Source organism: Dipteris shenzhenensis, chromosome 30, assembly GCF_047967505.1.
Source record: "Dipteris shenzhenensis isolate YYH24624 ecotype China chromosome 30, Dip_SZ_1.0, whole genome shotgun sequence".
Classification (NCBI taxonomy): Eukaryota; Viridiplantae; Streptophyta; class Polypodiopsida; order Gleicheniales; family Dipteridaceae; genus Dipteris; species Dipteris shenzhenensis.
Window position 1 is genome coordinate 33,862,307 of NC_141625.1, and position 144,179 is coordinate 34,006,485.

The 144,179-nt window shown below is 42.7% G+C and overlaps 3 protein-coding genes and 1 pseudogene across 3 annotated transcripts; 1 reads left to right on the forward strand and 3 right to left on the reverse strand.

Annotated features, from left to right (window-relative positions):
- Positions 1-17,711: 17,711 nt before the first annotated feature.
- On the reverse strand, positions 17,712-89,103 carry LOC147882013 (pentatricopeptide (PPR) repeat-containing protein). The gene is made up of 10 exons (XM_087401930.1): positions 87,852-89,103; positions 86,980-87,107; positions 79,330-79,470; positions 77,381-77,467; positions 72,713-72,866; positions 72,342-72,401; positions 71,312-71,740; positions 53,020-53,315; positions 26,980-27,109; positions 17,712-18,808 (listed from the first exon to the last, which is right to left on the reverse strand). Exons 1-10 carry the CDS (start codon positions 88,809-88,811, stop codon positions 18,374-18,376), a joined length of 2,820 nt encoding a protein of 939 aa, XP_087258056.1. The 5' UTR covers positions 88,812-89,103; the 3' UTR covers positions 17,712-18,373.
- Positions 89,104-103,345: 14,242 nt separating this feature from the next.
- On the reverse strand, positions 103,346-104,581 carry LOC147882014 (25S ribosomal RNA; annotated as a pseudogene).
- Positions 104,582-109,029: 4,448 nt separating this feature from the next.
- Positions 109,030-111,108, reverse strand: LOC147882015 (large ribosomal subunit protein P2B-like). Its single transcript, XM_087401396.1, has 3 exons — positions 110,934-111,108; positions 110,605-110,843; positions 109,030-109,433 (listed from the first exon to the last, which is right to left on the reverse strand). Exons 1-3 carry the CDS (start codon positions 111,019-111,021, stop codon positions 109,407-109,409), a joined length of 354 nt encoding a protein of 117 aa, XP_087257522.1. The 5' UTR covers positions 111,022-111,108; the 3' UTR covers positions 109,030-109,406.
- Positions 111,109-141,671: 30,563 nt separating this feature from the next.
- Positions 141,672-142,643, forward strand: LOC147882016 (uncharacterized). Its single transcript, XM_087401501.1, has one exon. The coding sequence runs from the start codon at positions 141,672-141,674 to the stop codon at positions 142,641-142,643; it is 972 nt and encodes a 323-aa protein (XP_087257627.1).
- Positions 142,644-144,179: the final 1,536 nt, after the last annotated feature.

A 144,179-nucleotide genomic window follows, 5' to 3' on the forward strand; every position in this document is an offset into this window, starting at 1 on the left:
ATAATGAGATGTTGTGGAAAAGGGATTTACCCCTAAGACCTATAAAAGATCAAAACAAAACTCCATGGGAAATTCCATGAGAAATTATGAGGTAAATTAGAACTCTAGTGTGGTACATGTTTACTAATTGACCATAGTGTGAGGCAAATATGTAATATAGGTAAAATGGAAAGAGAGGATGAGGTTTAGAAGAAAGAGGATACCGACAATAGAAGCAATAGGTTGACAAATATATCAAGTAAATATGATTTAAGCACCAAGATAGGAAAAAGGTTTGATGCATGGCTGAAGTTGAAAAAGAAGAGAACAAAAGTAAGAAAGAGAGCACGCACCAACTTTGAGTAAAGGCCCATACTTCATGGAAAAGAGAATTCCCCCATGAGGTCGATGAAAGGAGGTGTAAGCATTTATACTGCCTTATGGAGTTGCCTCTTCATCATGCATACATTTTGTGTATATCATATTGTGCTTCATCTTGCATATGTATGTACTATTGAGTCTCCATCTTTCTTTTTAAAATAAATAATACAATGAGAGAGTAACAATTTGTCTTAGCTATTGCCTCTTCACACTAGTTATATACCACACATCTATCTTTTAGAAACTTTAAAAGCATTTTTAACTCAAAACAATAAACCTCTCAAAGATAGCTTACACGAATTTCAGCCACAAAGAAATTGATCTCTTGAAGACATTTGGCATAAAATGTCGTATTTTAAAATTAGCACTTTTACATAGTTCAATAGGCCAACTTACCACGAACAGGTTTCTACTTCCCACCCATTAGAATGGATCTTCTATGTCAAGACCCTTAAGATGCCAAAGGACACACATGCACATACTTGTAAAAAAGGGAGCACGTATCAACTTTGAGTAAAGGCCCATGCTTTATGGAAAAGGGAATCACCCTTAAGTACTATAAGAGATCAAAGTCCATGAGATATTCTGAGGTAGGTTAAAACTATAGTTGTACTAGTACGTAAAATACTAAGTGATCACGGAGTGAGGCAAATATGTAATTAAGGTAAAATGGAAAGTGAGTAAGAGGTTATAGAAGGAAAAGGAGGTCTACAAAAGAAGCAATAGCTTGGAGAACACAACAAGTAAATATGATTTGCACACCAAGCTAGGAAAAAGTTTTGATGCATCGTTAAAGTTGAAAAAGAAGAGAACAAAACTAAGAAGAAGAAGAAGAAGAAGAAGAATGTATTCTCGTCTGCGAGGGGCCATATATGACCTAGGAGCCACAGAGTGTGGAGTATAGAGTCTCCCCCTCCTTTTTTAAGAGGGGAGATGTGGATCACCGATGTAGACTAATGTGCAGCACCCTTAAGGGTCAATCTACGCTAAAAAGTCTAGTGATGAAACCCCCTAGGTGAGACAAGGTGGCATATGATAGAACATCTATAAGTTTATCGTGGCCATTTAAAAGCTCCACAAAGTGGACGCATATATTAGCATAGCATGGAAACACCATGACAAAGTGTTCCTCTTTCTCAGCAACCCCCATGTCACTGAAACGGCACCACCTCTCCTCACGAGGGATATGTAGCCTTGTATCTCTCTCAACAGCCAATGAGTGTGATCTCATCTGCAGCCAAGTGATGCATCACCTCGTATGCATGGATATCGGTTAGTGTATGTATGCCTAAGCGCTCTCCTCTTTCTATGTATAAGAATCCCAATAGTGTGGGTTGATGAAGTCACACCAAATTTGAGTTAAGGAGCATGCTTTGTGAAAAGAGAATCACCCATGAGTTCTATAAAAGAAGATGTAGTATTTATACAGTGACATGAAGTTGGGGGTAATAAACTTCATGCACCTCTTCACTTCCTGCAGCATTCGAACTGACTGCCAAAGATACTTATCATTGAGAATGAGACATTAGAAAGAAGCTTTTATGCCAAGATACCACACCATACTTTCCTCCCTTAGATGAGAATGAAGATGGTAACATCCCAAGTGATGTTGTAGTCAAGCATAGGGAGAAGGAAAGGATCAGCAGAGGCCATAATCTCAGCGAGCCGATCTGAAATGACCTTCATTACAAATAGAGTGAGAATCCACCTCAACACTACAAAAACCAGGGAGAAGAAGAGGTTTCATACATACAAGAGGGAGCGGAAGCTCCAAGACTACTCATAGAGAGAGAATACACTAGAGAGAGAAGGACTCAAGAGTCTACATAAGAGAATATCTACAAGAGGAAGAGAAGGGTCATGGAAGAGGCTTGGGGAGACTAGAACTACAGCAACATAAGGCCCAAGGGTGGAAGAGATTGATGAACAAGGGAGAGCAGGGCTCCCTTTATAGAGATTTTGTTACCCTCCTTCACCCATTTACAACTGCTGCCTGTAGATTCCTTTCCCCAGTAATCACATAAGCACGTATGTCACCATCCATGTCCTTTTTGGCTACTCTTGCCATGTGTCCCATCAAAAGATGCTCAAGACTCTTAAAATATTGAGAAAGTCAAGAGTCTTCTCACATGGATCCCATAGGGACCCTCTCTTTTCCACATAGGAGTTCTAGAAGGACTCCTCTTGACTTCACACTCCTCCACATGCCTTCCACATGCTTGGCATGTGGCCTCTCTTATATTATTGGAACACATGGACATGAGCCCACCTCTTTATATGACTCACTCTTCCTATTTTCTAAAAAACTCCATAATATCCCATACACCAATAACTCTCACCCCATACCAAGGTATTTATAATTCATACCTATGGTATTTACAATGAGCCATTCCACTCATCATCTCCATCCCATACAATATCATAGAAAATAGAAATAAGTAAAAGCTGCTAGGCTATCACTTGATACTCAAGCTATTATCAAACATAGAGAAAAACAATACCAATGCCAAATTAAAAATATCAATTTTTGGCGTCACATCTTTCCCCCCCCAGCAGATCCTCTCTAGTACAGAGAGGGTCTGTTGGCCCTCAAGGTGGTCGAGTATAGAAGAATTTAAGGCGATACTCATTGGTGTGTTCGGGTATCACCATGCCATCAACATCCTCAAGCTGATAGGTTCCATTCGTGACATTCATATACATCCTTATGGAGGTGTGGCCAGAAGTAACCAATCTCTGCTTCTGTTGTGGAGTTAACCCTCGAGGAAACATGCCTTCTTCCACATATTGCTGAATATCTTGTAGTTTTGGCCATCCAGTGTCTACCCAAGAAACCACCCCCGGTCTCACACTACAATGGCTTGAGTAGCTAACTCATCTACCCTTTGATTTTATTTTCTGTTTATATGAACAAACTTGCAAAAATCAAACCGACTACATTGTGCCATAGCCTTTTGATTAAGCTCCTTCAAATGAGTACTTCTTGTCTGGTAATGCCCTTGCATTTGCTTTATAATAAGCTAAGAATCTCCTCTTACTTCCAATTCTTTAACTTGACTTTGAAGACAACCCTCCAAACCAAGAATCAAAGCATTATACTCAGCTGCATTGTTAGTTGTGATACCTGGAAGCTCTTGTCCTCTTGCCCATACCTCTTGACCTTCAGGATTCATCAAGACTATCCCCCCGGCTCCTTGTTGGCATGAAGGACTAAAAGCCCCATCAAAATACAAAACAAAAGCTGTTGGTGGTGTATCCCTTTCATCTTTAATGTTCTCCTTACATTTCTTTTCTTCTCCTAGATCCTCCCGTCCTGAGAGCAAATCTGCCATAGTGGACCTAGTGGTATTTTCAGTGACAAAAGAGAAAGAGAACTCTTGAAGCTCTGACAACCATTTTGCAAATCTCCCCCCAGGATTAGGCTTGCGAACTAGATATGCTAATACAGACTGAGAGGTAAGGAAGAAAAATAGTTGAGGTAATAAATAGGAGCGAAACTTTCTGATGGAAAACACCAAAGAGAGAGCTTGCTGCTCCATTTCGTCATACCTTGTTTCCACATCTGTAAGCTGTCGGCTGGCATAATAGATGGGTTGCATTCTACCTGCCTCTCCTTTTTGTAGCAATACAGCACCAACTGAATGCAAAGATACACTTGGATTTACATAAAAGTCTTGAGACCAATCAAGGGGCTTCAATATTGGGCCCTTACTCATGGCCTCCTTAAGTTGCTGGAAAGACTCTTGTTGCTCCATACCCCATTGGAAAGAAACTCCTTTTCTTGTCAACAAGTTCATGGGATGCACTATCTCTGTGAAATCATCACAAAAGCGTTGATAATACTTGCTCTTTCCTAGAATTCTGTGAACACCAGTGACATTCTCAGGACTTGGCAATGCCATGATTGCTTGAACCTTGTCAGGATCCATTTGCAGGCCTTCTTGAGACACAATATGCTCCAACAAGCCTACTTTTGTTTGAGCCAAATGACACTTGCTAGGATTTAGACACCCTTTTGCTTCATCAATCCTAGCTAAGGCCATCTTTAACTTCTCCATGTGATCTATGCGCCGAGAATAAATGCAAAAATCATCCCAAAACACCCGTATGAACTTTCCCAAGTAAGGCTCCAGGACTTGACTCATGAACCTTTGAAATGTAGCTGGTGCATTGGTCAACCCAAAAGGCATCACTCTGTAAGCAAAAACTCCCCAAGGTGTGACAAATGATGTTTTCTTTTGATCTTCCTCCTGAATACAAATTTGAAAGTACCCAGAATACCCATCACATACAGAATACATCTCATGCCCTGCTACTTGGTCTAGTATTTCATCTTGGAATGGCAAAGGAAAATGATCCCTCTTAGTGCATGCATTCAAAGGACGAAAGTCCACACAAACTTTTATATGACTCACTCTTCCTATTTTCTAAAAAACTCCATAATATCCCATACACCAATAACTCTCACCCCATACCAAGGTATTTATAATTCATACCTATGATATTTACAATGAGCCATTCCACTCATCCTCTCCATCCCATACAATATCATAGAAAATAGAAATAAGTGAAAGCTGCTAGGCTATCACTTGATACTCAAACTCTTATCAAACATAGAGAAAAACAATACCAATGCCAAATTAAAAATATCAATTTTTGGCGTCACAATACTCTCGTATGGAGTTGCCTCTTCATCATGCATACATTTTTTGCACATCATATTACGACTTCAACATTGATATCAACGTACTATTGATTTTAACAAACAATACAATCAGAGAATAATAATTGGTCTCTTCACACTAGTTACATACCACATCTGTCTTTAAGAATCTTAAACAACATTTTTACCTCAAAACAATAAACCTCCTCAACGATAGCTTACACACATTTCTACCACAATCATTGATCTCTTGAACACATTAATCTCATGTCTTTGTCATATTTAAAATTAGCACATTTGCATAGTTGAATAAGGTCAACTTCACCACTATTATGTTTCTAATTCTCACCCATTAAAATATCTTCTATGTCGAGACCGTCAAGATGCCACATGCAAATGTCCCACCCCCCCAAGCGCGTGCACACACACACACACACACACACAAAAGAAAGAAAGAGATCATGCATCAACTTTGAGTAAAGGCCCATAGTCTATGGAAAAGGGAAGTACCCTAAAGGCCTATAAAAGATCAAAATAGAACTTCATGAGAACTAAGGTAAAGTAAAACTGTAGCGAGGTGCAAGTACATAAACCTGTACTAAGGTGCTTGACCATGTGGTGAGGCAAATATGTAATAGTGGTAAAATGGATAACAAAGAGAGCATGCAAAAAGGAAATCACACTTGAGGTCTATATATGAAGATGTAAGCATTTATACCATTTTATGGAGTTGTCCCTTCATCATGCATACATTTTGTAAAAATCGTATCGTGGCTTCATCCTTCATATGTATGTCCTATTGAGTCTCCATCTTTATTTTTTAACAAACAATACAATGAGATAATGACAATGTTTTACCTACTACCTCTTCATAGTATTTACATACTACATCTATCTTCAGAAAATTGAAAAGCATTTTGACCTTCAAAAAAATAAACCTCTTCAAAGATATCTTACACAAGTTTTTTCCACAAAGTCATTGATCTCTTGAAGACATTTGACAACAAATCTCATCTTTTGTCATATTTTAAAATTAGCACATTTGCATAGTTCACTATGGTCAAGTTCATCTCACTAACATTTTTCTACTTCTCACCCATTAAAATGGACCCTCTATGTCGAGACCATCAAATGTCACATGTAAATGCCCCCCCCCCCCCAACAACACACACACACACACACGTAAGAAAGAGTGCACACATCCACCAAATGGAATTGCCCTTAAGGCCTATAAAAGTTCAAAACAAAACTCCATGAGAACTTCTAAGGTAAGTAAATTGTAGTGAGGTGTAAGTACATAAGACTGTAGTGAGGTGCAAGTACGTAAAATAGTAAGTGACCATGTAGTGAGGCAAATATGTAATAGTAGTAAAACGAATAATAAGGAGAGCATGCATAAACTTTGAGTAAATGCCCATACTTTGTGAAAAAGGGAATCACGCTTGAGCTCTTTAAAAGGAGATGTAAGCATATATCCTCTTATGGAGTTGTGCCTTCATCATGCATATCATGGCTTTGTCCTTCATATGTATGTCCTATTCTACAATGTCTTAGCTATAGAGTCTCCATCTTTAATTTTTAACAAATAATACAACGATGTCTTAGCAAATGCCTCCACACTATTTACATACCACATCTATATATAGAAACTTGAAAAGCACTTTGACAAAACAATAACCCTCTTTAAAGATATCTTACACAAATTTATGCCTCCAAGTCATTGATCTCTCGACGATGTTTGAAAACAAATCTAATCTCTGTCATCTCTTAAAATTAGCACATTTGCATAGTCACTAAGGTTAGGTTCACCACTAACATGTTTCTACTATACCCATTAAGATGGATCTTCCATGTCAAGATTTCAAGATGCCACATGTAAAAAGTCCCCCTCCCCTTTAAAAGCAATTTAAAAACAAACAAGGATACTCACTTTATACAATTAACTTTTGTTTCAAACATTGCATTTTGTAAAATATTAAAGAGCATTGAATACTACCTAGAGAAAAAAGATGTTCCACTTCGTGAAAGGACCCTCACATTGAGGTGAAATGATTAGCTTTTCATACATGTTGATAAATTAAGCAACATCAATTCATTGCATCAATTGTATATATAATTAAAAATAAAATGACATTTGATCTCCCTATGGAGATTGTAATAGATTACTTGAAGTCCCTCATGTAATGGAGCACCATGATTAAGCCTTCAATCCAAATACATACTCCATATGCATATAGCAACCACACACATGCACTCATGCATGTGTGTATATATGCATGCTTGTATATATATGTATACACACACAGACACACACATTTTTTTTTTTGTGACATCCATTTGTCATTAGATTACAAAGAACATTCCCAAAGAAAGGGACAACCAACTACAAACATCACATGTCATCATATGACAAGAAGACAAGATAACCTAGATCCCACGTATGTAAACAATCATAAGATGGATGTCGTAGAGATGCTCGAAAGCACTGATATTTCACCAGAGAGGGATCACCAAAGATTCAATGATTGTAATGCCCAATAAAAAATTAGATCATAGCCTTGCCTCACAAGATGAAGACCAAGCCACCAGAAATTCTTATCGAAGGAAGCACTGGGGAAACGAGCCTAAAGACGTTGCTGAGACTCTTGGCAATACCAAAATAGACGAGGCATAGACTCTCGTATAAACAAACATCATCAACAAGTGATGAGCAATATGACGATGAGTTAAGATATGTCCAAAGGGAAGAACCCCAAGCAAAACATGCCATAAAATGAACTTTGTCGAAGAGTGAATTTGGAAGCCCAAATGTGCTGCAATCTTTTCCACCACCACCAAGAGGTGTGTATCATAGACCAAATGTGATTGGCATAAAGTGGAACCCAAGGGGGATGCATCAAAATCTTATATAAAGATGCAACCATGAACGGTAGTGCACAGCAAACATGATCAAGAAACCAGTCTTTGAGGTGGTCAAGTGAAACCGGCCTTCGATAAATAAAAGGGCAGTTATCTTCTTCTACTCAGTCATAAACTTCATAAATGGCCACAATGCAAGCTTCAGTCACTTCAATCACTTAGCACAATTTAGAAACAAGCTTCAACAACAACAAAGGTGAGGCTAGAATGCCCCTGCTCAATGAAAATAGTACATAGTGCACCCATTGGCCCCAAATGCCTTGGCACCCCTTATGCTATTTATTTAATGCTTTTGAATGGAAATGCTTTACAACAAGGGTTCAACCCCGCACTATTCCTCTCTTGCAAATCCTCTACTTGTCTTCAAGGCATCCAATCCAAGTGCACCACTAGAATTCCCACTGGCAAGGCATACTCAGGCATTCACTTCTGATATGACACAACTTAGAGGCATTCAAGCATCCAAACCATTGGAAAACTGAGCTCAAGGTAGTGTCAAGGCTACCACATGCATCCATGTTGTCCTTAGGCCTTTCACAAGGTCACCCTTGCCTCTGGGTGCTTGCTAGAACTTGTAGGAGTCCTGAAAGGACAGCAAACAACATGCATGCACTGCAAAAAGCTGCAAAGCAAGAAAGAACAAGGAAAAACAGAACCTAGAACCAGCTCCCGCTGTCTATGGCAGAGGGGCGAGCTCCTTCCTCGCACCTATCCTCTATCCAGGCTCCCTGCAAGGTACAAGTGTCTTCTAGCAATCAGGAGAAGAGAGAAATGAAGGTAGAGAGCGGAGGGTAAACAAGAAAGAGCTGTAAAGGAAAGATGGTTCACAGATCTATCCCAAAATGTTGCCTCGAGATCTGTGCTTGAGTCCTCCTAAGAGAGGGTGCCAAAAGTAGCAGAGAGAAAGTTCCTCCTACAACCTGCACTGGTCCAAAACAGCTCCAAAACAATTCTAGAAACCACCACGCAACTAGAAACATGTGCACAAAGGTCCAACATAGCAAAAGACGACCCCGGGCACTTGCTAGAGGTAGCTGAACACGTCTGTACCGATTCCGTATGAACGTCGATACAGTCCATACGAAAATTTTCAAAAAGTTCAAAAATGACTTTTGGCACTTCCTAGAAGTGCATACTAGCCTTGGAACAGTCAAAACAAACTTAAAACGGCTTAAAACGGCTTAAAACAGGCTTGAAATAGCTCAAACAGCTCAAAAACTGCACAACAACAATTGAAAACGTCCAACACCTCTGGGAGAGTGAGGGGAGAGAGATGGAACGTGGGGGAAGGGCATGCATACACATGCATGACAAATGGCACCTCCTCCTTACCATTTGCCCCTTCATTAAAGTCCTAACCCCCATACCAAGGACAACATTGGTTGTCCTTGGGCCCAACTTTTAGACCCCTCTTTTAAAGCCTTGCCTTGCCCCTAGGACCTAGTGGTGCACCTAGACTTTGCCCTTAGGAACTTCTAGGAAGTGTGCACTTCCTCTAGCCAGTCCCTCACGGCCAAACCATTACAACACTTAACCATGGTTAGCCTCAAGTTAAGTGTAGGTTGAGTTATGATGATACTTTACATCACATTTCACGTCCTCATGACATATCCTCCTTTTAAAATAGCAAACTACCTAGGTTGCTGCTGAAAAAGTACAAATAGGCAGAAATAGCCCATACCAGAATATACATCATCTGTAAGATACAACCTACAATGATAATATGGGCTAGCAGAGCTGGAGAGTCCATCCACACATCAACGCATCCTCTATGTCGAGTGTCATGAACACCCATCATGGAGACCTCACAGCAGAAATACTATCAGCAAGTAGCATCTCGGGTGAGACAATCGGTGCCACCAAGCGATCTCCAGATATATGAGCAGTCTGAATCAAGGAAGGGGAGGTGTTGCCCTCCTCTTGAACACCAGGCAATGCTCCAGATCTCTGCTCTGCTGAACCTGTGGGAGCCTATACCAGAGTTGGCGCAAGCTGAAACACGTCAAGATAGAGCTGCAAAATCTGAGGTGAGTCTACCAGGTCACCCTCCTCCATCCACCTCGCATCCAGTGCAGGATAATTCCTGAGCTTCACCAGGTAGTGATGGGAAACTCTACCTTTCACTTTTCTTTCCATATGTGCCAAAATCTATTCTAGAACCAAGATTTCATCCAACTCTTCCACCTCAAGCTAATCCTCATGCAGCAGATCAGCAGGCACATCACCCTAGAAAGGCTTCAATAAACTCACATGAAAGGCATTGTGTATGGTCCAAGTGGAAGGTAGCTTCAGCCAGTAAGCTACATCATTAATGCGTTCAAAAACCTGAAAAGGACCATAATACCGCATCTTCACTTTGTGTACACTTTCGTCTTGCCTTTCATCTGCCTAAATCATGCTTTTTGTAAATGCAGTAACACCCACTCGCCCTCTTTCAAGAGTAACTCACGGTGATGCTTATCGGCTGCCCGTTTGTGCTTCTCTTGGCTTTTCTGGAGGGTTGTTTTGACCTTCTGGTAAGCAACATCCAAACTTTCCACAAATCTTTCTACTTCAAAAATCTTATCTTTCATATGCAGAATGGGAGGTACCTTCCATTCTCCTGCCACAATTTCAACGGGGACTTTCCCTGTGGATGAATGTACAGTGTTGTTGTATGCGAACTCAACAAGTGGCAAAATTGCTCCCATTTCGATTGTTGATCCAAAACATAGCATTTGAGAAGATCAAGGGCAGTGGAATTGGCTTCTTCGGACTGCCCATCAGATTCAGGATGGAAAGAGGATGAGAAATTCAACGTGGTACCCATATTCTCAAAGATACCTCTCCAGAAAAAACTTGTCATCTGCGGCTCTCTATCACTGACAATTGATTGAGGCATCTCGTGATGTTTAAACACATGAGACATAAAGAATCTCACCATCTAGTCTATTGTCATTTTCTTTCTGACGGGGATGAAGTAGGCCTGCTTGCTAAATCTACAAATAATGGTCCATATCCCATCATTTCCAGATGGTGTACAAGGAAGATCAAAGATAAAATCCATGGCAATGCTCTGCCAAGGTCGATCAGGAATAGGTAGAGACTGCAGAAGTCCAGCCGGCTTCAGCCTGTCATATTTCACCTTTTGGCAGGTGATACATGTCCTGACATATGCCTCGATATCTTTCCTCAATGATGACCAAAAGAAATAGTGCTCCACAGCTTTGATGGTGGCATCAATGCCTCTGTGTCCTCCATAGGGTGGAGCATGACTCTCTATCAACACTTTGGGCCTCAACTGTTTCATGACACACAATCTGCCATGCATCATCAGAAATCCGTCTTTGAGAGTATAGTGCTCATGCCTCTATCCATCAACCAATTGGTCATAAATCTGTGAAAAATCAGCATCATTGGCATATTGATCCTTCATGGCATCAAGCTCATCATGATATGCAATGATCATTGCTGAAACTTGTGGCTTAACAGACACTGCATCTGGAGTGGGCTTGCGTGAGAGTGCATCTGCAACAACATTCTTCTTCCCAGGCACATGCACAATCTGAAAATGAAACATAGAAAGAAAATTTTCCCACCTCATATGCTTCTCAGACAACTTTCTTTGAGTGAGAAAGTACTGCAGTGATTGATGATCGGTCTGAACATGAAAATCAGCACCCAAAAGATAATGCTTCTAGGTCAAAAGAGTATGGATGACAGCCAACATCTCTTTCTCATAGATGCCAAAATTCATTTCAAGATGCTAGAGCACTCTACTCTCGTATGCCACGACTCTTCCATCCTGCATAAGTACCCCTCCTACGATGTTCCCACATGCATCTGCTTGGACAATGAAGGGTTCGCGAAGATCTGGCAAAATAATCACAAGATCTGAGCTAAGTCGCTCCTTTAGCAGGTCAAAAGCTGCAATTTCTTTGGGACCCCATCTGAAAGTGACCCCTTTCTTCTGTAAGGCATGTAAAGGAGATGCAATCTCTACAAAATACCGAATGAACCTCCTGTAGTACGAGCACAAGCCCAGAAAGCTACGTACTTCATGGATGTTCTTCAGGTGTGGCCAATTCCTGATGGCCTCTACCTTGGCAGGGTCCATCCTAACTCCATCCTTGGAAACAATGTGCCCAAGAAAATGGATCCCATGCATGAAGAATTCACTTTTCTTGGCATTGACAAGCAACTTATGCATCCGTAGCTCCTCGAGAACAATTGCCAAGTGCTTCCTATGTTTAGCCTCATCCTAAGAGAACACGATGATGTCATCAAAGAAAGTGCCAACAAAGGCTCGGTGCTCTCTAAAAATCATGTCCATCATTTTGTTGAAGGTGGCAGGTGCATTGGTTAACCTAAATGGCATGACAAGAAACTCGTACAGACCAAATGTGGTACGAAATGCTGTTTTGTGAACATCCTCTGGCTGAATATTCTGATCTGGTGATAACCACTCTTCAGGTCAATGCGGCTGAACATTCTAGACCCCTGTAACCTATCCAAAATATCATCTATCCAAGGTATAGGGAATCTGTTCTTAATGGTAATCTTATTGAGGGCTCTATAGTCAATGCACATCCGCTAGGATCCATCGTTCTTCTGGACCAAGAGCATGGGTGAGTAGTAAGGTGAAGAGCTGGACTGAATCAGCCCCTTCTCCAACAGGTCCTTGACCTGGCTCATAATTTCCTCTTGCAGGGCTGCACTGATCCTGTAAGGAGGTCGGTTAGGAGGACTACTACCAGGGATTATATCTATCATGTGGTCTTCTGGCCTTTCAGGGGGCAACTCCTGTGGAAGTGAGTTAAAAAAACAGTCCCTCAACTGAAAAAGAAAATTTGTCCGCTGTTTTTCCAGCTTAGAATAATGAGACTCTTCTTCTACTAACTTCTTTTCAGATGCAAACACTAAGTACGCTAGAAGATGCTTTTTCATTACGTTGCCAATGGCAGAAGCAGATACAACAAGGATGGATTCTCCCTTCAATTTAACATCCAAAACGTGGGCCTTGCCACGGTGAGTGATTGTGATTATTTTATTCTTTGTATCCAAAACAGCCCCAACACGAAAGTGCCAAGGTATCCCGAGTAACCACATCAACGGCATAATATAGAACTCTTATGTGTCCACGTAGCTCTGAATATGCATCTGCAGCTTGCCTATCACCAGAGTAACTGACTAGCTGAGTCAAGCCATATCTGCATCACACAAAGGACCCATCTCTTCTACCCTTATTCCTAACTTTCCAGCCAGCTCTGGAGAGATGAAATTGGCCTTGGCTCCCAGATCGAAAAACATCAGAGCTGTCTGGTCTCTTATCTTGCCGCATGCCCACCATAACTCTGTAGCATCTGTATTCTGAACAGCCCCAATCGAGTCTGGCAAAAGACCAGCAATGGGCTTGGGCTTTTTATTCTTTTGATCAATCCTCTTTTCCTCCTTGTGCTCACCCTACTCAGAAGGAGGGAACTTCCGCTTCTTATGTGGGCATTCAAAAGCCCTGTGGCCTTCCTCCTTGCAAATATAACACTTGTTGGCATCATAGAGAATTTGCTCTTCCTCATCAGACATGCAAGTCGGTACTCGCGTCTGTCCTCTAACAAACTTTGCCTTCATGGGCTGCGAAAACTTTCTGAACTTATTAGGGGATTCCGTCTTGCTGCCCTTTGACCTTGATGTCTCTTGTGAGCTTCCTTTGAACCCAGAAACTTTCCCTTGCATGAGTGCATAAGCTGTAGTGGCATTCTCAACCAACTGAGACATATTGGAAACCCTTGTCTTTGTGCAATAGTCCCGAATCTCCTTTGGCAACCCGCAGCAAATTTTTTCAATTTGCTCGAACAACGGTACATGTCTGTTCACTGGCAGTAGGACTTCCCAAAACTTCTTATTATAGTCGTCCAAATTTTTGCAATTTGCAGCATCCAACTTGTACCAGGAGGTCATGATATCCACCTCAAAAGTGGTAGTGAGCCATGCTGCTGAGAAGACCTGCTTGAATTTGACCCAAGTGGTAGGTGCTCTGCCTTGCAAGAGGAGATTGGTCCACCATTGGAGCGCATTGCCCTTCAAAAAGGTGGCTGCCTTTCGGACTTTGGAGGATTCTGTAAAGTGTCCACCTGAGTAGGCAGCATCAAATTGTTGCACGAATGTCAAAGCCTTCAATCTATCTTGCATCCCATTGAAAGTCTCAAACTTGACAGTTGCCCCTCTCTCCTTGTAATCTTTCAATTTGCCTTTAGGGGTGAGATTGTCATAAACGGGGAGCTATAAAAACGGTGGGGGCATCACTGCTCCCGCATTCTAAGCCATTCCAACCATACCCATGGTGGGGTTTGGCATTCCAAGTCCCACTCCCTACATCTGTTGCGTATTCCAAGTATTGCCCATTGTCCCAGGCATTCCTTTCTGCATTCCAAGCTGCATCCCAATGTTTGAGTACATCATATTGGCATTTGCAGGGGGCATTCCACCCATCATAGGTTGCTGGAAATTCAGCATTCCCAACTGCGTGCTATCCATAAAGCTACCTGGCATTCCGGATGCCTCTGCAGACGGTGCCACCATTGCATGAAAAACAGATCCCCCTCCGAAATATCCTAGATGCATCATGGACTGAGGAAGGGCTTGCTGTCCCTGATTGACTAAATGAAAGTTATTGGCATTACCCGCTACAAGGGTGATCGAGGGCATCTCTGACAACTGTCCACCAAAAAAAACATGCTAAGAGTCTTCTTATGCTTCTTATGTTTCTTCTGAGATGACTTTTTGCTTCCAAGGGAAGCAACCATAGGGGGAGGAGCTTGCATAAGCTCCGTGACAGCATGTTGCAACTGCGACAAGGCTTCTGCTACACTTTGCATTCATAGCTGAAAAAGTGCATTGGGATCAAGCTCCTCTACCTCATCTACCTCATCCTGTGAGTCCTCCGTGGTATGCTCAGGAGAGACTAGATGTGCCCCACTGTCCTGCTGGTCATCACCCCTGCTGGTATTATGCTCCTCTTTAAAGCTCTATGATGCTCTGTCTTCGTCCTGCCCCTCTTGCTCTGAAATGGCCAATGATCTCTCACGGTGTGACATGCTTGCTAAGATTAATGGCTATAGCAACAATTGCACTGAAGGTGTCCCCAACACTACCAGGGCTCTGTAGGAAGATGGTGACAATCTCAACAATGGAACCACTGAAACCGGCCTTCGATAAACAAAAGGATAGTGATCTTCATAAACTTCATAAATGGCCATAATGCAAGCTTCAGGCACTTCAATCACTTAGCACAACTTAGAAACAAGCTTTAACAACAAAGGTGAGGCTAGAATGCCCCTGCTCAATGAAAATAGTACACAGTGCACCCACTGGCCCCAAATGCCTTGGCGCCTCTTACGCTATATATTCAATGCTTCTGAATGGAAATGCTTTACAACAAGGGTTCAACCCTGCACTGTTCCTCTCTTGCAAATCCTCTACTTGTCTTCAAGGCATCTAATCTAAGTGCACCACTAGAATTCCCACTGGCAAGACATACTCAAGTATTCACTTCTGATTTGACACAACTTAAAGGCATTCAGGCATCCAAACCACTAGCAAACTAAGCTCAAGGCAGCCTCAAGGCTACCACATGCATCCACACTATCCTTAGGCCTTTCACAAGATCACCCTTGCCTCTAAGTACTTGCTAGAACTTGTAAGAGTCCTGAAGGACTGTAAACAATACGCATGCACTGCCAAAAGCTGCAAAGCAAGAAAGAACAAGGAAAAACAAAACCTGGAACCAACTCTCACTGTTTGTGATGAAGGAACGAGCTCCTTCCTCGCACATATCCTCTATCCAGGCTCCCCGCAAGGTACAGGTGTCTTCCAACAATCAAGAGAAGAGAGAAATAAAGGTAGAGAGCGGAGGGTGAACAAGAAAGAGCTGTAGAGGAAAGATGGTTCACAGCCTTGAAATGATTACCTCAAGATCTGTGCCTGAGTCCTCCTAAGAGAGGGTACCAAAAGCAACAGGGAAAGTTTCTCTTGTAGCCTGCACTGGTCCAAAACAACTCCAGAAGCCACCACGCAACCAGAAACATGTGCACAAAGGTCCAACACAGCAAAAGACAACCCCAAACACCTGCTGGAGGCAACTAAACACGTCTATACAGATTCCGTATGGACGTCTGGACAATCCATACGAAAATTTTCAAAAAGTTCAAAAATGACTTCTGGCACGTCTTAGAAGTGCGTACTAGCCTTGGAACAGTCAAAACAAACCTAAAACGACTTAAAGCGACTGAAAACAGACTTGAAACAGCTCAAATAGCTCAAAAACTACAAAAGAATAACTGAAAACGTCCAACACCTCTGGGAGAGTGAGGGGGAGAGATGGAACGTAGGGGAAGGACATGCATACACATGCATGACAAATGGCACCTCCTCCTTGCCATTTGCCCCTTCATTAAAGTCCTAACCCCCATACCAAGGACAACGTTGATTGTCCTTGGGCCCAACTTTTAGACCCCTCTTTTAAAGCCTTTGCCTTGCCCCTAGGACCTAGTGGTGCACCTAGACTTTGCCCTTAGGAACTTCTAGGAAGTGTGCACTTTCTTTAGCCAGTCCCTCACGGCCAAACGATTACAACACTTAACCATGGTTAACCCCAAGTTAAGTGTAGGTTGAGTTATGAAGATACTTTACATCACTTTTCACGTTCTCATGACATCAAGGATCTCAAGACGAGGTACTGGCTGAAAATCGTGGAGCACGTGTGACAATTAAGACTACATAGGCCTATAATGTTGTCCCAAAGCATACTATTTGACAACTGCAGGAAAGAGATGACCACGCCAATTGCATCAAGCACATCATCCACATGGCCGATACCTTTGGCCGAAAGAAATAAGAGCGACGAGGTTCCTGTTAAACCAAGGAGGTGCGAATGCCTTTGACTAGTGAAGACTCTCAACTGACCAAAGAAAAAGTCCCATTAAGTGGGTTGTCATTCACACACTTTTTTTGGGGGGGGTAAAAGAAACTTTGTATTAAGAAAGCACTTATATTCATAGCTGTCCCAGAGTGGGACAGCTACTACTCATAACTAAAAACAGCAATAAAAGACTTCCAACTGGGCCTGAGGAAGATCTCTGGAGGAATGAGCATCCTATTGAGATCAAAGCAGAAAAGCTCAAAAATACACACATTTGTATGCCTACGTATATAATATATACAAACACATGCATGTTTAACCTGTAAAATTAGCATATCAATCATGAGAATTGCCCCTCCCATTTTGGATGCCTGTGGTAAACACAACATTATCTTCATCAATTGCTGGAATTGACACGTGTTCCATCTCTTCACACAAGCATTCATCTCATTTACATCTATATCACATTTCCAATACCATTCTTATCGTATTCATTAGTAGTCTATATGTCCCACAAAACTAAACCTGCCCCATTCATAGAATTTTTTGATCACCATCTCAGCTGGTGAAGAACCTCTCAAAACTTAACATGCTGGAGTGCCCACAGCATGCCTCAATCTTAGCACTGTGGAGTGCAAGGCTCGAGAACTTCCCTGGCCAGTTGTATTGGAAACTCCTTGTGACTCGGGACTTACACCCACAATAGCCAATGACAAAGCTGGAGATAGCTATCACCTTGAAACCAACCTCTTTAGACAATGAAGATTGATGTTAGCTACAAAACATTATCTGTAACTTTTATTCCATGTTTACACTCTTATAAAATGAAATGTATTTCAGAAGATAAATAGATGAAGGAAATCCCCTGGGCCAACCAGTATTTCAATCTTCTCTGATTATGGGTTAGATGTGCGAAGGACTCAAAGGCAGGGGAAAACCTGCTAAATTTTGCACTGGCTTCAAGAAATATAATGGACAATGCTACAAATCATTCATATAAACCTCATCTCAGCCCTCACAGATGCTTAAAAGATTTCACAGAATAGACTGGAGATTGTACTCTCATTTAAGCCTACAAGCACAATGCAGGAACGGGGTTCCAGAGTCAACCAATCTGGCACATATGAGAACCAATGAACACAATTGAGAAAGTATCGAGCTTCAAGTTTTGAAGAGCACAACACAATGACCATCATAATTTCAACTCACATGGGCATTTTTGAACCACAGTAGATGTGGCAACTCGTCATGTGATATGAGTAATGAGCTGGTACCACTAAATTATTCACCTCCCTTCAGGTACAATTTCAAACGACTTCTCATGCAGCAAAGTTGTGCAGTGTTTTGTCGTTAGAAGTAGCTGTATGCAAATGTTGATGTTTCAGTTGCTGTCCAATGCATGTTGACTCCCAATTTGCCCTACTTCTCTGCCCGTCAGCTTGTGATTGTGCTGCTACCATCCCTTGCAATGTCTGGAGAAATCTTACAATCCAATTGAGGGAAATTGAATGCTCTCACCATTTCCGTACACACCTTTAACACTGATGGGCAAGGTCAAAGGAAACATCATTTTGTTCCTTCAAACGGTCATTCCAGTTTGGAGGGAACAACTTTTCCACTGCCCTAGTAAGTTCACTTGGATAACGCTCTGCTCTGCTTAGAAACTTCTCCCACTTTACAGCAGTGTCAAGATTGACACATATGCCTTGTGCACCCATTTCTTCACATACGCTGAGAATGTATGAACAAACAGTATCACGAGCATGCACAGCTCTTGAAAGTAAGGAGGTCATCAAGCAGTGATAGACAGCAAAGTCTGGCTTTAGTCCTGCTGCTTTCATTTCTTCAAAACAAGCAAATGCCTTTTCCGGATATGATGCTGAGGCCCAGCCATCTACTAGAGTAGTGTAAGTCCATATGTTCGGTTTCACTCCTGCCCTTATCATCTCTCGCATAGTATCCATAGCTTTCTGCACAATCTCAAAAAGTCAACAATACATCATATTCGCAAAAAAATACTACTGAATAATATTAACATTTACCAAAATAGATGCCTGTATGAGATTGCTAGAAAAATGTGCATGGAGCATGTAGGTGGAATCTTACAACTAGGGGTATGGGTCTGCATGTGAGAAAAATTACACAAGCCCTGATAAATTTCCCAAGACGAGACATTTAAAAAAAGCAACAATTTTCAAGCTTGCCTGAGAATAGAGAGGAAAAACAATCATGTTCAAACATCACGTCATCTTTATATACATCTCCCTAATCACTATACCTACACTACCACAGCATATATCACAAGTAGTATTTTAAAACTGCCCATCTGTACTCTCTTTCAAACAGCAGACAATAAAGCTTCACCTAAGGAACAATATGATTATGTGAATAAATAAAGGAAGATAAAGTTATCCTACATCCAGCACCACCAAGGCAATTAGTAGGAGAATTGAATCAGAGAATTGATTTTCTTCGAATGACATCCAAGATGCACACAACTAAGAGCATCATAACATGCAGCTGAAGTTAACCCATGCTAGGGGGAAAAAACCAAGCTTTAGATTGGCAACTTCAAGGGGGTGATGGAAAATAGAGTGAGCTTTCTTCATACTTCATTCACACACTGTCCCTTGCTACACTTTATGGCTTTTTAAATCTCCTACATATTAGATTAAATATATGGCCTCAAAGAAAGAAAATTCCAGCTCTTCATGATTCAGTACATATGTTATTGGGCAACCCTGGTCGCACCACACTGATAAATATCTTCTTTTAAATGGAAGACGTAGGAATGCAAGCTGACAACAGACAAAAATTTACTCCATAATTTTCTATACGGTGATAGGCAAAAAATTGTAGAAGACTTTTGTGCACTGCATGTATATAGGGGGTAGACACTTAGATGCACATAGCTCGTGTAGCTGGGGGCTTTTGGATGTAGGGGTTGCTCTTTTGCAAGAAATTATGGACTGATCTAAATATTCCAAATTATGAAAATATGTTTTGCAGGGACTTCTATGGGAGATGATGAGTCGCAGTGTGGGTGCACCAGGTCTCCAGAGCGTCATGGTATCCAATGTGACGTGGTGTTATTTTTGGAGGACATGTGTCTATCATTGTCTTCCATTGTCATGTGATTGTGTAGTCATATGTGGGCATTCATGTATTAATTGCCCTACATAAAGTTTGTGAGTGGGGGTGGTGCCTAAGGTATAAAGTGAGGTTTAATTGTCTTGGCTTTTGAGAAGGGAATGGAAAGACTGCATGGCTCGAAATCTGGAAATGAAGTATAACATGCCTGTTGCATGCATGGTGGCTATGTGACTCTGAATCTCCATGGCGAGTTGGCGATGGCACGTGGGATTGCATTTGTTGGAGAATTCTAGAAAATAGATCGATCGTGCGCTAGAGAAAATGGGCTGGAAATTGGTATCTTTGAGTAGTCGCATGAGCATCGACGGCGGATGAAGGCAACCATTTCCGTATGGTTTTTTGGCTGAGCGCTGAAGGTCACGATTTGGCTTGTACGCTGCTTCCCAGGCTCACGGAGAGTTGGTGTGGGTTGATGGATTTACATGAAGCATGAATGGACATCGACACAAAAGTACCAGCAGCCACATGACGTCACCTTGCGCTGAGCATCAATACCTTCTAGCTTCTTGTGTGTGGCATTGCTTCTACTAGCCACAAGTGACCCACCTCCATCTGATGTGTGTAGGGAATCCTATCGAGTGCCTAGAGAAATATATTCATCAAGTATATCATGAGCATGTGTAAGGACACGAACTCTAGGCACTCCCATCTCCCTCTAGAATGGCTGCAGCACCTAAAGAGGAAGGGGACGTCGAAAGCTGAGTGATATCAAGGACCTGTCCAAAGGTTCTCTAGTAGTATTAGGAGCTTGATATAGACTTTGGGATATCAAGGACCAGTCCAAAGTTCTCTAGTAGTATCAGGAGCCTGATATAGACTTTGGGAAGCCTTGGAAACCGGAGGGTGGGAATGATTGCTTCCTCGAGAACTAGATCATAGTGGAGGAAAAAAGGATATAGATGCATTCTTGCCTCCATAAATCGGAAAAGGGCCAACAGCGAGGATGAGTGTAGCAAACGTTAAGGGCATCAAAGTCCAACTCGAAGAAACCCCTAAAAGAGTATGTATCTAAGGTCAAGCACTTGATTGAAGGAAGCAATGAGAGGTACCAATCTCTGACCTCGCTCCTCAAAGAATGAGAGCCAAATATTATGTCAATCAATGTGTGCCCATGCTTTGAAGCAAACTCATTCTAGAGAATTCTGAGCTCAAGAATTCTGAGCTCATCTTCCAATCTTTCCGGTAGTAGCAAAGGAAGGAAATCACCCAATGCCATTATGCTGATCAAAGGTGGAAAAGCCAATCAAATCTGAGCTGAAACAATCCAACTCCTGTTTTGGTGAGTAGTAAGCAAGGTGAAAGAGAGGGACAGAAAGAGGGTGGGCTGAGGGTTTTTGTGTTTTGTGTGTGTGTGTGTGTGTGTGTGTCCATGCGCGCGCACAAAAAAAGTGTGTCTGAGCGGAGAGAGCGTGTGTGTGTGTGTGGTAACGACGTGAGAGAGCTGAGAGGAGCGTCTCGTCCTGATCCCCCTATGGCCTTTTTGTCCGTACGTTTCGTACGTTCCGTACGTCTGTACGTCCGTACGGTCACCATCCCTGCGCAGATCTGCGTGCAGGCCCGTACTGTCTCCCTGCTCTCTGTCTTTTTTCGTACAACGCAGAAACAGCCTAGCCTTTCCGTACAGATTTCGTCAGCCTCTCCGTACAGCCTAGTCTCCTTGTCAGCTTCCGTACAGCCCAGCCCTTCGTCAGCTTCCGTACGCCCAGCCTCTACCGTACCAATTTCGTTCAGTTTCTCCTCGTCTTCGTCAGTTTCTCTATACAGCCCAGCCTACGTACAAATTTCCTTTGGTATTTCTGTGCAATCCATCATCGTCCGTACAGACTTCTCCGTACAACCCCGTTGGTGGTCCGTACAGCATAAACTGCTCAATCCCTTTCGTACTTCATCCTCGAGCTCCTTTTCCTACCAAGTCATGGCAGAGTATTCATATGAAAAAACATTTCAAAAGGAGCGTTCGGCTCCCTGCAAGAAACAAAAGCAGGTTGAGGGTCAACATGACCCGATGCATGACACGATTGAGGCTCAACTAGTATATGATGTAATGCATGAAGGATTTGCAGATACGAGAAAAGAGTGGAAAGACTCGGTTCCTTCAGTTGGCCTCATGGTTGAGGTCGATGAAATTGTGGATCCAGTCAGAGAGTATGCCAAGAATGCAGTCATATTATTCTTTCCAGGCCGGATGCCACCTGCTGCAGAAATAGGCAATTGGCTGACACACACATTGGCTGGCTCTTTTGTTCGTAAAGTACATTATGCAGCCAGGGGCTTTTTTGAGGTTATCATGGTGGATGAAATCCACAGACAAATGCTTTTGGAACATTCACCTCTCTTTTTTGGGCAGCAAATGGTGCATGTCTTGCCATGGTCTCCCACAAGGGACTTTCAGGCTTTAATCCGACACAGATGCCCAGTCTGGGTTGAAGTTGTTGATTTTTACCAATGCATGGCCTCACTTTTGCCTAAAATTGCAGCCTCTTTAGGTAAAGTGATCTGCCCACCACGGCCAAATGGTAATTCAAACAGATTTTGCATTCTCTGGGATACTGATAATCCCACACCGGACTCTTACTCAGTCACAGTGAATAATGTGAACATGGGGAGTGCATATTATAAACTCAAATGGGGTTTATAATGCATCATGTCACCTTGCCAGTCCACATGCCCACTAAAGATGCTCCTACTCAAGTTGCCAACAAAAATAAAAGCAGTAGACAGCATTCTGGGAGTCAGGATAAAGGCAAAGATTCAGTAGCTACCAATGCGAATCTTACTTTACATTCACCTCCTGCTACTCAATCCTTGTCCAAAGGAAAGCAACCTTCAACTGATGGCTGGCAGAGCCCAAGAAAGGTTATTTATGCTCGAAGAATTCCACCCCCCCACACTTGGAATGGTGCCTCTTCTAGCGGAAACACCCCAGAGAGATCAATACAGGAATTGGAATTACATGGGCTGCAGTAACAGCCAGCAGAACACTCTTCCCTGAAGAAGAGGTTGCTGCTTTGCTGTCCACTTCTCAGGTGACTACTTCTTCTTAGGGGCGAGGCCTCGACCCTGAGATAGAAATGCAAGGCTGACCTCATACATTTTGCTGCTGTACATAGTTGTTACATTACTATAAATATCTGTATATATGACTGCTCACATCACCTCTTTTACACTCAATGTCCAGGGCATGTGTGACAGTAGGAAATGGAAATCTGTGTGGCTGTACATCAACAAATTTCAGCCTGACATAGTAGCATTACAAGAGCACAACCAACATATTTATGCAGGCAAGACAGGACACTACTATGGGTATGACATTTTCTATGCTGGGGAGCACTCTTTCTCAGGGGTTGTCCTTCTGATCAAACATGAGCTTCAACCAGTCATTTGCATTAAATAACAACAAACGCAGATGGCTTGTTCTCCAATGCATTATAAGAGGAGAGGTGTTTGAATTTGCTTCAGTTTATGCACCTCAGTCATACAGAGATAGAACTGTAATTTGGGATGCTATGCAACAATACCCGTGGAGATCTCATGCCTACATATGTGGGGATTTCAATAATGCTCCACAACAAGGAGACAACACTTCTAGCCACGATCATATGTTATCTCCTAAAAGGCATGCCTGGTCTCAACTACTTTTGCATTTGGATCTAGTTGACCTCTGGAAGGAATTGCAGCCTCTGTCACCGGGCTACACTTTTCAACATAATGCTCTTTCCGCTTATAAGGCACGACTGGATCGTTGGTATAGTGTTGCTCCACAACAAAATGGGGATTTCGCATTCTTTACTCCAAAAAATACTCGGGCTGATCTGTCCGTGATCATGCATGCTCTTTCTACATATGGATTGGCTGCTGGCCTTCGAGTAAATTTTCAAAAATCAAAATTATTGCCTTTACATGCACAGGACTGGCACAACCTTTTGTGGCCTGGGGAAATTGTCCCTGCTTCTCAATTCATTCGACATCTTGGTTATCCTTTAGGCTGAGGACTCACCCGTTCACAACAAACTGATTGGGTGCTAGTAAAGTTGAGGGCAAAACTTGAATATTGGAAGCTTGCAACTTGGCCATTACATGTTCGTCTGCGAATTACACAATCCATTTTGATAGCATACATACAATTTTATCTGCCTCTTACTATGTTCACTAAGGCAGATTTGGTTTCGTTTATGTCAGCTATCATGGAAATTTTCTGGCGTTCAAAACATGGCAAGAAAAGTCTCAGATTACTCTCCATGCATCGTCTCTGTTCTCCACAGATGCACGGGGGTCTGAACATTCTCAATATTCAAATGCATTTACTTGCTCACAGGGGAAAAATGATGATGCAGTTTCTACAAGGAGATCAGCCTTGGGCTTTTATGATTCGCTCTCTCTTATTACATCTTCATACATCTGCTTTTGGGAATTGGCAGCCTACTCAATGGGAATTTTTATTTGGTTCTATCCAAGGCAAGATCAGAGGATGCCCTTTTGTCTCTTCTCTGCTTCTTGATTGGAAACACATTCTTTCCCACTTGGAATGGAAAGGCAGGGACTCTCTCTCGGGCAACTCTTTGAGGGAAGAGAATCTCTTTTGGTCTAAGGTATTCCACCCACCTTTGGCCATACAAGAACCCCGAAGTTCATATTTTCTCTCCTTCAAAGGCATTTCATCTGTGGCGGATGTACTTCAAGATGATGGCATAATTCTATCTTTTTCGTTGGCTGCTCGCAAATATGGCTTGGGAGCTCATTATCGTCCTTTATGGCATAAAATTTCAGCAATGCTCCAACCGTACTTGCCGGTACCTCATTTAGAAATTCAGCATCGGCTTGAGGATTGGATTTTATGCTCTCCTTCCTCATATGTCCGTCCTTTGAAGCTTTCACATATCACAGTGTCATCATTGTATAGAGTGTTATTACCTCCACCTTGGATTTCCAACAGAGCAAATATTGTTTGGCATATGGATCGTCCAATGAAGTGGTGGAGAAAAAGGCTGCGTCTCCTTTGGCATTACAAAGTCCCTCTTCGACAACAGCTTTTCCTATGGCGAGTTCTCCTTGGCATTTTTCCATCTGGATAGTTACTCGCACACAGACATATTGCTTCAGCTGTTTGTCACAGATGCTCGCACTCTACTGAATCAGTGCTCCACATCTTTTGGTCCTATCCAAATACTTCTGATCTCATTGCTCTCATCAGACAGAGGCTTCGACAGCGATTTCCTACTGTTACTTTTGGCAGATTTTTCTGGTTGTTTGGATTTCATCCCCAGAGACAGGGTTTTGATTTATTTTTTGTATGGGTGCGATATTGGACCCTATGGACTTTATGGATGGATAGAAATCATAGCGTCTTTGGTAATCCACTATTTTCATCCTTCCTTTTTTTCAAACGATCTCTGCAACAATCATTCTACGATTGTTTTCAGACTCGTTTGATTGATCAGGATGTGTATACAGCCTACACTGAGATCTTTTCTTGAGTAGTAGCTACTTCGCTTTTTGAAGCAGCTATGAATGTAATTATTCTATAGAAATAAAGATTTCTTCTCACAAAAAAAAAAAGTGTATCCATGCACGCGCACCCCCACCAGAGAGAGAGAAAGAAAGAAAGAAAGTTTATTAAAGTCTTCGGGAGACCGTGAAGGTCTATGAGACTAAAGATAACTGATACAATGAGCATAACGCTGGCAGTCTCAAAACCGGCCAGCCAACCGTTTCTACAAGAAAGAGGTTATGAAGGACGGTGTGTCTAGTCCTGATACAAAAAATATGTGTCTACCTCCAAATGATACAAAAAAGAAAGGAGGGGGCACCAAAAATGGGGCAGAGGGAGGAGATACAATATATATGTGCAGGTGGTGATCGTCAGAGACCAATCATAGAGGGGCCGTCAAATGGGAGGCCAGAAAAAACCCTGCGATAAATGATTGACCTCTGACGTCACGCGGCCTAGTCGAGCTCGGTTGTCGGGAGCGGCGGGTGGCCCTGTGGATGAGGGCAACGGTAACCCGGTGGGGCGGGCAGAGAGCAGAGACAAGATGTCATGGACCCGGATGTGTGAGTCTGTCTGCTGGCGCAGCTGTCGTGGCTCTGGCTCTCGCTCACGTCCGCGTCGTCGGCTAGACTGAGGAGAGGTATCCTGTGACTGAAAGAAATCAATGATGGGCCACTGGGTGTCCTCACGCTGTGTGTGCTGCGCGTGTCGCCGTGCTCAGAGAGAGGTATCTCGGTGGCGAGTCATCTCATGTAAGAAAGCGGCTAGGCATCGCTGATCCGAGAACTGCAGCATGTGTGGGAAGGGGCCGAATCCGTCGCGGAAGAGGCAGTGGTACCGACCTCGAATGGCATAATAGATAGGACATCTGAAAGCAAAGTGCCCCTCTGACTCAATCTCCTGCAAATCGCAAAGTGGGCAAAGGCGACCCTCTCGTGGGATACCCTCTGCGCGTCCGCTCTCGATCCGTAATCGGTGTGACGAAACCCTAAACTGACAGAGGGAGATCCGGAGCGCATGTGGTAGGTAGATGAAGCTGTGTGTAACCCGGAGGTGTGATGAAGCCCTCCTGTGAGATCTGGAGGCAGTGTCAGCGGTAGAAGTCGAGCTTCACAGGAAGCTCGGAGTGAAGAAACCATGTCCGCCAGGTGTGGAGCTGGAGCAAATCCGCTCGAATGAACCGGTTGACCTCCTGGTCGATGGGGGATAGGGGAGATGGTGGAGCGTCGAGGCTGTATTGAAAAGGAGGCAACCGGTCTAAGTCGAGGCCCAGTCGGGTGAACCAACTGGAGAGAGAGAAGAAGGGGGGGAGGGGGGGCAACATGGGGAGGGAAGGCAAGGAGGACCCAAGGATTCTTATCTTTATTTCTATTCCATGTAGTTTCAAGCTAGTTATTTTTCAACCGGACTTGCATCTGATTTACTTCTTCCTAGCTAATTGATTAACTTCATATTGCTGCAGAAAACAAGGGAGGAAAGCAAGCATTGAAGCCGAAGTACCTCCATATTCCCAGCTTTGCAGCATGCATTGATAAATGAAGTATACGTCCGAACATCTGGTGAGATGCCTTCTTTTTGCATCTGCTTTATCACATCACCGGCTTCCCACATGTCACCTCTTTGAGCCCACCTGAGTTCCACAGCCAGTAGAAGCAGATAAATAATCAATCAATGTTAAGCCCTTAGCACAGACTAACTGAGCTCATCCAATCTACGGGTTGAGTTTATGCTCATGAAATGGACCATTTCAAATGACTAATATTTGAGAGAAAAGGCTGCATCATTCTGCATGTATATATAAGCTGTAGTTTTAGAAAGGAAGACCATGCCACGTAGGACTTCCATATACAAATACAATTACTCTGCACATGCATGTAGTATGTTTACTCAATCTGAATGAAAAATGCTTGAAATTGCATGCAGTATGGTAACCAAGCAGCTGATTATTTTGCTTCATTAATTGTTCAACAGTTTAAAGCAGGGAAACTGCAGGAGATGTTCTGCCATGGTTGATAGTGTACATGCGTTGCATTGAAATCTGTCACTCCGTTTGCATAACTATGCATGGTGTGCACCGCATCCACGTATATTTAAGATCAGAATGAGCCATGCCAACGTTTGGATGGTCTTTATTGTTCAAGCGCCACTAGGGCATACACACATACATATATACATGCAACACTTGATGATTTTTTGCTATAGCAAGACTGGAGCGTGCGCGCACGCACACACACATGCTAATTCTGATTTTCAGCCATCTTCGATTTACGCACAAGTAACTGCCCTCAAAAATTCAAGTGAATTCTGACTGTACTCGCAAACAACCAGATAGTCCCAAAAGAGTGGATAGCGATTCGGAGGAGAAATGCACTCAGTCAATCACCGAAGAAGGGACCAGTCTGAACTGAGCAGCAAACATATAAAAAAGGCATATCAGAAGAAGCCTCTTCAAAATAGCTACAAAACAGGTGGAAATAGACCACCACAGAGGCCACCTGGTGCAGCGTGTTCAGAAACAGGTGCAGCTGCTCCAAAGCATCTTTAAAAAGTGATAACCAGTTCAAAACAGCTGGCGGCTAGGATGAAGCCCTAAAAACAGCTGTGAACACCCTATCATAACTCGTGGCTGCTTCAAAACACCTGCGCGCGAGTGTGTGTGTGTGTACATACATGCATACATATTTTTATGTGTGTGTGTGTGTGTGTGTGACACAGAGAGAGAAACTCGAAATGGATCCAAAGCATAAAAGGTTCTTGGTGGTCCCTTTAAAATTCTGAAAGCTTCAGGTGTCTCAAACCTCAGATCTTATCAATCATTCCTGATTCAGTTGTCCAGCATTTTGCAAACACTTTACAAAAATGTTTCTAAACCCTATATATCACGTGCATTCAAGGCCTATTGTAGACCCCCTTATCTATCAATTCATCATGAATAAAACACACCCTTTCTCTTTTCAATCTGTGAATACTCTTTTGTATGTGAAAAACTTGTAAAAAGAAGGGGACTTTATGTGAAAACTTATAAAAAGGGGATTTAAAAACTCCTTTTGTTGAACCCAGGTCCTATGTTTACATAAGTATGAGTGCCCCGCCCCCTCCCCCCCTTTTCCTCCCGGAGCCTTTGGTCATCTTCATCTTTTATAGACCTCACTGTAGAGCTTCTTTCCCTCTAAAATGTGCTTAGAAAGCTTCTGGTTCCATCATTCAAAGCTCTAGTTATCCTCTTTTAAGTGATTATGTCTTTATGAGGTTCCTCCTTTGTATTTAGAGATTTTGTAAGGTTTTGAAAGAAGACTGTCTTTGTTTTTTTTTATAGAGAGAAGAGATTTAAGTGTGCATGGACAAACAATCCGCTACCATCTTTCACAATCAAAATACTTGGCGAAGCTTTGATTGCTCCTTTTCTAGATTGGCCCCAAAAGCAAATGACTTGTTCATCCGGGTCGTCTGCTAGCTACATCTGATCATGGTTTGTGGCTCAAAGCTATGCTATAGGGCAATTATGTGTATGGATGCTACATAGTTGACTGTGGCTTCTATGAGGTTATATGTAGTGAACCACAATACAAGCACATGCTACTTGAAAAATCTCACATCTTCTTTGGTGGTCGATTTTGTTGCATGGAAATCGGGAGAGAGCAAAGAAAGAGCACGTAGCGGGAGTCCATACAACAACAAATGGAAGGTGCAAGGACAACGTACCGAAGCTGTACAAGCAGTACGGCTGTGTCTGTATGAACAATATGACGTGTTGTACAACAATCGTACTTACAAAAGGGAAGGCCAAATGGCCATATGGGACACTGAGGTAGGGCCGAAATCAATCTCCTGACAAGGAGGGTTGCAACAAGAGGGGTCTGAACATTGTTTGGAGGTACCACAAGAGCTAGTGGAAGACTTCACTAACCTGCTATCTCCTCACACCACCACACGTGCACGTGCACGCACGCACACATATATGTATGTGTATGTATATGTGTATGTATGTATGTATGTATGTGTCTGTGTGCGTATACGTATACACACGCACTCTCTCTTTTTTAGTAAAAGAAACTTTTCATTAAGACGAATGCACATTCATAGCTATGCGACAGCTACTACTCAAGGCTAAAACCACTGATAGAAAACTTCCAACTGAGCCAAAGGAATCTTACCAAGAAAATGTGCATCTTGGAGAGATCGAAGCAAGGATGAACGAAAGAAGCGAGAAGACATCTACATAACAATATGCATACACTCGAATGTTACGAGCATTATAGATAGACTACAAAGCCCAAAAATGACACCAGGAAAAGAAGTGAGTAAAGTTTGGTCTAGAGGCGTATCGACCAAACAACCACAACTGTCTGCCAAAAGTAATTCCAGGAAAAAGAGCATAAAGATCTGCCCTCAACCTGGGGAAAAAAAAAACTCGAGCAGTAGGACAGGTCCAAAAGAGATGTAGCACAATCTCCAACAGATGTGAACAAGTAGGGAAGACTGAGGAAGCAATATGCCGAGCAGCCAATAATGAACCAAACCAATAAGGCCCCTACCAAACAGCGCCATAAAAAGACCTGTTGTTTGAGAGGAAGCTTGCTATTCCAAATGCAACGAAGACATGTCTTCAACAAGCAAGAGGCTTGTGAAGATGCCAAAAGAAATTCCCATGTTGTTAAAGCCACGGCTATGGAAGCAAGAGTTGATAAGCTTTCTCAGCAGAGAGGTCAGCAAATGAAAAGGAAGAATAGCCCACAGAATCCTGATAAGAGTTCCAATCTAACAACAGAAGTGTACGGGGGGGAACAAGCTGAAACGGTTGTAGCACATTGTGACCAAAAAATGTGTTTCGGGTGTTTGAAACGCGTAGAAATGTTTCTTCTAGAAACATTTGCCAAAACGTGTTTGCATTGGGCGAAACGCCCTGGTACAGAATCCGTGCAACGCAAAATTTGAGGTTCTCCTTTTTCTTCATTTGTGCCACCAAATCACTGCTCCAACTCCATTCTTGCCGGCACATCACTTTCTACACTCTCTATTCTAGCCTCCCTTGCTAAACCCACTATTTTTCCTTGCTATACCCTCTAGCCTAGCTAGTATGACCTTATTATAGTCTCTCAAACCTCTCCATTTCTCTAGCCTCTCCATTTCTCTTCTTGCCTGCTCTATCCTCTCTAACCCTTGCTCCTTCATCCAATACCGTGCGGGATGTATAGCAGGATACCATTTTTAAAAAGAGAGATGGCACATATGGCACAAGGAGGTTAGTATGCAAGTTTTGTGGTGAGACATTGAGGAGATTTGCTGCCCCTCGAGCTCGAGCGCATTTTTTATGGGAGGGAGACCAAAAGGAGACCAAGGTAAAAATCCTTGCCATGCCATTCGAGAGGGGTGTTTTCTCGCCACATGGAGATACCTCTAGCAAAGTTGTTGAGATTCGACACTTCCTCCATTCAAGCTAATGTGTTGATTGAGCAACAGAAATTGGGCATAAAGGAAACCATCACTATCACATAATCTCAATCACCAGATACCCGGGATGTGGAGGGTTCAGGTATGCCACACTCACAGTAGGAGGGGGACAGACATGCTCTTTCTGCATCTACATCACAGATGCATGGGGGTGTCTCTAATGAGCCTCTACATGGCACCACTCCATCGACATCCATGTCAACTGGGCTGTCCGCTTTGCCATTAGCTGCTCCATGGCCTCCTGCCAATAGGACACGTGGTCCAACAACTGTCACTCTAAGAGTTACTCCTATACGGGCTGCTTGGGCACCTCGCCCGAAGCAAGAGGTTGAAATTTCAGAGGAGCAATTTTTCTGTGCTTGCAAATTTCCCTTTAATGTTGCAAGGACTCATACCTACAAAAAGTTTTACCATGTACTTGTAGCTGGTGATAGAGCTGGAGCATCATCCCTTACACCTACTAGTTCTGAGACTCTCCACACTACACGTTTAAAGAAGCAGGTGGGATTAATTCAAAAAGACATGGAGGGACTCAAGGAAGCCTAGAGTCGGTATGGATGTACCATAGTCTCCGTTGATGGAGTGACACAAAGAGGAGACATGATTAATATCTTGGTCTCTTGTTGTGTGGGAAGCATCTTCCTGAGGGTGGTTGATGCTTCACATGCCAGCCTTCACATCACCAAAGTGTGGATATGGGATCATATTGAGGCTACTATCGAGGAAGTTGGTAAAGACAATGTGGTGAAAGTCATCAACAACAATGGCTCCAACTACAAGAGAATGGAGAGTCTCCTTGAGGAGAAGTATCTCGAGATAGTGTGGACTCCTTGCACTTCACACTCTCTTGACTTGATGATGGAGGATATTGGAAAGCTGCCTTCGGTGTCTGTTGTGGTAAAAAAAGCAATGTAATTATTGATTTATATCACTCGTAAGTCACATGCACTCGTGCTATTTAGAAGGGAGTACAAGTGGAAGCTTGTGAAACACTCGAAGACACGTTTTGGCTACATCTTATTGGTTCTTAGCAGGTATGTATCATGAATCATCATTCAATTCATCAAATTATTGATTGTTTAAATTTATTTATCATTCTCTCTTGGAATTTTTTTCTTGACCAAGGACTCACGAAGGGTTTAATTTTCTTAGGCTGGTTAAGACCAAAGAGAGTCTTCGTCGAACGATGAGAGTTCAGATTGACTGGACTGGAATGACTCGAGATTGCCTTCTGGGCAGAATGTAGAGGGATTGTCTTCGACAATCAGTTTTGGTAGGAAGCCCTTTGTATTCATATGTCTATAGTGCCCTTATACTTCGTGCTTCGACTCTTCAACCACGAGGGTTGTACTATGGGCTTGCTATATGAGTTCATACTGAAGCGTCAAAAAGCCACAGAGGATTGCCCTATTCTCAAACAAAAGAAGCACAAATAAGTTCTGAGTTTCAACTTGCAAGTTGTAATACTAAGTCTTGACTCCTCTTAGCTCTAACTTGATTTCTTTTGGTAAATTTTCAGAAAAGATGACATATTAGGGATTTTGGAGGAAGAGAAGGCATTGGTTTCATAGGCCAATCCACATTGTGGCACATATGCTCCATCCCTTGTGAAAGGAGCCTGCTAAATGAAATGATCACGTGCTTGTGAGCTGATGGACCCAGTACTTGGAGAAAGCATGCGACCTATTGGTCTAGAATCGGTGAGGTGATTTAAGAATCAAGATTAGATTGCTTGCAAGTTAGTAAGTTATTGCAGCTTACTCAATGCTAAATCTAATTGCTTTAGATTGTCTAATTATTTATTGTCTTTTTTCTATTGCAAATTGCAATAGAACAAAAGAGGATATAGTGGATTTCCGCAATGATATGAATCATTTCTCTCGTGCACTAGCCAAGGAAAGAGACAGCAGGTTATTAGCTCTTACTTGGTGGGAGAAATTTGGGAATTTGAATCCCTCATTGCAGACCCTAGCTCTTTGCATCCTCTTGGGAATTTGAATCCCACATCAGATCCAACTGAGAGAATATGGAGTATATGTGCAGACATACACACCAAGAAGAGAAACAAGTTCTTATATATACCTAGATGAATCCAAGAACATTCCCAAACTCATCCTCTAATAACACAACATAGTGCAGTTTCAATCTCACGATAGTCACTCATAAGATTGAGAACCATAAACTCCATCACGCATAGTAGGGACTAGCTACTATGACATCCCCACTGACGTCATCAGCGCCCAACAGTGGGTGTAGACCATAGTATAAAAATATGCTCACACATACAAGTTCTTAACTGCTTAGCCACTAAATATAGCTTACAAGTTATATTTTGGAAAATGTATATATCCCTTCACTCTCTATCTCGTATTCCCTGGCTATATATCCCTTCACTTTCTGTCACATATGCTGTCCTATCCCTCTTCCTTCAGCTCAGCTTAGCCTCCATGGAATGAGTTCAATTGACCTCGAGCGTCGGCATATCTTGGTTGCAGATAATACTGAATTGTGTACAAATCCCGAGCTGCAGCCATTTGCTGACGCTTTGCAGGAAGTTTTTCAGAGATAAATCATGATTGGGGTGATGATCCATCCTTGAGTTTCGAGTTTCTGTTCCTGTGCAGGTTTTGTATGCACCGGTTATGAGCTTGGCTCAAAGAGCAGTGCTTTGTTCTTTCTTGGCTGTATGTGCAACACAGCACATGCGGCACAATGGTTGAAATCCTTGCTTAAAGGATGTTTTGTGGAGGGCTGCTATAAGGCAGATAGAGGTTTCTACGAGGTTATTTGCACGGATGCCCAATACAAGCAACAGCTGTTGCAAAAATCTCCTCTCTGTTTTGGTAATCAACTGGTTCATGTCTATCCGTGGATACATACAAAGGACTACCAAAGTCTTATCCAACATAGATGTCTATCAACTTTTTTGGTAATCAACTGTTCATGTCCATCCGTAGGACTACCAAAGTCGTATCCGACATAGATGTCCTATTTGGGTTGAGGTGGTTGACCTCCCTTTATACTGTAGGCCTGCATTGTCCTACTTGGCTGAAGCATTGCAGGGGGTTTGTCCTCCTCGTTCTCTTGGATCTGCCAATGGTTCCTCCTCCTACTCTGCCTCATCTCTTTCTGATGCCTTGGGATGACGATGCAGGAACAGATACATGTGATTCCCCTTGTGACGCTCGTGCTCGACACTGATAACCACGAATATAAGGAGGAGTGTGTGATGATCAGAAGGCCGTGGCAGGTGTCTTCGTATCCTTTGTAGTAGCAGCAGTAAGTACTGGTGTTGTACAAGCTCAAGCCATCGAATGTGTGTGATGTCGGAATCAGAGTGTATCTTGTCACAGAAAGTCGTAGGCATCATCGTTCTCTCAACTTCACTGGATGATAGACATATAGACAGGTTTTAGCTTTATCTTCTAAGGATTAACTTGCTTCGGCTTCCACTCAATTCTACTAGTACCATCTACAGACTAGTACGTCTCAAGTAGATGTAGGTTGGCATTTGCATATACCAATCTGTTGAGCTAGTCCACGCTCAACTTGACATAATTTATAAAGTACAAAGAAGTCAGTTCTCATGACTTACGAGTAACAGGGAATAAAGAGATAAGCAAGGCTGACAAAAAAGCCAATAGAAAGGCTTATAAACAGCACCTAGATTAGAGCAAAATTGTACAGACAGAAGGAGAGATCAAAAGAAAGGTAAGAGGATGACTATGAACAGAACAAAATAGAGAAAGAAAAGGTGCAAAAAGGCAATTCAAAAAGCAAGGAAGCCAGCAGCAAGCAGGGAAAAGAGTCCACACACAATACACCCAAACTCAACACACATCCGTGGTTAAAGAAACTGAAAAAGAGCACGAAAAGGGGACGGGGAAATGGCTGTAGAGAAGGCGCAGAGCAGAAAATTGAGGCAAGGGTTCCTGCGAGGAAGGATGGGTGGCTCCAAAGGGCTACACGCAGTCCCAAACAGCAGCAAGAAGGGCCGTAGAGCAGTTCGGGTCACCAAACAAGGCTCAACCATGAGGTGGGTCTGCAGAACAGGCTGGCGGGAGGATCCCAGAGGGCTCAGAGCATCCCAAGGAGGGAGCACGGGCAAGGGAAATCACCCTGAACGGGCTGGCTGCAGGAATTTGCCATAACTACCTCTCTCTCTCTCTCTACACATAGCGCACCCACAAAAACATAAACACACACACTTTTTTGTAAAAGAAAGTTTCATTAAGAAGAAAGCTGTCCCACAGTGGAACAGCTACTGCTCAAGACTAGAAACAGTAATAAAAGATATCCGACTAGGCCTGAGGAAGGTCTCCAAGGGAATGAGCATCCTGGAGAGACCAAAGCAAAGAAGATCAAAAATAGGGAAAGACATCCATTGAAGAGTGCTCATACAGTTGAGCTCGATTCCCCTCGATTTCGTTTGGCAAGCAGTTTTGGTTGTTTGGAACACATGCTGCTATGCCGGACTATGATCACTTCTTCTCTTGGTGTCGCTATTGGACTCTCTGGTCATAAACACACACGGGTGCGTGCACACACACACACACACACGAAGAAACTATCAAACTCACCAACAAGTAACTGAACAAGGATTGGTTATTATGGATTGACCTCATCAGCACCCAACAATGGGTGCGCAGTATTGTATCACAATCTTCTCTCCCAGTGACACATACTCACACACATGCACGCTTTGAATACAACTGTTTCTCTGTGAGTTTTGTCCAAGCTCTGGATATGATGGAATTACCCAATCATGATTAAGACCAGCGCTTAGGAAAATATATACCTAGATGAATCCAGGAACATTCCTAAAGTCATCCTCTAAAAACACAACATAGTGCACTTTCAATCTCATGATAGTCAATCATAAGGTTGAAAACCATAAACTCCATCACGCTAATAGGACAAAACCTCTATCAAGTTTTTGAGCACTATATATAGTTGTGTGTAGGCACATAGTTGTACACCTCTAGGGTAGGTGTGGGCTTTTGGCATTTGTGTATTTTTCTTTCACAAGCATGATGGACTGATGTATATTGCAAGGACTTCAAGGGAAATGATGAAATGCAATGTGGTTGTACCCTAACCTACATAGCAAGGGTATCCAGTATGTGGTCAAGTGAAATGTTTTTTGGGTTCAAGTCAAGTCAAGTCATGAAGGGGTTTTTTTAATTTTCCTAAATCAATGCGGTCTTGCATGTTACGGGAATTTGATATGTTCTAGTGCCCATGTCAAGGGGCTTTTCATGTGTGTTTACGAAGTGCATGCAAGCCTTAATGTGCATGCTAATGTGTGTCGGAATTGTGTGACTAAAAGGTCTAAAATGTGCATTTAATGTGCCTTGGGGGTATTTGCATATTTTTATGGGAGAGTAGTAAATTCCACGTGATGATGTGGAATGGAAATTCTGGAAGGGAACATGTGCATGCAAGGTGGCTACATGATCTAGAAGAGGCTGACGGGTGGAGTGGATTCGGGGGGATGCTTGTTGGAAGGATCTACGCTGCACTGGGAGGGCTCCTAGAGGAGAAGGCTAGACGACCGTGATGATGAGAGAGGAAGGGAGGTTGTGACGCGTTCTCGAAAGGGGAGCTTCTCCGACTATAGGATTCCATGAGTCCCATGGCTTGTGTGTTGACGGGAGGTCTGCTCTGTTGGCTATCTTCACATAAAGGTGGAACAATGAAGTACGTAAGCTCTACTGAAAGTGTCGACGATGGCTGCTCTTGAGAGGCTAGAATACATTGTCTGTGGAGATCGTGTGAACCAGGTCCAGGGGAGAAGCTACGACGATGGAATCCTTGATACAAGATAGTTGATCGTTAGTTGCACGTGAACTAGAAGCTTGTTCGGAGAGTGCAGGCTTGTAAGTGACGAACGAGGCACCGACTGTTGCTTTGGTTGGAATTCTTGATACGGGCCAGGATCATCATGCTAAGGAGGGCATGTGCTTAGAGGTTAGGCTGCCGTTTTTGAAGAGAGCTATGGATGCTGAGGTTTGATGATAGAGAAGGCGATACTGTGGCATCGTCTCTATGCAGGTGTGAAGGAGAAGAGAGACGCAGATGCTCTGTGAGCAAGTACAAGAGCTTTGAGGCAGTTACCTTTGGTGGAGGACCTTGGGCGACAGGGAAGGTGATGCTGTGGCGCTATTTTGATCATATGCCAAGCTACAAACTGCTTACTCTTGTTGGGAGCCTAAGAGACTTGGCTTGTACGATGAGTACGGGCTGTTTGCTTTTGCTGGAGTCTTGGGGTGCTGGGCTGTAAATCGCGACTGCAAATTTGGAGTGGACAGATTCTGAATTCTCCATGATGATAAGAGAGGCCGTGTTGCTGGTTTTCTCCACATGAAGGAGATGCTGTGGTGCAGTTATGACTATGTGAAGAGTTACATCCTGTTGTCCTTAATGGAAGCTTAGGAGTTTTGGTTGTGGGTTCATAGAATTCTGAGCCTGGCTGTTTTCTGAGTTTTGGGGAAAAGTTCAGATGTAAGTTTATATGTATTGGGTTGTGTAGTCTTTTGGTTCTCTTTGAGTCTGTGTGGTTCATGTTCAGTCAGTTTTTTTGTGGGGGTTAATCTCAGTGCCTGTGTCAAGGATCCCTACTCTAGATACTGGTGCACGTGCTCTTGAACTCGAGCCCACATTGTTGCTAATCCCTCGAGTTCCTTCTGCAGTTTGCTTTCTCTTATACAAAACTGAAAGTATATGATGATTTTATCTCTAGAGCTTGGCCCAGAAGTACTCGGTGTGTACTTTGAGGATTTTCAGATTGAAGTGTTGTTCAATGAGGTTCTTGGGTACCAGTGGTCTTTGCTTTTGCAAGTGAAAGAAGAGGAATAGGCAAGGGTAACTCTAGTTGATGAGGAGGACCTTCCTAAGTATGTATATCACATGGAATTTTGTGAAGAAGAAGAAACTATCTGAGTGATTGTTGTGTTTACTGGAATCAAAGGTTGGTGTGTGTGTGTTATCTTAGCTTCTTTTATCCATACTGTTTTCCGTGTATCATCTTTTTGGCGTTCCTACTGGGGACCTGGAGTTTTGAACTGAGATTGGGTACTCAAGACAAAACATCCCAGAAGATTGACTGGGGAATGTTGCTTAAAACTACGTGTGGTTAGGATTGAAACTATGAAGACAAATCCTCGCATGAGAGTGACTCGTGAGTTATGTGGGAAGTGTGGACACAAGAGAGAGAGATGCCTTGATGTTGAACTTCGGGTGATACGTCTTCGTGCTAAGGTTCTGAAGGCTTTGAAAGTGATTGCTCTTAGGAAGAAGAATGCCAGTGAGATGCAGGGTAAGTTTTCTTAAGTAGAGTGATTATTTTTGTTTTTTTCCCACAAGAGGTTGGGTGGTATTTCTGGTTGAATTTCCTCAATTTCACGGGTTGCCCAATGAAGACCTAGAGAGGTTTTTAGAGTGCTTGGAATTCATAGCTCTTATTAAAGATAGAAATGCTCCAGAAGTCCTTCGGATTCTATCCTTTTGTTTGTTGGCTGCAGACTTTCTCTGCAAGGATGCGTGATGATCAGGGTGCTCACAGAAACCCGACTTATTCAAAGGTGAGAACAGCTTTCCTGGACAGGTTTATGTGTGTTAGAGATCCTGATGGCATTTGGAAAGAGCTATGTTTACTGCAGCAACAGCCGTGGATGAGTATGTCGGTAAGTTCACTATGTTGTGGAATAAATGGCAGGTGGCCTTATTACCTGAAGTTCCTCCCAAAGTCATAAAAAAGGATAGGTTTGTTGCTAGTCTAAAGCCGGAGATTAGGATAAAGATTGAATGTAAAGAGCTGGTCACTTATGAGGATGCTCTCAAGGTAGCAAAAGAGAAGGAGAGGAAGCAGATAAGATTGTCACAAATGATGCACGAGATGCCAATGGTTCAGCATGTGCTTGAAATTATCTCTCATGTGAAGCCAGAAATACAAAAGCCTAAGTCAGAAAGGAGGAGGATATAAAAGAAGAAATTCATGAAATGTCGGAGCTTATGAAGAGTTTGAGTTTGAATTTGATGAACGGTAGGGGAAGAGGTAGATCATCGGGTGGTTATGGTAGAGGCAGCATGCCTTCTTCAAATAATTCAGGCCCGTGGCAGGCAGGACGAGGTCAAGGGTCATTTGCACCTTGTGTCCAGTGCTTTAATTGTGGAGAGTGGGGACATTACAGCACACACTGTGATAAGCCTCCTCGTGCTGGAGGTGATGTTTATCCATTGCCAACAGGGTTAAATAATAAGGTAAATGATCACAGTTTAGAAGTAAAAGATGCAGCTCAGCCTAGTACCTCTGGAATCCGTAAAGTCACTACATAAGAGAAAGGGAAAGGTAAGGCAGTTACCTTTGGCTTGTTGGAGTTGGAGGAAATTAAAAATGTCATGCCATTAGGGAAGAGAGATAGAGAAGAGGAGGTTGGTCCGAGTGCAAAGAAGGGAAAACAGTCTGAGGAGATGACGACCTACCAAAAGAAGAAGAGCAAGAAGCCCAAAAGGAAGTACAGAACTACAGATTATCCCATGGGAAAGAAGCACGGAGAGTATGATTTGGTGGAAGATCTTTCAGCAAGGAAACCGGACATTACATTTGCCCAAATGATTGGTCTGTGCCCAAAGCTTAAAAAAGAATGAAGGCGGGCTGTAAATCCAACAATGAAGAACTCTCATAAAGGTACAATTAAGTTGATGTCTGTCTTAGAGTTACCAGATTTTTTTACCTGCTGTAGAAGCCTGGCATAAAGGAAATGGTTTTGGAGTTGCCTATATTGATGGGGGTGCACAGATTTGTGTGATTACCCAGGCTTGTGTGGAGAGATTAGGGCTGAAGATATCCCGCTCCTCCAGTTATCGCATTAGAATGGCAAACCACTCCAAGGTGAAGACTTTAGGGATAGTACCTGGCCTGGAGGTTGAGGCATTCAGTGTTTCTTGTCGAGTGGATTGTCATGTGATGCTTGCGGGGTTGGGAGCCTATCCTTTGATTCTTGGAAGGCCATGGTTGAGGAAGGTAGGTGCAATTCAGAATTGGTAGAAAGGAATCTTTTCTGTACATACGAATGGGAAGAAATTGAATTTCGATATGGTAAGCAAGGCTGAAGTTTCAGATTCAGCAAGTGAAGAGAAAGAGAGAAGTGAGACCAGCAATGAGGATGAGAGCTCGGTGACTTCAGAAAGTGATGAAGGAACAATAGCATTGGTGGATCTAGTAGATGAGGATTCACAAGTAGATTTTGTGGGGGCAGCAGGGTTCGGTGAGGAAGAGGTGGATAGGTTTTGAGGTTCTCGCGGATTTGATGCAGCCCAAATGTTCTGAAGAATCAACCCACGTGTTGATTGAGCAATCATTGAATCCTGATCTCAATGTTGAGGAGAAAGAAGAATATTTGAAGATGTTGCAGAAATACCCTAATCTGTTTATTACCTCTTATGAGGAGATCAAGGGATTTAAAGGGAAGCCTCTGAGGATTGAGCTGAAGGAAGGTGCCACACCTGTTTTTCATAGATAAGGAGATTAAGCCCGGAACAGAGAGAGGTGCTGAAGGAAGAGGTAGATAAGCTTCTCAAGGCAGGGATTATTATTTATCCTGTAGTTCACTCTGATTGGATAAGTCCTGTGGTCATAGTGCCAAAAGGTGTAGAAAAATGGAGAGTCTGTGTCGATTACAAACCTCTAAATGCAATGACAAAGAGAAACCACTATCCTCTCCCTTTTGTGGATGATATTCTTGATAAAGTGGCGGGTCATGAAATGTACAGCTTGTGTGATGGGTATTCATGGTACTTCCACATAGCCATAGCCCAAGAAGATCAAATCAAGACTACCTTCATCACCCCCTGGGGCTGTTTTTGTTACAAGAAAATGCCTTTTGGAGTTACCAACGGCCCCTCGCACTACCAGGAGAATTCAGATCTGATTTTATCACCTTTCCTGGATAAATTCTGTAAAGTGTTTATTGATGACATCTGTATCAATAGTGGAAGAAGGGAGCATTGTGACAAGCTGGATCATGTATTTAATGAGATTGATAATAATGGTGGTCAATTAAATCCTAAGAAGACTCAGTTAGCTCGGACCAGCATTAAAATATTGGGGCATATTGTATCTGAGAATGGGATTGAGCAGGATCCAGGTAAAGTGAAAGCTTTAGTTATGCTGTCCTCTCCTGAGAATACCAAGCAGTTGCATACCTTTCTCCAGAAGGTTAAGTATCAATCGAGATTTATTCATATGTTATCTCAGATTTTGTATCCTGTTCAGCAGGTGGTAAAATCTGAACCTCTGAAATGGACGACAGAGAGTGAAGAGGTGTTTGGGGCAGTTAAGGAATCCTTGACTCATATTTCAAGTGTAAAGCCACCAAATTATTCCAGGACTTTTTATGTGAATCTGTCGGTAGGACCAGATGCTATTGGTGCTATTCTGTCGCACCACGGAGAGGGTTCCATATATATGATGCCAGTCTACTATGCTAGTAGGGTAAAGAGTGAAGCAGAGAGGAAGTATTCAGCGGCTGAATTGGTCCTGGCTAGAATCTTGTATGCCTGTAGGAGATTCCGGTCTTATCTATTGTCCAGGCCTTTTGTGGTTCTCACCTCATGTTCACGACTGCCTCATATGTTGAATAGTACAAACATCTCCAAGAGCATGATTAAATGGATAGTAGAGTTGCAGGAGTACTCTTTTACCTTCTTGGTTGAGAACTCTACCAGAGCTTCCTTGGCTGATCTCCTCACCTATAAGGAAGGACCTATTTTAGTTGAAGATGTGGAGAAGAACACTGACATGAATGAAGAAAAAGTACTAGAGGATGCATTTGTTTTACACTTTGATGGATCTTACAAAAAGAGTTTACATAAAAGTACAGGAGGAATTGTCATTTATGATCCTGGAGGAAAGGAGATTCAAAAAATGGGAATTCAGCTCGAAGCCAGCAATAATAATGAAGCTGAATATGCAGCCCTCTTCAAAGGTTTGAAAGTATGCATTAGTCTGGGTATTAAGAGACTCATGATTAAGGGAGATGCTATGTTGGTTGTGAAGCAAATGTTAGGTGTTTGGAAGGTTAAGCATGTTCATTTGAAGAGATGGATAAGTGCGGTGAAGAAACTGTTAAATCAATTGGATGTCTAGACACTCCAGCATATTGAAAGAGGTAAGAATGTAAATGCACATGATGCTGCGCAGGAAATTACAGCAGCTTATGTTGATGCAGTAGGTGTGTAGGAGCCCTTATACAAAAGGAAGGGAGACATTGGCTTGTGAGGAAAGCTTCCTGTTAACTAGTAAAGTGCCTGAAGAAGTTCCGAAACAAAGAAAATACAGATTTATTAAAAGCTGACCCTCTTATTGTTTGATAGATGATGCTCTTTACATGAAGGGGGCTGATCTAATGCTCAGAAGAATCCCCTGGCATGAAGAAGTTTTTCATATCCTACAAGCTAATCATGAGGGAGTATGTGGAGGACATTTTGCTTTCAAAATCATGCTAAGGAAAATACTTACAGAAGGGTATGTGTGGCCATCCCTCCAAAGAGACATAAGACATTGGTGCAGGTCATGCCTACAGTGTTAGCAGATGAGTAAGAGGATCTTACATCCAGGCCTCAAAAATATCATGCTTGCTTATGATATTTTTGAGAAATGGGGAATAGATGCCATCGGTCCTCTACCAATGACAGCCAGGGGAAATTTTTATATGCTAACAGCTGTGGATTACTTGATGAGATGGGCTGAAGCACGAGCAGTATAGGCTGTCAATGCAAAATCTGTATGTAAATTTGTGTATGAGGATATATGTTGTAGATTTGGTGTGCCACTGGAGTTGCTTTCTGATAGAGGTCCAGGTTTCAGGAGTGAACTGATGGATTTATTATGTGGTAAGCTGAAGATTAAACACAGATATGCAAGTCCCTATTATCCTCAATGTGATGGGATGAATGAAAAATTTAATGGTGTGTGTACTAATATCATAGGAAAGATCATGAGAACACATGAGAAGGAGTGGGACCTTGCTTTACACTGGGCTCTATGGGCTTACAGAGTTGCAGTAAAAGAAGTCACCCAGTTTTCACCATTTCATCTTGTTTACAGGAAAGAAGCTCTGTTACGCTTGGAAGTAGAAATTCCTGCATTACAGATGTTAATGAAGATGAATGAGGATTCAAATTCTACTTTCCAAAACCGGTTATTGGATTTGCAAGAAGCACAACTAAGCGGTGGAACATTATGCTTTAATTCAAGAGGAGAATCAAAAGAGAGCAGGAAGCTGAATGCAACGATGATCACAGATCCATTTCCTTTATCTTTTTGTGATACATTGCTAGATGCTATGGCAAGACATCAAATATACAATTTTTTGGCTGGCTTTAGTGGGTACAACTAGATACAGATGGCCGAGGAAGATAAAAACAAAACAATGTTTGTCATGCAATGGGGAGTGTACACACCAGCAATGTCATGACATTTGGATTGAAGAATGCACCACCAAGGTTTCAGTCATGGATCCAAAAGGTCTTTGAATCATATCTGACCACATTCATGTGGGTGTTCCTCGACGACTTCAACATGTTCCGAAAAAAAGATGAGTAGTTGCAATTGTGCATTGAGAAGTGCACAAGTGCCACGTTTAGCTTAAACCCAGCAAAGTGTGCATTTGCACTAAAGAGATAAGTGTTGCTAGGTAACATTATTTCAAAAGAGGGAATGGCAATAGATTCCAGGAAAGTGGAAGCCATCCAGAAGGCCAAGGTCTCGTTGAATGTTAAGAAGTGTCAAATATTTGTTGTCATATGCTTTCGAGCCTCTCACCAAGCTGACCAAGAAGGATGCTCCATTTCTTTGGGGACCAGAATAGGAGAAAGCATTCTGGTTGTTGAAGAAGATCCTAGTAGTTGCCCCGTTACTACAATCACCGGATTGGAGTCCGGACTTCCAGTTTGTGGAGATGCATTAGACATTGCCATCGGCATAGTCTTGATGCAAAAATGATGCAAGGGATGGTATCAACCAGTGTACTCCGGAAGTCGGACACTCACTAGTGCGGAAAGGAATTATTCATTCATAGAGAGAGAAGGTATTGGAATGATTTTTTCTCTAGGAAAATTCTGTTATTACCTACTGGGAACAAGATCAAGGCACTATTGTACTTGGTAAACAAGGTGCAACCAACCGGGAGATTGGCACAATGGATACTCCTTTTGCACGAATTTGACTAAACGATAGTGCATACACCTGGATGGTGGATTGCCTGAGTAGGTTGGAATCCAATGAGATACTTCTAGAAGGCATCCCGAATGATTTACCAGACGCAGAGTTATTTGCAATAGAGCCTACTTGGGGGATGTATTGGTATGACAGCAAACAAGAAGTTTACGGATAAAAAAATCGAGGAGGGTGACCTAGTTTTGAGATACAACAATAGTCTGGATTCAAGCTTCAAGAAGAAATTTGTGACCAAATGGGATGGACCTTTCCATGTGACGAAGAAATTCAAAAATGGCTCATATTAACTTGAGGATTTAGATGGTCAGCAGCATAAGAATAGAGTCAATGGCTTTAGACTAAAGAAATACTTTCATAGGATCATGAGTGTGGGCAGCTGTGGACCTACTGTGATGAAACAAGACAAGCCAGAAGACCTCATAGATGATGATATCTCTGATGATACATGAGTGTCTGCAGACTGGGGGATGGGCAAAATGATAGGACAAAACCTGTACCCAGTTTTTTAGCACTATATATAGTTGTGGCTAGGCACATAGTTGTACACATTGTGAGATTTTGGCATTTGTGGATTTTTCTTTCACAAGCATGATGGACTAATATATAGTTTTTTGAGACAATAAAGTATGTTTTGCAGGGACTTCATGAGAAATGATGAAATGCAATGTGGTTGTACCAGACCTCCAAAGGCGAGGGTATCCAGTGTGTGGTCAAGTGAAATGTTTTTTTGGGTTCATGTAAAGTCAAGTCATGAAGGGGTTTTTATAATTTTCCTGAGTCAATGCGGTCTTGCATGTTACGGGAATTTGATATGTTATGGTGCCCATGTCAAGGGGCTTTTCATGTGGGTTTACGGGAGTGGATGCAAGCCTTAATGTGCATGCTAATGTGTGTGGGAATTGTGTGACTAAAAGGTCTAAAATGTGAATTTAATGTGCCTTGAGGGTATTTGCATTTTTTTAAGGATCTACGCCGCACTCGGAGGGCTCCTAGAGGAGAAGGCTGGACGACCGTGATGCTGAGAGAGGAAGGGAGGTTGTGACGCGTTCTAGAAATGGGAGCTTCTCCGACTACGGGAGTCCATGAGTCCCATGGCTTGTGTGTTGACGGGAGGTCTACTCTGTTGGCTATCTTCATGTAAAGGTGGAAGAATGAAGTACGTAAGCTCTACTGAAAGTGCCGACGATGGCTGCTCTTGAGAGGCTAGAATACATTGTCTGTGGAGATCGTGTGAACCAAGTCCAGGGGAGAAGCTGCGACGATGGAGTCCCTGATACAAGATAGTTGATCGTTAGTTGCACGTGAGCTAGAAGCTTGTTCGGAGGGTGCAGGTTTGTAAGTGACGAACGAGGCACTGATTGTTGCTTTGGTTGGAGTTCTTGATACGGGCCAGGATCATCATGCTAAGGAGGGCATGTGATTAGAGGTTAGGCTATGGATACTGAGGTTTGACGACAGAGAAGGCAATACTGTGGCATCGTCTCTATGCAGATGTGAAGGAGAAGAGAGACTCAAGTACTCTGTGAGCAAGTACAAGAGCTTTGAGGCAGTTACCTTTGCGTGGAGGACCTTGGGCGACGGGGAAGGTGATGCTGTGGTGCTATTTTGATCATATGCCAAGCTACGAACTGCTTACTTTTGTTGGGAGCCTAAGAGACTTGGCTTGTGCAACGAGTACGGGCTGTTTGCTTTTGCTGGAGTCTTGGGGTTCTCGGCTGTAAATCACGACTGCAAATTTGGAGTGGACAGATTCTGAATGCTCCGTGATGATAAGAGAGGGTGTGTTGCTGGTTTTCTCCACATGAAGGAGATGCTGTGGTGAAGTTATGACTATGTGAAGAGTTACGTCCTGTTGTCCTTGATGGAAGCTTAGGAGTTTTAGCTGTGGGTTCATAGAATTCTGAGGCTAGCTGTTTTCTGAGTTTTGGGCAAAAGTTCAGTTGTAAGTTCATCTGTCTCGGGTTGTGTAGTCTTTTGGTTCTCTTCGAGTCTGTGTGGTTCATGATCAGTCAGTTTTTTTTGTGGGGGTTTGTCTCAATGCCTGTGTCAAGGATCCCTGCTTTGGATACTGGTGCAAGTGCTCTTGAACTCGAGCCCACATTGCTGCTGATCCCTCGAGCTCCTGCTGCAGTTTGTTTTCTCTTATACAAACCTGAAAGTATATGATGATTTTATCTCTTGAGCTTGGCCCAAAAGTACTCGGTGTGTATTTTGAGGGTTTTCAGATTGAAGTGTTGTTCAAGAGGTTCTTGGGTACCAATGGTCTTTGCTTTTGCGGGTGAAAGAAGAGGAATGGGCAGGGGTAGCTCAAGTTGATGAGGAGGACCTTCCTAAGTATGTATATCACATGGAATTTTGTGAAGAAGAAGAAACTATCTGAGTGATTGTTTGTGTTTACTGGAATCAAAGATTGGTGCGTGTGTGTTATCTTAGCTTCTTTTGTCTATACCATTTTCTGTGTATCAACGCATAGCAAGGACTAGCTACTATGACATCCCCACTGACAACATCAATGTTAGAATTATTGGCATATTCTAGGTAGTGACCACTGTAATCCATAAGTGAGTTAGAGGCACTTTTCCCTCACTAGGAGGTTTTTCCCCCTAACCACAGTTAGGGGGTTAGTATGGTTTTGTCCAAGTGACAAAACCATCTCCTCACTTGTACTCACTTTATCTCTTCTATTGCATTCTACGTTTTGCTCTGCTCTCACTCTCTTGCTTCTTGCTCCCACACTTTCTCACATTTGGTATGAGAGCAACTTGAGCTCTTGGACCTACTCCTTACCCGCAAGCTCCTCATTCCGTACAGCTCGTAGTCTTGCTGCTGCACTCCATCCGTACCATTCCGTACGCTCGCAGCACTTTGTACAACTCCCGTCAAAGCTCACCATCCGTACAGTCACCGTGCGTCCGTACAGTCCATACGACTGTACGGAACTGCAGTTACCCTGCCCTTCCGTACCACCATCGCAAGTCTGCCATACAAGCTCGCTGGTGTGACTGTTGCACCGTACTATTACCGTACAACGTATGTACTCACACGTGGCAACGACGTACAAAGTACATCACTGTACCACCGTACTCTGTCCGTACATCGCCCGTACGATTTTGTGTAGCTGCCTACCTACTGTCCGTATAGCTGTTCCGTTGGTACAACACCGCCGTACAGTCTAGTCCATACATACCGTACAGCACTCAGACTGTCCGTACAGCTACCTTGCAGACAGTGCATTCTTGTGAATTTTGCTCCAGCCAGTGCAATTTCAAGTGATGGGCCTTCTTGCAGGATTACTTTGCAGTTTTTCATGTGCAGGTGCACTTTGCAGATAGCCATTGTTTGGCTTAGATTTTGGGAGCACATTTGGGGCATTTTGTTTGTTGCAGGCATTGTAGTCAGGTTGCAGAATCTGCTCCAAAAATTTGGGGCTTTTTGGTTCTACTTGCAATCTTGCAGACAAAATTTGGGGCTTTTGCTGATAATTGCGAAATTGGGGCTTTTGGTCAACTTGCCCTCTTTCAGTTGCAATTTCTTGCAAGAATTTGGGGCTTTTGCATTTTGGATGCAATTAGGCAGTGGACAGATCATTTGGGAGCTTTGCAAGCAGTTTTGGACTCAGTTTGAGTCACATTGCAGACATTTGCCACTTTTTGCACATTTTGGGCATTTGCAAAGCATTTTGATACATTTTAAGCCTTTGATAAGTTGTGAGAGCAATTGTCATATTGGGCTTTTTTTTTTTCAGACTTTGGTTGTGCATCTTACATCCCAGGAAGGGATTTTAACTTGTCTAGTTTGCTGCATTTTTTAGTTGTCTGACAGATATGGCTCAGAACAATCCCAATGAGATCTTTGGAGTCCTCACATAGGAGGATAAGTTGGATGGCACCAACTACTCCCTGTGGAGCTTTATGGTGCGCAACATTCTAGTTGGCAGACATCTCCGAGATTATGTCAATGGAGATGAGACAAGGCTAGAGATTGTGGCTACACCTGTCACTCCTACACGTGGAGGCAGGGGTAGAGATCAAGGTGCAGGACAAGTGGTAGGAGCAGCAGCTGCTACTTTCATGGCTCCCACAGCAGAAGAGAAAAGGTGGGATTCACGGGATGCACAAGCTCTTTCAATTATTTCTCTTTCTGTCAAGAGGTGTATCATTCCTCACATTCGGTCATGCAAGACCTCTAAGGCAGCTTGGGAGATTTTAGAGAGCATGTTTGCAGCAAGAAATTATGCCAGAGTCTCATTCCTGAAGAGAAAGCTATCTCATACACACATGGATGAGGAAGATTCCATGAATGCTCACCTCACAAAACTTCAAGATTTGAGGGAATAGTTGCTGAATATAGATGAGATTATTCTGGATTCAGAGATGATTACCACCACTCTGGATTCAGAGATGATTACCACCACTCTGAATTCTCTTCTTGAGTACTATCTCGGTTTCCATACCTCACTGAATTTGTCATTGAGGGGGGGTAGCAATCCTCTCTCTTTTCACGAGTTGGTAGGACTCTTGTTGCAAGAAGAGCATACAAGAAAGAACATGGAAACAACGAGCTAGTGAGCATGCCATGCTTTCAAATTTTAAGTCCAAAGGGAAAGGGCAGCAAAAGCAACATGGAAATCAGCCCACACATCAACATAAAGCTGATTCGGGACAGCCCTCTCATAAGGCTAAAGGTGCTGTAGAGAAGCCTAAGAGGAAGGGCATTTGTCACTACTGCAAGAAGCCGGATCACTACATTGGTGAATGCAAGAAGCGAATAGCTAAGGAAAAGAAAAAGGATTCGGGTTTGGCTGTCTCAGATGCATCAGCTCCTAATGCACATGGAGGAGGGGATGTTACAGCCAACTTTGTGGAAGAGCATTATGCCTTTTTGTCTTGCATTTCAGATTTTCCAGTGGCTAGTCCAGATACTACAGCCACTCTTGAGAATGACTCGTATGCTTTCTTGACTTGCAGCTATGACCCTTCAAAGGATGCATGCTCTTTCAGTGTCAATGAGACACTAAACACTTGGCACTTTGATAGTGGTGCTTCCAAGTACATCACTTCAAGGAAGAGTCTTTCTGCATCTCTACATGCACCACCCGCTAAAAAGAAGGTGACATATGCAAACAATTCTTCTTATTCAGTGTGTGGAGTGGGTGACATCATACTCACCTCCACGGATGGCACAGATTTCAGAATTACTGATGTTCTTTATGTGCCAGGTATAAAGAAGAATTTACTTTCACTGTCCTCTCTCAATCGAGAAGGATTTCAGGTCATATTTAACGATACTAAGTGTGCAGTCCGAGACAAAGAGAATGATTATGCTTTGATGTTGTCTAGCACTTTGTATCGGGGTCTTTTTCAGCTTGATATTTATCAGAAAAGATCTGATCTTACACTTTCAGTGAGCACTCCCACTGCTGCCATGCAGAATGCGGAGTTATGGCATGCTAGATATGGGCACATGAGCTATGACAGCTTAATGACACTTTAGAAGCATGCTATGGTATGCATTGCCTCCTTTGGAGTCACCTCCTCCTCATGCATGTGAGGGATGCATCCTTGGTAAGGTGCATAGATTTCCTTTTAAAAAGGATAGTGCAGTAAGAGCTACTCGCAAATTACAGTTCATACACACTGATGTCTGCGGTCCCATGAGGACACCTGCTTTTGGTGGTCATCTATATTATGTTATATTCATAGATGACTAAACCAATTATACTTGGATCTATGGCCTGAAGAAAAAATCAGATGTGTTTATGCATTTCAAACACTTTGTGGCCATGGTTGAAAATGAGACAAGACTCAAGGTGCAGACACTTCACACTAACAGAGGAGGGGAGTATATGTCTCATGAATTTGAGGCATTTTTGAAAGAGAAAGGCATCACACATCAGCTTACAGTGAGGCTTACACCTCAGCAAAATGGCAAAGCTGAGCAGAAAAAACGCACTCTCATGGAGATGGATAGATGCATGCTTACTAGTAAAAAGTTGCCTCACAGATTTTGGTTCGAAGGCCTCATGTGTGCCAATTATGTTTTGAATCGAGCTCCCACAAAGGCTTTGAAGACAATCACTCCCTATGAGGCTTGGAATGGGAGAAAGCCTTCATTGGATCACTTTAGAGTTTTTGGTTGTGTTGCATATGCCCACGTGCCTGTGGAGTTTCGACATAAGTTGTCAGATAAGGCACTTAGGTGTTTCTTTGTTGGATATAGTGCACAAAGCAAAGGCTATCGTCTCTACAATCCTGCCACTCGCAAGATTTTTGTGAGTAGAGATGTTATTTTTTCAGAGAATTCAGCTCATACACATGCTGAATTTGCTATTCCAGCTTCTTTAGATGATGTTTTTGAAGGGATGCTTCCTATAGCTTTTGGTTCCCCAGCTGAGGCTCATGCTGAAAATCAGAATTTACAGCAACCTCCTCTTGATCCACATGCCCCGATTCAGCCACATACTGATTTTGTTCCTCCACAGGGTGTGGATGATGTTGTCAGACAAGAGATTCAAGAGATACATGCAGCCAAAACAATTCTGAATTGGTTGCTACAGACTCTCAGGGAGAGTAGACTTGAGGCACCTTTGCCTGGCAAAACTCGTAGTGCAATAAGGCACGCAGGGGGAGCTCTTTCTGTTGAGACAGCTTATGCAGATACACTTCTTGATGAAGAAGAACTTGACTCTTTTGCAGAAGCCAAGGATAATGTGCATTGGATGAATGCCATGCACAATTTGAAGAAGCCAAGGATAATGTGCATTGGATGAATGCCATGCACAATGAATCGCAGTCCATTGAGAAAAATCAGACTTGGGATGTTGTGGATTTGCCACTAGGAAAACATGCCATTGGTACCAAATGGGTTTTCAAAGTGAAAAGGAAGCCAGATGGGTCCATTGAAAGGTACAAGGTACGACTGGTTGCCAAAGGCTATGCTCATAAAAAGGGCATAGATTCTGAGGAGACTTTTGCTCCTACATCCCAGATGACCACCATCAGGTCAGTTATTGCCATAGCTGCAAATTTTGTTTGGAATGTCCATCAATTGGACATAAAAACAGCTTTCCTTAATGCGGACTTAAAGAAGAGGTTTATGTCAAACAACCTCTTGGTTTTGAACTTTTGGGCAATGCCCTTCAAGTTTGCAAGCTGAATAAAGCTTTATATGCGCTGAAACAAGCCCCACGTGCATGGTATGCCAAGATTGATGCCTTCCTGGCAAGTAAGGGGTTACACAATAGTCCCACGGAAAGCACCCTCTACATCAAGAAGGATGGGGGGGATATTTCGGTGGTCATTCTTTATGTAGATGACATGCTGCTCACAAGGTCAAATGAGGAAATAATTGCAAACTTCAAGGCTGAATTGAAAGTTGAATTTGACATGACATATTTGGGCATGTTAAATTTCTATTTGGGGATCCAGTTCATACAAGACAAGCGTGGCATTGTTATGTCTCAATCCAAGTATGTGCAAAATCTCTTGGATATGTTCAACATGCAAGATTGTAAGCCTATGACCACTCCCATGGAGCCAGGGCTGAAGCTTACTATGTATGATGCAGGTGAACCAGTGGATGCCACACTTTACAACCAAGTTGTTGGATGCCTCATTTATTTGTGCAATACACAGCCCAATATTCAGTATGCAGTATCTCACGTGAGCAAGTATATGCACAGCCCAAAGACAACACATTGGCAAGCTATAAAACACATCTTCCGTTATTTGCAAGGCACAAAATCTTATGGTTTGATGTTTCCCAGGGGGGTGACTTGCAGATGCATGCTTACAGTGACTCAGATTGGGTTGTAGACCATGACACCAAGCAATCCACTAGTAGTAATTGTTTCTTTTTAGGCAAAAAGCTTGCATTTTTTGGCTAAACAAGAAACAATCTACTGTGGCTACTTCCGCATGTGAAGCTGAGTACAGAGCAGCTTTCACAGTGACAGTTGAATGTGTTTGGCTGTGTCGTTTGTTTGCTGATCTTCATCTCTGATTTGGAGGGTCCTTCTCCAATTCTCACTGATAGTCAAAGTGCTATAGTAGTGGCAAAGAATCCTATGTTTCACGCTCGCACAAAACACATTGAGGTTCATTATCATTATGTTAGAGAGAAGTTGCATGTAGGGGAGATCAGTATGATCTATGTGTCAACACATGACAATGTTGCAAACACCTTCACCAAAGCACTTCCACGTGAGAAGTTTAAGGCATTTCCCAGTGCCCTGAACTTATCTCCTTTTGATGATTGATCACTTCCTTGTAAATCACATTGGCATAGCAGGGGGGGTGTTAGAATTATAGGCAGTGACCAATGTAATCCATAAGTGAGTTAGGGGCACTTTTCCCTCACTAGGAGGTTTTTGCCCCTAACCACAGTTAGTGGTTAGTATGGTTTTGTCACTTGGACAAAACCATCTCCTCACTTGTACTCACTTTATCTCTTCTATTGCATTCTACGTTTGATCTTCTCTCACTCTATTGCTTGCTCCCACACTTTCTCACAATCAGTGCCCAACAGTGGGTGTAGACCATAGTATAAAAATATGCTCTCACACATACAAATCCACACACCCACACAGTCACATGAAACGGAAAGACTACTTGCAATGCTTTCAATTCACAGATTATGACAAGGCTGCTTCAGCTCGCAAGAAATTCCAAGTGTTGAAAGGCATTTCTTCTGAGTTGAGACTAGTCAAGAAAATCCAGAAATACAATCACTAATGGACACCCAATAATACTTCAACTGAAAAAATAATACAAGAAGCTAGAACAGCAAATTCCAGAGCGTTGTTTCAAGGTACATAAAAGATTACTGCTTTGTACAAGAAAAATTAATACCCATCCAGTAAAATATTGTAGATGTAGGCATTTCGAATTATCCCAGCTGAAGCCATCTCCCTTGTCACAGCCAGAGCACTTTGCATCCGACCAGCTTTACAACACCCCTTTAGCAATGCTCCATAACAAAAGATGTCAACTTTCAGACCTTCTTGTTTCAATTTTTTGAAATATTCAAATGCAGTTCCGACCTCTCCAGCATGTGCGTAGCCTTCCATTATAATAGTGTAGGTGCGCTCATCTGGATTTACGCCAGCCAGTACCATCTTCTCAATGACAGCTGCACCCTTGTCCACCTGAAATTTTTCCAAGGTAATATTCACTCAACATATTCAGAGATGAAATTATATTTTCCATCAAATTAGCTAGTGCAGACACACAAAAGCTAGACCTTTAGAATAAAAAAACTTAAAATGTCAACCTATATACCTTCATAAGACGGAAATATATCCAATCTTACAATGAAGAGAGAAAGAGACAAGGGAAGAAAGGGGTTTGTAAGAGATACCAAACAAAATTAAGAGTAAGAGAGAGAAATAAGAATAACTTAGTAATCAAAGCTATGCTTATGGGTTTCAAAAGGTTCCAAAATCTCTCCCTGTTAAAAAAAAAGATTCCAAAATCACTTGCAAGTATGCATACTCCTTTTACAATGAGCAGATACCTTATTTTATAATCCATGCCCAAATGAACTACGCCTTCCACCCCTACACTCCTAAGCCCAATGCCCTAAGTAGCCTGGTTACAATGCTTGAAATCCCAACCCAAATAACTTGAATTACAGCAACAAAAAAGAAGAAAAAGAAATACCACACACACGCGCACGTGCATACACACCGACAGAGATTATGTGAAAAGTTGCATGGATGCACACACATTTTAGAAAAGCAGATCACACTTTCCCAAAGATGCAAAAGGCACCTTTTGTTTACTGAACAAAAGAAACACTAGTGCTCACACAAGGTACAATAGATAAACCAACGCAAATACAAGGAAATAAATGAAACTTAAATAAAAGACAAGCTTTTTTTAGTTTATTTTTAAATTAAAAAATAAGAATAATAAATCAATAAAGAAGAGGGTTACCAAAGCAAAAAAGCACCTAAGTACGAATAATAAGTTATTTCACTATATTAACGAACAAATTCATCAATGTCAAACTTCATACAGTTTATTCACGTACGGCTTGTTTCAACACTATGCTCGAGAGCTTGACCACAGCAGCCTCGGTACTCTAAGACAACGGAGTCTCAAAAGGCAACTGATCATGGATGACCTGAACACTTCTGGAGACTCTGGTTGAGGTCGAGTGTCAAGGTTTCAAGCCTACCAAAGGCAGTGCCTTCGGTATAGATAGATGGGCCACCTAGCTAGGGCTTGCCTTGGTTTTGCGAGCCACCCTCCCAACCTCAGGCAACCATGCTATACCTGCCCCACTCTCCGATAGTCATGTGAAGGACTCTAGCGCCAGCCTCGGAAGTCTCTCACGAGGTAGGTCCCAAACTCTGTGGAGGAAAGTCACTGTCTGAAAGATGGCATCATGGCAAACTCTACCTATACTATCTGATGGGGGACCGAGGGCTTACTCCGATCATCCTGGAGCCCATAATCACCTGTAGCCGCTCAAATCTCTTCCATTCTGCTGCTGAAAGATCACACCCCCAAAAAGGTGCCGCATACATGGCTGTTACGCTCAAGTTGAGGCAAAATGACCTCAGAAAGGTCAGTCGACATTTTCCTTTAAAGGATCAATGTTTGTACTATATTTGTTTGGGCTTCACGTAAATGATCAAAATGGAATTAAGGTCAAGGTCCTTGGTGAGGGTGATATGGCACAAGACTAGGTGGATCTAAGGCTAAGGGGTCTGAATGCATTAAATGTGCCAAGGGGTAAATTGTTCAATGATATCCCAAGAGAGGGGTAAATGATGCATTGAGGAGATGCCCTCAATTGTAGACATGTGGCATACTAGATCCATGTAGGGAATTGTGGGCTTTGGTATTCAGCGTGCATGTACTTCTCACGGGTTAGATTTGGATGAGCTTGCCGAACCAGAGATATGGCTGGGCGGTTATTCATTGTGCCATCACCTGTTATTCTATATTCGTCAAATTCGTGGTCTTGGCTGAGCTTGTAGTTTTTGGGCGTTACAATTTGGTATCAGAGCACAGTGGATACATTCTAGGAAACAGAATTCAGACGCATAGGTTTGTCTTCTTCACCATCAGATTGACCACCTCGTGTCGCCTTTAATTACGTTTAATACAGAGCATTTTTGGAGCGTGAAACAGCTACGGCTCTGTGCTAAGGTCACAAAAAGTATATCGGAGGATCTTTAAGGAGCGGATGGTCGTCTGAGTGCGTAGAGCTATCACGTACAGGGAAGGGGGTAAGACCTTGTGAATTTACGTACCTGGTTGACATGAGGAGATTCTAATATCGGATATGTGAGCACTGGTTCATCAGACGTGTTTGGGTAGTGCACGTGATGAACTCGACGGAAGAGACTATGGAGTCAAAGTAGGACGACGATGCTCATTAACTTCCTTTCATCGATCGTCAAATATCTCCCTCATCAATTCTTTCGTGGTTCACGTCCCTCCTGCCTCTTCTACTGTTAACTCCTACAGCTTGAAGGAGAAACGTGAAGGTTGGGGAAGAGATATTCAGGTGCGATGGCCCTAGCGTCATAATTAAGGAGCAAAAGCTTGAGCAACCTGGGCTCCCGTTGTGGAAAAAATGAGTTGCGTTAGTTGCTATTCAAGGGCGATCCCATAATTGTTATCCCGGAGCTTTTGGACGAGTATAACATTAAGAGGCTTTGCTTTGAATTTCATACTGAACCATACGCTCAGAAGAGAGGTAAACGTATATAAGTCACACGATATTCAACTTTGAAGGGATAATACGAAAGCAAACATGGCATGAGACTTAGCAGTGTCCCATTGAAAAGCAATGATTGTGAGGAGAGTTCATCCCAACTTTGAGAAGGAATTATTAGGGAGCATCTTACTTCACTTTTCGTGGATTTCCTATTTCCAATTGATTTCTGGTTTTACACAGTTTAGTCTGTTTTTCACATATGCCCAAAAAGTAACAGTTGTGAAGCAGTTTTCAATTTACAACAAGACATTCAGTTAGTGGGATAGATGCTTGTGCAATTGTGAAGTTGTAGTTGTCTAGATTGCAAGCACTCCCTAGCATAGGGAAATTGTGACAATTCGTAAATACAATTTTAGGCGGTGTTTTATTTATTTATTTATTTATTTAAAAACACCCATCGACCTAAATGGAAGTAGAAGAAGAAGCTTCTAGGGTGGATCCCGTAGAGTCGGGAGTCCGGCCAACCCCACAGGTGTCGCGCCCAACAGGCCATACACTATCTGGTAGGATTGCATTATTGGAGGATGCCTTGCAACAGATTTTAGTGCAACAGTTACAAGCAAATGTAGGGCAATCCGAGCTCAGGAAAATGGTTTATAGTATGTCTGCTAGACCATCTCATGAAGAGAAAGGTAAATCTCCAATGGAGCCTGAAACCAGTGTTCATACGATCGAGCCTAGGAGGGCTAAGGTGCCTAATATTGCCAATTATAGGCCAGAAAAGTATTCTGGTCGGATGTCTGACCGTAGTTCCAATATCATAGAGACTTGGTTACACAAATGGGACGAGGCCTTCGCCATTTGTGAAATCAGGAATGATATGAAGAAAATCCGTGAGGCCACCCATATGTTTAATGAGGCAGCAGATAGGTGGAGGATAAAACAGCAAAAAGATGGAGTGGCATCCACTACTTGGGAGGGGTTTAAAAAAGAATTTAGAAAACACTTCTTACCTCCTGACGAAGCATCCCGAGCTTGGGATCAGTATCGAAACCTTCGTCAGAGAAATTTATCAGTGGCGGAATACACTGATAAATTCAGAGAAAGTGTAATGAAAGTTTATGAACCTCTACCTCAGTCAATCCAGGTAAAAAATTTTATCTTTGGATTGAATGATCGGATCAAGATGGAAGTTCGGGCAAGTATGCGAGCACGCTAGATGAAGCAATTGCCATAGCCCTGAACTATGAGGATGCCAAAGAGAACAAACCAAGTGGGGTTGTGCAGGTTGGGACTCGGTATAAGTACCCGAAGAAAACTGGGTTTAAGAAGAAGTGGATTAGCAAAGGAAGTGCCTCACAGCCTAGTGGTCAAGCCAAGCAAGCAAAGCCAGTTGAGACTCCTAAACCAAGTACCACCATTGGAATGAAAAGATTAGCAAAGGAAGTGCCTCACAGCCTAGTGGTCAAGCCAAGCAAGCAAAGCCAGTTGAGACTCCTAAACCAAGTACCACCATTGGAATGAAAAGAAAAGTAACACCAATGGCAGCCCGGGCTTGGTCGAAGTCTTCTTTGAACCCAGAGCAAAGAGAAAAAGCGAGAAGAGAAGGCTTGTGTTTTGGATGCCTTCAGTCTCATCAGTGGAAAGATTGTCCACTAAAAAAGGATCGTCGGAGGGCTGAGATGGTGATCTCAGAATGCGACATGGAAATGGAGAGAAGTCCCAAAGTAGAACAGATGCAGATTCAGCTAGCAGGATCTTCTCAAAGGTCAGTACCTATTTTGTTATGTGTGTCTATTGCTAAGCTAGTAGCCAGTGCACCTGATAATGTCCTATCAAAGCCCACAACAACGGGGTATACAGCCTTTAATGATACGGAGTTAATTAAGATGAAAGAGCAAGTAGCCAATCATGATGTCATTGTGTTGTTTAACTCAACGTCAATGCACAATGTAATTAACTCCAAGCTTGTAAAGAGGCTGAAATTAAAGACTAGTCCATCTGACTATATGCATTTACAGTCAGAATGGCAGACGGGAGTTCAACTGAAGTATGGGACCAAAGGGTTAACCAATTGGAACTTCGAATTCTGGACTATGCTGAGATGCTTGATTTTGAAATGACAAAGCTTGCTCATGCAAACATAGCCTTGGGTAAGGCTTGGCATTCTAGGAAGAATCCAGCCATAGATTGGAAAAAGCACATTTATCAATTAAAGATGAATGACGTGCTGTATGTCTTACGAGGTGAAAAAGATATACCTCAAGGACCGTTGGTTTCCATAATGGAAGTTCAAAAAGCTCAATAAAAGTTTTTGTTTCTTTGTATAGCATCGATAGAGCCGATTGATGGTCCTTCGGCTAGCACTGATGTTACCCAAAAGGGAGAGATGGCCAAGCTGGCTGATCAAATAGCAGAGGAGTTCTATGATTGTTTTAGGGATGAGTTACCTTATGGGTTACCTCCAGAGTGGAATGTTCAGCATAAGATTGAACTAATCCCGAGGGCAGAACCTGTAAATAGACCTTCCTATAGATTAAGTTTTACTGAAGAAGTGGAGATACGAAGACAACTGGAAGAATACCTCAAGCTGGGGCAAATTCAACCCAGTTTCTCACCTTTTGCTTCACCAGTGATATTTAAAAAAAAGAAAGATGATACTTTTCGCCTCTATATAGACTACAGAGCATTGAATAATATCACTACTAAGCACAGGTATCCGATGGCTCGAATCGATGATTTGTTAGATGCGTTACATGGGGCCGTAATTTTCAATAAGATAGATCTTAAATGTGGCTACCATCAGATCCGTATTAGAGCCGAGGATGTACATAAAACCACTTTTAGAACCAGGTTTGGACATTATGAGTTTTTGGTAATGCCGTTTGGACTTACCAATGCTCCAGCTACATTCGTCATGCTTATGAACGATTTACTACGTCCGTATATCGAAAAGTTTGTAGTATATTTTATTGATAATATTCTTGTGTTCAGCAAAAGTATTGCTAAGCATCATGAACACTTAAGAATAGTGTTCAATACATTGAGGAAAGCTAGTCTTTATGTAAGTAAAAAGAAAACTGTACTGTGTATGGTAAGACTTGAATATTTAGGATTCATTATTACTCTTGAGCGAGTAGAAATGGATCCAAAGAAAGCGGTTGCGATACTGACTTGGCCTATCCCTCAGAGTTTGGCCGCTTTGCGATCATTCTTGGGATTTGTCCAATTTTATCGAAGGCATATCAAAGGATATTCCGAAATAGTATCACCATTGACTGATCTGACCTCAGATAAAGTACCTTTTATATGGGGACAGAATCAATAGGAGAGTTTTAACACCATAAAACAAGCTGTGGTCTCAAGATTGGTGTTAAAAATAGTTGATCCCCAGGAACCGTTCTTCCTTGAAACCGATGCAAGAGGCATTGCGGTAGGAGCAGTTCTCCTCCAAGAGGAAAGGCCAATAGTCTTTGAAAGCAAGAAGCTTTCTCCCTCTCACAAAATTGACCAACTCATGAATTAGAGTTGTATGTTGTTATCCATGCTCTGAAAACATGGAGACATTATTTGTATGGGTCAGAGTTTTATGTTGATGGTAATCATGATACTCTGAAACATTTTTGTAAACAACCTGACTTGAGAGGCCGCCAAGCTAGGTGGGCAGAACTCATGCAGGAGTTTAACTTGACAATTTGGTACCGAAGAGGGAAGGATAATAAAGTTACTGATGCATTGTCACGCATTATGCACAATATGAGTTTCACGATATTAGAGAAAGCTCTAATGACCGAGATTAGAGAAACTCAAAAGGTGGACGAGTTCGTCCAGAGCCTTTGGCCTAAGGCTCATGTATTCAAACCCGAGAAAAAGAGTGACCTGGCATCCAGAAAAGGCCAAACTTATGCAAGATATACCATAAGAGATGGTATGCTCAAAAGAAATGGCAAGGTAGTAGTATCTAATCAAAATGATCTCAGGCAGAGAATCATTCAACAATGCCATGATAGCCCATGTGCAGGACATCCAGGGGTCAAGAAAACGTATGATCTCGTGAAGCGAGATTTCTTTTGGCCGAAAATGAAAAAACATATTCATGAATATGTGACACATTGTTTTTCGTGTCAGGTAAGTAAGGCAAAGCGGATGAAGCCACCCGGACTTTTACAACCTTTGGAAATACCACTAGGTAGGTGGGAGAGCATTTCCATGGACTTTATTGTAGGTCTGCCTACGACACAAGGTGGATATGATTCTATCCTTGTGGTAGTTGATCGTCTTACCAAGATGGCTCACTTTATTCCAACTAGAGAGTCTGTTAGTGCCCCGCAAGTGGCGGATTTGTTTATTAAACATATATTTCATTTGCATGGATTACCCAAATCCATAGTGTCAAACAGAGATGACAAATTTACCAGTCATTTTTTGACTGCAGTGTTTGAGACACTAAGGACGGAGTTGGGAATAAGTAGTGGAGATCATCCAGAAACGGATGGTCAGACAAAAAGAATCAACCAAATTTTAGAGGATATGCTTAGAGCATATGTGTCATTGAGGAAACATACATGGGACAAGTGGTTGCCACTGTTAGAATTTGCCTATAATGATAGAAAACATTCCTCTACAGGGTTCAGTCCGTTTGAGCTGAACTATGGTTATAGACCAGCAAATCCAACTACAGTTGGAGTACCTCAAAAAGTGCCTAGTGCCGCGAACTTTGTGGTTCAGATGCGAGAGATGCTAGCACTTGTGAGAGCTAACATCCGCCAAGCTATGGATAGAGCTAAGGCGTATGCGGATGAAAACAGATCCGTTAGAGAATTTAAGGAAGGAGAAAGAGTTTTTCTCAGAGTTCCTTTGCACTCTAAGTCTTTGACTGCAGGAGAGTGTGCTAAGTTTCGATATTGTGGGCCGTGGTTAATTCTAAAAAGAATAGGCAAGGTAGCCTATGAATTAGAATTACCATAGGGTTGTAAGGTGCACCCAGTGTTTCATGTTTCTCGCTTAAAGAAATTTTTGCATACAGGTGACTCACTAATCGAGGGTGTTGTTTTGTTTCAGGAGATAGAGGATAATATAGGACGCAAACCAACAAGAATCCTGAACCAAGGAACAATGCAAGTACGCAATCTGAAGATACCCACGGTGTTGGTTGCATGGCATGGTTTACCTCTATCAAAAGCTACCTGGGAATCCGTATACCAATTACGGAGAGTGTTCCCAGACTTTATCATCGAGGACACTGATGCCTGAAGAGGGAAGGAATGTTACGCTCAAGTTGAGGCAACATGACCTCGGAAGGGTCAATCGACATTTTCCTTTAAAGGATCAATGTTTGTATTATATTTGTTTGGGCTTCACGTAAATGATCAAAAAAGAAATTAAGGTCAAGGTCCTTGGTGAGGGTGATATGGCACAAGACTAGGTGGATCTAAGGCTAAGGGGTCTAAATGCATTAAATGTGCCAAGGGGCAAATGGTTCAATGATATCCCAAGAGAGGGGTAAATGAAGCATTAAGGAGATGCCCTCAATTGTAGACATGTGGCATACTAGATCCATCTAGGGTATTGTGGGCTTTGGTATTCAGCATGCAGGTACTTCTCACAGATTAGATTTGGATGAGCTTGCTGAACCAAAGATATGGCTGGGCGGTTATTCATCGTGCCATCACCTGTTATTCTGTATTCGTCAAATTCGTGGTCTTGGCTGAGCTTGTAGTTTTTGGGCGTTACAATGGCGGTTGGCCTCACTAGAGTGTCAAAAAGCCAGCACTTCGTCGGTGGATCCTAGAAGTGCGCCTGGAAGCACTGTCGCTCTAGTCGGGCCAAGGCACCATGCCCTCATGTGAGTCGTGCTCTAGCTGCGTGGGTCATCATGAAAACTAGCCCTATGAAAACTGCACCCAAGTATGTGTAGGACTACACAATCTCCACTTGCTCACTCTGGTATGTAAAGCTAAGTCGGTGAAGCACTGTGTAAGAGGTGTTGGAGATCATGACCTTGGTCTTCCCAAGGTTAACCATCAGGTCTCTCTCTCTGTAGAACACCTCTAGGGCATCTAGATGTCTCTGTAGTCCCTCTGCCGAAGATGACAGGAGGACTATGTCATCCGCATATAGTAGAATCTGTATCATCAAGTCTGCTAGTGGTGCTCCCTCGCCTCCTAGGCGGTCTATGAAAGATGTAATCTCATCAATGTAGAGCTCGAAGAGAGTCGATGAGAGAGGGCATCCCTGCTTTACTCCGATTGTGCTCTCAACCCAGTCTGATAGGCCTTCTGGGACACGAACTCTCCCTCTAACGGACTCGTATAGACTCACCACTCCCAAGATCAGAACCTCTAGAATCTGCATATCCTATAGTCTCCTGATCATGCAGGATCGAGGGACAGTGTCGAAGGCCTTCCAAAAGTCTACAAAACGAGCGTAGACTTTATGGCGTCTCGACCTCGCCTCCTCAATGGTAGCCCTCAAGGTGAAGATGTGGTCTAGAGTAGAGTGCTATCTTCGGAAGCCTGCCTGGCCTAGAGCACGCTGCCCATGTGTCTCCATATGGCTGATGATCTCCCTCTCCAGTATCGATCCATAGATCTTGGCCAGCATGTGGCTAATCATGAGAGTGCCATAGTTCCCAATATCCATGGGGTCGCCTGCCTTGTGTATCGGTACTATGGTGGTGGTACTCCATGAGGGTGGGAAGCCGCTGTCCATGATCAAAATGCTCAGTCCGTAGTCCCTCATGGTCCCATGCTCTCCGGTTATGAAGCCGGCTGAGTGCAGCCCGCACATTCTGTGCAGTGAACAAGTGGCAAGTGGTGGGCCGGGGCATAGGACATATCAAGTGGTGCCTGCATCGGGACATCATAAAGTGAGCATGCATAAGTGTGCCAAACACCTAGGTCTGTGATGGGTATAGGTGGCTTCCCCTTCGATAGAACCCCCCATCCAATGGTGGGATCCCCCCTCGAAATCAACCGATCACCTTGTCCATTCTATGGATGAGGAGGGCCCGCCGCTTACTGTTAGAATTATAGATATAATTCAGCAGTGACCAATGTAATTTAATAAGCTAGTTAGGGGCACTTTTCCCTCTTTAAGAGGTTTTTCCTCCTAACCGCAGTTAGTCCACTAACTATGGTTAGTGACTACTAAGGTTTTGTCACTAGGACAAAACCTTATCTCACTCCTTCAGTTGTATCTCCCTTACTCTCATCTATTTGCATCTAAGCTTTCAGCTCTTACTCTCTCCTGCCTCTTGCTCTCATTTGCTCTCTCTCTCCCATTCTCACATTTGGTATCAGAGCACATCGTGCTCTTGGACCTGCTCCCTGCTCCCGAACTAGCTCTCGACGTCTCGCAGCTCTAGCTCAAGCTTCGAGCTCCATCGCCGTACAGCCTGCAGCCGTACAGCTCCGTACATAGGCGCCCGTACGTAATTGCGCCGTACTGCAGTTCCTACGCGATAGTCGTCTAAACGATCGCCGTACATTCGGTACAGCTCGAAACAGTCTGTGCAGCACCGTACGGCTGTACAGCTCGTCGCCGTACAGCCTGCAACCCCGTACGTACCTGTGCCGTACTATTTGTTCTGTTGGTGGTATCTTCGCCGTACAGACCGTACGCTCCTGCACCAGATTCCATACATCGTCGCCAACCTTCGTCCATACAACCTGCGTCGACCGTACAGTACGGTCATCCGTACTCTGTCGTACAGTCACCGTACCAGCAGGGCCTTCTTGCTTCGTGCATCAGTCGTTTTCAATGCAGGACTTTTGAGCAGGGTTCTACTAGCAAGGTTCATTTGCAGGCACATTCTTTGCATATAGCCATTGTTTGGCTCAGCTTTGTGGGAGCACAGTTGGATTTTTTGGGCAAACATTGCAGTAAATCTGCAAGTGTTGAAGAAATTTGGGGCTTTTGCATTCACACTGCAATTTTGCAATAAAATTTGGGGCTTTTGCAGTCAGAGCAAAATTTGTGCAACATTTGGGGCTTTTGTTCAATTTGCCCCTTTCTGGTTGCAATTTCAGGTCTATTTTGGGGCTTTTGTGTTGGAGAAGCAATTTTGGAGATTTCACACTGCCTTTCTTGAAGTGTTTTGCAGCACTTTTGGCAGATTCTGGAGAGTTTTTGATGCTTGGACAGATTTCTGACACTGCAAGTGCAGAAATCTGAGTTGCATTTACAGCCAGTGCTTGGCTGTGTTTTTTGGGAGTTGTGCATTTCATTCCCAGTAAGGGAAATCAATTTCGTATCTGCTAAAATCTCTTTCTCAGATATGGCCCAGCAAAATCAGAATGATTTCCCATTCGGTGGTCTTCCACAGGAAGACAAGTTGGATGGTACCAACTACTCCCTATGGAGTTTTATGGTACCCAATATTCTGATTTCTCGCAATTTATGGGATTATGTGAATGGGGATGAGATCCAACCAGCAGGTATGGCACCTAATACCCCTCCCCAGCAAGGAGGTGGAAGAGGTCGTGCACAGGGTGCAGTTGCAGGTGCAGTTGCAGGACAGGTTGTTGGTGCAACTGTAGCCACCACTCCAGAACAAAAGAGATGGGATTCACGGGATGCCTTAGCTTTGTCATGCATCTCTCTTTCAGTGAAAAGATTTATCATTCCGCATATCTGATTGTGTAAGACCTCGAAGGCAGCGTGGGATATCTTAGAAAGCATGTATGCAGCCCGGAATGATGCAAGGGTATCTTTCTTGAAAAGAGAGTTAAGTAATACACACATGGAAGAGGGTGACTCCATGTCAGTCCACCTCACAAAGCTACAGGATCTCATAGAGCAATTATTGAACATTGATGAGATTATTCCTGATTCAAAGATGATTACCACCACTCTGAATTCTCTTCCTGAGACTTATCTCAGCTTTCATACCTCGCTGAACTTATCATTGAGGGGGGTGCAAATCCTCTCACTTTTCATGAGTTGATAGGACTTCTGCTTTAGGAAGAGCAAACCAGGAAAAACTTGGCTTCACGTGCAGGTGAACAAGCTATGCTCTCAAAGTTTAAGTCAAAAGGAAAGGGACAGGCAAAGACATCAGTAAATCATCCTTCCAATGGGTCAAGACAACCTTCACAAAAGGCTAAGAATGATGCAAGTAAGCCCAAGAAGAAGGGTTTTTGTCATTACTGCAAAAAGCCAGGTCATCACATTGCAGAATGCAGGAAAAGAGAAGTAAAACAGCTCCGGTATGGCTGTTTCAGATTCAGCTCCTCATGCATCTAACACTGGGGATGCTGCAGCCAACTTTGTTGGACAGGATTATGCCTTTTTATCTTGCATTTCAGATTCTAGGCTGGCTGCTCCAGATGCTCGGGATAGTACAGCCACTTGTAATGATGATAGATATGCCTTTTTGACTTGCAGTTATGATCCTTCCACGGATGCATCAGCTTTCACTGTCAATGAAACACCGAATACTTGGTATTTTGACAGCGGTTCCTCCAAGCATATCACTTCTAGGAAGTGTCTCTTCACTTCCTTGCATCCACCTCCCGTTGGTAAGAAAGTCACTTGTGCCAACAACTCGTCATATTCAGTACGTGTACAGGAGAAGTTGAGCTTACCGCCATTAGTGGCTCAGTTTTCAGACTTTCAGATGTCTTGTATGTGCCTGGTATCACCAAGAATCTCCTTTCAATGTCCACTCTTAACAGGGCTGGATTTCAGGTCATCTTTGAGGATGACAAATGTGCTGTCCGAGACACAAAAAATGATTATGCCTTTAGATTATCTGGTACTCTGCTGCATGGGCTTTTTCAGCTTGATCTTTTTAAGAAAAGAGCAGCCCATGCTCTTGCAGTTTCTACTCCTACTGCTGCCATGCAGAATGCAGAGTTATGGCATGCCAGGTATGGCCACATGCATTACAACAGCTTGATGACACTTCAGAAGCACTCTATGGTTGATGCATTGCCACCTCTTGAGATACCTCCTCCACATGCCTGTGAAGGGTGCATTTTAGGCAAGATGCACAGATGCCCCTTCAAAAAGGATGGTTCAGTTAAAGCTGTCCGAAAATTACAGCTTATACACAGTGATGTCTGTGGTCCCATGAGGACTCCATCATTGGGTGGTCATCTCTACTTTGTTACTTTTATTGATGATTACTCCAATTTCACTTGGGTCTTTGGGCTGAAGCGCAAATCGGAAGTGTTCATGGTGTTTAAACACTTTTCAGCCATGGTTGAAAATGAATCTGGACTCGATACAGACATTGCGCACAGATAGAGGTGGGGAATACTTGTCTGCAGATTTTGATGTTTTTCTAAAAGGCAAGGGTATTGTGCATCAGCTCACAGTGAGGCTGACCCCTCAGCAAAATGGCAAAGCTGAGAGGAAAAATAGAACTCTTATGGAGATGGACAGATGTATGCTAAAAAGCAAACACATGCCTTGCAAATTCTGGCTTGAAGGTCTAATGTGTGCCAACTACATCTTAAATCGGTCTCCCACTAAGGCTTTGAAAACAAAAACTCCCTATGAAGTCTAGAATGGGAGAAAGCCTTCAGTGGATCATTTCCGTGTCTTTGGATGCCTTGCATATGCTCATGTGCCAGTTGAATTTCGGCATAAGTTGTCAAATAAGGCAATTAAGTGCATATTTGTTGGGTACAGTGCAGAAAGCAAGGGGCACCGTCTCTACAATCTTGCTACACAGAAGATCATTGTCAGTAGAGATGTGATATTTGCAGAAAATTCAGCTCACACTCAGGCTGAATTTCATATGCCTTCTTCTTCAGAGGATGTTTTTGAGGGGTTGCTACCCATTGCCTTGGGTTCCCCTGCTGATATTTCTAATGCAAATCGGTGGTTCAGCAAGAAATTGCAGACATACATGCAGCAAAAACAGTCCCAAACTGGCTGTTACAGACTCTCAGGGAGAGTAAGATTGATGCTCCACTACCTCGCAGGACTCGCAATGCAGTAAGGCACATGGAAGGTGCTAATTCAGTGGAATCAGCATATGCAGATACTCTTCTCGATGAGGAGGAGCCTGCAACATTCGAAGAAGCAAAGGACAATGTGCATTGGATGAATGCCATACACGATGAATTGCAGTCCATTCAGAAAAATCAGACTTGGGATGTCCTGGACTTGCCACTAGGTAAACATGCCATTGGTACACGATGGGTTTTCAAGGTGAAACGGAAGCCAGATGGCTCCATTGACAGATACAAGGCAAGGCTGGTTGCCAAAGGCTATGCTCAGAAAAAGGGCATAGATTATGAGGAGACTTTTGCTCCTACATCCCGGATGACCACCATCCGATCTATTATTGCAATGGCTGCACATTTTGAGTGGAATGTTCATCAGTTGGACATTAAAACAGCCTTCCTAAATGGAGACCTGTTGGAAGAGGTTTATGTCAAACAACCTCCAGGCTTTGAAATTTCAGGAAATCCACTTCAGGTATGCAAGCTGAATAAAACTTTGTATGGGCTGAAACAGGCCCCTCGTGGATGGTATGCCAAGATTCATGCCTTTTTGACCAACAAGGGGCTGCACAATAGTCTACTGAGAGCACCCTCTACAACATCAAGAAGGATGGGGGGGAAATTTTAGTCATCATTCTTTATGTCGATGACTTACTGCTCACAGGGTCCAATGAAGATAATATTGCAGATTTCAAAGCTGATTTGCAGACCAACTTTGACATGTCAGATTTGGGGCTACTTCACTTTTATTTGGGGATCCAGTTCTCTCAAGAGAGACGTGGCACTGTTATGTCTCAGTCCAAGTATGTTCAGAAACTCTTGGACAGATTTAACATGCATGATTGTAAGCCCATAGCCACTCCCATGGAGCCAGGGCTGAAACTCACAATGCATGATGCAAGAGAATCAGTTGATGCCACATTTTACAGTCCGGCTGTTGGATGCCTCATTTATCTCTGCAACACTACACCTGATATTCAGTTTGCAGTATCTTAGGTGAGCAGGCATATGCACAGCCCAAAAAATATGCATTGGCAGGCAGTTAAGCGCATCTTCCGTTATTTGCAGGGCACGAAGTCTTTTGACTTGTTATTTCCCAGGGGGGGTGACTTGCAGATGCATGCCTACAATGATTCAGATTGGGCTGGTGATTATGACACTAGGCAGTCCACTAGTGGCAATTGTTTCTTTTTGGGTAAAGCTTGCATTTCCTGGCTGAGCAAGAAACAATCTACAGTGGCTACCTCATCATGTGAAGCTGAGTACAGGGCAGCTTTCACAGCAGCAGTTGAATGTGTCTGGCTGCGTCGTCTATTTGCTGATCTTCATCTGTCATTGGAGGGTCCTTCTCCAATTCTCAATGATAGTCAGAGTGCCATTGCAGTGGCAAAGAATCCAGTGTTTCATGCTCGCACGAAGCACATTGAGGTTCACTATCACTACGTCAGAGAGAAGTTGCATGCAAGAGAGATCAGTATGATCTTTGTGTCCACACATGACAATGTTACAGATATTTTCACCAAAGCACTTCCTCGTGAAAAGTTTGAGGCATTTCGTAGTGCCCTGAACTTATATCCATTTGGTGATTAATCATCCTTGTACATGACATTGGCACTGCAGGGGGGTGTTAGAATTATAGATATAATTCAGCAGTGACCAATGTAATTTAATAAGCTAGTTAGGGGCACTTTTCCCTCTTTAAGTCACGTGCATAGGATGAGGTATCTGGAGGGAAATAGCACACTGCGTCTAGTAGCTGGACTCGTATCCACATGTGTCGCGCATGCTCCTCTCTCCGTGCCACTGATATGAGAGGCCTCGTGTGATCTAAAGAGGATAGCCACTCCCCCCGGACCCCGCACACCAGTGTCTCTCCTCGTCTTCTTCCTATGAGATGAATCCCATGTATGTTCTGTCACGGTGGGCAATCCTCTCTCAGGGCTCTCATGTGTCTCAGTATAGAAAACCATATCTCTGTCAGTGTATGTCTCCGAGAAACCACCTGGATCAGACCAGAGTGTTCCACGCTGCAATTCTCAGTCCACTTTGTGTCCCTCTGGTCCGGCACCGTCATAATTCACCCTCCTCTTTCTCTTCCTTTTCTTCCCTCGGTCCTGATCTCTTCTCTCTTGGATGATCACTCTACCATCTTTGTATGCAGCCCATTTACCTGCTTCTCTTGCTGCCATGACGTGTACCATACCTTCCCTCCGGTGTTCCTGCTGTAGGAGGGTGAGTTCATCGTCCAGGTAGATCCGGGTTCCTTTCAAGGTCACCCTTGTGCTCATGAGGGTCTTCCTATCCATGGCTATTCATAGCTTCATCACAAGTGGCCGTATGGACAACCTGTAGCTAAACCGTACTGTTGTACGGCGCTGTACGACAAAATCCGTACAGTGTACGGACTGTACAGTGGGATATTTGCAGGTCGCTTGTACAGTATCCGTACAGTGTACGGGCGTCGAACAGAAGCTGTACTGACAATGCTCAGGAAGCTGTACGGATGGAGCACGGGGGATTGTACGGCTGACGGTGGTACTGCAGTATGGAAACCCGTACGTAGTACGGACAGGAGCGCAAGGGCTGTACGGCGTCACAGCAATCGGAGCAAGTCACAAGGACTATACGACGTCACAGATTGAGCATGTACGGATTTCCGTACGACCTATACGGATGGGGCTGCTGCACGTGCGAGTTGCGAGGTGAGGCTCTTGGGCTGAGTTGATAGAGCTCGCGGTGAGGGAGGCAAGTGGAGGTGGTCCAAGAGCTTGTCCTGCTCTAATACCACTGTAGGCTCAAGGAAGCAAAAGGAGGTACAAGAGTGGAGCAAAGTGCTAAAAGCCGTCACATCAACAACTAACAAATGAAAGTACAAAGTACAAAATAAAGGGGAGCCCTAGGACAGTGTCCTAGTGGTACCACTAGTACTAGGTGTCATAAGACACTAAATGTACTAGGTGACCTAAGTGCCAATAACTAAAGCTACAAGGCACATACCAGGGCCCAGAGGGCATCAATACGACTGGGAGATGATGGCCTGCACTTGGCACCGTCTATATAGAGGCCAAACAAGGTTTGTAATAATGACAACCTTGTTTGACCCCAATAGCGCTCATAATCTCCTTTGTTCACCCTGCACCTGTCTGAACCTTGCCTGAAAAGTGCCATGACTGCCCAGATGATCTCTAGATCGTACCCCAAGTCTTGCAAACCTTTGATGAGACGAGCTCTCATCACTATGTCAAACCTTTGTGGAAATCCACAAAGCAGCAATAAACCCTCTAGCTCTCTACCCTGGCCTCCTCAATGGCACCTCTGACTGTGAGTAAGTGACCTAGGGTCCCGTGATGTCTCCACAAGCCCGCCTACCCCACAACTCTGAGTCCCTAAAGCTCTGCAAACCAGCTAACCTCTTTGTCGAGCATTGATGCATAGATCTTGGACACGACATGTCCAATCCTGTAGTTTTCCGAGCTCATGAAATCCCCCTATCTTATTAATGGGAGTGATGGTGTTAAGGATCAAGGTGTGAGGGAAACCAGTGCAAACAGCTTCAAAAGCTTTGCTAAGAGTGGGGCCATAGTATCTATTACATATGCAATGAACTCAGTACGTAGGCCCTCATGGTCTTTTGTTCGTCGGCCGTTGTGGAGCTTAGGGTAGCATGTTTGACCCCATTGGCAGTAAAAAGTGTGCAGGACATAGAGTGTGGTGGGTGCGAGAGATTGAGTGCTGGCTGGTTAGGTAATATAATATAGCATGCATGCATAAGAGTGCCAAAGTGTCAAGTCTTACTTTCTGCCAGAAACACTTGAACTGCCCCAGCGTAGGAAGGGCGACAGGGAACGAGCAGCTCAAGCAAGGAGTCAGTCTTCCCTTGCTGTCTCACCTCTATAGGTGGCACTCTTCCATCATTGGCAATGGGGGCAGTCGAGGGAGTGGGAGGAACATTCCTTCTCCAAAGTTTCTTGAGTCCTCCAGTTCTTTTCCCCATGAAAAGGCACAATATGCTCATTTATATGCAGGGAGGTCGAAAAAGGAGAGGTCTTTCCAAGAAACGATTCTATCTTACCAGATGTGACTTGAGGACGGGTATTGGGGATGGAGAAGATGGGTTGTCCCATCTGAGTCGACCTCCATCCTCCGGCCCGAAGAGCATTTCTATAGTTCAATTATCATTCTGGGTATTGGGGATGGAGAAGACAGGTTGTCCCTTCTTATTCAACCTCCATCCTCAAGTCCGAAGAGCATTTCCCAGTTCAATTATGATGCAGAGAATGTAAGACACTTTTAGAGGCCTACCAACCTCACCCTTCAGATAGGGTCTGTTACAAAGTGAGGACTTGAAGGAAGTCCAATATCTCTTATTGAAAAAAGTTGAGCACTGAGTAGTGGTAAATTCTCCTGGTACATCACAACGGACATATTTAACTACAGCAGACAATGAAGGAGAACCACACAATAAGTACAAAGATAGAAACACAATTTTTTATGTCAAAATTCTACAAACCTGACCCTGTTGCACAAGGCCGTAAATTAAGACATTGTACGTTATTCTGCATGGTGGGCATCCTGCTTTCTTCATATCATCCAGTGTCTTCAATGCCATCTTCATGTCACCAATCTTGACAAAACCATCCATTAGAATAGTAAAAGTTTGTGGTGTAGGTCTCATATCCTCTTTTCTCATTCGATTAAGAACGCTAACTGCACGATCCATCTGCTTACTCTTGCAGAATGCATTGATCAAAATGTTGTATGTCACTATATCAGGCTTTAGACGTGCCTTCAACATGTCCTCAAATACTGCAAATGCATTTGCACAATCATCTACATGCAAATATCCATTCATTAGCATTGTATATGTCAACTTGTTTTGTGCTATTCCAGATGCTTCCATCTTCTTTATGACCTCCAATGCCTTGGTCATCCTCCCAGTCTGCATTCAACCAACCAAGTTTAATTAAGACATAAGATCACACCACTGCATGCAGACCCTTGTTCTGTTTTGAACACGTAAAAATTCTATGAAACACGAAGTTTCTAATGTAATTTGCATGATTAACTTTACCCGGAACTTGTTTATAGGACTGTTTCATACACGCATAATGTGCCTCACAGACACGGAAGCACCTCACAGGTCGATGGGTAAACCAAATCAAAGGTAAGTATTCAGGAAATCATTTTCCTCCTTGAATTACTAAATATTTGTGTAATACAGGAAGGTAAAGACTGAAATGCAATAATTTGCAGAAACAACTTACAAGTGTTGCACATGCTACCTCATGGATACCCCTAGCTTATTATGAAACTTCCCATGTATTCAGATTAGACTTGCAAATTGGGAACACTCATAAGCATAGCCCATTCAAGAAAACCCAAAACTATGTCAATCCATGAATAAATCCTATCCCATATGGCATATGATGACTAACCCACGAACCATAAAACAGGTTGTGTAGCACACACCAGATCAGTTGGACACTTAGAAAGCACTGACTGAGGGCAAAAAGGTCAAAATAAAAGATATATTGCCATACCTTAGTATACAAATTGATCAGTGAACCATAGCTAATCACACTTGGTTGTATTGCAGCTTCCTGTCCAATAAAAAGAAGGATGCTAAAATGAATCACTACATCAAATTAACAAAACAAAATATTTTGATATGAGCCACTAAATTGACAAGAGACACTGATAACCTCAAAGATATAGTAGCATTGTATTTTTTCAGACTCTTAAGAGTCTTATACCTTGGTGTCACAAATCTTCAACTACTGACCCATTGCCCCTAGTTCACATACCCATTTTCAACAAAATCCATACAGTGAATTTCTGGACAGCTCATATCCCTTGAATGACCACACATACAAATTCACTTTAGACTCCCTATGATGTATAGAAGACTAACCTGCATTTTCTGAAAGAAATCCAGACACTTAGACTCATCAAGGGCACTAGCATATCCATCGATCATTGTCTCGTATGATGTGGCAGTCAGTTCAATTCCATCATTCTCCATTTCTGTTAACAAGGCCGTTGCGCGTTCCATGTTGCCTGCTTTGCTGATCAAAAAATGAGAAGCCACCAGTTCATGTGTTAAAGAAAGAATACAATAATTGGCAGACTAGTAAGCACAGAGCCCCTTAATAATAGTATTGTAATTGCAATGCAGCTCTTGCCTAGCACCTTAGCAGCACATAGTAAAAATCTCAGTGATGAGAGATAAATAAAAAAGATAACAACATAAAGCACTAGGATCCAATCGCAACTATAGTGCATTTGTCATCTAGCAAAAGGCATACATGTAATAGTGCTTGAAATCTCTAAAAATTCTTTAGAAAATGTGAAATTCAGAAGCTACATTGAGTTGTGATGTAGGACACACCTGCATCCAAGTCAAAAGTAGAGGCAGTTAGACATATGCGACAAATACAAAAACACATTGCTTCCATGAAAAAGCAACTGCATGCAGGAAAGCGTAACCTTTTTATTTCGAGTTTGACGCATCATGCTGTTAGAGGTCAACATCTCCTGATGTCACCTAGAGAGAGAGGGTCTTGCTTGTGGGTGTGCCTGCTCAGTGAGTGACGCTAGTGTAGATGAGTGAGGGCCTGCGGTGTTGGTGTGCCTACCCCCTTGAGAGTAGGACTGTGTAGCTATCCAGCGCCCTTTGCTGGTCCATGCGATGCTTGTAAAGACAACATGGTCAAAGCTCAAGCTCGAATGAAGGAGTATGCAGATGAGCATCGTAGGGAGCTATTCTTTGAAGAAGGAGCCCATGTTTTTCCTCAGGCTTCCCAAGACTAGGCATGCTTCATTAAAGGGAAATACCAATAGTAATTTGGCTCATCGTTATTATGGTCTTTGTAAGGTGCCATAAAAGATTGAGAATGTAGCCTATAGATTAGAGCTTCCTCCTTTAGCAAGAATTCACAATGTTTTTCATGTGTCTCTCTTGAAGATATATCTGGGTCTCTTAGACCAGGTTATAGAGGAGCGTCCACCCATAGATGAGGGACGAGCACAGTATATACCTGAGAGAATCATTGGATTCAGGGACTTAGTTCTCAAGAATAGATCCTATATTGAGTACTACATGAAATAGCAAGGGTTACCGAAATTCTATATATCCCTTTAAACATCTCTGATCTCCAAGATTCTTGTCGCATCCGGAAGCTAGCAGAACCCTCCATCTTCCTCTCGACTCCATCGTCCTTTGGCTGTCAAGTAGGAAGACATGATTGGCAGACAAAAGCAAACAATGTTGCACACCACACTACGCGTGTTGTTCGCATTTTCATTTGTTTGCATGTATCATCCTTCTTATTTATATGTCTTGTCTTGGCTTAAACTCTTAAGGCGGAATCCATTTACCTATTCCCAAGAACCTTTCCACTAAGCTCCTTCAAATCATATGTTCCATTTGCATAAGCCTTCAAGATCACATAATGATAGCGGAAGTGAGAGAGAAGTGCACACGATATAGCTACATGTACACTAAGTGTATCGACAATGAACATGAAGATATACATGTGAACCCCTTAGGATTAGGGTTAGGGTTAAGGTTAGGGTTTGCCCCTATGCCCTATGTAAATAGTGCCATTTACACTATCTTTTAACACCCCCTCTTAAATTACACTAGGTAAGTAGAGGGTGCATGTATAAGACCTGTTTGTGGATTTCGTTTGGTGCATATGATAGCATCCAAAACTGAAAAGAAAACTGAAGGAAATCAGAGTAGTATGTGTATGCGTGAGCACAATGACTACGTAGCGGAAGCATGTACAATGAGTACAACTTATGTGGTCCTGTACAAGATGTGGATTTCCCCCTCTTAAGTTGTGGGTCATCCTTCGCCTTTGGGAATAAAACCCACAAGATAGGCCAAAGGGAAGAGGAAGGAAATATGCAGAAAGTCAAGTCTACTTGAATCAAAGACTGGTCGATTGAAAGATGACTGTGTGAAGAACTGTGTGTATGGCTGCGTGCTGGACAAGTCAAAGCTGAACATGTCATAAGTCATTGTGGACTGTGCAGCTGGTTTGAGGCATCCGGATGTGAAGCTAGTCGATGTAGCTATGGCAATGTGATCCACTAGGTTGTGACATACAAGGGTGTCACCAACACAAAAGAACTAACAGCAATGTGTGAGATATACTGCAGTACTGTAATCTCTGTCAAATGATGCGGGGTCAAAGAAGACCGCATAGTCGGTGTGGACAGAGTGATCCAGGGGCTGAAAATTTGGGGCCAAAGGTTAAGTGTGATACGTTGCTCTTCTGATGAAGGGGCATGTACAAATGACAAGGTATAGGAACATGTTCAGCCTGTATGCTCAACTGTCATGAGCTGGAGGTCGTCTGCTGTGTGCATGGCTAACATCCATCACCATGGGATGTAGCAACTGTCATAGGCTCGTCGAGAAGGAGCTGACAGTGTAAAGGTCTAGAAGTCTAAAATACAACTGTGAAAACACAAGATGTCCCTGAGGCATATGAGGTGTCAAATGTTGATGAAGGGACCGATCTGAAGTCGTGGATCCAACCACTAATTTGCATCATGTAAGGACTGTATACTACAGCGATAAGTGCATGCTGAAACACTGAGTCTCCCCAAGTTGCGCTATGGATGAACCTAATGATGTCCACTGCACTGGGGCAAGACCGCACTGATGCATAGGTATCCTCGTTCTGAGGAATGATCCGCTGATCGAAGGAGGTGGTGATCACTAGATCCAAGGGTAGTGCAATGCGGCATGACTGAGCCGATGCTGGAATGTCCTAAAGACTGTTCTTCTAATCTATACTGCTCGTGACAACTATGTCCAAGGAGATGATGTGCCCCGTATCAAAGGTGAGAGCATCAGTGATGGATGCTAGAATGGAATCACCTGAGGAGCTGGATGCACTGTGCCAATTATCTCTGCATGCAACAGAAGATGTTAGTGCCTCGTATTGAGGACTTACCTGCTGAATAACTGCATGATCCATGCATGAGAGTAATGGATGTACATCACTAGGATCAGTCTGCGCTGATGTAGATGGGATTGCCTCGTGCCGAGGACTTACTGTCAAATATGCCTCGTGCTGAGGGCTTACTGTCGAATGTGCCTCGTGCTGAGGGCTTACCAAGAAGTGTGCCTCATGCTGAGGGCTTACGGAGGAATGTGCATGATCAAAAACTACGGGCTGATCCATGCTAACATGTGGAAAATCTGCATCTAATCTCTCAAGGCCAATGAGGCTCGAGTCGGCATCATACACTGGTACATACCCTATGGCAATAAATGGTCGAAGAAGGTTCTCTTTCCACTCACGGATCTCATCCGGAGTCATGACATCAACCGTGTGATGAGAATAACTCCATGTTGGAGGTGGTCTGGTGCTCTGTGCAAAAGGCTTACCCGTGTACCGGCGAGAGTGTCTACCCATGAGAACACTGTGTGAGAGCTGCCACTGGGGGGCTTTACACTAAACGGTCAAAACCAGGTCATGTGAGAACAATTGTGTGCCAAAAGGCAAGGCTACCTCCTCCACTCGCTCTGTGTGGCCCACCTTGGAAGGCCAGTACCATTCTCCCAGATCCCACTGGACCTCCCGCAAAGGCCAGCCCTCCCAAAGCCACATGTGCCACCTCAAGGCATCCTCCTCTGGAATGCTACGAGGGTCAATGTGCCCCTCCTTGCCCAATCGGCCCATTACCCTGATTATCTGCCAGTATATCTCTCGTCCAGGCTCCCGTCCATCTTTGGGTCCCCCTCAATAATCGCCTGGAGTAACCCTCTCAACCAATGTTGTGCTGCTAATAGGTGAGGAGTGGGGCTTTGACATCTAGGGTTGGTTGGATGTCTATGTCCTCTAGAAGTGCAGAAAATTTCTTCTCTATAGGATGTTATAAACCCTCAAAAGTTGCTTATAATCTGGCAGCTCTATCTGGCCTGGATTATAATGGCCTCTTGGGCTTAGTTCCACTTAGATATGCCTCAGTGCATGTTATTGAATGTCCTTCTACTATGTTGGTAGAACACAATTCATATACAACGTTTAATTCCTCTACGGTTATTCAATTGATAATTTCTCCCATGTCACTGAAAATGGATCATTGGCAGCCTTCCGAGCTATAGCAAACCTTTCAAAGCTTATCTTGGATAGTTAAACAAGGTTGAAGCAAAAGTGTCTGTCCTCAGTTTAAAATAGTATAGGTAAAAATATAAGCTAGGAGAACTTTGAGATACACCATGGCATGCATGCAAGATATGATTTATCATTGTACCTTATCACATGCACAATTTATTCAAGATGAAAGATGGACAAGTAGATGGTCTTTGCAAGTACTTTGATGAACACCATATTCTGGGACTTAGTGAATCCACATAGCTATAGCGATTGCCTTACAAATTTTATTATTCTTCCTCTTGAGCTGGGTTTGACAATTAAAGGCTGATAAGGCGTCACAATCATACTTCAAGAAAAGCACATAGATCATTTTCCCATTTGGTTTAATGCACTCACAAAACACACAAGTGCATTCTTGCCACACATCAGTTCAAGGATTACATAAATCCTAAACCACTTACCAGTGTGCATGGATTATGGAGTTGTATATAATCCCATTTAAAGAGAGCCCTTTGTCCTTGGCCACTTGAAACCAATAGTCTGCAGCTCTTCCAAACACACAGTAGCAATGCAACAGTCAATTATAATCAACAAAGAGTTGCATTATCACCTATGAACATTCTCCCACAAACATGCAAAGCAAGTTCAATATTTTAGCAGGACACCTTTTCAGCACCGAAGGCTTGTATATCCATTATCAGCTACAGACAAACATTTTTAACAAATCTCTCAACCTCTCTGTCGTCCTACTTCTCATTTATGTACGATAAACACCACCATTTCCTTTTCTTTAGGATATTCAAAATGTGTGCTCATTTTTCTGAATAAAAAGCCGCACTTCCTAGAAACACAATGAATGATCCTCAACATATATATTAAAGTATGCAGGTGTATGTGTGTGACTGTATCTATCTCAATGTGCATAAATGGTTGTATCCAACAAAAGAAAAACAAGAACAGCATAATATATGTGTGTCACATATGCAGCTGCACTTTGTAAGTTTGACCTATGTCCATAACATGTGTTTCCGATGCATCCATTGGACTGTAGTCTGTCTCCAGTACCAGGAGTTATCGCCCGTTTGTTTGACAAAAGAAAATTTCAGCCAAACATGAATGGAAGTCTACCTAGTCACATGTACTCACACCAACTTCTTGATGTTATAGTGAAAGGGAAGCAGATAGATGCAAAGAAAGGGAGAAAACAGCAGGCTAACATTGATTAAGACTCTCACAATTAGAGGGGAGCAGCATGTACAGAAGTGTGCATGAAGACCACAACACTACTAGCCTAGGAATAGAGCACTTCAGAAACACCGGATGATGTGGTGATGCCACATAACAAACCAAAATCATTACTTAGCTCATAAGCTGTTCCCCCTTGCTGACTGTCCACCCTTGGAGCTCCCTCTCACTGGCCGTTTTCTTCTAGAACTCCCACCTTGCAGGCTGTCCACTCTTAAATATCCCTCTTGCTTGTTGTCCACTCTTGGAGCTTCCTCTTACTGGATGTCATCTTTCAGAGCTCCCGCTTGTCGGCTGTTCACTCCTGGAGCTCCATTTTTCTAGCTGTCTATGTCTGGAGCTCCCTCTTGCTATCTGTTCACTCCTGGAGCTCCTTGTTGGCTGTCCTCTTTTGGAGCTCTCACTAGCTGGGGGCCCACTCCTGTTGTCCTTTTTTGGAGCTTCCTCTTACTGACTGTGTGTTCTTGCAGCTCCCTCTTGCTGGCACTTTACCTCTTGATCTCACAAGGGGTCTCCTTATGCATTTTATATTTGAGCTTCAATCCTTCTAATTATTTCTCTATTTGGAGCAGTAAAATGTTTACTTGAAAGCATCTTGCAGTTTCAGTTATTAGCCCATGCGACAGTGAACTTTGCGGGCAGGCATCCTCCTTTGATTGAGAGTTTCTGAAGAAAGATGCTTTGCTGATGGCATCTCTAGAATGGATGAGCAATTGACTTACTGAGGATTCTGGATGCATAATCCACAACTTTATGTTCAAAAGGTATTTGTAAATCATGCCTACATCCAGGCGTGGGGGTCCAGAAGCAACAAGGAGGCACGGGGAGGGGGAGGGGGGGCCCGGGGGGGTGGGGTGGGCGGGTCATGGAAGATGTTGAAATCTTGCTGGGAAGGCACGTGGGGGGGAAGGGGAGTGCATGGAGGGGGTTTCCATTACAGATGCATTATCTGTCAATTATCATGAAAGATGTTGAAATCTTGAATTCTTAGTTTATTTTCGTTTCCCTCTTTCAGTTCCTTTTAGTCTGTTATCTGAACCAACTACTAAACAAACATTACATGTGATGATAAGAAATAGAAGCCATTAAAATCAGAGAATAATAATCATATGAATTCTGTAGGTACCCTAGGTTGTTTCGGACATGAAAGAGATTGTGACTTTACTCTGCATTGCCAAGTTTTGCAAATCCAGAGACCAGTATGCAATAGGTAGCGATGGTTGGTTCAATGTGCTCCTGCACCATTTCCTCAAAACAAGCAATAGCCCCTTTCATGTCCCTTGCAACTGCATAAGCATGCACCAGACTGCACAACAAAACATGACAAATATCAGCATATAAGAAATCAAAGAAAAATAGAAACAGACAAAAAGACAACAAATCAAAAGCATTTAGAGAATGCCATGCATGTCCTCTGAAGAAAAAATTCACAAAGAGACAAGATCCACATGTCACTAAGAGAAGGACATGACTGCTACACTGCAGAAATGGAAAAAGTTAAGTAACCCTTGAAAGATAGTGGCCCCTTGACTGGAAGTGTTGCAATGTTAGGCTACAAAGAAGAATGAAGGCTCTTTGTATAGACCTCCAACCATCAAACTACGCATAAAAAAGCCTGATCCCATAAACAAAGTTTGTTTGGCCCAGCTGCTGTGCAAATCACTCGAAACCACACCCTACTGGAGAAGGTCCCTTTCTCACATATTGCTATCAAAGGACACTCTAGTCCCCCTTCCACTACACACGCCCAAAAAAAGAATAAACAATATACATCCATACATTCCTACATTCGACTGGCCCTTGAGCACCACAGTCCTTGCCCTGGATTGCTGGCTCCTGACTTTGGTCGCTTCCCACTGGATCAATCCTTTTGCTGGCCTTCTCCTATTCTCTCCTACTCAAGGCACTATCAGCCAGTGATCAAACTCACTTGTCATACCAGGTTAGATCACATTTCACTAAATCTTCAACATTCAACTTATTTAGTAAGTCCTAGGATAAGTGGTTGGCTCTTGCTAAATTTTGTTACAACAGTATCAAGCACCTTTCTATTGGCATACGGAAGCAAGGTTGGGATGCGGCCTTTTATTTCAGACATGGCTGTGAAGAAGTGACTGAAAAATCAGCAAGCAAGAAGTGACTTGGAAAGAATGGATGCCTTCTGCAATTGGCTAAGAAGAATATGCAGGATGCCCAAGCCAAGCAGAAGAAGTATGCAGATGAACGCACAAGGTATCTGTCTTTTGAGGAAGGAGATTATGTGCATTTACGCATCCATAAGAATCGTTATGCCTCGCTGAAAGGTAACACCAACACGAAGCTTGCTCACAAGTATTGCAGTCCCTATCCACAAAGTTGGAGAGGTGGCATATGAGTTGGAGCTCCCCAGTACCTCCAAGATTCATAATGTTTTCCATGTACCCTTGCTGAAGCCGCATGTAGGACAGCATGTCCAAGTCCTTCCTGAGCTACTACCTATGGATGAGAAGGGTCACATCCTCTATGTCCCATAGCGCATCATGGGTTTCAGAGAACATGTACTCCGAAACAAGGTCTACATAGAGTATATTATCAAGTGGCAGGGACTCCCTGAGGATGACAATTAATGGCAGCCAGAAAGCTTTGTCCAGGACCACCCCTATCTCCTACCGGGCTAATTAGTAGTTGCTGTTGCTGCACTTTTTTTGGACAGCCAGGATGTAAAATTTTGGGGGAAATTTTCTATGGGGGAAAAAGGGCTATTTTTCGAGGCCTTTTAGGTGGGAAATGTGGAGGGACTATATAAGTCCCCATCCACCCCTCATTGTGGACTTTTGATGTAACATCTAATCCTATCTACTCACGTCTCCTTCCTCCTACGTGCTGCCTACACTCTCTCCCAATCTATCTCTCTCTCTCTCTCTTCCCCTCACCCTCCTCTCTCTCCTACATAGGGAAGTGGGGTCTATGAGACTCAGATATCCGAGACCCTATCCTGCACCATTTGGAACTATAATGGTACTTTATGGTCAAAACCAAGGAACTTCTCGGAATCCTATACAAGTCACGACATAGTCTTTTACACAGAGACACTACCAGTAGTCAATGGTCAGAGTCCACAGCGCCCACTACCAATAGTCAATGGGTATACATGGGAGTCTGCCTACAGAGATGAGACGCGGGATACAGGGGGAGTTCAAGGGTCAGGTGAGTAGCAGTCCTTTACAAATCCACACTTTTGGGGACCATTTCAGTAGAGCAGAGAGATGCACATTCCAAGTTTCTTTGGATCTGGATTCGGCACATAGACAGCCGGGATCTGTTTGTTGCAGTTTGCTACTTCTCCCTTGAAACCTCCCACTGTGCTAGAGATACTCGACGTGAGGATGAGACATCTCCATTTGCTGCTCTTTATCAGTCCATTGTTGACTTTTCTAGCCGCAGAGAAGTCCTCCTAGTTGGGGACTTCAACGCGAGGACAGGCGCCCGTCAAGCACCACTCCTCGACTTCAGGGATGATTCCACTCTACTGCCGGTAGAGTGGATGCAGGTATGCTATGAGTTTCGGCTAACATACGAGGTCCCATCATATCTTATGGGCAGGCCCTACTAGACCTCAGCAGGATACATGATCTTATTTTTATAATGGTCTTGACAGATGGCCCGCCTCAAGTGGTTTCACGTGCTTTCCACATGGGAGAGGCTCCAGCGTTGTTGATTATATCATGGGATCCCCTGCCTTCTCATCTTGCATCACTGATTTTACCGTAGCACCTCTCCCCCTAGGGGCTGACCATACCTATCTTTTCTTTAGCATTTCCACTCCCCGTCGCACAGCACCCTCCACCCCACTGAGTTCTTACTCCACCTATCATAATATACGCTTTGACCGCAATCACTCACCTACTTACTCTAGCTGTCTGTACATACTTCTCGCTTATATTGACTTCATACCCCTATTAAAGGATCGTGCTGCCCTGGACACCCGCTCACTACGCGAGGCTGCCCTTCACGCTTTCCCTCACACCACCCCCTGGGACCGTACCCTGTGATAGTAGGTACAATGATGAGTGTAAGGCTTTACATCGTCAGCTCAGATTCAAAACCAAAAACAGACTTCCAAGCTAACCAGAGACGCTACGCAAGGATCGTCGACTAATACATAGAAAGAAACTAGACTTCGTTCGCTGGAACGAGGAGAAGCTACTGAACATTTTGTTTAACAACTCTAAGGACTTTTGGTGGAGATTTCTAGAGGGACGGTCCCCCTCACCACTCACTGACACTCAAGTCTGGTATGATTATGCATGCACACTTTATGACATCCCAAATCAGCCAGTCCCTAACCTCTCACATATGCCAAGCCCCACATCCTGCATCCGTGCATCCCCGGCTAGACGAACCAAGGAGTCAAAAAGCAACCCCTTGGTTCGTGGATCTTGAAAGTGCGAGCGCTCTCTAGTCTGGCCAATGAAACATACCCTCTGTCCAAGCGTGCCTGCATCACAGGTCTCAATGTGAAGATGGGTTCGAAAAAGACAACCCCAAGATAAGTGTATGATGAAAGTATCTCAACAAGTGACCTGCTCCTGGCGCATGACGGCTCGAGATGTATTGAAGATCGTAACATTGGTTTTACCTAGATTGACCTTCAAGTCATGAGACTCACAAAAGAACTGGAGTGCATCAAGGTGTCTCTAGAGTCCCTCTACTGTGAGGAGGACAAGAGAGCCACATCATCTGCGTAAAGCAATATCCGGATCAGCGTGCCCCCGCAAGAGAGCAACCTACCCCCCCTGTGTCTACATCGCTGTCTCAAGCTCGTCAATGTAGAAGCCAAACAAGGTAGGTGATAATGGACACCCTTGTTTGACCCTAATAGTGCTCATGATCTCGTCTATCCACCCTGATCCTGCCCAGACTCTGCCTGAAACTCTCTCGTAAAGTGCCATGACAGCCCAAATGATCTCTTGGTCATAACCCACATCCTGTAGGCGCCATATGAGGCGGGCTCTCAAAACCGTGTCAAATGCCTTGCGAAAATCCACAAAGCAACAATAAACCCTCTGCTTCCGTGCCCTCGCCTCTTCAATGATACATCTGAGCATGAGAATGTGATCCATGGTTCCATGATCACGCCAAAATCCAACCTGTCCTGCTACTCTAAGTCCTCGACACTCCGCAAATCTGCTGACCTCAGAATCAAGTACTAATGCATAAATCTTGGACATGACATGTCCAATCATAATGGTCCTGTAGTTCTCCAAGCTCATGGGATCCCCTACCTTGTGAATGGGTGAGATAGTGTTAATGGTCCAGGTGTGTGGAAACCCCAAACAAACAACTTCATTAAAGAGATTTCCTATGATCGAGGCTAGGAGGTTAATCCCATATGCAATGAACTCAATGCATCGTCCCTCATGATCCTTCGCCCAGCCATTATGAAGTTTCATTATCCCATGTTGGGGGCCAGACTTGTCGGATACAGAGTGGGCCCGTGTGGAGCGGCTACAGGTTCTCATGTTATCACGCATGATTCGTGGTAAGCCATCCATTCCTCACCAGATCATTTAGGCTGAGTTTGGGTCACCCCCATTACAACTAGATGCTGCCTTTCAGGTCATCACGTATCTATATCGAGTCAAGGAGTATGGGGATTACACCTCTGGACGTAGCAGCTACCATGGCTAGCACTGTCCTCTTCTATGGCACTAGCAACAGAAGGGGACCAGAGGTGTTGGTATGCACGCACAGAGAGATGGTTTGAGCAACTGGGGATCCACATGGATAGACTACCTCCCTTCCAGTACAACATGGATGCTCCGTTTTCTCCCCTCCTATCACACGAGGTCAACCACGTTATCCGTGAGGATCTCTTACAGCTCCACACATTTTGCACCTGGTTGGGACCAAGTAAACTTCCAGTGAAGCTTCTACAGAGATCATTGCCTACACATCACAGAGGAGGGTTTCATTGACCCCCTAGGATACACACAGATCTGCTTACCCCACTCACTGAGAATCTCTATTGGGAAATTCAGGGTCTCTTCACATAGACTTCGTATCGAGAGCGGCAGAGCAGAGTGACTACCCAAGGAGAGGCACATGTGCACATTATGTCACACGCATGAGGTTGAGACAGAGGAGCACTTCATCTTCAAGTATCTTGTTTACTATGAGATCCGAGGGCATTTCTACTACCTCTTCAAAGATAGCTATGGGATTCTAGCCCGATTTCTCTCCTACCCAAACCAGCGATGTTTGGCCAGTTTCATTCATGAGGTACTCAGACACCACGAGAGGATATTTCGAGCATGGAGACACGAGCATACTTTTTCCTTGGTTGATCCATCTCAGAGCTCTATCACGGAGTTTTTTCAGCCAGATCACATGGACCCCCACGAGACAAGGCCTCCACATGACCGTGACCCGAAGCCAATGACCCAACAGCTTAGACAGAGGGTTGACACACAAATCACACTTGGGGACATCCCCTCCCTCTTTAGAGTCGGGGCCCACCAACAGGGGTCACCTGGGTAATTGCCCATGGAGTACGACCCTGCTCACGAAGCTTCCCAAGACTCTTCTCCATCTCATCAGGTCATCCCAAAAGTATTGGCAATTTTGCTTTCTGAAATAGTGCAGTCGAATGTGTACATTGTGAACTTGTCATCTCACTTGTCATCAAGGCATGTGATGACCTGGGGCCACGACTCACGCATTCGACCGAACCATTTTCCAGAGCGCTCGTCGAAGAGGATGTACTTTTGTGGTTAGATCACTTCACAAATATGTCAGAGTATCATAAATGGTCAAAAATCAAAGAGATCCAAACATTGTTCCAGGGCTTGGCTGCTACTGGTTGGTACCATCAATTGGATGAAAACGCAAAAGCATCTTGGCCTCACGTACGTGCCGCGCTCACAATGGATTTTGAAAATTAAGATGCTATTAAGGATGCCCTAGCCTAGCTCCAAAAATTACAATATCTGCCTAACGAATCAGTTTCTCACTTTGGGGTGAAACTTACTCATCTTTTCCTACGGATTGATCTCATCTTTTCTTGCGGGTTGATGACAATATGATTGAGGATCTCAAATTATTCTTCCTTTGGCCACAACTTTGAGGGTTAGACGCAGAGCTATGACCAAGAGACGTGCCAGGGCTGCACCTGTTGAGTGGCACCCGACAGCACTCCATCGCCGATTTCATGCCCCCATTGCCTCATCCACCTTGATGTCCTGATGATGATGATGATGATGAGATTGATATATAGTCGACCACCGACATGACTATGCTGTACTTAGGACTTAGTACTACCATTCTGCATTTTTTGCATTTTGCATTGGTGTGGATGCTCGTTTAGTAGCTCCACCACCATAGCTAGTTTGTACCAGGTTTTTCTAAGTCTCATAGACCCATCGGTCTTCCGAAGACTTTAACAAACTTTCTTTCTTTCTTTCTTTCTTCCTCTCCCTCTTTCCCTTTCCTCACTTCTCACTCATTCTCCCTCTTCCTCTCTTCCCTCTGCCAATTATATCCCCTTCTCCAATCTGCCCCGCCTCCTTCGTTGCACACAAGACGAGATGTAGCCTTTTATACAAAGACCTATCAGAGCCCAAAGCGCCCGTTGTCGACGGGTACACATGGGAGACAATGATTTGGGACGAGACTCGAGAGGCAAGCAGAGTACATGGATCAAGAGTGGTAGCAATACTGTTCAGATCATCTCTCATTGGGTCAAGAGATTTCTCGAGCCACAAGGAAGTTCTTGTTGTTTGGGACTTGCAATGTCTAGATTTTCATGTTGACTCCAGTCCCCGACCTGCCACCTGGCTGCTGACATGGCACGATCTGCTGACCTGGCCTGTCTGCTGCCTGCATGGCAGTCCTTGCTGACATGTCTGCTGCATGGCTGCCTGCATGGCAGCTGACATGGCTGCTGTGTGGCTACCTGCGTGACAGTCCAGTATGTCCACGGGCTGCGGATGCCTGTGACAATAGATGATCACATACTTCATATGGATGGTGTGGCCCCTGGTTGGAGCAGATGCAAGTAGGATGGGAGGTGCCACCGCTGTGCAGATAGGGACCTTGAGAGGATTTGCACTGCCTATGGACTCTGGAGCTGCCCCGTAGCTGAGAGCACGTTGCAGGGGGCTCACTGGATAGTGGCTTGAATGCAAAGAATGCAGGACTTCGCTTGGGGCAGTCTGGTTGACACAAGAGAGTCATACCTTTTCAATAGAGATGGTCTCACCGATACAGGGCCTTCTAGATCGAGGTGTAGGACAAATTCCTCTATCCCACCCGCAGCCTATGCACTCACTTGAGGACGGTGGTTAGGAGACAGTGTTAACCCGTTTGCAGTTTGGTGATGGGAGGCCAGCACATAGCTCTAGCAGCCACCCTCATTGCCATGAGGTAGGATATCGTCTATATCTTGCATGCCATATGGGAGCGCAGGACGATGGGTTCTTGGATGACAGCCAAAAACTGTGCGCACTTTTGCAAGCACTTGCCCTGCATGTGTTTTCTAGACATTCACGGATCGAGGCATCCGTAGGGTTGTTGGCCCCTCTTTCTAAAATTCCCTAGGTATTCTTAAAGACATAGGTACCAAAATCCTAAAAGCAAACCCCATGACTAAATTGTGGGAAAAATCCAGCTATTGAATATCAGCTTTGATACGATACACTTGAATCCAGAAACAACAACTATCAGTGTCACCGATGAAAGCTGCACAGTATTTAGCTCAAAGTATCTACCATCTAGTGAGTCATAATAAAATCAAATTTCTGTGGTGCATAATTTCTGATTTATCCACAGCTTATACCTGGTAAAAGCATAGGCACTTGGCTCAATTCCTGCCCCTCGCATGCTTTCAAATGTTGCACGTGCATTATGCTTGTCACCACGTTTTGCATAGTAACCTACAAGCAAACAAAAGTCCCGCCGTTTTGGCTGGAGAGAGTAACAGGAAGCAACTATGAGCATCACTCAGACTGAACTCAAAAAACCCTTTTGAAAACCGTTCCCAGAAAAAAAAAAAAACACTGCAGAAATTTACAACCAACTTGTACTCTTAATTTCTTTTTAATCTGAGTACTTTTTCCTACAGGTGCTGTTTAGGCCACTACAGCATCCACACGAATAGACATTTGAAGCTTCCAACCATGGGTAAGCAAACTTGCTTTTCAGCAAAGTGAAAGCTACTAATTTGAAACAAGAGAGACTGAGCGACAAAAGGATAAGCTGCTGAGCCACCAGCTGGTGAGCATACGAACCATGTGGTTGTCATGGAGAGTTAAGGAACAAAAACGCATATATATTCCTTGCAGAGTTATAATTGCAAAGGCCTCTCTTAGAATGTTATTATTTATGCGACTATTTATTCTAAAGATGAACAATTATTTGCTTCCTAGCTTTAAGTGAAACCTGAGTGGCATGGGCTACAGCTGTTGTCCCCTCTCTTTTCAAGGGCGGCCTGATCTCTAACATTGGACTCACTCTCTATAAGTGCCCTATAGCAAACAGCTGTATCATGCGCATGAGGCAGATGACATGAAAACCAATTTTCTTGAGATGAAGGGCCGACTACAAAAGGCTGGGCCAACACAGATTAAGACGAACATGATGAAATATGGAAAAATGTTGACACAAGATTCCTGTAACATTAAAGATTGAAAGGAAAGAAAGTCGGATTACCTTCTCAATTTTATTGAAAGTGGTTACCACCATCTTCCAATTGGATGGATTTGTTTCCAACAGCTTTCTAAAGGTGTGCGCAGCTTCATCACGGTCTCCGTGCCACACCGATCGAGAATCTACCTCCTCTCCCGCCAACCACTGTTTTCTCCCTTTCAACTTTTCCCTTAACCTTCTACCATCGTCCAACTTCACCGTCAATGTCCTACCGTGAAATTCTACGCCGTCAAGCTCTGCGGCCTTGAATGCAGAGCCGACGGGATCGGGCCCTCCATAGATTATGAAGCAAAATCCCTTGTTCTTTTCAGGATCATTATGACTTTTTATTAGAATGAGGTCCCTGAGAGGACCAAATTGCCTAAAATATTCCGCAATGAGACTCTTTCCCGCCCACGCTGGCAAATTTCCAACAAATATTTTCCCAGGCTCTGGTTCCACCTCGGGTTCCGCGTCAAGTTCCGTATCGCTATCAGCTGATTCCGACGGATACTGGCCCCCGAGATCATTGGTTTCGGTACTTCTTTGTGAAAACGACTGGTCCGTTATACTGTCCAATTCAGAACTGCTGTGCGAAGAGCTGGTGCTTCGAGTGCCTGTGAGATTCTCGGGTTCCCAAGCTACTGGGTCAGAATGCGAGCTCGGAGCGCCTCCTTGACGATGATCTCGGGAGTCACATCGACGGATAGGATTGTCGACAAACAAATGGGGTCTACGCAGAGGGTTTGAAGGAGCATCAGGTGGAGCGATTGAAGTCCCTGTCTGGCAAGGAGAGGTATCGGGGGGAGTGGGTGCAAGAGCGTCACCGGAAAAGAGGGAGAGGGGATTTTTAGATACTTGATGCAAAGAGGAAGGAGAGGGGGAGTGAGAGGAGGAACTGGGGGGGCAAAGGAGGGGGTGACGAGCTGTGGAGAGGGGGAGGAAGGGCAGAGATGCAGAGAGAGAGCAGAGGAAGTCCGCCATGGATGCTTGCTCCAAAGCTCAGAATGGATTGGCAAAACTATTATGTACAACGAAACTGCGAATTTTCAAAAGTGAGCTTATATAGTTTGAATTTTTGCAAGCTTTTGGAGATGGACAGAGTTGCACAGAGAGAGAGAAAGAGAGAGAGAGAGAGAGAGAGAGAGAGAGAGAGAGAGAGAGCAGAGGAGGTCCGCCATGGATGCTTCCTCCAAAGCTCACATGAGATGAATCCACACTCTCTATAGGAAAAATCTATGTACAACGAAATTGCAAATTTTCAAGTTTGCTACTAGATAATTTGATTTTTGCCAGCTTTTGGAGATGAGATAGTTTGATTTTTGCGAGCTTTGGAGATGGGGAGGAAGAAGAGAAAATAAGTGTGCTACTACTACATAGTTTGATCTTTGCCACCTCTTGGAGATGGAGGAGCAAGGAGAGAGAGAGAGAGCACACACCACGCCATGGATGCTTCCTCCAACACTCCAATGACGTTGCAAATTCAAGTGTCCCATTTAATTTTGTTTTTCCCACTTTTGAAAATCTAAAACTTTTCGATGTTTTAGTTATGCTCGAAGGGGACTCGCGTGGCGTTGCTGTGCAGAATCAGGAAAAGTCTCAGATTATAGTTTACGTGGCAGAGAACTGAATCACCGTTGGCTTGTTTAGCCTAGTGGTCAAATTTTGGTGGGCAACGTGCAGCCACTTGGCATGGGCATGCAGTCTCCTTCTCTACTCTGATCCCTTTGCACTTGGCAAGGGAGAGAGCAGAGGAGGTCCACCATGATGCTTCCTCCAACGCTCCCCAATGAAGTTGACAGGTTGATGTGGCATGTGCGTAGCAGCGGTTCGTTTATTTTCCCAATGGGTTTGGCTAGTGATTTTTAGGTGACGATTTTGGGTTTTAGAGGGTCGCAGATGGACGGCTGAGATTAGATCTCAGTCAACCAGCAACCTTGACAAAGGAGAAAAGGAAGGGGGAGCAAGAGAAGAGGGCAATGGAGGAAGCCATGGGAGTAGGAAAAGGAGGAGTGCCCCTTACATCTAAAGGTGCTTTACACTCAATGGCAATTGAGGCTACTATCTCTATTTTTAGTTCTCTTTGTGAGCAATCTAGCCTTATAAATTCATGAATGTCTCATATTCAAAGACAATTAACTGGCAATCGCCTTCAATAAGCCTTGTTAATGGATTGGGGTGCTTCATATTCAAAGCAATCAACTTCCTAGAATTAATAGTCGTTAAATATTTGAGCATTTTTTATAGCTTTGGAAGTGTATTGTGTGATGCCCTTCAAACCCTACGCAAGCACTAGTTTCAGCTAATCCATCTCAGATAGAGAGCTTGTGACTATGTTGAAAAAGGGTTTAAAAGTTTTCCACTATGATGACTACACACATAATATTTCTCGTCTTGTTAGAAGTCCATGTTTTCTAACTTCCTGAGAGTAGTCTCGGAAGAGCAACCCACTTCCTGAGAGATCAACTGCAAAAAGACTTACCTTGGATAGAGGTATGGAAGGTTCTTCTCCTTTTTCAAAGTTGCAGCTTCTCCTCCTTGTTCGCCCTCCTCTCCTTTAAGCTTGGAAGTAAGTGTGGGTGCCTTCCTCTTAAGTGTAAGCTTGGAAGCAAGTGTGGGTGCCTTCCTCTTAAGCATCGAAACTGTGGATCTACTAATAATGAAGCAAGCAAGCCACGCGAAGTATAAGTAATGTGAAGAAAAGCAAAGCGAACATGCTAAAAGCAAGTTTAAAAGTCATGTCTATAGGCATGTCTAACAGCACGCCTATAGGCGCGTCTAAATACACAGGGTAGAGGCGGTTTTAGATGCGTTTTTAGATACGGTTTTAGATGCGCTTTTAGACGCGCACCACAGGGAGCTAAGGTGAGGACGACATGGCAATAAGGAACATAGAGGCTGCAAGGAGGCAGTACCACCCTCTCAGTGCAACATAGCACCTCACAAATAAGGAGATATAGAGAATCTGTGTATTCCTTATTTGTGAGGTGCTGCATGGCACCATGTGGTGCTACCCTTTGAGTGCCATCATGTCTAGCTTTAATTCTTCCGTCTACATCCTCCAAGATATGGCCCTCACTTGGTAACAACACCTTCCAGCTCAACCTCGATGAAGTCTAGTTGGCCAAAAGCTTTGAAGGCTTTGTTTATAGCCTTAAACCCAAGCTCATTGCTATGCACCACATCCTCTACATTGCTTAGAAAATTGATTCCATTTTAGTGTTGTAAATTGATAAGCTTGATATAAGGGTCATGTGGCACCCCTATTGGTAGCCTCTCCTCTTGTTAGGAGGGATCATGTAGGAGATGTACATGTGAGCAAGTGGGAATGACTGACACATGAGGTGGTGGGTTGTAGTGAGGTTGAGACGTTTGCTCCCTCCTGCTTCTTCTCAAGTGCTTCAGCCACACTTTCATCTTTGGCAATCAAGAGCCAAGCTGCAATGCTTGCCTACTCACATAGTACACACTTCACCTCGTGTGAATAGTGGCCAACACATTGTACAGGTTTGGTATCCTCATCCCTTGCAAAAAATTGGAGACAATGTTTACAGAAACAACAACTATCGAGCTAAGCATCCGACTATGATAAATTTCAAAGTTAAGAAAGACATCATATCATTCATTAGGCTTTTGCTTCTTATCAACTTCCACTATTCTACGTGAAAAGATTTGCAACTTTCATTTCAAATGGCCAGAAAAACGAAAGAATTGCTGATGAACATGATGGAGAAATTGAAGTAGAACTAAAGCAATGAAAAACAAAAGTCATCATGTGAGGATGAAAACCCAAAGTCTTCAGAGCCCCATGCACTCTAAAGTGCTTATTAAATACTAGATTATCAAACACCAATAACGTTAGGCTCTCTTTTCCCTTGAAACTCAATGTCTACAACCTCATTGCGTTTTTATCGGCGAATGCCTTGCTTTTGCCTTCCTCTGTGCACAATACTCTTCCACTTAATTCTATTGGCATCCAAAATGGGTCTTGATTGTGGTGCCAACAATGGCTTTGCACTAGAGAAGGGCTCGATCCTTGTCACATCGAATTGGTTTGTGGAGCATTGACTGTATGGAGCTTCATTCTCTTGGACTCTGTGTGGAATGCAAAACTCCACTATGATTATGCTATCTATTCTGTTATTCTCACGTGGTGCTGCTAAAACCACCTTTGGAACGGGAGCCTTTGCTTCCAACCACTGGTGTTATCATTTTTCCTGCCCTCGTGCTGATCTGTGCATCCCTCATCATCCAAATGAAGAAGCCTATTTCAATCAAGCTTATCTTTGACTCCATTATTGCAAGTCATGAATCCTCCTTTGCTCTAAAGTGCTTATCAAATGTTGGATTATCGAACACCAATAACCTCTAGCTCTCTTAGCCCTTAAACTCAATGTCCACTCCCTCACTGAGTTTTGATTGGTGAATGCCTTGTTTTTGCCATCCTCTTTGCACAATAATCTTTTGCTTGCTTATGTTAGCATCCTGTATGGGTCTTGATCGTGGAGTTGGAAGAGGCTTTGCACCAAAGAAGGGCTTTATCCTTGTAACCTTGGCCTCAACACTCTGTAGAGCTTTATTATCTAGGACTCTATGTGGAATCTAGAAATCCACTCCGATTCTACCATCGACTCTGGCGGTGCTTCTGGAAGCAACCTCTAGGACTGGAAACTTTGTTGACACCGCTTGTTTTATTGTCTTTCCCATGCTCGTGATCATCTCGTCATCCAAACGAAGAAATCTAGAAATTCAGTAGGGTTACATTTTCCTATTGCGATAGCTTTTGATAGGTATGCAACTACCTCCGCATGCTCCAATCAAAAGCAAATTGTGTGATAGAATGCAAGGTGGTGAGGGGAAGAGGGCATAGCGGGAGAGGGGAGGGGAAGCCAAGAGAGGAGTGGAGGGGGAGGGAGGAGGGAGGGGAGAGGAGGAGGTGATGCCTAGAGGAGGAGACAGCAGAGAGGACGAGGAAGGGGATGCCACCTCCACACGTGAAGACGCAAGGTGTGAGAGGGAAGAAAAGAAGGCTGGGAAGGAGGTAGTGAGAAGAAGGATGGTCCTTTGAAAAAAAACATTGGGCGGGAAACTCAAAGTCAGACTTTTTCCCTTGTTGTGGTGAGCAAGGCACATCAAGGAGGGACACCACGTGGAGCCCTCTTTTGCTTAGAACAAGACTCTCCTTTGAGTGCCGCTTGCCACCCTCATAGACTAGTGGGAAACCCGCACATTGCTCTGATAGGCAAAAGAAAAAAATCATGAAATCCATGGATAACGAGTTGTGGGCTAGGGAGGAATGGGAGAGATGCAAGGAGAGAGCAAAGGAGGTCCGCAATGGATGCTTCCTCCAGAAACGAACAAACAAACTATATATGCAACCCGTGTACAATTAAATTGTAGATTTTCAAGTGTCCTAGAAAATTTTGTTTTTGCAATTTTTGAATTCTTGAATGAATGATCGGACTATATAAGCAAACTATATACAATAAAATTGCAGATTTTCAAAGTATATTCCATGGAAAGCATCCATGGAGGGAGAGAGCAGAGGAGTTCTTCCATGGACACTTCCCCCCCAATGAATGAACAAACTATGCCGAGTTTTTATGTATTATATATATATATATATATTATTTATTTATTTATTTATTTTTATTATTTTTTTTTGCAATTTCAAAGATCACAAATTTGTCATGTTTTTAGTTTACACTAGAACATTCGCATAGGTTTGGTAGACAAAAGGAAAAACTCATGAAATCCATTCATGATAGATGCCTTCAACTATCACTACCTTGGTTACAATCAGCATTCATATTTTGTATTCTTCTACCAAGTTCCATCCTCGAGAAAGAGCAAATATTTAATTGCAAAGGCCCAAATTGTCACTCACAAGCCGTCATAATTGGAAGCTTACAAGATGGAGAGGAAGGGGAGAGATGGAGGGAGAGGGCAGATGAGGTTCGCCATGGATACTACCTCCAAAGCTCACATGAAATGTGTGAACGGACTATATCGATGAAAACTATATCCAATGAAACTGCAAATTTTCAAATGTACTAGATAATTTTATTCTTACAATTTCAAAAACCCAAAAAAATTTTCTCTTAGGGCCTTTCCACATTGACTAGTTGCCTACCTTGATCAAGCATTTCAACCAATGTCAACAAATAAAAGAAATGGTAGGTGGTGAATGCTTTACATACAGTTAACCTGATTGCAATGCATGGATCCCAGGTGGTTGCCAAGTCAAGACCAAAGTCTACCCATCCATTGGTGGCCAAGCTTGGCTGCTCATGGATGGGCACCCATTAAACCACCCACTCATATGCTTTCTGCCAGGATGGGCTCTTCTCATGTGGATTTGTGCCACCTTCCAGCAAGCAATGTGTAGTAAAGTCCTACACATGACAACTCATCTTTTTTTTAAATTTCCCCAACAATGGGCACTTGTTGGGCACTTTGTGGTGGTGTGTAAGGACCCTTAGTTATACTAGCAGGGATCGTGCATTTCTCCAAAGGATGCATAAAATGATAAAGCTATTTATAGGCTGAATGGAGCCCCTCAAGGGTGACCATTCTAACCAATGGGAGAGTGAGGTTTTCATGACAGGCCGCTAGCCCAGTGCAGACAGAACGCCTAGGGTGCAAATCTTCCTTCCTACATGGATGCCACTTTGTGCCTGAGGAGAGCCCATCCATGGGCAACTACCCAGCGATGGGCACAAGGTAAATTAGCCAATCACAGGTTGTTTCGGGGTCCCTCCAACAAGCCAAGCTTACCGGCAGCCAGTCCATTACACATCGAGAACCCAATGGGCACTTCAAAATTTTTATGCATGCTTGGGCGTGTAGGGTGTGTGTAAAGGGTTTGTCCATGGCAACTACCGGCACATCCCATTTATTTAGGTGCCTTAACAATGGGCACTTGTTGGGCAACTTTTATCGGTCCAAAAACAACATAAAGGAATTGCCTTAGATTATAGCTTACATGGCAGAGAAGAGTATTGTTTAGCCTAGTGGTCAAGCTTTGGTGGGTAGCATCAACCACATGGTAGGGGTGCATAGTTGCCATCTCTGCTCTCATCCAAATGCACAGTTAAATCACCACATGGTAGTTGCACATTCATTCTCCTCTCCTTAAGCAACTTGCAATGTCTTTGTGCTTTTTTGAACCTCATTTTTGGGAGCTTTCTAAAGGTGCACATGTAGAGAGAGAGCATCGAGTTCTAGAGAGAAAATAATGTGAATTATACATAGATACAGATTTTAGCCTTAAAACTTAGGAAAAAGCCTCAAACTTCTCTGCGAAGACTACATCTAAGGTTTTAAATAAATTACTTGAAGGGGGGAAAACTTATTTTCTCCACGAAAGAGGCTCAATCGGATGGCTCATATTTGATTAGAGCCAAGCCTCATACTTTACAAAGTAGGGAACTACTATGGGGAGGCACGCTAATCTTGCATTCGCATTCAATTACCCACCCATTTTGAGTTTTTATATTTTGTTTTGTAGTTGAGAACTTAATCACCAACTTGAAACATGAGTTAAACCCTACCTTGGAGGAATAAAAGAAATGAATTGAGTGATTATGCACAACAATAAGTATTACCACACAAAGTGTGAGAAAGACACAACACACTTTCTCCCCAAAGTGCTAATTGAAGACTAAAAAGCTAAGAAGCATTTTGGCCATTATGCTACCAAACTTGTAATTACCAGATAGAAAAGCTATGGCAAAAACAAAACAAAATTTAAAAAAATTATATATATATATATAGAGAGAGAGAGAGAGCACTTATTTTGCTAAATATGTTTTTAATATAGTTTTAATGTGTGTGTGTGTGTGTGAGAGAGAGAGCGAGCACGAGAGAGAGAGAGAGAGAGAGAGAGAGAGAGAGAGAGAGAGAGAGAGAGAGAGAGAGAGAGAGAGACACACACACACACACACATAATAAAAACATATTTAACAAAATAAGTGCTCTCTCTCTCTCTTCTGTCCAATATACCCATTGGCCTATCTCATCATGGCTATCCTCTTCTCATGGGCTATGCCCATCATCTAATGCCCATCGTGGGAGTTCATAGCAACATTCTTTATGTATTTTACCATTCCCATGTAGATATCCATTACATGCTACATCACCTAATAGTTGCATTTAATCTAGGGATTATTGGTTAGTGGGTTTCTTGTTAATACTTGCATTACACTAAATTTAACCCATGGTCAATATTAACCAATGGATTCCAACATTCCTTCCCACTTCTATAGTACTTGACTTGGCATTTTCCACAAACATATATCCATAGTTGAGTTCTTAACCCTAGTGATCACATGCAATGGCATCCCATACCGAAAGATACTCGTTTTTATATGTCTTGGTGTCCTATACCACTAAGGCAAATTCTAAGGTAGAATTACTATTAATGCCTATTTTTGGCATTTGCTTTAGCAAAGCTTTATCCTTTGTGTTGGCATGTCCAAGGAGTCAATCCATGATTCTCCTTTTGAAATTCACGACAAGAAACAAACTTCACATCATGTTTGGACATTCTCATGTCAACATAATATAATAGACATTACCACACACATCCCTCCCCTAAAAAACTAGGGCCTTTGTCTTGTTGCTTAGTATCTCATACACACTAAAGGGACCAATACATATAGTTGTCTTCAATTGAAAGGTTTGAACTTAGCCAATAAATAACCAGCTTGGGATTCTTATCACATTGACCCTTGTTGGCCACTCATACACCTTTCTTCGGATTCAAACAAGCACATTCTTATCACAATCATGATCCTTCTTCCTGATATAGCATTTGCTACACTTCAAGGCATCATTATTCGTAACTATATGGCTTCATATGAAATAGACATCCTAGGTCTAATGACCCCATCGTATCACCATGTGTGATTCATATAATTGACAAGTAGCAATTTATCTTGACAAATAAGCGAGTTTAGCAATTACTTGGGCATCATCATCTAGCACTTGGTAGTACTTAGTAGTGTCTCTTGCATCCTTAGGAAGCCAATGCAATCATTCCTCGCCAATGCATAACTACCTGAATTAACCATCTCAAGCTTTTTGACTCTAATATGAGCACATCATCATCTTGTCTACTATGCAATGACTAATTCACCAATGTTTGAATGGTACAACACTCCAAGCTGCTTCTAACATTACTTCTCATATTGAGCAACACTTTATTGACTTTGTAGGCAGATATCTTGAATTCAACCCAAATGTGAAATCCTTACACCAACATCCAATGCAATTGTTGCAATGGTGGCTAGAGTTTCATAGCCACTATGGATCTAAGGGTCTAGATCCCCAATTATAGGGAGATGCTCTTAACATAATTTTCATCAACAATTTTGGAATTCTGAAATAACTCTAGAAATTGGAGAGCCTCCTTAATTTGTCTTGCCACATTTTTCTTTTAACTCCAGGGTGCCTTGTTATTGGATTTGACCCTAGTACCTGAATGATTGGAAGATAAGAAAAAACATCATAAGCATATTGCTAGAGCACATCCTTGTTCTCCACCACCAATCCATTACTTTGGCCAATTGAATAGCAAAAATCTGAACACACCATGGGTCTCTTGCCAATCTTCTTTGATTAAATGGTAGTCAGCTTAAGGGATTCAACTATATCTACTTGCCAAAAAGCAAAAACTTCACCTTCGTAATTTCCAAGTCTATTAAAAACCCACTGAAAGATACTAACCCAACACTATTAAAGAGAGACTAGAAGGCTATATGCCATTCTTCCAAGAGCCTTCTTGTCAGCGTACACGCGAGACATATGGGACATCATTCAAACTCCCCATGTTAACGAAGCCACTCTTCCTCCTTGATTCGGCACTCATACCTTCTCTCTCTTGCTATATGCAGGCAACAAACAATACACAACTATTCAATGAGCAGCATAGCTGTTAAGGAACATATATATATATATACCTTTGTAAGACTAGAATAAGTCCAATCATACAAATTTAGAATTTTTGTTGTTCTAAAGATAAAAAATCCACAAAGAAAATAAAAGAGAAAATGAAAGAGAAGAAGAAAGAGGTAAACAAAAACTTTTATGAAAAGCAAAAGGAAGACATACTTAGCAAGCAAAGCAACACTTATGTCGTCATCAGTGCCCAAGCATAAGCAGCTATACTAGTTTTCTAAAGACCCACGGAGTCTCTTGGGCAAACCCAGTGCTTACTAAAATACGTCAAATAAACAAAAGAGAATGAAAACAAGAAATAAAGAAGAAACGAAGCGGTTGACTTAAGCAAAAATAAACAAGCAAGTCAAGAAACAAAAACTTCCAAAAAACTAGAAACTCTCTCTCTCTCTCTCTCTCTCTCTTATTTAAAACATAAAAAGTTAAATGGCACTTTACACTTATGTCTCGTTTCTGCAAAGAGGCAAAAATACATTTCTAACTTAGAAAGCACAAGTATACTCAAACAAACTCTCTTTTGAAACTAAAAGAAAAACGGGCTATTCAGCTCCCCGCTTTTTGTTTTCAGCTTATGTTCAATCATTCTAAACAAACCTAAGGCCGAAACACCATAGATAAAAGACTTCATATCTAAGAATGTGCGAACTTTTTTCATTATTTTCCTTGGATTATACCTTGTGTAATAGTAAAGTGATCAAATTACTACATTGAGTGATTAAAGACTCCTTAGTTGTACAAAGGCGGGAAAATCTATGGAATTGGGAAGAAATGACTCCATATTTTGCCAAATCAGAAATGTTTGAGTCAATGTGAGGCATTTTTATAATGTGTAAACCACAGAGCCACCCTGACCTACTTTTCATGGCTCTTTGGAAGGGTTCCCTGGGAACAAGCTAGGGAATGGGCTACCAAGAACCATAAAGAAGCGGCAACCAACATATAGAGATAGAGAGAAATATCCGTCAGCACGTGGACCGCCTAGCTAATAGGGATAAAAGCTTTAGGTGAGTGCGATTCCGGGAGAATACTTTGCAAAAGGACTTCCCAAGCAAGGGAAAAGCAAAAGGCAAGGGAGAAGCAACAGCGTTAGCGCCTTAGTTCCGCTTTCCTCGCAGCCAACCGCATTTGTGATTTTACTTGTTGTAAGCTAGCCTAAGCTTATGCTGGCAGGCAGGGTATTATTGAATGGGGGGAGCCAAGCAAATAGGCCAAGGCAAAGCCCCACAAGAAATCTAATACTAAATTAAGGGAAGGACTAGCCGACCAAGTTCTCGACAGAGCCCGAAAGTCCTCGCCGAATGCATTTATTGTAGTCCAAATGCCTGTAGCTGATAGATGGGGATAAATTCACAGATTCTTCCAATCCTCGCGTACAGGTGCGCACGCGATAAGGTATTATTACTAGCCTTGGGCTTGGGAAAGGCAGAGACCGACCGCCTTCGTTCCGACCAGCCTTGGGAAAGGATAATCGACAGAGGACATCTTGCTTGCTTGCTTGGGAAATCGTATCGAAGAGATGTGATAAAGTATTTGTATCACTGTACAACGTCTCAATGAAATGCCCGGCGGTATGATTAAAGCCGATGATCGTAAGCTATGTCCTCCATCATGACCTTAAATGAAACAATCCACGAAATCGTGCGCCGTGTGGAACGTGGATCGTCGTTCTTAACCGAGGCTCAAGTTAAGCTCCGTCTTGGAACCCTGTGGTTAGGAGTAAAGCATCCCAAGGTAGCATATCTCATTGGAAGGAATACGTGGAAAAGCATTAGGCGGGAAAACCAAAGAGGGCTCAGCGGGGCGGGGGAAGCACTTCAGCGCTCCTTCGGAGCACGCTTTCTCGTCGGGCTTTCCCGCTCGCTGTAGGCGGGGTGCATAGCGCTTCTCCTTACAGGGAAAATGCTAGTTTTCAACAGCGCTGGCGGGGAAGCGCTATGCTTGGTGGGGCCCTCTCCCTTCGATCTCGCCCCCCTCCCGGGGGGCTTTGCCAGCCCAGTACTTTGAAGGCTATCGCCCCATTCCGGTTGAAGCATTCCCCCGGGATAACCTTCGGAGTGCACGAGAGCGCCGAAGCACTCTGGGTTCACGCCCAACGGCATGAAACCGGCCTCCGGCCCTTCCCCCCCCTGGTTGGGGGGAGCCTCAGGAGGGACCTCGTTAGGGGACCGGGGTTTCCTCTTGAAAGCGCTACGCGCCTTGGGGTAGAGCAGGAAGCGCGAGGCGTAGCGTCTACCTTCAAACAGAAAGAAGTGTCCGAGAGCTAGATAGTAGGTGGCTTGACGAGGATGACTAAGCTGACACGCCAAAGTTGGCACAGGGGGGTGCCCTATCGCAGGCGGTTCGTGGTAGCGTTCGTAGTAGTGCATTAGGATTCCAATGTACTGCGTCCAAGATCAGAACGGGCTTGCCGGACACTCCCGTCCCAGTTTGGAGGGAGCTAAAGCACAGCCATCTTATCCACTCAACTAGCAGGAAGTCGAAACACTAAGAGAAACCGAAAAACGCGACGGCAATAATACGGAACCACAGGACCCCCCCAGGAGAAATCCGATGTAGGGATACGAAGTCCTCTACGTAGGCGGCTAAAAAAACCTCCAGCCGAGGGAGGACAGCCTTTAGAAGCAACAGGGAACCCGAGAAAACGCAAAGCGTTTTCTTTCTCTTCGTGCCTTTTCCTGCTCGATCGAGAATCAGGTAGCTTGGTAGCACGGAAGAGAGGATTAGCATTACGACCATAGAAGATCAACCATTGACACTTCCCCTGTTGGGCCATGAATTGGAAAAACGCTCTAGCGACGGAAAAGAATATGTGGAATTCTCGGGATTATTTCCAAGCCTGAGGCTCTGATCGCTGGTTACGAAGCTATTTGAGGTCTCCCTTCTACAGGGCCGACATTTGGGAAGAGGAAAGGCAGGCCGAAGGCCCAGGGAAAGCTTAGCTGATAAATGCTTTATCCCCTCGAAGGGCAATTGCCCGGATCTGACTCAGAAACACTGGACGGAATGGACACGCAATGGATTCATAACACTGCATTATCTATTCAGGCAGGCAAATACCAATTTCACGCCGGCTCGAGGAATGGAAATTGACGAAGATGAGATAGAGGAAAAAATACTAGAGATTGGTAGTTTTCCCATCTACCAGGACGAGGTGGTTTGGAGCCATGAAGGCAGTGCCCGAACATATCTCTGAACCCACACTATCAGACCACGAAATGCCCACGGTTTCAGCAGACCCAGACCTCGGCAAAACCAACAGCATGGGAGGCTCAGAGGCTACTGCAACAGGCAGCAGCCCGGCAGGGCAGAAAACGCCGCTTCGCATTCTATTCCCGCTCCGTGTTCGAGAAGCTTTCGGAAAAGCAAGCAGAGAAAGTATTATTGGTTCTATTGTTCTTGCTTCCTCATCTGCGCTGCCAACCAAGTAGACGGCGCCCCCACACGACATTAAAATTAAAAAGGTTCAAACAACAATATCAAAGAGGGGTGATCGAAGCAGACATTTCGAGATGTGAGATGTTTCGACAGCATACCTTATGAGGTTATCTTGGACTGCGTTTCGAAAAGAGTAGCCTGTACACGATTTTCGGCAATGGTGAAATGCTCCCCTGAGACAAGGTATATAGATAGAAAGGGCAACCTTAAGAAACTGTCAAAGGTAGGCACTCCTAGTGTTTTAACCCACTTGATGAACCGGGTTAGCAAACTCCCGCGTTCCTGTCTAGGTAAAGTAGTGCGCCCTACGCAGATCCGGAGATGCATCAATTACGTTCACTCAGGGGCATAGGAGCCAGAATGAAAACTAGCAAAGAGTGAATTGGGGATAGCTGAAAACCGAAAACAAATCCCGATGTTACGTGCTAAGTATCATCAGGACTGGCACCATGGTCAACTGAGTTCTGAACGAATTAGCTTCTCGTCCAACGGGTAATGGCTTAATCTAGAGATAGAGAGCCTCATGATGGGAAACTATCACGTAAGGTTCGGAGAGAGAAATATGATTCTAAGGAAGAGCAGAAGCTTGCTTCTTGCCCCAGGAACTAGGCCTGAATAACTACGGTCCGAATCAGATGTCCACCCTACTTCAATTCACCATTCCAAACCTTATACAGAGGGGTCTTCTGTACCAGCTTCTTCTACCCATACCGCAGCTGAAGCACCTAAAGGAGAATTTGGTGCGTTCCCAGTCAGTAATGGAACCAATCGTCCTTATCGTCGTAAAATAAGAGCACCTGGCTTTGCTTATTCACAAGGACCCGATTCTATGTCCAAAAATCACATATGCCAGCAGACGTGGTCACCATCACCAGTACTCAAGATATTGTGTTTGGAGAGGTGGATAGATAGGACTACTCGAAGCACGAGTAGGAACCCAAAAAAGAAGCCAAAACATCTCAAACCTAGCCACCTTTCCTTGCTGCCGGGTGCCCTTCGAGCCTTTGGGCTTGAGTGGGGTTTTCTCTAGCCGATAGCCCGACCAAATGCCAGATTATTCCCAAGTGCCGGCGAAACTTGTATCGTCGGCACCCAACCATTATGGATGCGCGTGATCATCACATTTTGGCACTATGATGTGATGCGGCGCGAGGAATGAGTTTTCTTTAGTAGCGAGTCCGATGCGCCTCGGAGAGACAGGAAAGAGGAAGCACTCGTGATTGGAACGGTATGAATAGGTAAACACGGCGAAGTAATGATGTTCTCATCTCCCAATTCATCTAACCAAGTGAAGATACACGAATAGCGGGAGTGTACCACCTGGGAGAACTCATCTCCCCCCGACAGAGCACCCCCCGTACATTGGTTAATGACTTTATTGAAAATTTCCCAATCATTACGTAGATAACAATGAGCATCATCCCATGTGATATCTTCTAGGTTACGCATTACCGGAGCATGTTGTTCCGCCAATCCTTTGCAAAACCGCACACAAGACTGCTTTTTGGTTAGTTCGCTATCCAATATAAGCTGCGTTACGCCGCTAGAGAAGACAGGGCAGCGGCGAGGGTCGAACCTCGCCCGTTTAAAGTCCGGACGACTAGTAATTTTGGATAATTATTCATGGTCACATATTCGGGTTTTATGGGATATTCATGGCAGTTTAAGTCTATCCCGGGTGGTCCAGTGGATTATTTGATCGATGCTCTTCGTTGGTCGGATAGAAAACATTCGATACTTGGATAGAAGGCACCTTCTCGCCCTTCTTCCTCCCGTACCGGAGTATTTGGAACGGTCGAAGTGTCAACGAAGCGATCGAGTGGAGACCAGGGACCATAAGATTGAACCGTTAATCAATTAATTGAGCTCAGATCTCAAATTTGATCATTCCCGCTAACGGTAAAGCGTTGGGAACTCTACCCAATTCTTGTAGCGGAAGCAAAAGGCTAACAAGAACCCTCTGCCTAGCTTTTCTCCGCTAGTAAGTGCCTCCAACACGCAGCAAGTAGCAAAAGGCTAGGAGTTCGAGATTCCTCTTGAAAATAGAATCCCAGCAGCTCCCCCGGCGTGGGGGGAGTGTGTAATCCTAGCGGAGCTAAGATCACAGCGCGTGATGTTGCGTGGAAGCCTTTTTTCGCTTCAAGCCCAAGTTATTCCTTTTATTATTATTACTATCTCTCCCTTTTCCGGTTGGAAACATATTAGTATGAGGAAGCCCATCGTCCTCGCGGTGCTTTCACCTCTCGCCTATCAAAGTGATGTTCTTTCACTTGGTAGGAGAACTTGTCTAGAGAAGGATTTCCTGGTTAGATGCTTTCAGCGGTTTTTCCCTACCAACTTAGCTACCCGGAGCTGTTATTGGCATAACAACCGGAACACCATAGGTTGACCCAACCCAGTCCTCTCATACTAGGGTAAGCTTCTCGCAGTTCTCGACGAACCAACGGTAGATAGGAACCGAACTATCTCACGATGTTCTAAACCCAACTCACGTACCACTTTCATCGACGAACAACCGAACCCTTGGGACCTTATTCAACCCCAGGACGTGATGAGTCGACATCGAGGTGCCACACGACTCCATCAATAAGAGCTCTTGGAAGTCATCAGCCTGTTATCCCCGGCGTACCTTTGATCCGTTGAGCGAGAGCCCTTCCACACGGGACTCCCAGATCACTATGGCCGACCTTCGTCTCTGTTCGACCAGTAAGTCTTACAATCAGGCAAGCTTATACCATTACCCTCACAAGTTGTCAGAATATTAGCTTGAGCCTACCTTCGCACACCTCCGTTACTCTTTGGGAGGCATCTGCCCAAGATAAACTACCCACCTTGCAGTGTCCCGCCTCTGGCAGCAGCAATTAGGCATCCAACGACGAAAGAGTGGTATTTCAAGATTGGTGTCACCACCTCCCATCTATCCTACACATCAAATCAAGGGTGTCACTGCAAAAGTATAGTAAAGGTGCACGGGGTCTTACCGTCTAGCCGTTGGTACTCTGCATCTTCACGGAGAATTCAATTTCACTGAGTCCATGTTGGAGACAACGGGGCAATCGTTACACCATTTATGCAGGTCGCTACTTATGCGACAAGGAATTTCGCTGCCTTAGGACAGTTAGAGTTATTGCCGCCATTTACCAGGGCTTCCATTCAAAGCTTATAACACTTCTCCTTTTTACCTTCCAGCACCGGGTAGGTGTCAGACTCTATACATCGTGTTACCACTTAGCAGAGTCCTGTGTTTTTAATAAACAGTCGCTACCCCCTTGTATGTGCCGCTTTCCCAATCCGAAGAGCACCCCTTCTCCCGAAGTTACGGGGTCATTTTGCCGAGTTCTTTCAACATGGTTCTCTCAAGCGCCTTAATATGCCCTACTTGTTCACCTGTGTCAGTTTGGGGTACGGTTGGTTTTGCACTTTGAATTGTGAATCGCCCTCCCAATTCCACGAAGTTTTTTCCTTGGAGTTGAAACCCTGCGTAAAGCCGAGGTGACTTTGTAGCCCCTTGCCCAATCATCCAATTTACGAGTTTAACAAACACGCATGGTTCAGTAGTCAAAGCATCTTCGTCGCTTTCATGTACCCAACGGACGTTGCCCTTTCGGGGTTCCTTAGGGACCGATTCACTCTGCGTAGATTGACTGAACGCAGAAACCCTGGAACTGGTAGGCAATCATGTTTTTCACATGATTTCTCGTTACTCATGTCAGCATTCCCACTTCTGATATCTCCGAGTGTTGTCACCAACAACCTTCATCGATTGATAGAAGGTTCCGCTACTGACACTTGAAGAAGCAAGCTTCTTTCAAGGTCTCGTCGCTTCGGTGAATCACTTGAGCGCCGAGACATTTTCAGTGCCATGAAGTTAGACCAGTGAGCTATTACACTTTCTTCAAAGGATGGCTGCTTCCAAGCCCACCCCCTTGTTGTCATCGCTCGATCACTTCCTTTTCCACTAAGTGATTGCTTAAGGACCTTAACGCACGATCTGGGCTGTTTCCCTCTCGACTTTGGATCTTAGCACCCGAAGTCTGTCTGTACAAACTCATGGCTTGTATTCGGAGTTTCCTTGGGGTTGGTCAAGCTTTGGGCCACCCTAGCCCATTGAGTGCTCTACCTCAAGCCATGAACATTATACGCTCTACTTCAATAGATTTCGCGGAAAACTAACTATATCCGATCTTGGTTATTCGGATAGGTAAGCTTGGAAGAGCTTTCCCCCCAGTAGAATCGCACGTGCAAGTTTCCTCGCATACGGCTCAAATGACAAGCGCATAGCGCTTCTCGAGGATAAAGTGCCACTCAGTTTCCCCGTTTTCGACATGAAACCGGGCCGAGAAAAATGGCCAACAATAAGGTCGACCCTTACCCGAGGGAACCCTAGCGAGCCCGACCTCCGACCCTCGCATAACCTTCATAGCGTTATTGCTTGCAATTATTCACCCGAAGTACGAAAGCGTGATCGTATGAGTGGTCTTTTCGTGTTTTGTCACCCATGATACGAGTTAGCACTGGGTCCCCGGGGGTCTTGGGGGGTCGGGTTGACGATTCGTTGAATAGATATGTATATATCCATTTTCGGCTATTTCACCCTACCCGACAAGGTAAGCCAGTAGCTTTTCGTATCGTCTTCTGCCCACTGGACAGTATCTGATCTCACGACCATACCTCTTGCTGAGGAGCCCATTGGGTTTACCTTGTCAAAACGTGTCGACTCTATTACAAGGAAAAGCGATCCTATGCTATACTCTGGTGATCATTTGCCGATCGAGGCATGCAAAGGCCGATCGTGTCCCGAATCACATTCCGGTTCATTCTTCGCCAACAGAGTGCCTATTGGCCCATAACAATACATTTATGGTGCGTCTTTACAAAGCGTCATCGCACGGTTCACTTGCGTTGATCAGTAGTCTTGCCACCTCTATGCTGTATCATACACTTCTTGCATTGTTCCGTGCCGCCTCATACCTTCCCCGAAGGAACGCATGGTGAGGTAGGAGCCTCCCTAGGACTAGGATGGCAGTAGCCTTGGCAATTGGGTTCCCTCGGCGGACACTTGTAGGGGAGGCAGGTTCCTTTCGGAATCCGCTGCGGTTTACCCTCTCCGATCGAGTGGCGGAAGGAAAATGGCAGGCAAGGAAAGCGCGAGCGTTAGGGGATAACCTTCGGAGCACGCAAAAGCCCTGTGACGACATTTTCGACACTAGCGAGGAAGCACTATGCTTAGCAGGGCCCTCTCCCTCCGATTGAGTGGCGTCTGCCCGACGCCAACAATTTTGTAGGAGAAATTTCGACCATTCCTCTCACCATTTCTTCCAGTTCTATACCTGGTTAGTGCCTAAATGGCACTTCCCTCGATTATGGGCGAAGTGGGTGCCGTGGGCACTTACCTCCCCCGTCGGAAGAGAGGGACCTTGGGCCCTCGAAGAAGTGCCGGTAGGTACAACTAAAGTCCTAGGTTCCAAGCTGCCATAATCATTGCCTTATGTCCTTCAAGTCGCACGGCCTTTCCAAGCCGTTCTATCTTTTGAGATTGGACTATACGTTTTTCTCACTGTCAAACAAACAAAAAAAAGGGTCAACGTTGGGTCACAAGTGCCATAGAATGGTGCAATATTTTCATTTTGATCCCAACCTACTTACCGTAACCTTTTCCCCCTTCACAAGGTAGGTGCCCCTTCCCATCTCTACCGTTGGTTAAAAACGCTATGCGTTCACACAGGAGAAGCGTGTAGCATCCCGCCTCCATCTCTTGCGAGAAAGGGATGTACCTTTCAAGCGTGCGCGTGAATTTAGCAGGTTATCAAGCGGAACGCTAAACTCAATTTTATTCCCAACTTTCTGCCTCGATGGGATTTTCTCACTTTTACCGAAAGGGTGACCGGTCACTTTGACCGGAGGGCCTTAAGGAGGCGAAGTCCCCTACGCCCGAAAATGGTGAGCAAGGCAACAATCTCCCATCTCGGGTAAGCGTGTAACGCTTACCCTGTCCCCCACCTGAGGACCTGTAGAGAGCCCGAGAAATGGCCTACCTGAAAGGAGGGAGAAATTACATTGCTAGAAAGGCTAGGGCGGGAGAAATTACTCTTGGGCTGCCCGATAACAACATAACGATGTGGCTTTCTTTCTAGGTCTGCACTAGGCTTTCGCCTACCCATAAGATCTGCAAGGACAGGGGGGTTGATTTCTCGTTTTTCTATCCTCATCGAGTGTATTTGTTAAGAATAACATCTAAGCCTCGGCTCACCCCAAAGCAACAAGCAAAAAGGGAAAATCGAAAGAACTCCGATTGATTATTATTATTATACGATAATCAAAGAATTATTGATCTTATACTGAAATTTGGAAAGTCAATTCCTTGCTTGAGAAAGGGCCACGAAGCCTCCAGTCATTGATTCACTATCACTCGATGGATTAGATTCAGTGAATGGTTGGCGAAACGAGTAACTCCGACTATCTCGGATTGGATCAAGAAGAGCCAACATCTCAAGATTGAGAAAAGCAAGGATCTCAACTCCCTCGATCTCGTATTCATTCTTGTTTCTATGTTGATGTCGCTAAAGCTGTCTCTCAATAGAGGATCCCCTGAGGAAGGGCCCCGTGGGGGTGGTGGGTCCGAATCTACTACACGTAGCACTTCTTTGAACTTCTGGCCAATCTATATACAAATATTCAAACGAAATTTGAGCACCCGACCTCAAGCCCGAGAACTCAACGCTCTATATGCGAAATTCTTTGTGTAAGCTCCCACAATGCTATCACGTATCAATCGTAAGGCTTGCTTGGAAGGCCATGAATGAAGTACTGATTGAAAGGCCGTAAATGAAGAAGGTGCAGTGGTCAACTTTATTTACAAATCTGGTTCTATTCCGAGTCCAACAGCTTGTTGGAAACCAAGTTCTACCACAAGAAAATGCTACGCCTTTTCCCCCACCAAGTTCCCCCGGGCCCTAAGAACACGCCCAGGAAGCGAATGGGTCGGACGATGTGCCTAGTGAAGCCGGGCCCTCAAGGGAGAAAGGAGAGATACAAGAAATTGCGTATGTAATAACTTGAATTGACTGGGTACCCGTCAATTCGATAGAACATAAGCTCTTCATGCTTACATGGAGTCTGGTTCAAACCTAGCAGCCCCGGGATTGGGTTTCCGGGATTGGATGTTCGAAACTAGCTTGTTTCACGATGGGGAGCGCGCTGTTTGCAAAAACTGACCAAATTCCGATGACTAGACTAGAAAAGGTTAGGAAACTGCCTGATCACCCCCTACCATCCACAATCGGCTAACCTAAAGTACTAGCTTACCGGTAGCCTCGGTTCTACTACTAAGCTTTCGGGTAGGCTCCGGGGTGGCAAGAGTGTGCCCAATTTTGTCTGGTTAGAGGTGACCAGGCCCGCCGCGCAGCGCAACTCTAGTGACCTGGTCTCTTCGATTTTGTGTGCATGCCTGAGTTGAGCGCACCTATGTAGCCATCCGTAGCGTAGTCGACCAGGAGGTTGGCTACCAGCAATTCCGAAGTCGGGATCAATCACTTTACCAATTACCACGGGTGCGTTCCCCGAGCTTGTTGAGCCTCGTGGATACCTGGTTATTTACGTGCATTTTTACCTCAAGAAACATGTGTCTCTGCCCCACCCTTCCAGCTCCCTCCACTTGAACAACTTCTTTTTCTTCTCTTATTTGATTTCAGTTTGCTTGAAAGAACTGTTTACTGCATTTAAAGGGACTGTTCAAGAAGACAAATCTACTTTGGAGAAGTACCACCATGCTTCCCATACCAACCTTACAGATACGTAACAATTGTCGTGCTTGTGCATGCGAATTTTTTAGATCATGCATTATCTATATTTCGCACCCAGTCCTTGAGAGTTATTTCACTTGTGACATCCCTGAAAATAAACAGCCTCCCTTACAGCTGAGCTGTGACACTTCTGAGCACCTTCAAGGCATAATACATCTCACTGCAACTTAAACCCAAACAATGATCACCGTTACCAATACTAATATAACTCTCCTTTGAAGGATTCCAAAATTATCAGATGGATTCCACTATAGCCAGCCAAGCTAAAATACCTACACGCTACCCCCACCTTCAGATGCATTTTTACATCATCCATACTTTCAATAATGAATAAAAACCTAGAGGAACGAAACCACAGATCAAGAGGAAGTATTTGCCAATCCTAGTCAAAGAGACTGAAGCCCATGTCCTGCAACAAAAGCACAAGGGAACATTGTCAATACTTATAGCATCATGTCTGCCAGCCAAAAAACAGCCCAAGCAGCATATTTTACACTTATTCTGTCAGAAACAATTACTATGCAGGAGATAAAAAGGGAGGGAGGTTCACATATATAAAGAGAGGGGGAGATGATTCACGAAGAGAACAAGACAAAAGAGAAGAAAAAGGGGAAGGGGGAGAGAGAGAGAGAGAGAGAGAGAGAGAGAGAGAGAGAGAGTCTCAAGGGAAAGTAATCCTGTTTCTGATTATGGAAGTTCATTTGCCATCCTCAACCCAGTGGACATGTGCTTACGTAGAGCAGCAAGTAGGATAGTGGACAGTGCTCACGTAGAGCAGGCATAGCCACATTTCCTCCAATTATGAGAGAGAGAGAGAGAGAGAGAGAGAGAGAGAGTCCTGAGAAGTACACCATGGTCATCCTATTTCTGATTATGGAAGTTCATTTACCATCCTCAACCCAGTGGACATGTGCCCAGGGAATAGGATGGGCGTGGCCACATTTCCTCCTGTCCATTGACCCAAACTCTACATGGGGTTTAGAGTGTGGCTTAGCCCACATCTAACGCAAATCTAGCGTGAGATGCAAACCCATGCTATTCCATTCCTAAACCCATTCTATTCCATGCTATTCCATACTACAGTAAAGGTACTACTCCCAAGAAAAATCAAGTTGTGAGTAAATAACAAAATAGAAAGCCAAGAAAAGGGTGGGAACACCCGATTTAAAAAAAGTCTGAACTGACCCGTTCACGGAGGGAAGACTTTTTCCCTATCATGTAGACCCGTTGTCAAGAATAGGCGGTCCACTTTAGGAACAAATTGCTTATCCATGAACATTAACATGGATAGGACAAATGGACTACCATAATTAGCTGATCAAGCAGGGGTTCGCATCAGCATGGTCCTCCATACAAATGTTTATGGACAGGACAAGGGCGCAAAAGGCCTGCGTATAGCAGATTGACTCGAGCCATTGCCTAAAACAAACACCAGGAAATCCTCATCCATGCCCCCCCCGCCCCCAATCGTAAAATTTGCGGGCTAAAGAGAGGCAATGGAAGCATGATATTTCGATAAAAAATCAAGCGCACAAGCAGATGGAGAGGCAAAAACTGCGAAATAAAACTCAACACATCACCTCATCGGACTCCTCCTCGGGTTCCTTCTTCTCCTCTTTCTTCTCTTCCTTTTTCTCTTCAGCAACGGCAGCCGCAGCAGCACCGCCGCCACCCCCAGCCGCGGCGACCACTACGCCACCGCCACCGGCAGGAACGGATGCGAATTTCTCTCGTCCCGAGGCGATCACCTCAGTAATGTCCTTACCTTCAAGCTGGCTGAGAAGGAAATCTATTCTGTCGTCGTCGGCTTCAGCACCGACTAAACGACGAAAGGAGGCATCAAAACGAGGTATTCGAACGGATTTCTAAAACAAAAAAGACAGGGCAAGGGAAAGAAGGCAAGACTGACCGGAGCCAAGGATAGTCTTGATGTCATCGGAGGAGGGGGATGAGTTACCGCCGAGGAGAGCCAAGAGGTAAGCTGCCACAACCTTCATGGCGAAGAACCGCAAGCTCACCACGCTGAACTTCCAAAGAGTGAAAGATTTGCTTCTGCCTTTTGGATGAATTAATATACGAAACCCTAGAACTGCCGGTCTAACCGGTTCCGGAGGACAAAGACCTTAGGCCTTTGGATTCTCGAGTTGTTTCCCGGCAACAGGGCCTTTGGAGTTGTTTCCGGTAACGTGCCCATCCTGAGTTCACTTCCCACCCGCAGCTCGGATGTTCTCTTAGGTACGGAGCACTAGTGGGGGTTTTGTTGTCGGAAATGTCTCACATGCATGCACAAGCGAGATGCGGATGGGGCAACATGTGGAACAGTGCACGTGGCAAAAGGGAACTCAAAAAATAAGCCCCCAAAAATAATTTTATCTTTGGTTGGAGCCTTCACTAAGACCTGCAAACGGTAGGCCAAAAACAAACAAAGGGAAAATGTATTAAGCGTGTTTACACACTAGCGCACCATGGACACTGCCCACAAATCATAGACATGCAAGATTACCCGCCCATCCCACGACCTAGACGCATTCAATTGCACCTTGGGCGGGCATGAGCGGCTCTAGTCTGTAAACACCCTGAAGGAAGAAATAAAATGTCCGTGAAGAAGGAAATTACAGCAGATGCGAGCTTAACTTCCAAAATGCAACACTGAGGTCACCTAATTTCCTATTGAAATAATAGCCACAGTAGTATCTGAGATAGTATGTTTAACTTATGAATGAAATTCTGGAGTAAACAAGATGCAATGAAAGACCAAAAGGTTCCACCTATCCACACTTTTTGAATGATGCACGCTCAAAGTAGATGCCAAAGGTGTAATTGAGCAACTCGCCTCTATCTCCAAGTAATGATGTGAGCTCACATAAACCATTGCTAATGTCTCGCCAGATATCACAAATGATAATGCAACCTCATAGCAGATGAAAATGACTTTTCACAAAGACTTTACAAAATGGACAATGTCTTTTCCCTTGGTCAGCCGATCCTTTGTTGCAAGTTTATATGTGAGCAACCTCCATAAGAGAAAATTGAGGCAATGCGATTGAGCAACAAGCCAGACACTCAAAAGGCATCGATCCAATCTGTCATGAGAATCAAAAGGAGCCCATTGCTTCCAAGCCTTTTGGACTAGTTGCTTAATGTTAACGGGTTTTAGTGGGCCTTTGGAGGAGTGTTCTTAGAAAACATTTTTCTCAACAAATCACAAAACTTGGGGTTTCAAATTTTGAAGCTTTTTCTCAAGAACTTGCAAATTTTTTAGCTGAAATATAACTTAGTTGCCAAAATTGAGAATATGATTTTTACAGGTGAAAATGAAAATGTTGTAGGTTCATTGTATAAAGTTTACAAGTTTTCTGTGAGCACTCCTTGGAAGCACTTTGAATCTGGCAAGGATTCCATATCCTTTTTGTCAACCACACCTCCTTTCCCTAACCTGTTGTAGGAAGACGACAAATGTTTGTCGACTGATGCTCGCAATTGATGGTGTAGATTTTTTTTTTAAATGGGGCAAATTCCCATTTATAGAAAATTAGACCAGCCATCACTATCCTTGGGTTGAGTAGACCTTTACCTTAACAATTCTATTTTGTGGTTTCTTAAGTATCAATGTGCCACATGTTCATTGTAATGCAAAATGTTTAGATATGCGTGCGGTGGTAGAATGTTGGTGTGCATGGGCTAGGGGTCACTTGTGCGCATATGTACAAAGTCTTTTTTCTTCCCCAAAGGTAGGTGGTGTTCCGAAGGGTCAATCCTTAAAAAGGACCCTATGAAAAAAATTCTCAATTCATTCCTCTACAACTACCACAGTTCCTTTCCCCTTATTTTGTGAATTCCATAATGCAACCAACATGAAACCCCATAACAACAGCCAAGACACAATAATAATCGAGGAAAAATGGCTCACATCACAAAAGAACACATATTTCCACTTACCCAACGAAAAGGCATGACATTCCAACACAATTCTCCACTCTAGATGAAACCATCTAGTAAGAGGGCAACCCCAAAACAATTGTAACACCATTTCTCCATTCCAACACAATTCTCCATTCCAGATGAAACCGTCTAGCAAGAGGGCAACCCTACAACAAGTGCAACACCATTTCTTGAGCCACACCACACATCGAGCTTTATGATGCAATCAATTGAGCTCAAATTGAGAACCAAAAAAAAATTCATCTTGCCCAATTCTTGTAAGTGCCAAATCCATTCTCCAAACAAGAGGATCATCCCTAGTCTACTACATAATGAATCCCCAGTCATATTTTAATAAAAGACCACTCCTTTTGAATAAGAACTCTAGGCAACAATCTCCAATCTCTCAAACTCCACCTTGGATTAAAATTTGTATCCATATACTAATCGTCAATTGCCATTGGAACCAAAGCATCTATAAGTGGCCTATATTTGCCTCTCAAACTCAACCAACAATTCAACAAATGTTAGCAATCTAGGATGATGATTCCTATAGTATTAAGGTTCCTTGACCTTCGCATATCTAAGGAATCTAAAGAAAAGCCATATAAATCCTTTTCCTACTCCACCAAATGCTTTAAGCCATGCTACCATCCCTCCTCAAGCATGTACCCCTTACAATACACAACCCTCACTTAGTATTCTCCACATTGAAAATAAGCCATCCTCACTATTTGTAAGAGGAAAATGAGAGAACAACTTGTCCTTCTAGAACAACTTAATCCACTTTATAGCTCCTCTAGTCTCAATCCGGCCTAGGATCTCCTTAAGCAAATCAATCCAAGGCTAATGCTGCCCTCATCCTTTGTTGTCACCAAACTAGTCCAAGGAACCACATATACCTTACTTGCCCAACGATATTACTTGCCCACTATCGTTGAAGCCTTAAAGCCTCCAAAACTCTTTCCCAAGAATATTCCAATAAGATTCCCAAACAACCACAAAGTGGATAGTATAATCACATCGCACTCAATGAGATACACTCTACCACACCAACCCAAGTCCCACACTTCAAGCTCAAACAAGGAGTATTTGAAGAATCATTGAACAAACTCTATGTCCTCCATTTCAAAGCCATTCTCCATCATAATCTTTCATTTTTCCATGAGTGCTCGTTTTCAGACCGAACAAGTGACGAGGGTCTTTCACTCATAAATTGAATTCATTTTTCCATGAATGCATCACCATCTCTCACCTTCAAGTTTGAAACCTAGGTTTTGAGACTAACACAACCAATGAGGGTCTTTCCCTCATAAATTGAATGCAATGTGGATCAAACCTTAGATGCTTTGAAAAATCAAGCATGATATGAAACGTCACTGACCTTAGCATTCAACTCATTATGAGCATCTTTCTTTTCTTAAGATGACATGTTATCCAAGGCCTTCTATATTTAATGGCAAGCTTCCCTAGCTTTCGTTGCACTAAAAGGGTTTCGAGCTCACATTCCCTTAAACAAATATGGAGAGGAAGAGGAGAAAAGTGGAGATGAGGAGGCGCAGCTACAAAGTGTGCCACAAATAGCTAACCATTCACTAACTTAGTTGAAGATAATGAATGTATACAAACCGCATATGGTTAGGGTTAGGGTTTTCAACCCTTGTGCCTTTTTTGCTCTCTATGATAACACATGATGTTGAGATGAATCCTCAACACCTTTTCTCAAGATCAACATCATGCAATAGGCCTTTCCTCAAGATGATGATTAAGGGGAATGGAAGAAGGATCAAACATTACATTCCATCACACCACTTTAATGGGAATGATGATTATGGGGAATGGAAGAAGGAATGAACATTACATTCCATCACACCCCTTTAATGGGAATGTCCTTCCTCTAAGTCAAACCAAGAGCTTGTCAGTGCTTCTCAAAAATCTCTTTCCCAAGTGGTTTGGGAAAGATGTCTGTAACATTCTCTTTGATGTCACAATGTTGCAATGTGATGTCACTAAGTAAGACTCTTTCTTTGATGAAGTGCTCTCTGACATTAATGTGCTTTGTCCTAGAGTGATATACCAAATTCTTGGCTGATGGTTGAGCTGATTGATTATCACAATATATTGTTGTTGGCTTTGTCTCATTAAAGTAATCTGTTTTTGACAATAGTCTTCTGAGTCATATAGCCTCATTGTGCACCGATTATGAGCGCCCTATATTTTGCTTCAATTGAAGACAAAGCAACAGTTGGCTGCTTGTTTGACAACCATGATATAGCATCTTGATCAGGGAAAAATGCATATTCTTGTGTGGATCTCCTGGTCTCATGATTTCCTGCATAGTCACTATCAGAGTATTCATGCAACCTTGGATGACTTCCTATGTATTCTATTACAAACTGTCTTGTATCCCTAATGTACCTTAAGACTCTCTTGGCTACATTGCAGTGAGACTTCATTGTATTTACCATAAATTGTGCAATTGAGCTAACTGCATACTAAATATTTGGACTTTGATGGTCAGATATATAAGAGATTCGATGAATTGCTAGTAGTACTTATCCTTTAGTGTAGGCTTTTTTGAATCTTTTGTAAGTTTCAAACTCAGCTCCATGGGAGTGGCTATAATCTTGCAATTTGCCATATGAAACTTCTTTAGGAGATAGGCAGTCAATAAAGCGAGCGAGCCCAAAAAAGTGAGCGACAATTAGTTGAATTTGTTGGAAAATCAAGCAAGCAAAGAAAGAATCTAAGTTTTTTATAAAATAATTGCTTAAAGTACAAAGTACTCAAAAGGGTGGTTATGTGTCACAAAATTCATATTCTGATGCACACAATTTTTTTAGATGGTGCAAAAAGGCATGATATTCATCTAAATCATGCCTTGTAATTTGATTTGATATGTAACATTATGCCTTTTTGCAAAAATAGAGGGATGTGAAAATGTCCTCTTTTGGACCCCTTGTTTTGGCCCAAAAAATGACATTTTCACATCCCTGTATCTTTTGATTTACAAGTCCAAATGGGGTCATGTTACATATCAAATCAAATGGCAAGGCATACTTTAGTTGATTATCATGTCTTTGTGTACCATCTAGTAAAAATTAATGCACCAAAATATGAATTTGTGGTCAATTTGTTGCATTGGTAAGATTAGTGGGAGGTAAGAATAAATCATTAGGGAAGGATATTTTTGCAGTAACAAAGAAACATGGGTTTTGTTCCAAGAGTGAACAGAGTTAAAAAAGCTAAGCATTTACATATGCATGGAATCTAGACTAATTCATGCAAGGAGTCCTTGGAAACACCCCACTTGTGTGGAAGGTTGCATTGATGGTCTCAATTACTCCAGTGGAATGAGAGAACTTGATTGCTTTAGGGTTTTTCTTTAATACAAACAATGACTTGGAAATTAAACATACAAACTGTCTCATGGATGATGTGAAATTAGTGTTAGTGGCTTTAAAGTTATATGCATGTTTAACCTTCTAGTATTGAGGAAACATATGGACTTTTGAATAAGTTATTATTTTTTGCTACTGAAATGGGGGATTTATAAATCTTTTATTGTTTTTTATCACTCGCTTTTTGGTAATCCTCTTTAGGAGACTATCTGCATATTTCTGCTGGCTCATGAAGGTGCTGTTTGAGTCTCTTCAGAACTCAATACTAAGACAATAGTGCACAAGTCCAAGATCTTTTATGTCAAACTCTACAAATAAGTCTTGTTTCAACTTTCATTCCTTCCTGTCACAATCTAATAATCTACATACAAAAGTGTAATAGTGATCTCTTTCCCTTGAAATTTGTAGTAAAGAGTATGACCTCCATTGGACTTCATGTACCCCAAATACTTGTGGATTCTATTGTACCAACTTCTAGGTGCTTGCTTTAATCTGTAGAGACTTTTCTTGTGATGGCAAACATGATGCTCTTTCCCTTTTCAACATATCCTACTGATTACTACATGTAGACTTTCTCATCTACGTGATAATGAGAAAAGCATTTTTGACATCTAGCTAGTACACATTCCATTTTTTGATGTAAAAATCTTATGGAATCCATCTTTGCTACTACAACATAAGTCTCATCATAATCTTGACCATATTGTTATGCACAACCTTTTGTAACAACTAGTCTGGCTTTGTATCTTTTGATTCTTCCACCTGGATTGTAGTTCACTTTGTAAACCCATTTGTCTATAATGGCCTTTTTTCTTGGTGGAAGGTTACATAAATCCCAAGTGTATTCCAGCTTGTCAATTGTATCCTCAAACTACACTGGCTCTTCTATAGCCATGATGGTAGTCATAAGAGCATAATTGGTGGTTTGAATTGCTTTGCCTTTCTGAGCATATGTCAACCCTACTAGTGGTCTTCTTTCTCTGGTTGACCATCTGAGTTGTTGCTCTTCTCAAGTTTTTTTGGCAATTCTTGCTCCTCATCATCAACCTTCTCTATAGGTGAATGAGTAATCTGTGTCTCTACCTCCAGTGTATTTGATGTTTTCCATTCTAATTATTCACTACATTTTTGGAGATGATGACCTTTTGGTTGATGGGATCATACAACTTGTATGCTTTGCTCTCTTCACTGTGGCCAACCATGATATACTTACATGACTTAACATCTAATTTTCTGCCAATGATCATCATGTATGTGGGAATATGCTATGCATCCAAAGATGCAGAGATGCCCAATGCATCTAGCTTGATCTAGTGAGTGCCTCATAAGGTGTCATACTATGAATCAATTCGCTTGGAAGCCAACTAAGCAAGTAGTTTGCTGTGTGAATTGCTTCTGCCCAATACATAACTTCATACATTTGTATGAATCAAATCAAGAATACCTCTTACTCAAGAGGTGCTTCTTCTCTCTTTTGTTTTCCAAAGCAACATGCTTTGTAAAATTTTCCTAGAAACTATAGTTTTGGAATGGTAAGTGCCATACTTTGATTTCTCAATTGCATTAAACTTTTAAAATTGACATGACTATATCTCTTGTGCCATACTGTGGGAAAGTGGCATTGGTTGATGTTGAGTTGACATGGTATGCAAGTCTGGTACTAAAGCTATCATATTGAACAGCTATCCTTCCTTGACTGCTTTTCCACTAGCTGATATCCTTTGGATTTATCCATGATTATGCATTCATCTCCATCAAAGATGACTTTATGGTTATGTTCTGTCATTTGTCCAACAGACAAAAGGTTCTTACTGAGTTTTAAAACATAAAGTACATCTTTCACCAATCCTTTTGTACTAATATAATTGTTCATAGGGACTATGCCTTCTTATTAAACTAGATTTGGTGTGTTATCTATAGGGTAGATAACATTCATCAGGCCTTCCAATGGTTTCATCTATGAAAACCACTCTTGATGCTTTGTCATGTGAGATGATGCACCACTTTTGATGTACGAAGGATCTTGATCTGCATGGTCAACTTGATAACTGCATTCCCCCTTCGAGCCACAATCAATGTCAATGTGCATTGTGTTAGTCTTCTGCATATCCTCACTGACAAGATACATTGTGTGAGGTTCATTGGCATAATGACTATGACTTTGATATCCACCGTGGTGATTTCCTCTTCCCTCTATTGTTGCTACTAGATTGACCTCCTTGGTCATATTGCTTCTTGCGGCAATCTCTTTCATAGTGCCCAAACTTATGATAGTAGTTGCACTAAATGTTCGACATATTGGTGGATGCATTCCCTCTTCCTTGAAATCTCTATCTATTGGAATGGTTTCCTCTTGGATGCTGATGATGATGCTAATGTGGAAGCTGAAGCTACCTTTAAGATTTGATAGAAATCAAAACTACATTAAAATGTTCATTAGAATGACCTTTCTATACTTGAATGTCCTAAGTCCTCAGTTCTTCACCAAGTAACACCGATTGTATTTCTTCTAGTGTTGGAACTTGCCTTTGAATGACAATACTTTGGACTAGATTTTCATATCCCTCTCCTAGCCATTTATGATGACTTGTACCATCTCTATTATGTGTTTCATAGTCTCTCATGCTGCTACTGCAAGTTGAGTGTTGTAAGCATGACAAGATTCATTACTATTGCGAAACTATGATTAATATGGTTTTTGAGCATTAGAATCTTGGAAGTGTTCTTGGGTTCATAAAGAGCTGCAAATATATCCCATGCTTCTTTGGATGTCTTGACTATATTGAGTTGTCCAAGCATGGCGTCTGGCACATTTTGCTTAATCAAATGATATCCATATTGTCTTTCTTGTCCCATTCTACTTGTGCTCAAGACATGGCAACATCTACTATAGGTGTGGACATAGTTGGTGTAGGTATAGACAGTTTAGCACTATGCTTGATGATGGCTTTGCTATCTCTGGTTGGTAGTTGGCATCGAAGGGTGTTGTGTGATGACTTGTTGCTCATTACTGCCACTTATGTATATTCCATGAGCTCGTTGTGATTCCATGAGCTTGTTGTTGCTTGGATGGTATTATGCTTGCCTTGCATTGGAGAGGTTGCCCACCTATGTCAACCTTTGTATCATTTGGTAGTGAAGGAGCTTCTGCGTTGTTGCATGGTTGGCAGCATTATTGATGTAGATGTCATTGAAGGGTGTAGCCGCTTGGTTGTTGGTCTTGCTTGCCTGGTTGCATGCACAAGGTTTATCATCGAGGTTTGCCATGGGGTGTAACCATTCTTAGAGACATAGAGTGTGGTCCACTTATGCGACGTGCCTAGGGTGCATGCATTTGAGTTGACTGGTTGCTCTTGTTGCCGCCTTGCATTGGGTGTCGCATTGATTGGCTTTGCTTAGCCAATGCTATGAGAAGCTTCATAGGTGTTACTTCAATTGGTTGCTTATAGCCAGATCCGTGAGAAATCACTCCCTAAAACAGGAGTAATCAATGCTTCAAAGGAGTTAGATTCTCTCCCTATCAAAGTTAAGAGAAACTAGAAACGAAAGAAATCTCTTACGGAATGGTCACAAACCTTCCTTCACTCTCAATGAATGGAAATTTTATCTCTCTCTTAATGGATCTTTCTCACAGAATACTCAAAATGGTTCGAAACGCTGTCACTTCACTCTCATAGAATACCTTACAAGTAAGAAGACACACCTATCTCTGTCTCACATGGATGAAAATTTCTCAAAACTCACAGTTCACAATGACAAAGAAACCCATGGAATTTCAAAACACCATAACTTGAGCTCCAAATACCAAATGTGGGAGCTTTTTGAAGCAAAATGAAGGGTGAAAGGAGCTTTACAAGAAGAACTCTACAAAAGAGGATGATACCACAATGGAAATCTTTCATTAATGGAATGAAAGTGAACATTCAATCTCTCTGAGAAGGAATGAATCATCACAAGAACTTTCACTCTCTCAACAAGGAGAAGAATGCTTCCAAATGTCAAATCTTGCAATTGATGCTCTTCATTGAATTAGGATATGTCTTGCACAAAATTTGCTCAAGTGGTCCATTGTGAAATATAATTCAAAAGACATGATGTTCTTTTATCTTGTTTAGAGATAGCCTTAGTACACAATAGGTAAAAGCTACAATGTACAATACATGATATGAAGAATAACAAGCTACTAATTTGATAGCTTGCAAGCATGGGGGCCTCATAGAACATTACAAAGTAATACCTAATTCACTCAAATACAACACTCTCAAATAGAAGTTGTGCACTAATGTATAATTAAAATAGAAGTTGTGTACAAGACTATAACTTTTACCCCTTAATACATTTATATGAATGGACCTTAGCCATTCAACCTCCACCAAGATCGGTTTTAAAACTGATCTAGGTTGGGGTGTGAAAGGCTAAGCATATATCCCCCCATCCAAGATCGGTTTTGAAATTGATCTTGGTTCTGATCTAGAGGATGAATGGCCATGGATTTGCTTTCATCCCCCCGTACAAGATCAGTTTCAACACCAATCTTGGTGGAGTGGATGAAGGGCAAAGCCTTGGCCTCTCATCCCCAAACCAAGTTTGTTTTTGAAACCGATCTTGGTGAAAGGTAATGCCATACTCTTTCAGCTACTGCCATCTAGAATTAGGTTTAAAACTGATCTTGTTTGGGGGATGAAAGGCTTATGCTCAGCTTTTCATCCCCTAAGAAAGATCGGTTAGTTCAGTTTTGAAATTGATCTTGGTGAAAGGTAATGCCATAGTCTTTTAGTCGCCATTTAGGATCGGGTTTAAAATCAATCTTGTTTGGGGGATGAAAGGCTTATGATTAGCCTTTCATCCCCCAAACAAGATCAATTTAAAAATCAATATTGGATGGGGATGAAAGGCCATATGCTCAGCCTTCATCCCAAAACCAAGGCTAGTGTCTAGGTTAAGGACAAATAGAGCACACTTTTGCCTAGTGCACACAAATTCTAGAGCAAAGGAGAGATTTAAAAATGCGTGACAATAGTCATCATTTATAATATTTTGCTTATTGTGTGAAATTATGGGATGAGACCCAACCAGAGAGCCATGAGAGAGGCAAAATATATACACATGGGAAGGAAATGGAAAGACTCATGAAGAGAAAGGGATGAGAAAAACATAAGGAATGAGGCAAATATAAATGAGGATACCTACATACTATCTTGCACCAAACAAGATCTCAATTTATAGCCATCCTCCATTAATTAATTTTGACATAATGCTCGCAACTTTGCAACACCAAACATGACTAGGCACATTTGGCTATAACAAAGTGTGTTGCAATTCTATTTGATATGTTGAGTGTCCAACAATGTGTGATCTCTTCCTCATGTAGCTAGATTTCTTGAGGTCCATATTCATTGGTCTTCCCAAAAGTCTCTATGTAGCCAAAATGGAATTCCTCTTAACATCTTGTGGTTAGCAAAAAATTTTCAATGTCTCTTGTTTGAATATCCATTGTGAGAAGAATTTCTAGTTTTAAAGTTAAAAGAATGAGATCAAATGCATGTGATTATGCAAGGAACATATACCTAACGGCTTGTGTGATCTCTTATACTTTAAGGTTTAGTGTTTGAAGCAATGACATCAAGAATGAGAGTGATTACAGAAGGAGCATTTACCTGATGACTTGTGTGACCTCTTGTACTTTCAGGTTTAGTGTTTGAACCATTGCATTGATTATGCAAGGAGTATATAATTGATGGCTTGCATGATCTCTTGTACTTTGAGGTTTAGTGTTTCAAGCAATGACATAAATCAATTCATTCTCTTGGTTTGGGGATTTGGGGCATGGAAATGCTTATTGAACTATGCAAATGTGCTAATTTTAAATATGACAAAGACATGAGATTAATGTGTTCAAGAGATCAATGATTGTGGTAGAAATGTGTGTAAGCTATCGTTGAGGAGGTTTATTGTTTTGAGGTAAAAATGTTGTTTAAGATTCTAAAAGACAGATGTGGTATGTAATTAGTGTGAAGAGATCAATTATTATTCTCTCATTGTATTGTTCGTTAAAATCTAAGATGGAGACTCAATAGTACATTGATATCAATGTTGAAGTCATAATATGATGTATAAAAAATGTATGCATGATGAAGAGGCAACTCCATACGAGAGTATAAACGCTACATCTTCTTTTATAGAACTCATGGGTGATTCTCTTTTCCATAAAGCATGCTCCTTTACTCAAATTTGGTGTGACTTCATCAACCCACGCTATTGGGATTCTTATACACAGCAAGAGGAGAGCGCTTAGGCATACAGACACTAACCGATATCCATGCATACAAGGTGATGCATTGCTCGGCTGTGGATGAGATCACACTCATTAGCTGTTGAGAGAGATACAAGGCTACATATCCCTCGTGAGGAGAGGTGGTGCTATTTCAGTGACATGGGGGCTGCTAAGAAAGAGGAACACTTTGTCATGGTGTTTCCATGCTATGCTAATATATGCACCCACTTTGTGGAGCTTTTAGATGGCCACGATACACTTATAGATGTTCTATCGTATGCCACCCTGTCTCACCTAGGGGGTTTTCATCACTAGACTTTTCAGCCTAGATTGACCCTTAAGGGTGCTGCACATTAGTCTACATCAGTCATCCACATCTCCCCTCTTAAAAAACGAGGGGGAGACTCTATACTCCACACTCTATGGCTCCAAGGTCATAGATGGCCCCTCGCAGATGAGAATACATTCTTCTTCTTCTTCTTCTTCTTCTTAGTTTTGTTCTCTTCTTTTTCAACTTTAACGATGCATCAAAACTTTTTCCTAGCTTGGTGTGCAAATCATATTTACTACTTGTGTTCTCCAAGCTATTGCTTCTTTTGCAGACCTCCTTTTCCTTCTATAACCTCTTACTCGCTTTCGATTTTACCTCAATTACATATTTGCCTCACTCTGTGATCACTTAGTATTTTACGTACTAGTACAACTATAGTTTTAACCTACCTCAGAATATCTCATGGAGTTTTGTTTTGATCTCTTATAGTACTTAAGGGTGATTCCCTCTTCCACAAAGCATGGGCCTTCACTCAAAGTTGATACGTGCTCCCTTTTTTACAAGTATGTGCGTGTGTGCCCTTTGGCATCTTAAGGGTCTTGACATAGAAGTGTGAAGATAGTGGGAGAGAAGGAAGGAGTCTCACTTGTGGCTTTCTCACATACACAATGGGAGAATACACACAAAGGTGGAGGCTAAAAACAGTTTTCCTCTTCTCAGTTGTGAAAGCCAAAAGAACTCAAGTACAAAGAAATAGAAGAACCCTATATGTGGGTCTCAAACCAAACTCAGCTAACTAAGGTGGCGTACTAACTGAGCCACGAACTAGAGTACATAAGGATAGCTGTCATCCAGCTATTATTCATGGGCGGTGTACCAATCGCATCTGCAGCTAACAAGTCGGTGACATAAATGCACAATGGTCACCCTGGCATATCACGAGTGGAGCTCAATATCTCAACACTCTCCCTCGAGCTCAATCCTAATTCCTGCACACCAAGCAAGTCTTTGAACTTGTGTAACTTCTCTGTGCCCAATGCCTTCGTGAATATGTCAGCTACTTGATCTTCTATGCTGACATAAGCTAGATCAATAAGACCTAGTAAAACCTTCTCCTGCACATAGTAATAATGCACCTCAATGTGCTTTGTTCTAGCATGATAGACTGGGTTATTTGCCAAGTGTACTCTGCTCATGTTGTCACAATAAATGACAACTAGCCCATCTATAGACTGATGCATATCATAAAGTAGCTTATGCAACCAAGCTACCTCACATGCAGCCATTGCTGCACCCCTGTACTCAGCCTCTGTGCTCGACAAGGCAACTGTAGGCTATTTCTTGCTACTCCAAGTGACTGCAGCACTCCCAAAAGAGAACACATATCCACAGGTAGACTATCTATCAGAAATACTACTAGCCGCCAATCAGCATCAGTGTATCCATGCAACTATATCTAAACCCCAGTCTCATAAAATAGTCCATATTGCAATGTGGACTTCACATACCTGAGTATGCGTCTAGCCGCATCCAAATGTGGTTTCCTTGGAGCTTGCATAAACTGACTTACCAATCCAATAGCATAGCTCAAATCTGGCTTGGTAATAGTCATAAAAATCAAACTTCCTACTATGTGTCTGTACATAGTAGGGTCTTCCAGAAGCTCACTTGCATCTATGCTCAGCTTTACATTCTGCTCCAAAGAAACTGAAATAGGCTTACAACCTGTCATCCCATATTTGGACAGCATGTCCAATCCATACTGCCTCTGCAAGAGCCGTATCCCACTTGGTGATCTAATCACCTCAATGCCCAAGAAATAACGTAGCTCTCCCAAATCCTTCATCTCAAACTTCTGCTTCAATAGCATTTTCACATGAAGGATATCTTCATCACTATCACCTGTGATGATCAAATCATCAACATAAATGACAAGCAGCATAATACCTTTCTCTGTTTTTCTCCCCTTTTTCTCACATAAAGTGAGAAATCTGCCTTGGAAATATGAAAGCCAATAGTGACAAGATACTGTCCTATCTTGTCAGACCATGGTCTAGGTGCTTACTTCAAGCCATACAAGGCTTTCTTCAACCTGCAAACAAACTCAGGATGAACAACATGAACATAACCTGGTGGTTGCTCCATAAAGACCTCTTCTTGCAAATCACCATGCAAGAAGGCATTCTTTACATCCATCTGATGTAAAGACCATCCCTTTGATGCAGCCATAGCAATGACTGCTCTTACGGTTGCCATCCTTGCAACGGGACTAAATGTTTCTTCATAATCAATGCCATATATCTGTGCATACCCCTTGATAACTAATATTGCCTTGTATCTATTCACAGAACCATTTGCATTGTGTTTCACCTTATAAACCCACTTTTAGCCAATTGCATTCTTGTCTTTAGGCAAAGGCACCAATTCCCATGTAGCATTTGCTTCTAAGGCATCCATTTCTTCATCCATGGCTTTCTCCCATTTTTCTTTTCCCATGGCTTGCTCAAAAGAAGTGGGTTTTGTTTCCTGTATCACTTTGACCATATAGGCATAGTGAATCGCTGTAAATCCATCATATTTCAGCCTATCCATAGGATACTTAACTCTGGTAGACCTGCACAAAATAGGCTCACTTCCAGGTGCTCTCAAAACATCCTTGGTCTTCCTTACTCCAGCCAACTCATCATCAATGCTTTGTTCTGAGCCACTGGATTCACCATCCACATAAGAGTGACCTGCATTCACATCAAACATGGGCTGATCTACCTTCTCTTTTCCTTTTCGTGATACCTGCATACCACTATCTGCATTGCTTTGAGGAGATTCTCTTGATCTCAATCTACCTGTCTGTGGTGAAGTATGTGAACCACTACTAGAGGACATTGTGGGTCCACTAATATTTTGTGATTGTTGCTGTGAATTCTATGCAGCATTACCATTTTGTGCATCTACATCATCAATCACATTTATTGGTATATGAGTGGTGTCAAAGTTGTTAAGTATGCCAAAAGTTTGGAAGACGACAGTTGATTCTTGGGCCCTTGAAGCCTATTCTAGCATATGGACCATTTGAGAGGTGGGGGTTGGACTTTGTGGGACCACTCCCTCGCTCATCTCAAGGCAAGCATTATTTATTGGTGGCCACAGATTATGCGACTTGGTGGGCAGAGGCCAAGGCCAGAGCCAATAGCAAGGCAAGCACAGTTGCAAAATTTCTCTTTGATCAAATTTGTTCATGCTTTGGTTGTCCTTTGGAAATTCTCACTGATGGAGGAACCTCTTTTATAAATGAACTAATTAAAGATATGGTGCATAAGCTAAAGATAAATCATAGCATGTCCATGCCATACTATCCCCAATGTAATGGCTTGGCTGAGAAAACAAATGGATTGTTGTGCAATTCAATGGGAAAGCTTGTAGACACCAAGAGAAGGCATTAGCATAGGCACTTGGTAGAAGTTTTATGGGCTTATAGAACCACACACAAGCTAGCTATTGGGTTTACACCATTCCAACTAGTGTATGGAATAGAAGCCATTTTGCCCATTAAATTGGAGATACATAGTCTTTGTACTGCTTTTGCAAGAATAGAAGGATAGGAAGATGCCTATGCTCAATGCTTGGTATAGCTAGAAGCCTTGGATGAATGCAGATTCCAGGCCTTACAAAACTTGGAAGCTTCTCAAAAAAGGCGCAAGGCCCGTTTTGACACCAAATTATGCAAGAAGAAAGGTATTGCAGAAGGAGATTTGGTCATTAGATTTGATAGCTGTCTAGACAAGCGGCTAGACAAAAAGTTTATCGACCAATGGGAGGGACCATATCGAGTTAAAAAGAAGTTCACAAAAGGAACCTATCAGCTTGAGGATGTTGATGGCATGGTGATACCTCGATGCACCAATGAGTATCGCCTTAAATTTATCTATGCTCGACCACCTTGAGGGCCAACAGACCCTCTCTATCAATGGAGAGGATCTGCTAGGGGGGAAAAGATGTGACACCAAAAATTGATATTTTTTATTGGGCATTGGTATTGTTTTCTTCTATGTTTGATAAGAGTTTCAGTATCAAGTGATAGCCTAGCAGCTCTCACTAATTTCTATTTTTTGAGATATTGTATGGGATTGAGAGGATGAGTGGAATGGATCATTGTAAATACCATGTGTATGAATGATAAATACCTTGGTATGGGGTGAGAGTTATTTGTGTATGGGATATTATGGGGTTTTTAGAAAATAGGAAGAGTGAGTCATATAAAGAGAGGGGCTCATGTCCATGTGTTCCAATAATATAAGAGAGGCCACATGCCAAGCATGTGGAAGGCATGTGGAGGAGTGTGGAGTCAAGAGGAATCCTTCTAGAATGCCTATGTGGAATAAGGAGGATGTGGACATATGGAAAAGAGAGGGTCCCTATGGGCTCCATGTGGGGAGACTCTTGACTTTCTCAATATTTTAAGAGTCTTGAGCATCTTTTGATGGGACACATGGCAAGAGTAGCCAAAAAGGACATGGATGGTGACATACAGGCTTATGTGATTGATGGGGAAAGGAATCTACAGGCAACAATTGTAAATGGGTGAAGAAGGGTGATAAGATCTCTATAAAAGGAGCCCTCCTCTCCCTTGTTCATCATCTCTTCCACCATTAGGCCTCATGTTGCTGTAGCTCTAGTTTCTTCAAGTCTCTTCCATGAGCCTTCTCTCCCTCTTGTAGATATTCTCTTATGTAGACTCTTGAGTCCATCTCTCTCTAGTTTATTCTCTCTCTATGAGTAGTCTTGGAGCTTCCGCACCCTCTTGTATGTATGAAACCTCTTCTTCTCCCTTGTGTTTATAGTATTTTGAGTTGCATTGGAGTGGAGTCTCACTCTATTGACAATGAAGATCACTTCGTATTCCCTCTCTTGAGTCTCTCTTCCCTTTTGTTTCTTTCAAAGCCTTAAAAGTTCTTTCTATTCGGCCACTCATTGCACACACATGGTCCATCCATTTCCTGAGACACTAAGGGAGTTACTTACCCTCTTCTAGGAGAAATCTATCAGTGGTGGATCGTTGATGAAGGTGGAGTCTTGAGGGAGCATCCTGCTCAGGCAAAATTAGCATGGGTGGAGGGCAGTTTTTATGACAGTTTGACCCCCTATTAGTGTTTTGTTCATAACTTTCCGCTCAATAGTCCGATTTTGATGAAAATTATATCAGTGCAAAGTTCTCTTCAAGGCGCATTTCTTTATGTGATTAGACCTTAAATCGAATACTACAACAAAAAGTTATGAGTCTCTGTGTTTGACAATCCATTTTCATGATAGTTTTTACCCCCATCTAGTAAACTGCCCATAACTTTCTAGCCGCTTCTTTGTTTCTTACAAAATAAATTTCAGCATAAAGCCCATCTCCAACTGCATCTCTATATGTGTTTGAATCTTTTATATCATGTCTCTAGTGAAAGTTATAGGCCTCTTTGTCTAATGACAGTTTGCAAAGTGTTTTGAGCTAATTGTAAAGGTATCTATGAAGGAGGTGCAATGCTTCCTCGGAACCTACCCATCTGACCCAATCAGCCCCTTCAAACTCCTCGATATATATTAATTCATGTCATGTTGAGCCGCAAGATCTTCTTTCAATAACATATTGCTCTTCTCTTTGGTGTAGATCGGTTTGTTGAGATTATGGCCTCTGCTGATCCTTTCCTTCTCCCTATGCTTGAGTACAACATCACTTGGGATGTTACCATCTTCATTCTCATCTAAGGGAGCAAATTATGGTGTGGTATCTTAGCATAAAAGCTTCTTTTTAATGTCCCTTTCTCAGTGATAAATATCTTTGTCACTCACTTCAAAAGCACTAGGAAGTGAAGAGGTGCGTGAAGTTTATTACCCCCAACTTCGTGTCGCAGTATATACAGCAAATGAACCCTTACTTGGGAATACTTTGCCAGTGGAAAAGTTACCCCACAGTTTCCAACGTAAGAAGGTTTGAAAGTTTAAGCCACATATGCAGATGAAGCTTGATAATGAGACTTCAGAAAAAGAAAGTACACAAGCCTCAAAATTTGGTTAATGATACTAGGCCACCTAGTGCCCATAGCCCATGTCATGCTAGTTCAACACCATCAGAGGCTGATCTTTGAGAAATGCTAGAGTACTTCAAGAACTACACAAGTGGTAGTGTCCTCATATCAATGCCAAGGCCAGTAAGAGAATCAGAAGTGCAAGAAATCGATAGCATTGGAGAGACTCTGATCTATGAGGGACTGGCCAAAACTTGCACAATAGACCTTGCCCTTGAAGGGGAGAAAGAGAAATTGGTATTCAATGGAAAACAGCTTACACAGGAAGATGAAACAAAGCTCAAAGCACTCCTAATGGAATATCGAGAGTGCCTAGCATGGTCATACAAGGAAATGAAGAGAATTTCACCAGAAGTGGTAGTATACATGATACCTATTAAGGAAGGTGCCCACCCTAAGGTATGTGGACCTTATTGAACAAATCCAAAATATGGCACCATGGTTAATTTTGACGAACTAGAAAAACTATTAGATGCCGTATTCATATATGAGATAGAGAAGACTGATTGGGTTTAACCCATTGTCATCATGCCTAAATGCAACAAGAAGCTAAGAATATGTGTTAACTTAAAGAATGTGAATGCCGCCACAATTAGGGATCGCTATCCCCTAGCCTTAACAAAAACAATGTTGGAAAAGGTGGCTAGATATACAGCTTCTTGGATGGCTTTAGTGGCTTTATAACCAAGTGCAAATTGCTCCTGCTTAACAATCAAAAATAGCATTTGCTATAGAATGGGGTATATTTGCATATAGAGTCTTGCCAGCTTTCAAGTCATTTCTGAATAAGTTCCTACAAGTGTTCTTGGATGACTTCTGCATCCATTTGAACAAAAAAGACCACTTAAAATGTGTTCCTACAAGTGTTCTTGGATGACTTCTGCATCCAGTTCATTGTCACCCATGGAGTTGTTTTGGGACACATTGTTTCTCAACATGGGATTTCAACTGACATGGACAAAATCAAAATCATCATGGAATTGCCTCCTCCTACAAATTCCGAAGGTGTATAGGTCTTTATGGGACATGCCAGCTATTATAGAAGATTTGTCTTGCGGTATGCCATGATAGTCAGCCACTTTACAAATTATTAGTGGAATTATTATGGACAGAAGAGTGCGACCAAGCCTTTGAGCTTTTAAAGTGGTGCCTAATCACATCACCCATTCTTATATCTCCCAATTGGGATATTGATTTTCATGTTCATACTGATGGATCCAAGTATGCAATTGGGAGTGTGCTTTGCCAACCTAGTGAACATAAGAAAGACTATCCATTCTACTTTTCCAGTCGACAACTCAACGATGCAAAGATCAACTATACCACCACAGAAAGAGAAGCCCTAGCAATGGTGTATAGTGTAAAGAAATTTCAACACTATCTATTGGCAAATGATTTTGTCTTTTACACCGACCATCAAGCATTGCTTTATCTTGTGAACCGTCCGTGTATAACAGGAAGGATAACCAGATGGCTACTCTTGCTTCAAGATTTCAATTTCAAAATAGTGGTCGGTAAAGGTTCCTAACACTACATTACTGATCACATGTCTCGTGTCAAGTCAGGAGAATAAGCCATTGGAGTAGAAGATGACTTGCTAGATGCCATACTATTTCAAATAGATGCTATTCTAGAATGGTGTGTAGATATCATTGGGTACTCAATGGTAGGAAGACCACCCCCTAAAATGAAAGTAGTAGATGCCAGAAGAGTAATTTTAAAAGCTGCACCCTATCAACTATATAGGTAGCATCAACCAATTTCAGCCTAGGGCTCAGAAGTGATGCCTGAGTCCTAACTGCCTTATGAAATCCGAGCAAAAATAGAAAATTCATATAGCTAGCCCCTACCTAGTTACTAGGTCATGTGCACTCACATGCTTTCGCTAATACACATAGTCGATTGCATGAATAATTGTGCCGCACGCTTTCATTCCACACTCTCAAAGCGTGTGTAAAAATAAGATCTCTCACAATACACACACACAGATGTCATACCTGCATACCAACTGATCTAATGACCAATGGTACACTATATGATCATGGATGTAGGTTTAGAAACAATGCCACCACTAAAGAGGATGCGAAGAAAGAGCCCCCCGCTTCAGCCACGAGACCTCCTCCAGAGTTCACAGCCATCTACCTCCTCTCAAACCAAGGTGACCATAGGCATTTGTGGTTCAGAGAGATAACTCTGATGAGGATTCTATGCATGACATGAAAACACAAGAAGTACAAATGCCACCCCAATTACCACCGGCCTACACAACCATTGACAAGGCCCAATCTTTGGAGCTTGTGTGGCCACCTACATCAACTTATGCTCTTTCTAATGCAACAACATCTTTCTTAGAGCAAAGGGGTCTTGGAATCTTGTATGAGAGCCTAAAATCCTTGGAGGACAGTCCTACAATGACCACGTACATAAGGGACTTTCTCCATTCTTACCACTCCATCGATGCACAGGTTGGCAAACAAGTACGGCACCATCACTCTACATTAGAGCCAACTCAACATTATACTCGATAGTACAATGATTCAAAGGGCCTTCTCACTGCCAACTCAAGGTGCAAAATACCCCACAAGGCTTTTCCATGCTAAATTTCTCGAAATACATCCTCTCCTTGCCAAGGGCACCAAGTTTCGATAATGTGATTGCAAAAAAGGCTCTTGGGTCTTTTACAAGAACGGGGGGATTTTATTAAAGGAAAGCAAACCAATAAATTCTTCTATGTATAAAAATTCTCTCTAGGAGATTTTAGTGATAAAGAGGGTAAGTAACGGATGTGATAATAATAAAAAAAGGTAGTTAATTAATTTAGGCAATGTAGAAATCAGGTAAAAATAAGGGGTTTTGGTCTCGGGTTTTAAAAGAAAGGTAGAGGACTAAAATTAACTAGGCATGATGTGTTGCAAGTAGATAAGTCAGGCGGTTTAGTTAGCTAGGTGGTTGGTTAGGATTAGCTTAAAAATGAGCAAAGGAATGTGGAAGAATTAGTTGGAATTGCTTAGGGGTTGGGAAAAAGAGGGTAAGAGCACGTAGGAAGGAGAACCGTTAAAAAATGCACAAAAAAAATCAATCCATGTGGGAGATCCCAAATATGTGGGGTTACATGCATAGGGGATGATGTGGATGCAAAGGGGATGAGAAGGGGAGGAGGGGGGAAAAATAACACATTATTTTCTAACAAAAGTTCCAGCTGGGTTAGTTTGTCTATGTTTTACCTCCTGGGCATATCTAATTATAAAGAGAAAGGGGATGCATGTGCTTGTGTAACAAATTTCATCATAAAAAGGGGGTTGGTTAACATGTTCCTATGTAAGTGTGTGTGGGGGGGTTTGGAATGAGTAGGTAGGTGGGTGTGTGTGTGTGTGAGGTGAAAGTGTCAGAGAAATGTGTGTATGTGTGCGTGCATGCCTGTGTGTGCGTTCACACTGACATAAGTGAAAAGAAACTAACATTATGTTTTGGGGGTTAAAAAAAGATAGTAGTAGTAGATAGCATTGGACTGTTGACTATGTTTGACCTACATTGTGTCAAGTATGTTTATGATGTCCCCAATGTAATGCTCCCCCCTTTCCATAGCATAGAGATGTCCTTCTTGTTTGGAGAGAACCTTGTGTTATTGCACCAAAATAATAACACTATAGCAATGAATTTATCATTTAGGTTCTCTATCCTTTCCTTGCATTCAATTGATGCCCATAGGCTTCTTACTGCATTGCAATGGCCAATCTTTAAATTCATGTTGGTTCTTCTCTTCAACAACATCTTTGATGTTATGCGCCCAAGCTGTCTTATGTTTGTTTTAAAGGAAAATAACATACATACTGTCACCATCTTTGTAGCTAGCTAATCTAAGTTGTGCATCCCTTTCACTTTGCTTAGGCCATCTTTCAGCTTGATAGAATACAATATAGTCTCTTGGGCATGCAAATCTTGGCTTGTTGGTAAAGTTATTGATTACACGAGCCTAGCTAGGTCACTCAAATAGCTTGATGTTGATGCATGTTTCCTAGCATTATTTCTCCCTTTGCAAACATTGAGAATGTGTCTTCCATTATTATTTCTCCCCCATCAACCTCCTCCTTATATCTTGACCGAGTCTTTACACTTTCCTATCTCATAGCCTTTGTTTGGTTCTCTTGGAATCCATCTAACAAGCTACATCTTACCATAAGATACCTTCATTTATGGAAAATGAACCAAGAATAGAGACCAGGTAGCTCTATGAAGAGAGAAAACATTAGAAGATGATGATTTACCTAAATAAATCATTATAGCACCCCTCATGCTCCCTGCTTGGCTATCCCAAATCCAAGTGCACGAGGCGAGGAAAGCAACAAGAGCATAGAGAGGGAAAAGGATAGAATCATAAGAGCATGGAGGAGAAAATGGCACCAAATCAATGAATCTCCTCAGAGAAAAAGTAAATACATGAGCATGGAAACCGAGGGAACAAGAGGAAGAAATACTATTTCAAAAATAAGTGGTACGTTAGGGAATATATTTGGGATTTATCACAAGAAGAGATACAAACATTTGAAAGCCAAAGTAGTAGAAGTAATATGATTATGGATATTGCATCCTTTGATCATACACATCACAAAATTGGACTTTCATGAGACCCTCAAACAAGTGCAATATGCCCAAAATATTACCAAAGGAAAAAAGAAAAGATAAATGACATGCTGGTGAGCTTGATGTTGTAAATTACAAAATGGAGACTTCTTTGACATGTTCTATAGGCCCATTGCAAGAAATTTCATGAACAAGAAGTAATGCAAACTGACACAAATAATGTTGAGTTTATTCAAAGAGCGTTGCACATGAAGTTAATTAGATATTTTATATCACACCTATTTTAGGGTCAATCAAGTTGCAAATATCACCAAAGATCGATGATTAGAACACTGTATAGTAGCTCCATAAGTGTGGTGTCTAATTTTTCAAATCGTTCTAGTTGCAAACAAAACCAGAAACATTTATGGAGCATGCCTTACACATGTATGCATGCAATTAAAATGTAACATTGCACATCACCACATCAAATGTTATCAATTGGGTATCTCTATAATTAATGAGAAATCTCAAGTAATGCAACTTTTGAATGAACACTTTCTCAAGGATATATCTGTTAAATAAAAATTTTGGATGCTCATGGAGAAGCCCTAAGGTACGTAACATATAAAATCAATGTGCCTTATTAGAGGAGTGCTAGAGAGAGTAGCACTTCTATGGTATTAAAGATATGCAATGGTTGTGCCTTATTAAGGAGTAATATGGGGAGCCTAACTAAAGGACTAGAAGAAGGGGGGAGAGTATGGTATTAAAGGTATGCAATGGTTGTGCCTTATTAAAGTGCCTTATTAAAGAGTAGTGGCAGCAGCCTAACTACTAAAGTACTAGAGAAGAAGGGGGAGCATGGTTGTGCACCTTATCAAAGAGTAGTGAGGGGAGCCTACCTAAAGCTCACCTAAAGGAGTAGAAGAAGGGGGAGCAGACAAGTGGATTGCATGAGGGAGGGCATGTGAGGCAACCCAAAATAAATAAATAAAAGTATTATTATTATTACTTACAGTGAATTGTATGAGGTTGCAAGAGGCATGTTGCTCCCTTCTTATTTCTATAAAAAGTTAATGCCTCCACCACCAACATGGATAGAGCTATATTAACCTCAGATAGAAGGGGAATGAAAAATCAACCTAAATCCCATACGTTTGCATCGAATGCCCTAGTGTGCGCATGCTAGTGGTGGGAGCCTCACGAGAGGAGTAGGAATTTGGAGGAGGGGGAGCAGGCAAGGCAAGAGGCATGTGAGGCAAGAGAGAAAAAAAACCAAAATAAATAAGTAAAATGGATATGTATAATGAAAAAAAGAGTGAATAGAATGTATGAGGCTTGTGAAGCATGCTCTTTCTTTGTTTCTATAAAATGTGGATGTCACCAAAAGCAACATATCACACACAAAAAAAAACACAAACTCTTATTTTTGCTCTTTGTAAACTCTTGGCACTATTTTTGTTGCATCAACAATTATCACTAGATGGAAAGCTAAATATCATGAAGTTCAAGGTCCTCAGTCGGATGGTGAAGATGAGGCCCATCCATCCTACTACAAATCGTGTTGTTTTGGTTAGGCATAGTGTAGCTTTAATTTTGTTATCAGACACACGATGCGGTCCTCTCCATAGTATCAAAGCTATTGCAGGGCTAGCTAGCATTATAGATCCCCATGCTATAGAGAATGAAACGGTGCAACCCTCTCTGCTTCAGCAAGCAAAAAAGGGATTTGATCCAAGCAAGAAGAACTATAGAGTAGAGTAGCTTGTGCATTGAAGTGGGTGCTCTTTGTAATACTACTCTATGTCAATAATACTACTTTGCAGTAGCTTGTGCATTCAAGTGGGTGCTCTTTGCAATAGTACTCTATGTCAATAAAGATACCATTTTCAAATTATTTTCTCTTCCCGCTCTGGAACATTCTTTCCTTTTCAATGTTAAGTAAAATTGAGTATTATTTCCTTTTGCATCTTCTATTGAGATGTGATGATTATAATTTCATTTTGATGTTGTATATATGTCATCAAAAAGTCTTTCGTAAGTAAATTAAGACTGCATGTAAGTAAATTAATAGATTGCAAATACAATGAAAATAAATTTGAGATTGCACATACAAAGACAATTTAAAAAAAGACATTTTATTATATTGGATAAACAAGCTTCATTGTTCATCTTGTTGCCTCTACCTTGTCACCATGCATTTCCAACATGTGGTATCAGAGCCATACTTCCCTTGTTGAGGAGCCTCCTTGAGCCACCTCATCATCTTCCCCTTCACCCTCCACTTCTTCCATTCTTCCCTCTTCTGCCCATTTTTGCTTAAGCTCGATCTCCCAAAATCATTTCATGAGCCCTTTTAGGTAGATATTTCCCTTGATAGGGCATACTTGTGTTTAGAGGAATTAGGGAAATATGACCTACATAGCCTATGCTGATACAATTAGGGAAATATGGCCTACACAGCCCGTGCCAATACAATTAGGGAAATATGGCCTACACAGCCCGTGCTCACGCAATTGTTGTCCAATAAAATTTTGTTGCATACGACCTATAGAAGTGAATTTTCGACCAGCCCTCCTAGGTCTAGTTGGGCAACCTTATGAGCTAGCTGCTATTCAAGTTTGACCTCATTTGGTCCACTAAGCGAGGAGAAAACATCAAAAAACCAACCAAATTTGTAGTAGCTCCACAACCAGCAATGTGATGTAGCATTGCATGATTTCTTGCTGGAGGATCTTCTATGATATTTCCTTTCAACTCCTTAATCAATTTGGATGCTAACCCCTTTTGTGATTTCCACTTGAGGTCCCCCTCAGATGAAGGATTCTCTTCTGTACTATTGACATGTCCTTTGGATCAAGTAAATACATTAATATCAACTGGGTTGATTACCTTTGTGATATAGCTCATCATGTAGGATCTACTTCCCATCCCTCCATGCTATCGTTTATCATTTTGAGATGCTCTAGCAACAATGGACACCTAGCCTTAGTGTGACTTAGAGGCTGATACAAGATAGATGCCCGTAGGCATAGTACATGAACTCTAACTATCGCGCAAGGTGGAGCATACAACATCCCTAAGTGCCCTTGGGCTTCCTAAGATGGACAATAAACATGTCTTTGGCAGTCACTGTGACCCTTTTCCTATGGATGGCAACCAATTGGGTGTCATCCATGAGGTCTGCTAGGGAGGCCTCAATTGCATTCAGTATGGCAAGTAAGGCATCTCTAGAAATATGCCAAGGAGCCTCCACAACTCCATGCTTGTCAAATCGAGACATTGAGTTATTGTTGAGGTCCTGCATGACCTCGCGTACCACCCTTGCAAAGCTCACCATCAGGATGAGCAGATTGAAGAACTTTTGAAACTTCCTAATCTTATGAAGTGCCACCAGACCCGGCTTGAATCTATATCGCCTCATTGGAGAAGGGCCTCTTTGCCCTTGATGTGGAGGGCCTCTTCCTGGATGTTGAGGGCCTCTTTGCCCTAGACCTGGAGCTTAGTGTCCTCTCCCCCATTGGCGTGGACCTCGATTGTCTCTTCTTACCTTAGTCCTCTGCTCTGTCCTTCATTGTTCCTCTTCCTCACGCTCTTGCTCTGTGCTCTCTGAGTCATCAGCCTCTGCATAATGATCCTTTGTGCCTTCCTCTGTCCCTCTGTCTGCGGGTCTGCTCCTTGCTTCCTGTCTAGCTTCCAGATTGGCAGTTTCTCCCTTCAACGGGGATCATCGGGGAGAGAGGGGGGAAGGTTATCACTCTCTGTCTCTAAGTATGGAGGTGGGTCTTGCTATGCTAGTCTCCGTGGTGCCTTGATCTTGGGCCTGGCCATGGGGGATGGAGAGAGTGTGCGAGAGAAAGGGTGAGGGTGTGAGAGATAGGGTGGAAATGTCAAGGGCAAGTGGGAGGTGGTGTGGGAGTGGAGAGCTCTTTAAATAATGAAATGAAAATGAGGGCCCATTCCTTTATATAGGGTCCAAAACCCTAATTTTTAAAAATACTTGTTTTAATAAAAACTCTAAAAAAAGTGAAATTTGTGCAACCTTGAGCTAAATACTTATAAGTAACATCCAATAACTCAAATTTTCTCATTTGTACTGCAACTCATGGCCATTATTCGTTGGCTTTACTGCAAATCACATAACTAGAATTACAAAGAAATTCTAAAACTTATGCATGGGCATCCACATTGGAAGAGTCTACACCATCATTTTCATCTGTCTATGATGGGTTGCACACCACCTTGCATGATTCTGTCTGGCATTTGATGAGTTGTATATTCGTCTTCAACGTTCCACTTTAACATCTTGCACTGTGTGGGACACTAAGGACTCTTTGAATGCTAGTGTTGCAGTTGCTCTTATTTCGATACGCCTGTACCACCATTGAACCAATTGAACCATTAGGCTTGACTTAGTTCTACCACCCCCATGTTGGGTAGCTCAATTATATGCACAGCGTGCTTGCCAATGCAATCTTTCCATGCCCTGAGTGGACCACACATTGATGCTTCCATAATTCCATGCCATGTATAGTGCACGAGCATATAAAATGTGCTGCCAAATAGAAAAACAAATTAGTAAATATAGGACCATTCAATATGCACATCTCAATGTCCAAGTTAGAGATTACCATGTACTGTGTGAAATGATTCTTTCCCCAAGTTATCTCCATATTCTGGCTAAAGTCATTCACAGCATTGATTAAACACTATGTATCATCATCTTCGAATCTTTTCTTTCGTAGAGTAAAGGTACCAAGCTATCAAGAGCTAACCACACTCACGCCTTTTCCAATCTTTTTTGTCCCTTCCCCCCTCGTTCACAACAGGCATTGTGTAACATTCTCCATACATCAAACTCATTAGCACCTTTGAGCTTGTCATTCTTCTTCTTTGCAGAAAGGAATTTTAAAGCCTTGACACCACCAAATCTTGGCTTACAAGGAACATTGCCTATTTTTTCAGATCTTTTCTCATCTTTTGTAATCTTTTCCCATATCTGAAAGAAACCTTTCAATTCTTGCTTGATCATCCTCTCACTCTCTTGTTTGGGCTTCAAGTTATATGCATCAATGATGTACAGATACACCAACTTTTCAATTATTCTCACAATATCATGAAGCACACAAATGTGTACTTGCTCAAGAGGAATTTCAAGAATTGGGCTCCATGATGTATCTTTCCCTGGAGCATCGCTATCCGGTGCCTTAGTTTGATCTATCTCTACACTTTCAGAGGCCCATTGCTTTTGATTCTTTTTACCACCCTTTTCAGGTACTCTCGTTTGCATGCATAGTGGACAAGGATGGCTTGTATTCTATTCATCATTGTCAAACTAACTCTTTCTAATTTTTGAGATTTGACTGCCTCACTTTCATCAAGCTTTAGTACAATCTTTAGAGTACCATTGCATTCCTCCATAGGCATATCATAAAACTTCACCATGGCTTGCAGTACTCTTCGAACATCCATCACAAAGTTATCGTTGACTGTCAATTCCAATTCTTTAGACTCTCCATCCTTTGTTTTCAAAGTTAGTGTACTACATACATGCTGGGGCTCAATTGAGTGCATGCTTGGCCTTATCAACATCAGTCCGTTTAGGAAGTCGGGCTTTAACTTTTGCTCCCACAGAAAGACATGTTGTTTTTAAGCGCTTAAATGTGAGTCAATATGCCCTTGTACTTATCCCTATAGTATCACAAACTCCCTGTGCACTAGTTGCATTGAAATGCTCCACAACTTTGTTCATTAACTCAGATGTTATCTCTAATTTTAAACTTTTGAATTTTGGATGTTATATAATAGACTGCAACATTTTTTTCGTAAACACTTCACCCATAGCACCATAGTGTTCATCATGGATAGACATGAATTCTGAAACACTCCAACAAGCTCTCAGTCGATGCTTCGAGTGACCACTTTTCTTGGATATTTCATCCATTGGACGCAATTTCCTCTTATGTAGTCTTGGCCCCATTGGAGTAAAGTCCAAAATGATAATGTTTTTTCTAACTTTTTGATCTCATCCTTCAAAGCTGTGTTTTGCATCTGTAAGTGAATTGCATTTATAGTGCAGTCTCTCCTAATTGAGTGTTTAATGTTTGAACCTTTACCTGTAATTCCTAATTTTTCTCCTCTATGCCATCATATGCAGACATTTGAACACTTGTAGCTTGCATATATGATACCAAATGTTGATTCCAAGCCTCCAACATTGCGATCCTTTTGTCTCTTTTATTAAGCAAAGATTGATATTAGCTGTGAAGGCTATGTGCTCCTTGAAAAAGCAACCTTCAACAATATCCTAACAAACCATTCCCACCCTTACATAGAAACTTTATTAAGCTGGTCAATCCATGGAATTGAGAAGTCTAACAAGTTTGTGGATCTACTGGATATATTTTCCCTTCTAACCACAAATCCATATGTGTTTTTCCTTAAATTTGAAGAGCTACTAAATCACTTTTACTTGCTAAGGAGGATTCATTCCTCTTTAAAAATGGTGCATCTTCTGCATCTATTTGAAAATGGATATCCACCTTTTTTTATGAACAAGAAGCAATGCAAATTGACAAATAATGTTGGGCTTATTCAAAGAGCACTGCACATGTATTAATTAGATATTTTATATAACATCTACTTTAGGGTCAATCAAGTTGCAAATATCACCAAAGATTAATGATTGGAACAATATATAGTAGCTCCATAATTGTGGTGTCCAATTTTTCAAATCGTTTTAGTTGCAAACAAAACTAGAGAAATTTATGGAGCATGCCTTCACACGTATGCATGCAATTAAAATGTAACATTGCACATCACCACATCAAATGTTATCAATCAGGTATCTCTATAATTCATGAGAAATCTCAAGTAAGCAACTTTTGAATGAACACTTGCTTGACAAGTATGTATCTGTTAAATAAATTTTGGATGCTTGTTACATTACTTTCTATAAGTACAAAGTACTTGTGTTGCAATTCTAAGTTCATATTGATTGATGTTACATGTCATCAAAAAAGGCTTTTGCATTATGATTTATTTCATAAATCAAGGTATTATTAGAGTTTCATATCAAAATTTTGACACACCTATTACAATCATCTCAAACGACTAAATCCCATCATAAATTAATTTCCATAATTGTGTGTCAAATAGGAATATATTGTTTCTATTCAAATCTCAAATACCTCCAAGGAATCATAGAGAAAGAGTGGATTTGCAAGGCATATAACACCACCTATGATGTTGAGATAAGAACACACAAAAAGAGAAATCCTATGGACCTATGTAATATGCAATTGTCGTGCAGAGTGCTATAGTATGTGGGAAGTGCCATTAGACAACTCATGGAGAACCCCTATGGTATGTAACATATTAAATCGATGTATCTTATTAGAGGAGTGCTAGAGAGTAGCACTTCTATGGTATTAAAGATATGCAATGGTTGTGCCTTATGAAAGAGTAATGTGGGCCTGAGCCTAAGTAAAGGACTAGATTGAAGGGGGAGTATGGTATCAAAGGTATGCAATGGATGTGCCTTATTAAAGAGTAGTAGGGGAGCCTAACTAAAGGACTAGAAGTAGGGGGAGCCTAACTAAAGGACTAGAAGTAGGGGGAGAAGACAAGTGGAACCATGAGGGAGGGCATGTGATGTAGCCCAAAATAAATAAATAAAAGTATTGTTATTAATATTTACAGTGAATTGCATGAGGTTGCAAGAGGCATGTGATGTAGTATTGTGCTCCCTTCTTATTTCCATAAAATGTTAATGCCTCCACCACCAACATGGACAGAGCTACATTAACCTGAGGTAGAAGGGGAACGAAAAATCAACCTAAATCCCATGCGATCTCATTGAATGCCCTAGCTAGTGGGGGGAGGCTCACGAGAGGAGTAGGGATTTGGAGGAGGGGGAGCGGGCAAGGCAAGAGGCATGTGAGGCAAGAGAGAAAGAAAAGCAAAATAAATGAGTAAAACGGATATGTATATGTATGTAGAATGCATGAGGCTTGTGAAGGGCGCTCTTTCGTTGTTTCTATAAAACGTGGATGATACCAAAAGCAACATATCACACAAACACACAAAAAGAACACAGACTCTTATTTTTGCTCTTTGTAAACTCCTCCACCACCTTCTGGCTATGGCTATGGCGATAGCTTCCCTTCTCTTCCTCCTCTTTCTCCTCCCCTCTCCTTCCCTCCCCTCTCCCCTCCCCTCTTCCTCCTTCACTTTCTGTCATGGTATGCCCAATGGCCTCCTCCCTGACCCTTCCAGTTGCTCCCACTTCTACAAATGCTGGAACAATGGCACCCACGGCTGGCGCTTCCTTTGCCCCCCCTCCTCCCTCTGGAATCAGGCCTCCCAGAAATGTGACCTCCCTCTCAACGTCCCCTGCAGCAACTCTGATGCTAATAATTCCTCTGGGCCTTCCATGGCCCTGCCCATCTGGAGCTGGAACGGCTTGCTCGCCTGCTTCGGTGCCGATTGCTCTAAGCAGCTGCCGGGTAACGGTTCCGCTTCCATCGGCGTGCCTTGCCGCGATGCTGCGGAGCTTCTGTCCATCGCAAAGAACTCCTCAACCGCGTGGATCGCTGCGCCAAATGGAGCCCGTTTTTTGGGAAGCAAGCACTGGAAGATCAAATTCGATTCCTTATCTTCGAACGAGGCGGGAATGACTCGGCTGGGAGCATCGGTTGTAGACTACAGCCCTGCTGATCAGATGGTTCTCTCTAACTGGCAAGGAGGCCCAGGCTTGGCTCGATTTGTATTCCAAGGTCCTTTCCACAGTCAACAAGGCTGTTACTACAGCGTCAACCTTCGAGAGCCTGAGGTTTGGGTACCATTCCGCAATGCCTTGATCAACGCGACCTCGCTGAGCAGCAGCCGCCAAGGTCGGGTTACATCTTCTGCATTAAGAAAGACATTCGCACAGGTAAGAAAGAGCACTGTAACGATACAAAGTTGCCTTAATCGTGTGCCATGGGCTGGTGTAGTGGCTACTGCGCTGTGTTACGCGTCCACTGCGAGAGCCAGCATCTTGCCTTGCAATGCCTTCTCCCCGGTTGACGTCGTCAGCATGGTTGATTGTTTGGAGGCATTGGTGACAAGCTTGGCCTAGCATATATGGTTTGATGCTTTCGAATACTATAAGTTTACGACAACTCAAGGTGACAACATTCGCCTTGCTTGTCTGATGCTTTTAGCTCTACCAATATATTAGGAGTATAGGCATTGTATAAGGAGGGCGATAAGATGCCGGCTATAACCAGCTATCTTCATACTTTGCTCTTAAGTTTCCGTCCCTGCGTTTTAATTTCTTGGAGATTGTTCAGGGTACTGTCTTCGATCAGAGTGATCTGGTTGATTCTTGTACCTTACTTTTCATTTTAGTTATCACTACATCTACCGATTCCATCCATCCTGTACTACGGTTGATCTGCCAATGGAAATTTGTTTTCAGTCAAAGCTGCATGTTAAAGACGATTGTCTACATTTTTTACAGCTAAATCGGATAATCAGCTTCCCTGAGGGCTTCGAGTCGACGAGGAAGATGACGCATGAACAAAGCAAGTTATATATAAAGTGTGAAAATAATCTAGTGAAGAGGATGGCATGGCTAAGGATGTGTGATCAAACATAGCATATATGTAATAATGGTCTTCGATCTTCCAAAAATCGTGAACCGTTGTTCGATTATCCAAACAAGGAATGTGATCCAAAACGCAAAAATGTTGTAGCCCGCATGCACCTTCCTTGAGGAAATCTATACGGATGTCCCTTGTATTATATATAGCTTTTAGAAACTTATGCACCAACTCGATAGCTTGCACTATTGCGCTACTCATACTATGGTGTATGCTCATGGATGGCGCCTCATTGACTTAGGATCTATCTCTTTCTAATAGATATTAATAGAAATATTGACATAAAATGTGACGATCATTAAATCGGTATCACTACCAATTATACTGATGTATTCAAACTGATACTAATATCAATAGATATAGTGACATTTTACACTTGAAAAAAGTCTTTTCTTCTCAAGCTCTATCGGTGTAACCATAAAAAAATGGCCATTCTCTTGTAGTGGGAGCCATAAACTCAATTTTTTATCTTGTGAAGCCCTATTTCATTATACTTTCCTTATGCATTCTATATGTGCCACAAATAACTAAATAGATATCATAAATTCACCATAAAACTAAGGTTTTGATAACAATAATAATATTTATTGAGATATGCTACTACAAAAGTTCATTATTTTTAATAAGATATCTAATATGGTTTAAGGCTTTTTCATATGCACTTTTGTAGCTACTTACATATAGTACTTTATGTGCATCAAGTACGTGCATTTGTATTTCAGATACAGGTCTATTTTTGAATCATACATAAACACAACAAGATAAAGCACCCATAGACGCGCACACAGACGCGTTTACTGAACTAAATAAAAAACTTACGGGCGCGTCTATTTGCGTGTCTATTTTCGCGTCTGGAGACCCGTGTCTACCAGCGCGTCTATGTATTAGACACACGCACGTATAGACGCTTAAATAGACGCGCTTATAAACGCATCTATAAATGCATTTATAGACGCTGGTCGAATAGACAGATGCGCTTATAAATGCGTTTATAGACGCACTGATATATG

Bases quoted from the DNA above. Each gene is read 5' to 3' on its own strand.
- LOC147882015 (XM_087401396.1), bottom strand. From the start codon at position 111,021: ATGAAGGTTGTGGCAGCTTACCTCTTGGCTCTCCTCGGCGGTAACTCA. The intron at 110,844-110,933 runs GTCAGTCTTGCC...TTCGTCGTTTAG, and splicing joins CAAGACTATCCTTGGCTCCG to TCGGTGCTGAAGCCGACGAC. The intron at 109,434-110,604 runs GTGATGTGTTGA...CTTTTGTTGCAG, and splicing joins CCGAGGAGGAGTCCGATGAG to GACATGGGCTTCAGTCTCTT.
- LOC147882013 (XM_087401930.1), bottom strand. From the start codon at position 88,811: ATGGCGGACTTCCTCTGCTCTCTCTCTGCATCTCTGCCCTTCCTCCCC. The intron at 71,741-72,341 runs GTATGGCAATAT...GGTTGAATGCAG, and splicing joins TGATCAATTTGTATACTAAG to ACTGGGAGGATGACCAAGGC. The intron at 18,809-26,979 runs GTACTTCGGCTT...GAGATTGTGCAG, and splicing joins GCAAAGCTGGGAATATGGAG to AAAGCTATGGATACTATGCG.
- LOC147882016 (XM_087401501.1), top strand. From the start codon at position 141,672: ATGGCGATAGCTTCCCTTCTCTTCCTCCTCTTTCTCCTCCCCTCTCCT.